Source organism: Phoenix dactylifera, chromosome 12 (genome assembly GCF_051530095.1).
Source record: "Phoenix dactylifera cultivar Ajwa chromosome 12, Ajwa_hap1_PhDact_Kaust_v1.1, whole genome shotgun sequence".
NCBI lineage: Eukaryota > Viridiplantae > Streptophyta > Magnoliopsida > Arecales > Arecaceae > Phoenix > Phoenix dactylifera.
Genome location: NC_143201.1, coordinates 7,925,930 through 8,069,437, shown reverse-complemented (window position 1 = coordinate 8,069,437; position 143,508 = coordinate 7,925,930). Strand labels below are relative to the sequence as shown.

At 38.4% G+C, this 143,508-nt stretch overlaps 9 protein-coding genes and 1 pseudogene across 30 annotated transcripts in view; 8 read left to right on the top strand and 2 right to left on the bottom strand.

The window, feature by feature from the left end:
* LOC103697503 (S-adenosyl-L-methionine-dependent methyltransferases superfamily protein) overlaps positions 1 to 8,680 on the top strand; it is a 10,563-nt gene extending 1,883 nt beyond the window's left edge. The window contains exons 3-5 of the mRNA XM_039116571.3: positions 6,404 to 6,869; positions 7,400 to 7,515; positions 8,383 to 8,680. Of these exons, the coding sequence (XP_038972499.3) occupies positions 6,404 to 6,869; positions 7,400 to 7,515; positions 8,383 to 8,587 (787 nt within the window). The 3' untranslated portion in view covers positions 8,588 to 8,680. The remainder of the gene's footprint in view (positions 1 to 6,403; positions 6,870 to 7,399; positions 7,516 to 8,382) is intronic.
* An 811-nt stretch (positions 8,681 to 9,491) lies between these two features.
* On the bottom strand, positions 9,492 to 11,770 carry LOC148700388 (uncharacterized; annotated as a pseudogene).
* Positions 11,771 to 23,497: 11,727 nt separating this feature from the next.
* Positions 23,498 to 45,893, top strand: GC6 (golgin Putative 6). Of its 5 annotated transcripts, none has more exons than XM_008806582.6 (19): positions 23,498 to 23,646; positions 23,962 to 24,027; positions 26,215 to 26,267; positions 28,919 to 29,046; positions 29,127 to 29,326; positions 29,438 to 29,511; positions 29,646 to 29,715; positions 32,795 to 32,848; positions 32,931 to 33,026; positions 34,780 to 34,830; positions 34,899 to 34,988; positions 35,133 to 35,246; positions 35,336 to 35,407; positions 39,285 to 39,470; positions 42,007 to 42,104; positions 42,350 to 42,398; positions 43,659 to 43,724; positions 44,119 to 44,886; positions 45,039 to 45,893. In XM_008806582.6, the coding sequence occupies exons 2-19, from the start codon at positions 23,983 to 23,985 to the stop codon at positions 45,585 to 45,587; spliced, it is 2,763 nt and encodes a 920-aa protein (XP_008804804.4). In that variant the 5' UTR covers positions 23,498 to 23,646; positions 23,962 to 23,982; the 3' UTR covers positions 45,588 to 45,893. The 5 variants fall into 5 exon arrangements, with proteins under 5 accessions (XP_008804804.4, XP_038972501.3, XP_038972502.3 ...); XM_039116573.3 differs by having other exon boundaries at positions 23,510 to 23,646; positions 23,779 to 24,027; XM_039116574.3 differs by having other exon boundaries at positions 23,597 to 23,646; positions 23,949 to 24,027.
* Positions 45,894 to 64,969: 19,076 nt separating this feature from the next.
* Positions 64,970 to 66,177, top strand: LOC103717986 (A20/AN1-like zinc finger family protein). The gene is made up of 2 exons (XM_008806583.5): positions 64,970 to 65,362; positions 65,440 to 66,177. Exon 2 carries the CDS (start codon positions 65,495 to 65,497, stop codon positions 66,014 to 66,016), a length of 522 nt encoding a protein of 173 aa, XP_008804805.4. The 5' UTR covers positions 64,970 to 65,362; positions 65,440 to 65,494; the 3' UTR covers positions 66,017 to 66,177.
* A 16,454-nt stretch (positions 66,178 to 82,631) lies between these two features.
* On the top strand, positions 82,632 to 91,916 carry LOC103717987 (sialyltransferase-like protein 1). Of its 6 annotated transcripts, none has more exons than XM_088708267.2 (2): positions 82,632 to 84,267; positions 90,183 to 91,916. In XM_088708267.2, the coding sequence occupies exons 1-2, from the start codon at positions 83,158 to 83,160 to the stop codon at positions 90,315 to 90,317; spliced, it is 1,245 nt and encodes a 414-aa protein (XP_088564393.2). In that variant the 5' UTR covers positions 82,632 to 83,157; the 3' UTR covers positions 90,318 to 91,916. The 6 variants fall into 6 exon arrangements, with proteins under 6 accessions (XP_088564393.2, XP_026664605.3, XP_088564394.2 ...); XM_026808804.4 differs by lacking the exon at positions 90,183 to 91,916 and adding an exon at positions 89,361 to 89,963 and having other exon boundaries at positions 82,633 to 84,267; XM_088708268.2 differs by lacking the exon at positions 90,183 to 91,916 and adding an exon at positions 85,298 to 86,427 and having other exon boundaries at positions 82,633 to 84,267.
* Positions 91,917 to 99,730: 7,814 nt separating this feature from the next.
* LOC148700515 (protein FAR1-RELATED SEQUENCE 5-like) lies at positions 99,731 to 102,231 on the top strand. Of its 2 annotated transcripts, XR_016398155.1 has the most exons (4): positions 99,731 to 100,166; positions 100,471 to 100,548; positions 100,634 to 101,805; positions 101,878 to 102,231. XR_016398155.1 is itself a non-coding variant. In XM_089926824.1 (3 exons), the coding sequence occupies exons 1-3, from the start codon at positions 100,122 to 100,124 to the stop codon at positions 101,663 to 101,665; spliced, it is 1,155 nt and encodes a 384-aa protein (XP_089782950.1). In that variant the 5' UTR covers positions 99,731 to 100,121; the 3' UTR covers positions 101,666 to 102,231. The 2 variants fall into 2 exon arrangements, 1 of the variants encoding a protein (XP_089782950.1); XM_089926824.1 differs by having other exon boundaries at positions 100,634 to 102,231.
* A 60-nt stretch (positions 102,232 to 102,291) lies between these two features.
* On the top strand, positions 102,292 to 103,878 carry LOC149751528 (uncharacterized). Its single transcript, XM_089926820.1, has 3 exons — positions 102,292 to 102,614; positions 102,896 to 103,369; positions 103,472 to 103,878. The coding sequence occupies exons 1-3, from the start codon at positions 102,378 to 102,380 to the stop codon at positions 103,637 to 103,639; spliced, it is 879 nt and encodes a 292-aa protein (XP_089782946.1). The 5' UTR covers positions 102,292 to 102,377; the 3' UTR covers positions 103,640 to 103,878.
* A 3,361-nt stretch (positions 103,879 to 107,239) lies between these two features.
* Positions 107,240 to 129,856, top strand: LOC103717989 (uncharacterized). 12 transcript variants are annotated; one of them, XM_088708202.2, is made up of 8 exons: positions 107,240 to 107,925; positions 118,584 to 119,295; positions 119,881 to 120,247; positions 122,257 to 122,614; positions 122,699 to 122,803; positions 126,519 to 126,588; positions 126,719 to 127,184; positions 129,589 to 129,856. In XM_088708202.2, the coding sequence occupies exons 1-4, from the start codon at positions 107,646 to 107,648 to the stop codon at positions 122,305 to 122,307; spliced, it is 1,410 nt and encodes a 469-aa protein (XP_088564328.2). In that variant the 5' UTR covers positions 107,240 to 107,645; the 3' UTR covers positions 122,308 to 122,614; positions 122,699 to 122,803; positions 126,519 to 126,588; positions 126,719 to 127,184; positions 129,589 to 129,856. The 12 variants fall into 12 exon arrangements, with proteins under 12 accessions (XP_088564328.2, XP_088564327.2, XP_088564326.2 ...); XM_088708201.2 differs by having other exon boundaries at positions 129,460 to 129,856; XM_088708200.2 differs by having other exon boundaries at positions 126,663 to 127,184; positions 129,460 to 129,856.
* Positions 108,491 to 111,522, top strand: LOC148714807 (uncharacterized). The gene is made up of 4 exons (XM_089926576.1): positions 108,491 to 108,550; positions 108,681 to 108,755; positions 108,870 to 109,427; positions 111,387 to 111,522. The coding sequence occupies exons 1-4, from the start codon at positions 108,491 to 108,493 to the stop codon at positions 111,390 to 111,392; spliced, it is 699 nt and encodes a 232-aa protein (XP_089782702.1). The 3' UTR covers positions 111,393 to 111,522.
* A 10,712-nt stretch (positions 129,857 to 140,568) lies between the features above and the next one.
* On the bottom strand, positions 140,569 to 142,533 carry LOC103718008 (zinc finger protein WIP3-like). The gene is made up of 2 exons (XM_026808817.4): positions 141,962 to 142,533; positions 140,569 to 141,162 (listed from the first exon to the last, which is right to left on the bottom strand). The coding sequence occupies exons 1-2, from the start codon at positions 142,388 to 142,390 to the stop codon at positions 140,704 to 140,706; spliced, it is 888 nt and encodes a 295-aa protein (XP_026664618.4). The 5' UTR covers positions 142,391 to 142,533; the 3' UTR covers positions 140,569 to 140,703.
* Between the last annotated feature and the right edge of the window lie 975 nt (positions 142,534 to 143,508).

The following is a 143,508-nucleotide window of genomic DNA, read 5'->3' as shown; positions in this document are numbered from 1 at the left end:
AAGGATAGCTTCCATAAGACATATTGGTTTCCTTATATATGTTGAGGATATGACTAAGTGGTTCGCTTTGAGACCTACCTTGATCAAGGGATACAAAAAAGATTTAGGTCCTGTTTGGAAAATCCAGCAGGTTTGGGTTGGATTATGAATTGCACAGTCTATTTAAGTAAGGCTCATGTCAACCCAATCCCTCTTCAGCCGACATCCTGTGAGAGAGAAAAATGCATCTATAGGTCTTTCTTTCATCCTGCAGTCCAACAGGCCCATAAATGGGATTTAGGCCAAGGCTAGGATGGGCCTTTAAAAAAAATGGATTGTGCAGGCTAACAAACCCAATTCCTAAGGGAAATCCATCCCAGTTGTGCCGAATTTTCCAAACAGACCCCTATTATTTCATATCCCTAACCAAACCCTCCTACATTGGGATTGCTTATTAATGGTTGATCAAGCTTGATGGATTCACACTCTGAAACAAGTAGTTCTAGTCTTGGAGGTACAATATCAAACACTTGATGTCCATATGATGCATCATCTATCTTTATTTCATATCCTCCTTTTTCTTTACATACTATTTTGCTTAGTTTACTTGCTGATGTAGCATTATACACTATATTGATACACTTGCTCCCTTCAAGATAAATCCAACCCCTTTCGTTGTTCCCACAGCAATGGTAGAATCATCTCAAACTATCCAATTCAGGATGTATCGAGCTGTACAGACGGCGGACCGGAATGGTTTCGGCCTTCATATCGAGCAATCGGCAAGATAGGGAGAGAGGGAGAAGGAAAGAAAGGAAAAGAGAGAGAGGGGGAGGGAGAGGAAGGGAGAGAGAGAGAGAGATGGAGGGTCGCAGATGTCGGCGGATGGATGGGAAGGGGTGAGGAGGGGCCGAGGAAGGGCTCCACCCTCCGATTTTCTGTTTTGTTCGAAACAGGAGTCCCGGAGAGGGAGGGCTATTTTATTTTGGAGAAATTAAGCGAAGTCGGCAAGGAGGTCTTCACTTAATTTTTCCAAAATAAAAAATGGCCCCCCCTTCAGTTTTCTATTTCGAACGAAATAGGAAAATCGGAGAGTAGAGCCCTTCCTCTGCCCCTTCATGCCCCCCCACCCTTTACGGCCGTCCGCCGGCCTCCTTTAGCTGTCCGCCACCCTCTTCTCTCTCTGCCTTCCTCTCTTTCCCTTCCTCTCCTTCTCCCTCTCCCTCTCCCACAATGATCCTTGGTTCCCACCAATCTATATAGGGTGTTTTAAGAAGTGAATTTCTTCATAGCAAGGTTAGGGGAAAGAATGGAAAAGGCAATTTCACTATATTTATGTCTGAAACGGGGCCTATCACAAGAATATTTCTTTTATCAGGATGATAACTCTGAAAGATAGATTTTCCATCTTTTCTCTCACCTTGGAATAAATATAATGGGGAGAGGGGGCTAATTTGAATCACTTGGGCAAATAAGAACAGCTCCTATAGTCAAAGCTTCCTTTTTACCATTAGCAAGAACTTGTTTCAGTTGCATATCATAAGGGATTGGAACAACTGCTTCAAATACAATATTAGAAAGCACGGCTTGTGGATATATCCATGTGCTTATTAGCTAAATGGAAATTAGCACATACAATTCGTCCAATTGCTTCTTGTGGATTTCAGTAACCCTGCTGCACAAAAATGGGATATGCATTTGAAATAGATGCTCGGGTTATTATATGTATCATGATCGATATAGAAATTGATCAAGTCATCTGTTCCTTTACCCAAGAAAAAGTATTTCTATTTTGCATATCCAATCATTGATCCTAGAGTTTCTAAAAAATAATAATATGTATATATTTATTTATTTATATGTGTGTATATATGTGTGTGTGTGTGTATAAAAGGGTGGTTGGGGGGGGGGGTGGTTTGCTCCTAATTAGGGTTGTTAACGAGCCGAGCCGAGCCCGAGCCTGGGAGAGCTCGGCTCGGCTCGTTTCACATAAGCTCGGGCTCGGTAACGAGCTCTATATTGGGCTCGAGCTCGGGCTTGCTTGGCAAAGCAAAAGCTCGGGCTTGAGCTCGTAAAGCTCGTTTCAATTACGAGCTCCAGAACGAGCCCGAGCTCGGGCTCGTAATCGGGCTCGAGCTCGGGCTCGATAACAGGCTATTTTTCTCTATGTGGTCAGATTTTTATGAATTATGGTGCTAAAATAAGATCTTTCAGTGGGAGACTAGAGCTTGTTTGGGCTAGTGAGCTGCTCGGGCTCGAGCTCAGGCTCGGATGTAAACAAGCCTCATATTGGGCTCGGGCTCGGGCTCATTTGACTAACGAGCCGAGCCTGAGCCGGATTTTTACCGAGCCGAGCCTGAGCCGGATTTTTACCGAGCCGAGCCCGAGGCCGAGCAGCTCGGCTCATTAACAGCCCTACTTCTAATCACCGAGGTTTTATGTCACATATAATCAGATTTCTAGTCCAATATATCCTTTCTAATCTATTTAAAATAGGGATACTCCTAACAAGTTTGGCATTGTGTATTTAAAGCTACAGAGTCTTCAATCTGCAACATTTGTTTTTTGAGAGTGCATAAGACCATCATAGCGTGGTCTGAGATAGCTGCAGGCATTAATTTAATTTTGGTTTCGTGTCAAGGCACATTATATGTGAGGATAGATGGTGCTCGTGAGACGTGAAAGGTGACCAATTTTGTAGCTATTAACTGGGGTTCTATCTTGATGCTTGGAAATCAAGGATGATGATATTTGGTTTGATCTTGAAATGCTTTATGAGGAAATTGGTAACATAGAGGCTATACAAAATATAAGGCTGTATGTGTTTTTGTAAGGTGGTTTTGCCTACTTTTCACTTTCATCTTAAATATGTTTTCCTGCTATAATCTCTGGAGATGACTTAGCTTTTCCAATGATGCCTGTATTTCAAATAACAAGTTGGACCAAAGACAAGTTCATATCACCACTCGGGAGGAGCATTGTGTCACTGGGATGTTTCAAGAGATCAGGAAAAAAAAAGTGAAAAGAATGATCCGAAGCTCACTCCTTGGACTGGTAGTGATGCATTTAGACCAAGAAGAGCTTATTGAACTATCAGTGATATATGCGGCACATTTTCTTGATGAGTGACCCTAGGGATGTTGTTTGGCCACCCATGTCTACTACTGTAGTATTATTTTTCTTTCTTTTGTTGGCTGCCACAATAAGTTTTATTTTGTTCAAAAAAGAGAGCTATTAAGTGAATTGGTCTAAAGTGTTTTCACCCCTTTTTTCTCTCTTCTAGAACTTAAATGAGTTATTGGGTTTCCTAACCATTAGTAGCAGTCCTTGTTTCTAGTTTCGAGACTTGCTATCTTGCTTTCTATTCATTAAGGCTATGTTTGGCATCACTGTCACTTTTCTTTTTTAAAAAAAAATTGAAAACCGAAAGTCTATTTCGATTTTTTTCATATTTTTGACAATAGAAAATATGTTTGGTTCACTCCTTTTTTATAAAAAAAACAAGAGGAGCCACTTGACCATGTTGAGGTTGAGAAGCAGCATCAGGAGGAGGAGGCGGGCAGCTTGAGCATTGCTGATGGCCTCGTGATTGGTGCACTCGCCAAGGGTCTCGAGGATGAAGCTGGTTTGGGCGACATTGGAGATGGTGGTGGCCATGGCAGAGTCCAACCATGGCCACCTGGATGGCTGCAAGGCCACTAGGCAATGTCGTCATCGCCAATAGGGAGCTCATTGAGGGCGTAGGGGGGGGGGGATTGCAGAGCGGGGGAGAAGGCAAGGAGAGGTGGGTTTGGTGGAAGAGGCCAGCGGTAGACTTGATCTAGATGTCGGCTAGGTGGGAGAGGCAGACATGCTCAATGGCGATGACGTGCTCGATGGCGGTGACATGCTCGATGGCGGTGACATGCTCGATGGCGTGCTCGAGGCAAACAGGGGGAGGTAGGGCAGAGATAATGCAGAGAGGTTAGGCGGAGGGGATGAGAGAGGGGTGAAAGCCCACTTTTTATTATAAAAAAAAGTGAAAAGTTTCACATCTACTTTTTATAGAAATAATAAAATTTGTTTAAAGAAAAACAAAACAAGGTAACCAAAAATGATTTTTTGCATTGGATTCCGTGTTTCTGTTTAAAAATAGAAAAAAAAAGAGGGGAAAAAATAGTACCAAACAGGGCCTTTGACTCAGTAGGGTCTTTCAAGAGATCGGGAAAAAAAAAGAAAGTGAAAAGAATGATCTAAGGTTCATTTGTGCTGGTGGTGATGCATTTAGATTGAGAAGAGTTTAATCAATTGGATAGAACTATTTAGAAATACATGCAGCACATTTTCCTGAGCGACTCTAAGGATGCTTGGTGTGGCCACCTATATCTACTACTATAGTAGTTTTTTTCTTCCTTTGTTGGCTCCCACAATGTTTTTTTTTTGTGTATTTTGGAGTGCAGATTAAAAGGAAAAAAGAGAGCTAATAAGTGGATTGGTCTAAACTGTCCCCCCCCCCCCCCCATCCCCTCTTTCTCTCTTCTGGAGCTTAAATGAGGTATCGGGCCTCCTAACCATCAGTTGCAGTCTTTGTTTCTGGTCTGGAGACTTGCTATCTTGCTTTCTGTTTATTAAATCTTCTATTTCTTATTTGATCTTTTAGATTAAAAATGACACTGTTGCTCTAACATTTGTGTCTCCTTAATTTTTTGTCCTGCAACATGCATCAAAATTAATGTAGATGATCTATATTTGCATCAGAGGGATTTATCTCACTAGTACGCTAATGAACAAATAATTCCTATTTCCGATCTTTGAAGCTTCATACACTGCATGGCATCATATCTTTCAATCTTATCCGGATGAGATTGAAGGGGATTAACATCTAGTTCTTGCAACAACCATTGCAATGTGTGAATTTCTTAACTAAACTTTTAGCATAGAATCTGTCACCTGGTTCAAGGCTTCCTAGAAGCTAAAAAAATGGATGCCTTCCAAAAGCTTGATAAATTACCAAAAATTACCGGGTTGAGATTCTTTTCACTAAAAAGTGTATAAACACTCCACCTCCACTCCATACTCATCCTCCTCATGATGTTGGAGGCAGATAGTGCTCGCTTTAGAAGTTATAAATCTGGGAGCTGCCTTCTTGGTATCTGTATCTCAAGTTCAATAATTAGAATGATACGAAAAGAATTTAATTAAGGGTTGGGGATTCAATGTGATTGGCTCAATATCATTTGTTTGACCAGTAAAATTTTGAAGCATTCTGTGTGAGCCATGCTGTTTTTCTTCCCACTTCTCTAGTGCTCTAGTAGTCTTAGTGACTATAACATTATGCAACATTATGAGTTCATAGAGGATTCGTCTTGTCAAGGCCGGAGCTATTTTAGCAATTTCGCTCCACATACCTGTCAAAGGAAGCCTCTGGAGCAGCTTGCCTCACATGAAGCTTTGGTATTGGCTTTTGGTGTTCCTGTAATGCCACATCTTGAGGATGATTTTTTTTTCCCACATGTTACTCTTATCTTCGACATTTTTTGCCCTTTCAATAGAAGTTCTCTCTTTTATCTATTAAAAGGATCTAGATACTGATATGGGTGCCATATTTTTTTAGAATGTGAATGGAGAGTAGCTTTGATCCACGTATTATGGTTCAAAAATGGTGTGATTATTTTTTTTCTCTAAGTATTATTTAGAAGGATGAGGAGATATGAAAACATGAGGAGCATATGTATCTCAAGCCTTATTACAAGCGTATATATTTCTCTATGGTTTCCACTGCCACCTTATGTAAGCTTCACTGAGAATCTACATCTTCACAGCACTTTTAAAGAAAAAGACCTAATTGGCATCTTGCCTCGTACTTGATGGACTCATCTCTCTCTCTCTCTCTCTCTCTCGCCCCACCCCTCTCTCTCTGTCCCCCCATCCTTTTTCCTTTAACATTAGTAATATCATAGACAAAAGAATAGTTGTTTTTGATTTTCACTTGGAAAATATTATTGATTTGAGGCCTTGTTTCCATGTGCAATCCCTGTAAAAATTAAATTTCGTTACTTCAGGAAATGAAAACAACAATCCTTGTCTTAGCAACTTGAGAACATGCTTTTTGTTGATATCATTTGCCAAAAAGCAAAATCTTCATATAATTTGGTCATTGAAAAGAGAATAACTGATGTGGAAGGTAGCACTAAATTCTGTATTAATTATGCAGGATCATCCCTATAATTGAGTACGAAAAGAATGACGGACTTCACTGACCACTAATAGATGCATTTAGAAGAACTTGGCTTCATAAGCTGCTCTTGTTCTTTTTTTAATTGTCTTGCTCCTTTTACTTCTAAGATGTGGTTCTTAGATTGTCATTTGGATCACATATGTTCCTTTTCCTTTGTGTGATTGTAATTTTGGGACTAAAGTAGCTCATTCCCTTTATATTTGGCAGTTCTGAGTGGCTCCATAGTGACCCAAGACGGACGGCAGTGGGTCTAGATTTAGACCTTGAGGCACTTAACTGGTGCCTTGAGAACAATTTAAATAAGGTTGGGGCTGATGGATATTCTAGGATCTCGCTTTTTCATGGTAATGTTCTGCAGCCTCAAATGGCCCGCCTGGTCAAACACAGAGTAGAAGATCTCATGAAAGATCTAGCTTTAAGTGATGAAGATTGTTCCATTCAAATGTTCTCTAGCAGTTCAACCATGGAAGAAGCTGTTCTGCCTGGCAGAGACATCATCTGTGCATTCAATTACAGCTGCTGTTGCCTCCACAAACGCACAGATTTGGTCTTGTACTTCAAGCATGCTTTTCATGCATTGTCTAAAAAGGGTGGTATCTTTGTAATGGACCTGTATGGTGGTAGATCTTCAGAGTGCAAGCTACGGCTGCAGAGGAGATTCCCTGACTTTACAGTAAGTTCTGCACATTATATGACCAGTAAAGTCTGCGTAAGCAGGTACTTTATGATTATATCATAAGCAATACCTAATGCATAGTCGGAATATACTCCCCAGATAGGAAGGCAAGCTATTCTTTATGCAGGGAGAAAAATTTTGGCGACCCTTTTTCAAAATAATCACCTAGCAAGTTAATTTTAACCTTCAAACCCTTTGTAATTTTCCTAGTTGGAGCAGCTCTCAGTAATAATTGGATACAGGAATTTAAGCTAAACAGATGGATCTGTAAGCATGTGAATACAGGTAACTTTGAAGGTCTTCATATCTCCATCTATTTCATGAATAGGGAAGTATACATAAGGCTGCTTTGACAAATTAAAAATTTATTATCTGGCTTACATTAAACAATAAAAGAAACTGAAACTATTGATCAATTTTCAGCATTTCTGTATGTTGGGTTTTTACCTATATCAGGAACAGTAAGTGCTTGTTTGCTTGAGAGTGCTTGTTTTATTTGTTGGCTTACTGCTTAGCTTCATGTGCAGTATGTCTGGGAGCAAGCAGAGTTTGATATCATAAACCGCAGGACAAGAATCAGTCTTCACTTTCATCTTGGAAAGAAGCGGATGCTGCGGCATGCATTTGCATACGACTGGCGCTTGTAAGTTGCATCCAACAAATGAATGATGATATTGTTTTGCAAATCTATATTGTACCAGATATTTATATGATATTCTGCCAGGTTTGGATTTTGTGCATTGCTATACATGTACACCTCTTATGTTTGGGATGCTTGTAGAGGAACTCAATTTCTCTCCACAAAAAGATTAATATGCAGATTGGAATCTGGCATTTCTTGTTCTAGCATTGCCTCTCCTTCCAGATTTATTAGTATTCAAAAATGTTTTTATTAAAAGGCAACATATCCTTTTCTTCATCTACCCTAAATAGTTGGAAAAAAGCTAGATGATTATGACCTAGATGTAGCATCTAGGTCATCAAAATTTTCGTAGTAGCTTGCTGTAAGTAGTCCGATTAATGCAGAATGATGGTTGCAGATGAAATAGTAATGCCAATGAATTATATTGGGTTTTAAGAATAAAGTGGCCTTGAATATTTAAAGACTGGTTGGAAAAGTTTTATCTTCAAGTTTTGCATATAATCCTTGTTATTTTCACTTTTTTGATTGCATTACTCATTTTTCAACTTGAATAAGTAGGCAGGCTTTTGGCCATTGACAATGTGTAATATTGCTCTGCTGGATTGTTTTGTGGTCCATTCTTAATTAGTTAAGGAAGAAAGCATGGAAAGGTACCAGTTAAATGTTGAGCTTGGAATGAGTGCTTGGCACCCAATGTATCTTGTAGCATTATTTTAGAGCATGAGCTGTTTCTTCATCAAATCTCACTTCTCAGGAATCTTCAGTGTTAGGATGCTTCAGCCATCAGACTGATTACAAACTGAGTTGTTTGTTTCTTCTCGCATAAAATATCACCAAAGTTAGATGATCATAATCTTGCTGATGCAGGTGGTCATTGCCAGAAATTAAGGACTGTTTGGAGGAGGCTGGATTCCAATCTGTACATTTTTGGATGCGACAGATGCCAAACACCAATGATGATGAAAATCTGGAGGAATTCACTGTTGGTCGTGATGTGAAGTATGAAGAATTGTCATCTTTTCAGCAGCAAGATGCATGGAATGCATATATTGTTGGTGTGAAAAACAAGTAGCAAACATGTACAATTTTACCCATCTCATTGTTGCAAATATTTGACCTTAGCTCGACATAAAATTTAGCACTCATCCTATCGCATTTGACTTTACATAGAGTTCTGCTCGCCATTTCTGTTAATCCAGGCCCTCAATTTTGTTTCAAGGATATAGGGGATGACAGATAGTTTTAGGGAATGACAGATTTTCTGTCTGACTATTTCGTAAGCATGCCATCAGTCAGGTTGACAACTTAGTTTCTTGATAGTAAAACTTGTATTCCAAAATCAGCAATCCTTAAATCTGTCCCTTTTGGGGGTTTTGCTGGTTTCTTTGTTACTTAACAAACATTAGTTACATTGGACAACTAACCAGATAACATGCAGTTAGGGATGTAATTGTCGGACAGTTTCAAGCATGAGAAGCAAAAATCATTCGCATGCACAAATGAGCTAGGGCTACTTTGCGCAGATTCTTGTCTGAACTTCTAGAAAGAACAAGGCAGCAAGTGCAGATTGAATTGAGGCATTTCTTGGCAACATTCATAAATGTCATGTAGTTTTGCAGTTTTTCTAGATTCTACAACTTCTTATTGGTTCTATGTTGCTTGATGCACCCCCTTTGGTTAGTTAAGTCAGCATCAAAGTTGCTGAATTTTCTTGAGGCGGTCAGTCATGCAGAGTAGTTACTTCTTCATTTCCAGTAGCTGTTGCACTGGGAGAACAAATATCACTGCCAGAGTGAAGGAAAATTGAAGCTTATTAGATGCATACAATGCTTATAAAACCACCAAACACGATGGAATAAATATATAACTCGTGATCAGGAATTTGGCACTTTCATTTAGAGCAAATGCATTTAGATATGCTATAGCTTTGGTAAAAAGATAGGGGAAATGTTTTAGATACGCAAGGTTGCTGAGCACTAAAGAGGGTTCTCATGGAACTTCAACGAGTAGCTGATCAACCCAATGGCCACGACAGCAAATGCAAGATGGTATAGCCAATTTACCTGCAATAAATCTCGCAATTTGCTATCACAGCAAAGTTATAGCAGACTGTTATCCAGGGTAAGAAGCTAAGGAAAGAAGAGAACCTGTTGGTGGTAGAAGAGGAATCGAATGACCACTGCCCGCATGTCAGATGTAAGATGGGAAAGATTGAACAAAGTGGCTCCACTCATCTGCATGTGAGATAACCCTAAGTTTCCAAATTGTGTTATCCTTTAGCTATGGCATTGTGTAATTGTAAACTATTTTGGTGGCTGCTAAAATTTATGCTTCATGTTTGATGCTAATGTAGCTCGTGATATTGGTCCACCAAAATGTCGAGTCGGGATGGTAATACTAACTCAATTCTCTCTTTAAAATGCTTCATAAGGTAAAGGAAAATGTTTAGTTAAAATGTGCATTTAGGGATCTGACCTTCAGGACAAAAGGAACAGTAGTATAGAGCAGAAATGTTGCTTCTGCAAAGCCACAAAATAGAGATATCTGACCAATGTAAAACAACACTACAGTCAGTACCTGGTAGAAAAAAAATTTCATAAGGGCATGCACAGAAAAGAAAAAACAATTCTAGAAGAGTTGGTCTTTTGCATATGTTGATTTATTGAAGCTAGAACTAGCAGATAGGAGGGTCAAACATCACATAGAACTCGGAAATTAGCTAACAAAACAGAAAAGTCACAGAGCCAGTATGCGACTTTGTGTTGCTTCCGGTCTGACATCCTGCATAGTATGAAAACTAATAGCATGATAAGGAAGCTCCAGATCAGTCATGGATATTTTTGTGCAAGATTTTGATGTTATGCCAGCACATTATCTTTCTTCACACACACACACCACAGACTTGCCTTTTTTTAGTTCCTGGGACATCTTTTCTAGCTGAATTTGAAACAAAGAACAGAGTGCATGTCAAAGGATTCCCATTGAGTCATCAGAAGTTGGCATTACAGTTAGATTTCCAGAGATCTGGTTTTTGATGCTCTCTTACATTTTGTATAGATATATCTCAAAAGAAAGGGGTCTTTTAGAAAGTCATGTTGTCGTGTGAGCATTTATACATAGGTTTATATCAACTAAAAATCTGTACTATGTTGATGCCTCATCATGCCAAGCAAGAATGCTGTGCATAATGCTCGACGTATTGAATCAGATAACTGTTGGTTGCTTTCATGTCTATTTCCTTATTCTCTGCAAAATAGTTGGGCATTTATATTTACCTTCTCTTATGATGAGATAGCCAATATTGCATATTGTAGGCATTTCTTGTATCATTAATATGATACGGATAAATAAATATCTACAACCATATGAAGTTATTAGAGTTAATTCTTACTAACAAGACAGATTAGTGTGAGATGAAAAAAGCAGTTGATGAAACCATAGCATGAAGAAACCAGTTTAAAGGTTTGTGAACATGACTACGTAAAAAGATAATGTTTGAAAAGTGGATTGGGGCTTGAGGCAATGATTACTGACACTGTGCCAGTGTGGCAGCAGTATGGGGTCCGGTACCAAGACGCCAAATGTTATTTCAAAGTGTTAGCACACTGCTAAATTACAAAACCGAAATAACTTTGATGGATATCGGAAAGGGTTAGAACACTATCATGGGGCTTGGCTAACCTCTCCAACATTGCTGAATGCATAACAAAACGTTCCTGCAATAACAAGTGCATCACCCAAAACAGGTTTCTTTGCATCTACAAGGAAACAAAGTTGTAAGATTAGTGCTAAGAGTTAAAGACGTATATGTTGAAACTAAAATGTCTAAGTTCATAAAGTGGACCTCTTCACTTATTGCACCTCAGCAGAACAAAGATTACTCAAAAACGTTTATCAAATGATCATTTGACACAAAAAGGTTTCCCTTGTCTAAGAAATCTAATAGGTATATTTTTGAAGTACTCTTTCAGACCTAGATGGCGAATCATTGCTGAGGTCTCAAGTGGCGCAGCAATTACCTCCATTGGACTCTGTTGAGTCTGATAGAAGAACCAAACAAAGGCCTACCACACAAATGGCGGAGCCGAAAACACTGCCCCAGGGAATAGCGTGTTCCGAACACAAGCCAGGTTAGGATTATAACCCATGGAATGGTTCAACAATCCAGCAGCATCACACTGGTACTTGATGAGTACTGGTAAGCCTTGATACTTGCATCAGAACAGTCATGTCCCTCAGAATCCAATGCAAACATTTAAACCAAGTAATGGGGGGCGAAATGGATCATCCAGCCCACAGTTAAAAGGCCACCCAGTTTTGGCCCAATAAACGCCAACACTGTTCGGTTGAATCCTCAGTCCGGCCCAAAATCAGCTCGGCTTCGGACTTCGCCAAAAGCTCCATCGACTTCAGATATTCGCCGACTTCCCCGACCAAATTCAGGGTATCTTCAATGTTCGCCGACCCGCCCCGACTAAGCTCGAGGCGCCTACTTCAGTAGTACGCCCCGACCCTCGAGCTCGGGGCACTCCATCGAGCACACCTCGGAACCCGGAGAGCCGAGCTACCCCCAACGCCCGTCTAGCCGACCTCGCCAAACGCATGATGCGACCTCTCAACGAGCTCAGCCTTGCCAATAACCGCACTCATGTGCGCGCCTACGCCCTCCTACATGGCCGTACATTACAACACCACCGTGCCACGCCTCCATAGCTAGCCTCGACAGTTAAAGGACAGCACCATGACTACTCCAGCCATGCCCTGCTGTGACTGTCAACACTTTACCGTTCACAAGAACGGACAGCACCACACGCCACTAACTGGCCTTAGCTGCGCACCATTCGGCTCAGAGCCACGCCCCCTCATGATGAGGATGGACAATGCCTCTTCCACCTGGGCTTCTCCACCGGAACTATAAATAGCCTGGTCAGGTAACTTCTAAGGGACTTTTAGCTGGACCAAATTTACCTCCACTCTAACTTGATCGTCGAAGGACCCTCACCGGAAACACCGGTGAGGCATTGTGCAGGTCCGCCGCCGTCACGCAGGAAGTGGCTTCAATTTTCTTCTTTCAACAACCAGTGGCTCCCTCTACTCCTCCGGCATGGTCACCCTCGGGCCAAATTTGAACCACAATATTTCTGGCGCTAGAAAGAAGGCACTGAGCCGTGACCACGAGGATAATGAGCCAGGAAGCTCCAAATGCATCGAGTAGCCGGAAATTAGCACTCGACTGCTCCCTCCAAAGTTCACCCCCTATACCGCATGTACTGGCAGACCAAAATTTTCAAATCCAGCCATAAGAGTTTTATTTGCTCGCCAAGCAAGTCCAAGCTCTGGCTGTGGTTATTCAAACCCTTCATCCGGCCAGAGCTTCATCAATCGCTGGACTTGATAGAAAAGTCGAGGAAGCGGGGCGACAAATCCAGATGCTTTGTGATCATGTCGCAGAACTCCGCGAGAAGCGCTATTGATCGAGGAGCAGATCCCCTCGAAGGTTTGGAAGACTTGTCTCCCATCGAAGTTTTGAGGAGTATACTCTTCTCACGTCCTCTCGGATCGAGATCCTCACGGAAATTGAGGGTTGCAACTACCTCCAATCTCCTTTGAAGATGCGACCATCCAAGTTGCGGAAGCGTTTGGGCAAATACTACCGCTTCCATAGGGATCACGGTCACAACACAGAGTATTGCTACTAGCTCCGTGATAAGATCGAAGTGATCGTCCGCCAAGGCCTCCGGAGCTGGTTCGTCGGTGGATCAATAGACAGAGCAAAACTCGATGGACAGACTTCGGGACCATCTGATGGGCCCGACGACGGACACACCAGCGTGGGTATCATCAACGCCTCATCTATGTGTCTTATGCGTTAACGCTGCCTTAGCCCCAAGGGACCGAGAAGAGGCCACACTCATCGGCCCGAGACTGGCGACTCGTGATGTAAATTACTTTCCAAGGAAAGGACCTTAGCCTCTCTAGGTCAGGGCTTTCTTTTTACAGGCCGTGTAAATTAATCAAGCTATCCGCCAGGACTTTCCCAAGGCATCTTTGAAACCCTCGTGGGCTTAACATGCTCTGGATGCCCTGGAGGCATGAGTGATATGCCGAAAAATCTATAAAGTCGCCCCTGGAAGCTCGCCTCGGGGCACCCTGCAGGACTTAGCGAGAGCCTGAGGGCCTCGCAACTGCAGGTTCTATCTATAAAGTTGCTCCTGGAGCTCGCCTCGAGGTGCCCTGCAGGACTTAGCAAGAGCCCGAGGGCCTCGCAATTGTAGGTTCAATCTATAAAGTCGCCCCTGGAGCTCGTCTCGGGGAGCCCTGCAGGACTTAGCGAGAGCCCGAGGGCCTCGCAACTACAAGTTCTATCAATAAAGTCGCCCCTGGAGCTCACCTCGAGGCGCCTTGCAGGACTTAGCGAGAGCCCGAGGGCTTTGCAACTGCACGTTCTATCCTGGAGCTCGCCTCATTGTGCCCTGCAGGACTTAGTGAGAGCCCGAGGGCCTCGCAACTGCAGGTTCTATCTATAAAGTCGTCCCTAGAGCTCGCCTTGAGGCGCCTTGCAGGACTTGGCGAGAGCCTGAGGGCCTCGCAACTGCAGGTTCTATCTATAAAGTTGCCCCTGGAGGTCATCTCGGGGCGTCCTACATGACTTAGTGAGAGCCCGAGGGCCTCGCAACTGCAGGTTCTATCTATAAAGTTATCCATAGAGCTCACCTTAGGGCGCCCTACAGGACTTAGCGAGAGCCCAAGGACCTCGCAACTGCAGGTTCCATCTACAAAGTCATCCCTCGAGCTCGGCTTGGGATGCCCTGCAGCGTCAACGGGGAGCTAAGGAGGAGCACCCCCGTCCGCAGGATTCTACAAGTACGTCTCTAATCTGAGTGGGGAGCATCTACAAAGTTATCTCTCGAGCTCAGTTTGAGATGCCCTGTGGCATCAACGGGGAGCCAAGGAAGAGCACCCTCGTCCGCAGGATTCTACAAGTACACCTTTGATCTGAGTAAGGGGGCAACTGCAGGGTTTGTTTAAATCTTGAGTATGTATTAGCCCTCGAGTGAATTTTTACTCTCGGGTAAATGCTTATCCCTGAGCTCATTATTATTTTTGAGTTGGCATTAGCCCTCGGATGGATTTCTACTCTCGGGTGGATGCTTATCCCCGAACTCACCTGTATTCCCGAGTTGGCATTGGCCCTCGGGCGGGCTTCTATCCTTAAGCTAATCTCCAGTCAACTTTTTCCTCCTCCGATTTTGTCCTCCTAGGCAAGGCTTAAAGCGGCCTGCACCATCAAACAAAGAGCTTCAAGCTCGCTCCATGTAAGGTTTATCTTCGAATCAGAAGTATATGCCGAGCCAAGAGACTTTTGCAGATGCCAAACGTGGCTCCTGCTATGCGAGATAGGCTTGGACCTATACGCAGTTCGGATCTCGATATCCAAGCATTAAGCGGAAGGAGCTCAAATACTTGATCCAAGGCAAAACATATTGAAAGAAATATGAACTTTATTGATAATAAAGGCTGAAGGCCAAATACAAGGGTGCCCGACCTTGAGGTCGGGTTAGCTACAAAGGACCAAATGGCCGACTTCACAAAAATAAAAGCAAAAAAATCAATCGACGTGGACGACTTCCACATTGGCATCAGTTGCGGCCTCCATCCCAGTCGTGACCTCGGAAGCGCCGTCTCCGCTAGCCTCAGAGGCAGCCTCAGCTCCAACGTTGGCATCAGGAATGGCTACTGATTCCATCCCGGCGATGGCTTCGGAGGCGATCTCTGGCCGGACCTCGGCATTGGCCTCCGCAGCATCCCCGTCCACCTCGGCAGCTCCGTCTAGGTTCGGCTCAAGGCTACTAAGATCAACTCTAGGGCAAAACTGCTGTACTTGGAAGCGACAATTATCGAAGCCTTGGATCATGGCAGCAGCAACCCCTTTTCCCAGTTCGGCGAAGTACTCCTCCGACTGGCGAAACTTCTCAACAGCCTCACAGGCAGACGACTCCACTAAATTCTTGAGCCGTCCGATTTTTAGTTTTCGTTTCTCTGCTTCGCCCTGAAGTCTAATCAAGGCAGCTTCAAGCTCGGAGATGCGGCTTGCAGTAGATGAACGAGCCTGGGAATGCTCGGCCTCCATGTCTTGGATCTGGACGAGCCTGTCCTTTATCAAGACTTCGGTAGCCCGCGCTTTCTTCTTGGCCTTCTGAAGCCGATGCGCGGTAGCTGCATCCTTCTCTTCGGCCTCGTGCCACTATTTCTCATCGGTCGCCGCCCGTTTCTCGGCCTCTTGCTACCGCCGTGTAGCAGTTGCCGCCCAGGCTTTGGCCTCCTGCTCCTGGAGCTCAGCACGCTCCATCCTTAGCCTAAGCACTCTCAGCTCCTCCCGGTCGGCAAGCATGCCGGCATCAGCACGTCGACCACATGAAGTGACTAGCACGAAAAGATAAAGTGTCAACAAAAACTGAGCATTTACAAAGAAAATAAATAAGGAATAAAAAGGCGGCATTACTCACCCGCACACTCGTCGAGTAGACATGATGGACGAGGTCGCCAAGGTTCTTCTCCATTAGTGCATGGTTGCGCGGGAGCATGATGCTGCGCACGAGCCCGCGAACAATATCTTCAGATTCGAGGGCCGAATCGCCTTAGGCGTGCGACATTGATGCCATGATTGTTCCCCGCCGGACTTAGAAAACGTTGGCTCGACTCTTGCTAGGTTGGAACCTCGGAAAAGGTCGCAACCTCGGTGTGCGACGGGACCATGGAGGGGACTGAAGTCCCGGGCCTACTCCCCAGCTCGGGATCTGATCCAAATGGCTGGGTGATTGCTCCGACCTTCAGGACTTGATCGGCGAGTGCAACCACCACTCGGTTGGAAGGATCCCTCCCAGCCATCGACCGGGGCACCTCGGCCTCTTCCGCAAGCCCCTGGCCGGGTCTGACCAGAGTAGGGGAGGCAACCTCAAGCTTGCCCCGCTCAATCTCGAGGCTAGGGGCGACTCTTGTTTTCTTTAGCCTCCCCTCAGGCCGGACCTCTTCGGGGGCGGCCCTCTTCTTCCTATGTGCGGCCATCAGCGTCTCGATATTGAAGATCATCCCTGCAATGTCTAAAAACGAAAGGTCTTATCAGAATCCGACATAAAAAGAAAAAAGAAAAAGCTAAACTACTCTTACCCTCAGGACGAGCTGGGCTCAGACCAAGATTCACTAAGGCCTCCTCGCTGAGCAGGTGAGGGAGCCATGGAGTTTCTTTTAGTCCGAGCACACTATTTAAAGTCTCCTGCTTGAACTGCGACAATTGCGGGAGCCTATTGTTCGCCGAAGCCAGCGAAAAGCTCTAGATCGGATTAAATCCCCACGACCGTTCCGAGGAAATAAAGAAAAAATTATCCTTCCATCCGTGGATGGAAGTGGGCATGCCCCCAGATAGCTTGCAGCCTTCTCAAGGGAAGAAATACTACCATCTTTTGTCCACAGGATTGCCTTTTAATATAAAGCAACTCCTGAAGACATTCACTGAGGGGGACAGACCATGTGCCAGGCAAAGTGCAAGGAAGCTGATGATTATTCTCCACGAGTTCGGGGCGAGCTGTGTGGGCACCAGGCCATAGGCTGTCAAGAGCTCCTCCACGAATTCGTGTAGAGGAAACCTCAGCCCTGCTCGGAGCGTATCTACGTACACTCCGAACCAACCACTAGGAGGGTTGGTGACTCGCCCTTCGAGGTCCGGAAGCTCGAGGATGAACTCCAGAGGAATGAAAAATCGGGCTCAAACCGAGCCCAGATCCTCGTTACTCATGAGTGAGCCAGTTCCATACGAGCTCGAGGCCCACCTCGAGCTCAACCTCCCCCACATCGGAAGTGGCCTGAGCTCGCGATGGACCTACATCGAACATCGATGCTCTCGTCGGCGAATCCATTGCCTTGGTCTTAAGATTATAAGAGGGGGAAAATATGAAAGACTCTTCGAGCGACCGAAAGAAGGGATAAAATGTCTATCTGAAAGCTCGCCGGAAAGGATGGTCAGGAAAAGAAAGAGAATATCCGCCGGGAGGTGAAAGTAACGCCCGATGCGAAGGTTGACGGAAAGCTCCCAGAGCGCCCGGAGGAAACCTCGCACACCATGGCAATGGCGGCTGAAGAAAGAAGAGCAGGAGCGGGGGAGGGTCAAGCAACAATCCTAGGGCCCCCCTTTTCAGGCCTTATATAGCCCATTGCAGCGGCTCCGATCAGGTAACCTGAACGATCAGACGAGCCGGGGTTCGCCACGTGGCGGGCCTCAAGACGGCCTCAACAAATCTTTCCGAATCGTCGTACTAAATGCTGATCATTATGGAGGGCGCCCTGAAGCTCGAAACGTTGATGGCTGGCCTCTTGCATTCCATCAGGCGAGATGCTTTGGAGAAGGGAGCATTAATGGCCAGCTTCTTGCATTCCGCCAGACGGGATGCTTTGGGAGATGGGGTATTAATAGTTAAGGCTCTCCTCGTCCCATTCTAGCAACCCCTTAGAAAAGAATGCCTACGTGGTACACCGAAAAATTCCCACGGCGGATTCTACTTAGGAAAATATGGTGTCTCAAGCCTCCCAAGTCCGACGCCGAGCTCCCGACTATGAAATATGCTGAGGTATATCTAGCTCAGTATGCACCTCTTCTTGAACACTTGACTAAAGCGCTGGACGATCAATGGTCCGGCTACTTCCATCGCCCAAGCTGAAGGGCAACTCGACCTCGGAAGTGGAGGGCAAGTGATTGGGGGGGCAAAATGGATCGTCCAGCCCACAGCTAAAAGGCCACCCAGTTTTGGCCTAATAAATGCCAACACCGTCTGGTTGAATCCTCAGTCCGGCCCAAAACCAGTTCGGCTTCGGACTTCACCAAAAGTTCCATCGACTTCAGATATTCGCTGACTCCCCCGACCAAATTTGGGGTGTTTCCAATGTTTGCCGACCCGCCCCGACCAAGCTCGAGGCGCCTACTTTAGTAGTATGCCCCGACCTTCGAGCTCGGGCACTCCATCGAGCATATCTCGAAACCCAGAGAGCCGAGCTACCCCCAGCGCTCGTCTAGCCGACCTTACCAAATGCATGATGCGACCTCTCAACGAGCTCGGCCTTGCCAATAACCGCACCCATGTACTCCTACGCCCTCCTACATGGCCGTACATTATAACTAGGGCTGGAAGTGGGCCGGGCCGGGCCGGGCCACACCCCTACCTAAGTCCGGCCCGAAATTTTTTTTCGGGCTTGGGGCCGGGCCGAGGCCCGAACAATTTTACAGGAACGAGGCCCGAGCCCGGCCCGAGCCCATTTGGGCCAGCCCGTTTGGGCTTTTCTTTTATTTGACCTCTGAAGGGCTTTTTGAACCTTGTGTCATTTATTTTTCTCACAAGACTTTTAGTTCAGTAATAAGGGACCCCTTAAGGTTTATCTGAGTGCATTTACTAAGATTCTCTCTGATTTAGTATCTGGAAGTTCTTTGCTTTGATGAGTTTACTTCGAATGTCATGCCCTTCTATTTCATATTCTTTATCATCTCAGCAACTTTTTTTTTTTCAGTCCAATACATTTTTTCCCTGTCGCGTTGGTTAGATAGCTTATTGAATGGTTAATACATGCATCAAGTTATATGGTGCATCCCCTGGTTCTTGCCATAGCTTATATTGCTCTTAGACAGTTAATGTTTCTTCTTATTATTAGTCTACAGCTGCTGTCATTTCCATTTCTAACTAGCAACTTCTTGTGGTTGCAAGGTTTCATTGTTTTGTTGAACCTCGTTGTAACAGGAACTCCACCTGAAAATGAAGGGAGGAAAGGGAAAAGGGGCAACAAAGAAGGAAACTAAGGAAGTACTGAAGCTAGCTGATGACAGGTTACTTGAGCTTTTTTAATGCTGCATCCAGTCAACCTTTGCGATGAAATTGCTAACTTCATCCTATCTGCTGTTGTAGCTTACAATACTTTCTGTTTGTGATGATGGCTTATGATCCATCTTATTTGCTGAGTAAACTGATTGAGCCTATGGAGCATGGAAACACTGAGTTTAAGTGCAGATGCACACACGAGGTTCTAGGCACAATTGCAGCAAGGCTGGGGCACACAAGTGGTCATTTTGTAATTATATGAGTATTTCCTATGAGTGAAACAAATATATGTTATGACGGAGGGTCCTTCTCCTGCACGTTCAACATTAAGGATTTTACTGTAGCCAAGATCCCTTTGCAGAAGAGAGGTTTTTAGCATGCTATGTTGTTCTAGAAACATATTTGAAGTTTCTTTATTTCAGGAAGGTTGGGAAACGCAAGGATGCTATTAAGGCAGATAAGAGTAGCAAAAGACAGGCCAAGAAGGAAAAAAAGGCCGAAAAAGATCCTAACAAACCGTTTGGGCCAGCCCGTTTGGGCCGTGATTTTATTTCGGTTCGGGCTGGCAATGGGCTCGGGCTTGGTCCGGGCCCGGGTCGGGCCAATGGAAAACCCGAGCCCGGCCCGAAATAAAATTGGACTTAAGTTTGCAGCCCGAACCCGGCCCGAAATTTATTGGGTCTAGCCCATAGCCCGGCCCGCAAGCGGCCCGACCCGATGGGCTTCGGGCCGGCCCGAGCCCACTTCCAGCCCTAATTATAACACCACCGTGCCACGCCTCCATAGCTGGCCCTCGATAGTTAAAGGACAGCACCATAACTACTCCGACTATGCCCTGTTGTGACTGTCAACGCCTTACCGTTCCCAAGAACGGACAACACCGCATGCCACTAACTGGCTTTAACTGCGCACCATTCGGCTCAGAGCCACGCCCCCTCATGATGAGGGTGGACAGTGCCTCTGCCACCTGGGCCTCTCCACCGGGACTATAAATAGCCCGGTTAGATAACTTCTAAGAAACTTTTGGCTAGACCAAATTTATCTCCACTCTAACTTGATTGTCGGAGAGCCCTCACCAGAAACACCGGTAAGACATTGTGCAGGTCCGCTGCCATCGCGCAGGAGGTGGCTCTCGTTTTCTTCTTTCGACAACCAGCGGCTCCCTCGACTCCTCCGGCATGGTCACCCTCGGGCCAAATTTGAACCACAACAGTTTGTATATAGGATTGTCCGCGAAGTGCATTAATGACATCAATTGATGAAAATGATAATAATATTGGATAGTTAAGTGTATTTTTGAATAATAATTTCATATTTTGGCTTGTTTCTAATACTTGTTATTTAAAAATAATATTATTTTATCTTTTGATATATTAATATTTACAAGGAGTCATATAGACCTAGCATCTAAATTTTGTCCATTCGAAGAGCAAGTAGCCCTTCGTTTTTCAAAATTTTCTCTTATTTATTAGTTCTACTATTAAGAATTTGTAATTTTTTTACGCTTTGTTTGGATGATAGAATATAAAACCTACGAATAATATATGCCGGCAAGGCAAAGGCTTTGAGAAAAAATCAGGATGGCAGAGTAATAAAAACATCAAAAGAAGTTGTGGAATTAGTTTTCTTTGTTTTTTTAGGATTTAGATAAACTGTAATGGGTTTTCATTATCCGAGTCTTAATGATCAAGCTAACTAGAAACCATCTATAATATTTCAAAACCTCATCTTAACTAGATTGTATCTCCTTAACAAATCTTACCGTGTGAAAAATTATTTTTGATCTCACCGGCATCCAAACAAGCCCTTAGTGAAAAATTTATCTGGCATCCTGTAATTTGTAAGGTTACTTATTATGTTGCATGATCTACAGTCACCAAAATACAAATCAGACATCATAATAACATCAATAATCCTCATATTCATTTTTACAAAATTTTAAATATTTCAAATATTTGAATTAAACTTAGGTTGGCCCAACCTTACCTGATTTCAGCTGTCACTTGCAACTTATTGGTTTGAATTTGGATTAATACTTATTTTCTATACGACCAAAGAGAAGGCACAAGAATTAAACTTAAATTTTATCAAAATAAGATCTATAATTTTAAGAATTTGGGGATTCTCAAATGAGAGATCTTTATATCAAACTCTTATATTTCAGGGACGTTTAAGTAACTAACTCCTGCTCTCTCTGTCAGATTTGGTTTTTTCTCCGTTTCTCTTTCACATGTATTAGACATATCTTTTACCTTGAAACCATTGGGCCAAGGGTTTAGAACTTTATCTTTATTTTTTATTTTTAAATATATGCGCCTTGTACCGTAGTTTAGTGTTGGACTAATCAGGTGTCTGATAATCTTGGTCAAGCTCAAGATCCCAAACCACCTACTTGCTGTTCTACTTAATTCAACTCAACTAAACTTTAATCTTAAGTTAAATTAGGATTCGCTACATTAATTCTTTACTCCATTCTAATAATAAAAAATTATATCATATGATCGTGCATGCGGTCAACCACAATTGGTTATCTCTATAAACCCTATCCATCAAGCATTGATCTCAGTGCACACCACATAGGATACAATTTCTCCTTGCCACAGCATAAGGTATAGGGGTGCAAATGGGTCAGGTTAGATCGGGTCATGAGTGACTCAGACCTAATCCAGTTTCTTATTCGAGTTCTAATGTTGGACCGAGACCCAAGCCAATAAAAGATCGGGTTGGATTAGGTCTATGGCTAACATTTCTGACCCAACGGATCATTCTGATTGAGTAGGGTCCATGTATAACCTGGTCCCAACCCAAAGAATTTGGGTTCGGGTCGAATCTAGATCTAGTCTGAGTCAGATCTCCGTACTTGTCATTTTCTATACTTGGTTCTTTTATAATGAGTCAAAACTACGAAAAGCATATTATGCATGACCTCACAAATAAAAATGCCTAAGCATCAAGGATTGATGCCATTACAAACTAATCTAATAATGGTAGGCTTAATCTTATTAGCTCCAAGAAAAATTTCTGTTCATATATGCTAATACTTTTTACTCAGCAATAATATCCCCTGAATTTGTTAGAATTTATCTACAACTATTTTTTCTAAATATACTACTAGAAAAGTATACATGGCCAAAATAAAGAACATAGTTTTGATAATGATACATGACAAAGTTTAGCAATCGCAAAGGACTCATTAGGAACCTATCTTCTTCCGTAAAATTAACTCTATTTTACCTTCATTAGTTTAATCTTCCTTCTTAGAGAACCAATGTTCTCATTTAATATAACCAACCTAAGTTTTAAATATAAGAAAAGATTAAAGAAATGGAGAGTTAGAGACCCTTAAGCACCCTTGTGAGCTCTAGCGGTGTACCGAGTTTGAATATGATCGGATCGACTCATAGGGTAGAAAACCTAAAATTCTCCCAAAATGTAAAAGAGTCGGAATTTAGCAAACCCCGATCTAAAATATAGAATGGGTCTAATTTTAAAACCCAATTTGATCTCATAACTTTTTTTTGGATTGGATCAAAATGAGTTGGGTCGGATTATGGATTCGTAGTCATAAATTAAAATAATAGATTTTTTTTTTTTTGCATAGATACCCTTCTAAATATTAGATTTTGCATAAATACCTTTCCAAAATTGATATTTGCATGTATTCTCGTAAAACTTTATTATTATACAAATGCTCCTAATATAACGATTGTCCTAACGGTGTTAAGAAAAATTATATTTATATTAATTAAAAATAAAATAAAATTTTAAATTTCTGCTATTGCCTCTATCTTTTTCTCATATTATCAGAATCATGATCTATTTGCATGTCTATCCATTAAGAATATTTTAGTCATTTTAATTTAAAACTGTTAATTTTTTAGCGTCGTTAGATAGTATGAATACATATATAAAAATAAAAATAAAAATATAATAGAATAGCAAAATAAATATTTTATGAGGATGTGTATGCAAATATTAATTTTTAAAAAATATTTATGCAAAATCTCGTATTTAAGCGTGCATCCATGCAAAAAAAATTCTAAAATAATTTCGACTTCCCACGGGGACGCTTCTCTGCAGCACTAAAAATGTTTTATTTTTGATCGAGACATACTCAGCATCCCGCGAGGATTGACGCGACCAATCGCGTACGACCGGATTGGTGTGGGTCCCAAGGACCCCAACGGACCCTCAGGGGTCTTGATCTCGCGTCACGATCCGATCCTGGCCTCCCCCCTCCACAAGACAACTCGACGCCGCTTCGAGGGCGCAGGTGAGGCCTCCTCAACCGATCTCTTCGTATTTTGATCTCTCTTTTCTTTTTTCCGCGAGACTCGGCCTGACAGGGATCGTCGATCCGTTTCCTCTCTCTCCTCTTTTTGCATCCACGCGGATCCGTCGTTAGATTTCGTGGATTGTTTTTGGCCTCGATCTTGCTAGGGTCTTCCTTTGATTTAGATTCTCGAGATTAAAATCAGGGTTGATATCATTAGGAAGAGATTAAGATTAGGGCACGGTTTTCTAAGTTCTGGTAGCAGCTAGAAGGGAAGTCACTGGATGCTGAAATCTTGATAGGGCTTGATTGCAGACAAGGAGAAGGATTTCAGGCATGGATTTCAAGCTTGGTCGTCTTAATCTCAATGCTGTCGCTCAGGTACCTCCCAAATTATCTTTTTAATGAATTATCTTTTAATTTTTTAAGTCGAGATGAACTATTTAAGAATTGCTGGTAAGAAAAATTTTGCAGTCAAGAATTGTCATCTTTTATTCCATTTGTTTTTCTTTAATTGATTATTCTTTACATTCTGCTTGTTTATTTTTCATATTGAAATGACAGAAGATTCTTTTTTTTTACCTCCATTTTCATATGAATTCCACTTGGAGGTTGAGAAAGGTTGCCATTGGAACCGTTAGATTGCCAGTGATCTTTAGCAGATTTTGTCTGACCCATGTTTCTTTTTGTGATGCTAATTTTCATTTTTACCAACGTATATTGATGTTGAATATACTATTGATTGTGCTGTTAAAATGCTAGCTGATTATAGTTTTGTTGGCCATTTCCTAATGGGCAAGCTTATACTTCAGTACTTGAATTCTGCTTCTCTCTCTCCCTCTCTCCCTCTCTCCCTCTCTCCCTCTCTCTGCTTCTTGGAAGAAACAAGAGGAATATGTGAAGCTGTGGTGTGGACAAAGAGGAATACGTGACCTATATTCCTTCCATAGTCAATCACATGCAGTGGATGTGTCAAGCTCTAGAATTATTAAATTCATAAATAAAGTAAAGGGAACATAGATTATGATTGTTCATATCACTATGTATGTTATTAACTAGTTATGATGGTTGTAGCACACATACGATTAGGTATGTATGTGGCACATATCACTATGCATATGCTTCTAATGTAGGTTGTGGCACATATCATTGCAGCAGTTGTAATTTGAAGCTATGATGACTATAAGTGGCCAAATAAATGTTATGGCATTTGTTTGTATATGCTATAAAATTTTGTAGCTAAGTGTTGATCATACTTTGGCCAATCTTTGTTCTATCTAAGGAACCGCCGTACTAAAAAATTCTGCAATTGATCAAACAAAATTTTATAAAATTTCTAATGTTAGGCAACTTAGGAGTATGGGTTCATACATTTTCCTTCAAAAACTATCAGAGCATATACGGACCCATGATGCTTAAAGCTTTAAAGAATATGAGTTTAGTGCTCATGAGGTTAAGCGTTTTATGAATTAAGTACATGTGGTGCATGCTTTGATGTCCTTAGAGGCTAAGCTATAGTAAAAGGGACTTAAAAGACAAATATTGGACCTTTTGTTTTGAGCCACTATGCGTGGATTAGCAACTGCTCTGCTTGTTTGTTTCTCTTTGTAACATCATCACATTATTATATTAGAATATTTGTTTATATAAAAAAGCATATTTTTAAAAGTTGTTTTGGAATTTCTGGACTTACATGGTCAGAGAAGTGTAGTAATGGTTAGTTGTCTACAAAGGTTGTAGGAACTGGCTTGAGCTTGTAGATTTTTTTGGCATCATTAGAAGGTTTCAGAGTGAGAAAGTATGGAGAGAAGGGAATAGAGCCAGAAAAATTGTTCTTAAAGTATCATTCCATCAGTTTTAGATGAGCATTATCAGGTCTCCTTATTTATCTGAACTCCCTCCCAGACTTGCTTGAATTATTGAGGACAACAAGTATAGAAGAGTGCATACCAGAACCTAATGCTTGCTCCAGAAAATTTATAAGTGGATATTTTATTTACTTTTTACAGAAAAAGAAGTGTGCCAATGGAAGTAGTAAAAATTTGGACATATGGTTAGCGGTCAAGGTGAAAGATGGATTCAGCAGGGATGCCATCGTTCATGGACATGTTGTGAAAGAAGTTTGTTTACAGGATCAATAAAATTTTGGATACTTAGTCAATGCTCAAGGTGGAAGATGGAAACAGCTGAGGTGCTCTTATGAGCTTTGCACATTAACATAAGTTGGCTTTTGCTTGTGTATCTACATGATCAAAATTAAATAATTTATTTTACAAAATGTGTCACATTATTGCCTAATATGCTGGGTAGAAGATACACATAAATAATTTTTAAAAAAGCAAGATGATGAATTACTTGATGGCTTGGGTCTTTGATATTTTTTCGATGATTTTGAGCCATACTGATCTATAGTCATTAGTCTCCAAATATCTGTATCTTTATTATGGATATGATTCTCCAATTTTTTTCCCTAATTATTGCCTTTTTTTTCTCTCTAGAAACTAATTATATCTATTCACCTTTGTGATTCTATGAATTTCTGAATCTAATCCTAAAATTTTCATGCAGGGAGTTGGTGGATTTGTTTTTGGAAATGAAAATTCTGCCTCAAATGAAGATAGGTAATGACTACACAATCTTTGAAACTAACATGATGATTCCTAATAATTTCCTTGATTTATAGTTAATAGGGTGTAATTCCAGAATCTTTGCATAAATAGATATTTTCCTAACTATTATGCAAGGCATTTGTTTACACTTTACATGTTATATTGAAATTTGCTGTTTGTTAAGTTTACTTGTCATTGTTAATTAGCTGAATAAATGTGCCTCTATTTTTAGTGCGATGTGAATAACCATTGCTGCTTATCTGTGCTAGCTAGCTACATTTTCTTATGATTGTTTACCTTGGTCGCCAATGTAAATAGTGAGAATTCATCTTGTTGCAGAAAGATCCTTTGCAAGTTAGTAGAGACTGGGTAGGGCCCCTATGGAAAGAGAATGCTATGATTATCCATCCTAATTTGTTGAAATACAAAAAAAATCCTACCATGCAAAAACTGTTATTTTAGTAAGCTAAAATTAATTTTTTATCTGTAGATGCTGTAAACAGTTGAACTTAATAAGTGATGTGCATTACTCATCAGAAAAGAGTTTCAATACCTTAAACTTTATTGGAAAACCAACATGCTTTATCCCATCCTTATAAGTTAGTTTTTAGGATCAAGGTATGAACTATCAAAGTTTGAGAACATTTTAGATAAGGCTGTCAACTCGGTCTCCTAACTTTGAACTAATTTTACATTTCTAGCCAGGGTAGATTTGGGGAAAGAGGGCTTTTCATGAAATCTAAAAGCCCATTAGGTGGGTAGGAATACATTTTTTATGTGATGCTTTTCTTTAGAATGGAGAAGGCAATGCCAGATGGGTAATTTGTTGGCATTTGCCAGCTTCCCACTAGTAATCCTTTTCATTTTCATTGGACTATTATACTGATGGCCATGTTGGAATTATCTGACTATTTAACATTTGTGCAAACTTCAATGTGTTTTTTTATAAGATATTCCACTTAACACTAGGATTATTTGGCAAGGTTAGATTTTTTTGGATAGTCCATCAGAAATAATTATTTATCTGCTCTCATTGGTTTTATTACAATTTGTTCTCTGTCATCTTTTCACATGATGCAAGTAGTCCTTTGCTTTTGTTTCTACATAATTCAAAGGCATCGTTTCTGCGATTCTGGCAAGTAGCTGGAATCTTCTACTTAGGGTAAAACTCCCACTTAGAAATCTTCCTAGAATCTCGAACGCGCACCCGTTTTCTAAGCACTTCCTTACTGAAAATGTCTCTAAAGCCTTGTTACTAGAAGTGGTTTAGGTTGCAGGTACATGGAAGTGGGTCTCTTGAAAAAAAACTTAATAAGAAAACACTTAGGAGATGGGTGCGAGGACGAGTCTCTGAGGATTTTTAGAAGTGGATTCGCCACCCTAAATTGAAGATTCTTTCTACTATGCTCTAAAATATCTGCTTTCCTGCATCTGCACCTGCACTCACACCCACTCCCAACTCTGGCAACAGAACTTTGTCCTCACTTATTGGATACTGACCTTGTTGCTAGGCATTTAAACGGAACCATGGATTCGAAAATAACATCTTTCTCTTTTTGTGGGCTATCTGGTGCCAAGTTTATACATGTGAGGGCATATTATGAGTCTAGGGCCTGTTTGGATATGCAGGCAGTAACTACTAAAGGATGGGTAAAATAATTAGGGGAATTGTTTATTGAAATCAAATGATTTGATGGGTAATTACTATTATTATTATTATTATTTATCTTGGTTTCTTTAAAAATCTGCTGTTTATCTGATAGGAGAGCAATTGTACCATCTCTGAATATCCCATTCTTACAACCATCTCTTTTCCCAGCGGCCAAGAACCTTTCCATCTCTCTCTCTCTCTCTCCCCCTCTCACACTTGCATATAACTTGACCCTAGAGCCAATACATGCTAGCCCACCTCCTTTCGTCTTCCATCACACAAAAGTGGGAGGAGGAGAATGGAGCAATGTAAGGCGACGAGGACATGGTGTAGGAGAATGAGAGAGGAGGATAGGTGTAGGAGGTAGAAGAAGATGTGGAGGTAAAAGGGCATGAAGTCGGTGTGCTAATGGTTCATTTTTGACTAGGTAGGCATAGTGTTGGATTTGGGATTGGGTAGCAGGGAGCAGTAAAAGTGGGTTGAGAAATGTTGTTTTGTTGTGTGAGAGTTTAAGCGGCCTCCTCACACAACATGTGGGAATAAAAAATGGTACTAGTGATTTTTCTTTCTCCATGTAGTGTACCTCTTTTTTGTAGTATTTTGTGCCTATGTAAACTCTTTCTAAGACCACCTTAGAAATGTTTTCTTGTATAGTTAAAAATTCCCATGAAAAACCTATTTTCATGAAATATCAAGGAAATAGGATATATCAAACAGGTCCTCAAGGATTTCCCCTGAATGGTGATAGTTCACTGCAGCTGACGTTAATCGGTCATATAGGAGACCTTTCCATCTTATCTATTGCCTGTTTTTTTCCTTTCTGATTTTCACGTATCATCTTTCTTATCTTCAAAACTTAACCATGTATTCACTTTTTATCAAATATTGTCTGCATTTTTTTCTATCAAAGAATGGATTCATGCAGTTGCTTGCAGTTTTATAATTGCTTCTAGAAGAAACTGCTTTATGACACTTTAATGTTTAACTTGCATCAATCTGTCTTGCTGTATAGCTATGTTGAACGCTATCTTGATCGTATAAACAATGGTGTGCTAGCGGAGGATAGGCGGGCTGCTATTACAGAACTTCAGTCACTTGTAGCCGAAAGTCGTTCAGCTCAGATGACATTTGGGGCAACAGGTAGCAGCTTCTTTCTTGTCTAACCCTATATTTCATTTGAGTTCTACATGACATTTGATGAATGCTTCTTTCCAAAACAGGATTTCCGATACTTCTAAATATTTTAAAGGAAGAACGTGATGATGTTGAAATGGTTCGAGGTGCCCTAGAAACTCTTGTAAGTGCTTTGACTCCTATAGGTACAACAGATGGATCAAAAAATGCGGTTCAACCAGCATCCATGAACTCCGACCTGCTTTCTCGAGAATCAGAGAGCATTTCTCTTCTTCTAAGTTTGCTGGTTAGTGATTCACCTTTTCTTCTTCTTGTTTTAATCTCATTTAATGCATATGTTTTTCCATTTTACCATTCATGTCCATTTCCTATATACGTTGACTGTTTCTTTTTGCAGTCAGAGGATGAATTCTATATCCGGTACTATACTCTTCAGCTTCTAACTGCCCTTCTTACACATTCCCCTAATAGGTACCCCATGTAACTCATGTTCTCGACTTTGTGTGTGTATAAGTGCGTGCATATTATGTACACACACACGTTCATTCCAGTTGGTTCCAGGAGATGATCAATAGTTTTAGTTAATGTATTGTTTCTTATTTCAGGTTACAAGAAGCAATTCTTTCCACTCCTCGTGGTATAACTCGGCTAATGGATATGCTTATGGATCGCGAGGTCTGAGTTTGTCCAAATATTCTATATACATCTTTTTCTCTTCTTCCCTTTTCAAAATGATTGTTCAAATTTATGTCAATGATAATTACGATCTTTTTCTAACCATTAGAAGTGAGTAACATCAACTCTGATAGGTAAACTTTGACGAAAACGTGCATAGGTCTGTTAACGACTGTCATCCATTGCCTTCCAATGTATACATTTGTCTATGTGGTTTTTTTACCATTTCTGAACTTGAAAACTTAAGTTGTATTTGAGACCTCTTTCCTTCTCATCATCTCAATCTGGGGCCAGTGCTAGCCATATCATAGTCCAATAACCCTGGGATATAAGGTTTTACATTTGACTTTGGTTAAATAATGGAATGCATTTTTTTCGTTTCTATTTTGTTTATGTTGGCATTATATACTAACATATAAATCACATTATATTTGCTACCTATGTCATGTCTTTACTATGTAGCTTATATTATCAGTAAAGATTTTGACTACTCAACCACAAGGCCTGGACGTGCATGGTTTTGTGATTTTTTTTTTTTTGCATTTTCCTAGTATATAAAATAGAGAATAACTGCTGATATTTTTTTTATAAAAATGTGCTAGTAGAGATCAAGAAACCAATTGGATACTGTCCATAAATCTTTACATGACTTAAACTAAATCAATATATGGTTACCCCATAAAGAAAATTTCTTATAAAACAATTAACTTATTTGTAAGTCCACAAAAATCCTAATTGAAGATCTTCAACAACCAATTATTACATTCCTGTTGTTTCTTAGTATGCTGTATGCTTTTAGTAGTGTGGCAGGTTAGGGTTTGCAAAAGGATTAAGAAAGATACATATATTATATATCTTCCTCTTTACTCATTTTATAAATCCTTAGACAAAAATTCAGAACTGTATAAGTATTAATATCAAAGCAAGTGTAGATATGTGAATGGGTACCCCAACCATGTGTAAAGTTTTCTTCCATACTAATTTTCTAATGAGAATTTTTTAATTTCTGACCTTGTTTAGAACAATTTTACTCAATGTTTTGAAGGACTGCACGTGGTGGACAAGCTACCAGGGAGCTATCTAGCACCTGGTTGTTAGGTGGGCACCAAGTGGTCAGGAATCAAGATGACCTAAAAACAATCAATTTAGAGGACTGATATATTTATGGAGAAGAAATAGTCATAATCCAGAAAGTGAAACATAATTTATTCAGTAAAATAAAGCAAGTCAATGCGAAGTACCAACTAGGCAACATTTGGTGCTGCTTCATATTTTGTTGCATCCTCCATAATCAAACATGATGCAAAAAATTAAAATGAATGACTAGGTTGCTAAAGCAGTCATCTTTTCAAACATTAACCTTACTTGATCGCCCAGTTGATGCATTTAACTCTTTTAGAACATTAACATTACTTGACTGCCCAATTGGTGCATTTAACTCATTTTAATTTTTACCACCACTCTAGCAGCTGAATGCATCGTCCCTGCTCTGCTTGTTGAGTTTCATCATTATTGTTAATTTCTTGCTTTCATAGTTAGTCAATCTTATTTTTTTTCTACTTCCCGTCGCTATCACTCCATGTTCTCCATCATCATAGTTGGTCAGCATCCATCCATCCAACAAACAGTCGATCATTAGCCCTAGTAGTCAAAACATGAAGGGTGATGCATTCCATTCGTCAGAGTTGTGAGGATGGGAAAGAAAGAAAATTTGACCTGCAGCTTCTCACATCATGTAGATAGAGCCTTGATAAAGACTTTTATCCTTCCTATTTCCAAGCCAGAACTCGTCACACAATTTTTTATTAGCCACCAACATGTGCTGAATGCAGGGACTAATGATGCAATAAATTCCCTCACAAAAGTGAGACAACCTCCAAAAATGAGAGTTCTTCCCTTTTGTATGGCAATTAGATTGCTTTTCAGCATTGTAACTACTCTGTTAGGAAGAAGATTTAATGCCATTTTGTTGGGCTTCAGATTTTAGATTTGGTCATGTTCTCTTTTTTTTTTAATTTTTTGCCTTTTTTGCTTCTGTCATAGAATTTTTCTTCAAGAAATAAAATAATTTTGAACCTCCACTTAACTTATCTTTTCTAAGAAAATTCAATGACGATACATAAAGTGAGAGCCCAGGAAATTGTAGAAATAATAGGTAGGCATCAGGAAAGTTGTGAAATTTTTTTGGGACTTGTGATGCATCATATCTATGCAAATGTTGTGATATATATGGCATGCATTAAATTTATCACTTGAAGTCCCCAGTCCTCCTGTCACTCTTTTGTCATTTTGTATAAAGATCTAAAATACTGCTTTAAGTGGAATTTAGTTTTTAATAGAAGGGAATATGCAAAAAAAATTTTATGAACTTAACACCAAATCAATGAAATCAATGAACCACATAAGCTTAGTTGATTATGATGGTTGGTAACTGCTAACTATATTGATGTATATGGTAATACTTGATCCAATTTTTCATTTTTTCTCAATAAAAGGAGGTGCTGGTATTTGTGCCAAGATGTGTTTTCAAACTTTGAAGTGCTCTCTCTCTCTCTCTCTGTGTGTGTGTGTATCATGATAGTCACAGTGACCGAATCAACCATTTTTGAAATGTGGTGGAAATCATGGGTTTGAATCCAACGATCATTAGAACTTTTCAGTCATGACATGCCAAAATTTTCATGAATATAATAACAAGGAGAACCAAGCACGGAAAAAGTGATGCTTCTCAGATATACTTTTCATTGACAATTACACTGCTTCATTTTAGTTATAGAACCCCGGATAGTTCTGTAGTTTGCCACATTTTCTGAGTTGAGTGCAATTATATTGTCTAGTTGAGTGTTTTCTTGCTGCCATCATCCTGCCAATCTCTTACTCTATGCTTGCATTGTTTGATTGTCACCATTACCTGTGTATTGTTTAAATATTTATTACTTGAAGCCATGTATTTGCCAAAAGATATTGAAAAGAAAATGTTCCATACTAATCGACTTCCTTGAAATTCCTCTATTTTATAAGTTATTTGAAATGAAGCCTTTTATCTCTTCTAGGACTGATGGTTCAATCTATATGACAGGTTATAAGAAATGAAGCCTTATTACTTCTTACTTATCTGACTCGCGAGGCTGAGGTGAATTTCCACTCCTTACATTGCGTAACAAGTAATTCTGGTCCGAAAACATTTTATTCATATTTCTCCTTACCATGTTCAGGAAATCCAAAAAATCGTAGTTTTTGAGGGTGCATTTGAGAAGATATTTAGCATTATTAAAGAGGAAGGAGGTTCTGATGGAGGTGTTGTAGTTCAGGTGATTATTTTGAAACTCAGAATCCAGATAGGTCAGTCCATCATTTTTGTTGATAAATAACTTGGTTTTCTATCTGTATTCCTAGAATCTTCCATATAGGATACAAAATAGGGGAAGTTGGAATCTGATTTTTTTTCATGCTTTTAAATAGAAAAACATCTCGAGGGTGGGCCTTGGTGCAATAGTAAGGTTGGTCCCTTATGACTTGGGTGTCACAAGTTTGAAACACGAGAATAGCCTCTCCACATATGAGGGTAAGGCTGCGTACATTTGACCCTCCCCAGATCTCACAGCAGTGGGAACCCCGTGCACTAGAACACCCCCTTTTTTTAAATAATAAAACATCACGACAGAAGTTTTGAAATAGAAATTAGTTCTTTTGATATTTGATCTCCTTGCTTTTGTTGTAGTTTTTCAAGTTGTTAGGATTTATGTGTTCTTCTTGATCATTGTCATTTTTATAGGTGTACATGTTTACCACTTTTTGTAGTCAATATGTTCATGTGTCCTCCACCACGAATTTGTACAAGCTGAAACCTTAATGATAGAGCATGATACACCTTTAGAAATAACTCTTTTGGGAAATGGACAATGATTGTCAAATCACCCTTTTATCTCTATTGGTTTTAGCCAACACGTACTGAGAAGCCATAGCAGTTTAGACATATTATCCCAACCATTGCACTCTTTAGGATTAATCTTGGCTTCCTTCTTTGTTACTATCTAGTATTAGAATTTTTTGCAGAGAAGTGCTAATGTGTTTATTTTATATTAATTTCTATAGCTAAAAGACATTTTCACCGACTACATCGGGGATCTCTCTATTTAATTCTGTTGCATGTTCATTTTAGGGCCTTTCCGTTTGCTTTTATATGCTTTGGATTGTTTTCTTCTTGAAAATGTGGGACCCAGTTACAGGGGTGCAAATGAGCACGAACTGCTCGAATTTGACTCGACTCGACTATTACCAAGCTTGAGTCGAGTTTGAGTAGCTTAAACATTTTTTTGAGTCAAGCTTGATTAGCAAAATACTCAGCTTGAAAGCTTGCGAGCCTAGTCGAGTATATAAATTTTTAATAATACTATATTTTATTTATAATATATATTTTTAATATAATATTTGAACATATAATATTATGTGTTATTTTGTTTTAACCATATTTTTAATTATGTCCAAGGCTCGAATTAGAGCTCGAGCTCAAGATGGCTTGGTTGATTTTCAAATCGAGTTGAGTCGATCTCAAGTATTGTTTTTTTTATCGAGTCGAGTTCGAGCTTGGATATTAAGGCTTGATCGATATCGAGTTGAGTTCCGATCCTGAGTATTTTGAATCGAGTCGAGCCGAGCCTCTAGTTGCTCAGCCCGGCTCAGCTCGATCGCACCCCTACCTAGTTATATGTTTTGTCCTAGCTCCTGCTGGGTCATTGTTTTATGAAATTATAAAAGAAAAATAAGTGAAATTTGTGGAATTTCCTGTCTAGCTCGTCTGATGGTTTTTTGATTCAGGTGACAGTAACATGCTTTTTTTCATGTTTGTAGATCTAGCTACTAAATTATCATTGTGATTACCTTATTTTCTTTCTGGCACTATCTAATTATATGTTCTTCATAAAATCTTTGAAAAATGTTAGGAGTATGATACATACTGTTTCTTGTTATTTGTCCTTGTCTTTCTTTACTGATGTTATTTAAGTTTTAACTTGATCTTTTTGTTCACTTATGCTGTTCACACTAATATTTCTTGCTGAACAGGATTGTCTTGAATTGCTGAATAATCTCATTCGCAACAATGCATCCAATCAGGTATGCGTCTCTTGAAGCCATTACTTCTGAATCTTTTGCATTGTTTAACTTTCATATGTGTGGTTTAGATATTGCTGAAGGAAACTATCGGTTTTGAACCTTTAGTATCAATACTGAGGCTTCGCAGAGGTAGTGCTTACAATTTTACTCAACAGAAGGTATGGTCACTCTAAATTTCTTCGACATCAACAATTAACATTTTAATTCTTCCTCAGAAATCAGAATTAGATAGCTGCTAAAGCCTAACTGATCTTTCTTTTGATTTTTTGCTATATACTTCCGAAACAATCACCACGCTCTAGACAGTAAATCTACTCAATGCATTGGAGACTGTTGAGTTGCTTCTGACAGGAGGTCCACCAGATGAGCTAGGAAAAGATGCTAATAGGCTATCCAGTCAAACTGCATTAGCACAAGTATGACAATTAATTACCAATTGAAACATGTACTTGTAGTTCCATTCCTAAATCGAATGTTCATCCTTTGTTTATTTGCAAAACCACAGAAGAAAATTTTGGACCATCTCTTATTGTTGGGTGTCGAGAGTCAATGGGCTGCGGTTGCTGTTCGCTGCTTGGTAAGATATCTTAGTTATCATATTTACGCTCTGGCACACAAGGATGGGGTTTTATGAGAAATTTGCGCATTGTTCTCAGAGTCTGACAGTTTTCTGAACCAAACAGTGCTCTTTTTAATCATCTATAAGGAAATGTGATTTTATTTATACCATTTCCACAATTCAGATTCGTATTATTACTTCTCTTAGATGATTAATAGAGAACTTAAACTTCAATATTTTGTGTATGGAGGATTACAGATCTTTATATGGATTATAATAAAAAAATCACATCAATAAACTACTAATATGATTCACAGCATTGATAATGGTACTGTGGAGCACTAATGATCTGTCTCTTACAGTTTGTCACCTGTAAATTAACCTCTGAGGACTTACATGTGCCATACTAAATATAATAAAAATCTCACATGCCTTTGTTTTCTACTAGTTGCATGTTTTTTTTTCATCAAGTCAACAAGAACAATTGTTAATGCTTAATTTATCTTCATTACAGTACAACATTTGCAAAAGATGAGAGTCTTATTCTTGACTCTTGAGGCAAGTGGTGAATTTGCAGAAATGGTATATGAATGCTAGGAAATTTTATCAATCAGGTCAATGGTTGATAAGTAGGAACAAAATACAGCTGACCGAGGTCCTTATATCGGCATCAGCATTGGTAGATGATGTCGTAAAATTGGGAGGGGAGACAGTGGTTATAATATTTACCGCTGTATTATAACCAGATCAACAAGCTCTAGCTCTTCTTTTAAACCTTTATATTAGCTTTCTTTCTTTCCATGACTTACTGCCTTTCCAAAAGATGGATGATTATAATCCCCATTGTTTGTTGATTCAAACATTCGAAAGTTCCTTCTAGTGCTCACTTTTAACTCTACTGGAGATTGTATATACCCCTCTCAACTTATCTGCTGTGCTCATATTATTTCCTAGTAAACTTTGCCCAGATTTCTAAACTATGAAGTTTAGCCTGTCATATAATTGTCTCTTGAAATTTAAATCTTTTCATGGTTGTCATTGGAATTGCATTTGTTATTCCTTAATACTTGCAAGCGCGATTATGCCATTCCAAATTAAATGCCTGACAAATAACTGGCTTAGTAATACCATTATCCCTTTTACACAAAAGATAATGCAAATAATCACCTTGAGGTATACTTCTAACAATATTGACTGAATTCTGTTACCATCTTCTATCCAATTTGTTATATGTTCATGTTTATATGCACATTTAGATATAAACATATGTTCGAACTCAAATTTTCTATATAAGACCTAGTTCATATATAAATCTTGCGACATAGCCTATAGGTAGACTTGTTCCTGAGACCTAGTTTCCCCATCCCCTTCTGGGTCCATGGTGTTTACAGCCTTGTTCTACTCTGAAGGTAGTGGGCTGTTTTGCTTCACGCCTGCTATACTCTGTAAAATTATGAAAGTGCTACATTCATCTTTCCTACTAAAAGAAAGGAAAAAAAATTGAGATGGATATTATCGTTTATCCATGTAGTATTGAGGAAATGGTGAGAGAACGACCAGAGTCAGTCTATCATCTCATCATATCCTTTTTGAATCTTAATCATTCTTGAAATAAACCTACCATACGGATTTGCAGCTTCACTAGTCATCATTAATGTCCATTGGCGCTATAATGCTTTATTTTAAGGCACAGGTTAAATATCCTTGTATAGTCCGTCATATATACGCGGAGGATGTCAATCACACATTGTTGATACAAAGACAAAAAACTCCTGTTGCCAACATTATTACCCTAAGCCACCTAAGACTTCATCCCGTTCAGCTGACTAAGCACTTGCCATCGACATGGTAGAGGGATATGAACAATGCAGATACCCTTCCTATACTTAGGTAAATTTTAATAGAAATATAGAGGAGTGGATTATGGACAAGGAGCCATTGTCGTTTACCCTATTTTATTTGTAAAGAGTATCTAAAGTTCTAAACTATGAGGCATGATTTCGACAACTTGGTGTATTATACAAGGATAGCATGCCAGCTGTCAGTTTTTAACCAAGGATTAGGGGCTAATATGTACTATGTATCACACAGGTACCTACATATGGTATGTCCTGTTTTGGACAACCATTGGCATTGTCTTGGTCTTGGGGATGATTCATGTGGACCTGTGAGGCCTTTGATGGTTGATTTTAGCCTTTTGAGCTTATTTAGTTCTTTATTTTCAGTTTTCAATTGGTTATTCTTCTGTTCTAAGTAGATTTTTTTGGTTTTTTGTCTGGGGTCTCATTTTTTTTTTTTTTTTTGTGAGGGTTTAGATGCTAATCTGATGTGGAAACTCAATTTGAATTGAGACATCAAGGCCTTACTGATGACCTGACAACTGAAAGGGAAAAAAAAGAGGTGTGTGTGGGGGTGGGGTGAAGGAAGAGAGAAATGGATAAATGCTCTTATCCCTCTTTAGTGTTCATATGACCCATCCTGCCATCCGCTCTCTTTTCCTCCAAAAAATCCTAGAGCTTCCCGTGTAATAAAGCGGTATGTTGGGGATACTTTGTTTTGCTTAGAATTTGTTTTAAAGAGAAGTGTCATGTTATTCTATTAGAGTTTTGAAGGCTTGGAAAAAAAAAACTTTGTTCTTCCTCTTCGAGTCTGATGTCTACTTCCTTCTCTCTTTTGCTCCAGAATTTCATGCTTCTCCACTGCTTTTACCCTCTTTACTCTTTGTTTCCCATATTTCCTGATATTTTTTGGTGATTTAACACCAAAAAGATTTCAGAACTAAATCCACAATCAAATTAATATGCTGATCTCTAATCTGAGAACTAAATGAACAAGGTGCTATATTAGGGGTTCTGTACTGCTGTACCATGTAGCTAGTGACTGCCACATCATTCGGCACCAATCCTTCTTTCCTGAAATGTGCCTTGACACATGATTGAATACCAGCATGATGTTGTGCTGCCTATGAGCCAGAGGCACACCATATAACACTATCGTCGGTGTATTTAACTATTGTTACTAAGAGAGGAGGCAATATCTAGATGAAAATATCAGGGCCATGGCAATTAGCTGAGCTATAATTCCTAAAATTGATGTTATGATAAAACACATGTAAGTAAACTATTCTATTCAGCATATGGGCAAGGTTGTAGAGTTCCTCTCTACTAATTTTGCTTCCTTATAAGCTAATACTGTACGTCAAATGCGTACCTTAGCAATTTTTTTTTAAAATTTGTTATTTATTTTTCTTTTTTAGTATTACATAACTTTGATGAAAAGGCCTACAAGAGTGAGCCTTAAGAGAAATTGAGGCAAATTAGTATGATAGGTGACTAGCTATCTGTATGTGGAATTGAAGGTAAACTGTCAGAGTATCTAAGATGTAATCAAGGGTGGACTAATTCACAATATTGTAAGCTTAATTACTACTTTCTCACTTGATAGTATATGGATAATTATATCAATAAGTGGACCCATGTAGTTGCATTTCATGAAAACCCCTTTTAAAAGGAAGGCCATAGACATTGCTGTTTGATTATTGTTAATGCCCATTTATTGTCAGCTTTCGCCACAGAAGATTTTCTTAGATGCCGATTTAACTGAACATGAGTAAGGCTCTTTTTGGATGCTAGAAATAGAAGTAAAGAAGACGAACATAAGAAGGAATGGGGGTTCATTATGCTTATATTGATACAGTAAACTCTGTTTCACATCCTTTTCTTCATTTTCCCAGGATCCACATAGATCCCAAGTGTGCAAATAGCTTTTAGACCTTGTTGTTAGTGTTATTAGCTGAGTTTATAACTTAGTAAGTGTAAATATTTTTCTTCTGACGTGATTCTAATAGTATCGTTTACTGATAGTAATGTCAAACCAATTTTTTGATTGATTTCAGGCATTGCGATGTATTGGCGATTTGGTCACAAGAAATCCTCATAATCTTGATTCTATTGCAAGTAAATTAGTTGGAGAAGAGCCTCATGTTGAGCCTGCTATAAATGCTATATTCCGTATTGCTATGCATACCTCTACTATACAGGAATTTCTAGCAGCTGATTATGTCTTCAAGTGCTTCTGTGAGGTTATCTCTTTTTAATGTTATGAAGTATACATGAACAACTGCTGTTTATTAGCTAGTATTGCTGTAGTTTTTCACCATAAATACTTATTGTATGCCACTGCATTTATATTATTTGATAATTATATTAGATGAAAAATAGATTTTAGATTTGTCAAAAAATATTTCTATTTGGTTGTCTTGGAGGATGTACTTACCTGCATAAATTTGTAGATATGATCATGTGCCTGCAAACATGCATGATAAGTATTCAAATAACTGCCATTATTTAACTGCTATTCCATTATAATGGCCATTATGTAATGGGAATAATGGCTGTTATTGCATATTTTAATTGTTCATTCAATTAAAATAATGTTTTCAATTTTCAGATCCCCATAGCTGTTCAAATAAATTTTATCCTGTGAATGGTAACATAATCAACTTTCTATCTAGTTTTAGTAGCTTCAGCCTAAAAATATAAGAAGATACAAAAAATAAAAAAATAAAACATTAGAAGTAGAAAAAGAAGTTAAAAATTTAACCAAACAAATCAGCCATCAAAGTATGCTATATCATTTTCGGGACCTTTGAGTATTATTTTTTGTTGGCTCTATGCTGAAACGGTATATTTTTAAAATATGAGAAGATACAAAGATTAAAAAAAGTAAAACATTGCAACAAGAAAAAGAAGTAAAAAACTAAACCAAACAAATCAGCCATCATCAAAAGTATACTTTATCATTTTTGAGACTTTTGATTATAATTTTTGTTGGTTCTATGCTGAAATAGTATATTTTTTAAAATATAAGATGCATGTATATGTATCTGAGTTTTCGTTTTCAAAACCAAAACAGTATATAACCTTATTTTACATCATTTTAAATTGTAACATATCACTTAATTATTTGTTGTCGATTGAAAACTCGAAAGCCTAAATGTCAACCAAGTTCGAGCTCTAAGATAGCCAAGCCTATGTTGACATATTTACTTCTCAAGAAAAAAATGTTGTAATCATGGTATGCCGTACCAGCCCGAACCAGGCCGTACGAAGCGTACCATACCATACTTTTGGGACCGATATCTGGTACGGGTAGTGTACCAACACTCAGTATACCAAAAAAATTATGTACTGACACTCGGTACGCCAAAAAAATCCTGTACTGACACTGTGCTAGTGTGGCATTGATATGGAGTTTGGTACCGAGACGGCGAACCTTGGTCGTAATGTTTGTATATATTCACAAAACTATCAAATTTGGCCTTTAAGCAAGTTTCGGCTGTAACCATGAAACATACCTCAGCTTTGGATGGGATCTAATTAAAGCTGACAAGGTTTGGCTTTAGTTTTCATATTTTTGGGCAAAAGTTAAAAGATTTTGGACATCTAGGGTGAAACACTAAAGTGTCATGATTCAACTTATACGATAACTTGACATGCTCGATGAAAAATATCTAAAATTTTTATCAACCTATTAACCAAACCTGAAATGTATGAGGTTTAGAACATAATACTTTGTCTATATCAAAAGTTCCTCCCTTCCCTCCCTCCCATGCTTCCCCAACTAGGAGAGAGAAATCCCTGACCAGTTACCAAGGAGGAGATACTAGACTTCCCTAGGAGGCGACCATTATGACATAAACTTTGAGGTATGACTTCCACCACTATCTGACCTACACTTGTTACTAATGAGTAGTTTGATAATTTTGATTTTGTTGTTATATCAAAAGATGATTAGTTGACTATTATTTTGCATTTGCACACATACCATGTCTAGACCATAATTGGAGATAGATGGACACAGGATTGCAGTAATAAAAGGTGGAGTATATATCACTTCATTTTTTACCTTTTCTCCAATTATGTGCATTGCATGTGCCCTTAGCCTAGCTCTATTTTTGCATGGGTCATGAAATTAGCCTCTATAAGTTCCTAAACTTTAGTAGAATATCCCTGTTTAGTTCTCTCTCTCTTCAGATGCCCTAAGAAGATGTGCATCAACCAATGGGTGTCTAATTATCAATTCAAATCAGATAAAAAGATGAGTCAAATATCGAGCTTTGTGTTAATAATTAATTACTGTGTATTGAGGTATCTCTGTAAACTTGAATGCCCTTATAAACTCATTATTCATTGAATAACTTTTGCCACAATCGCATTTGCAAACTTGGTGAAAAGGTAAATACGCCAAATATTTTCTTAAGCAAGTTTATTTCTGGGGTGACCCAACAAAACAAACCAGTTCAAGAGAAAAAAACGTTAATTGTGTATCATGGCCATGAAGATCATAAATTTGAGTAGAGAATCAAGGACAATACCACAAAAGGCCAAGCAACAAATTCTCTCAGTCATATAGCAATATACTGTAATATCTTATTTGAGACTCTTGAGAACAATTCAAATTGTCAATGCTAAAGAGTATGGTTGGTCATGTTAAACTCCAGAGCTAGGTAATTACTTCTGCTGGATTTATGTCTGGCAGTAAGGTCTTGTGTAACATCTTTGTAGTTTGGTACATGCATTCATACACATTAGTACTTATTGCCTGTAATGAAACAGAAAAATACTGATGGCCAAGCAATGTTAGCATCAACATTGACTCCACCAAATTCAACAAGCCATACTATTCCAGAAGCCATTGGCCATACATTTGGAAGGTTAGTAGAGAAGATAACCCTGCATCATTTGCCATAAGTTGGTTCTGCTGCACTGTATATCTTGACTTCATTCCTGAGATAATCGTGGCTTAGGTTTTGTTTGATTTCTTATATGCAGTTGACTGAGAAAGGCTGAATTCATTTCTTCTTTTTAAAACCATTATTTGTTGCTCAAAGTTTCATTCTTTCTCATTTTTATTAAGAAGTAAATTATCCTTGTGACCTAATTTGTTCTTGTGTGGCAGCATGCTTTTACAAGCTTTGGTACCAACTGAGGCTAATGGAGAATTTGAGGTGAGTCATTTAGGTTTCATCAGCTAATATTGTATGTAATAAGACATTAGTCATTGTAAGTACATGCCTTGGTTTCTTATCTCAACATGGGGATCGTCTTCATCCAAAAACACAGCAATGTAAGGAACACTGGAACTCTTTCCCTTGGACCTCAACTTTTGATTGGCTTCTGAGGCCTTATATCTGTAACTATTTAAGATTAGCTTGTTTTGCTTGCCTGCTGTTAAGGCATTATTTTCTCAGATTTTGGAGTAAATCAGGGTTAAAAATCTGAAGTCACCCTTCATTTTGTTTTAATAATTAAACAGTCATAGAATAATTAAAATAATAGCTGAACATTTTTGAGATCCCTTATTTATGCTATTGCACTGCACTAATCAATACCGCTGATCCTGTACCTATATCATGCCAGAATGAAGTTGCACTTGATAGTTAATTATGGCTATGCATACGTTCTGCTTGTCTCAGATCCCATATAAGGGTTATAGCTCAATAAAAAACTCAGTTTTCTCAGTTAGTTGTGCATGATCTAGTAGTACAATTCACATGAACTAAAATAGTTAGCTCTATAAGCTTTGTTTGAACCTAGGATTTATGATCCCCACTTTATTGTTCAACTCAACTGAAGTACAAAGTGATTTCTCTAATAGCTAATCCATGACTTTGAAAAGGTTCGGTTGCTCAGGTAATTTAGGTCCAACAGAGTTTTGTGACCGGTAATTACTTGCACTTAATAATAATTGAGGTAAAGGCAACACGGAGTGAACTGCCTTATTTTGATTCAACTATTTTTGGTTTATCTTGTTACTTATTCATGCATACCTAACAAAAGGTTACAGCTGATAAAATGTGCGGAGAAATTGAATGTCTAAAAAATGGATGGATCTTTAATTTGAAGGGGGGCAAAAGCAAAGTCAATGCAGTTTTTTTTTTTTTTTTGATGATGGTTTGCAAGTAATACTATTTGAGGCACAGACAACATGGATTCTACTATATTTAACTTCTTTTGATTTTTTTATCTGTTTACAATTTATCTCATTATTTATCCATACATGTTTAATGAAAAACTATATCTGATGAAAAAGGGTGAGGAGACTGATCATTAAGAACATGGAGAGTCTTTTGACTTAAATCCTATAATCTGCAATTTAAATATATAAAAACACATTTTTGGTGTTTCAGAATGTGATTTTAATTTTTGGAACATCAATTTTTAAGTGGTTATATCCTAACATTCATCCATTTGATATTCGAATGCAGGCATGCTCAAGAGCTGCTAGCATTCTCTCTCATATTCTGAAGGACAATGTCCAGTGCAAGGAGCATGTATGTGCATGATGCTTACCTCTCTTTTTTTTCACTGTTTTTCTCCTGTTTGAAAGTGAATTAGTATAAACAGAGGACGTAGAGGCTGCCTTGGTTCCCCTTATTCATAGTGGCTAAATTGCAGTCAAGTCGCTCAGATTACATGTTTTCTATTTTATACATGTTTTCTATTGCGTTCCTTGTTCAGAATTAAAAGAAAAAATCCTGGAAACTTAATTCTTGGTATAAGTTCTGTTAACTTTTGCTTATCAATATTGGAGTTTAAGAGCTAGTTAATTCTCCGCCCCCACCCCCTTCCTTCCCCCTCTCTCTCTTCCCCCTTTTGACTCATTTTCATGTTAGCTTTTGCTTAGCTGCAGACTAGATTGGATTTAAACTTCCCAAACACTTTCAGGCTTTACGAATCGAGCTTGAGGCACCAGTGCCGTCGTTAGGCTCCCCAGAGCCACTCTTGCACCGGATTGTGAAGTATTTGGCTCTTTCAGCCTCAACAAAAAGTAAACATAACAGCCAAAGTGGCATTGCTCCAGCAGAAGATTCTTATATCCAGCCACTTATTCTCCAGTTACTGATCACTTGGCTGGAAGATTGTCCAAATGCCATCAGCTGCTTTTTAGATTCACCAGCACATCTCACATTTATGCTCGAACTAGTTTCAAGCCCACAGGCCAGTGTCTATGTGCATGGATTGGCTGCTATTGTTTTAGGAGAATGTGTTCTTTATAACAAATGCAGTGAGAACAATAGAGATGCCTTTGCTGTGGTTGATGTTATAAGTCAAAAGATTGGTCTCACCTCATATTTTTTGAAGTTTGATGAGTTGCAGAAGAATTTTGTGTCCCTCTCCACATCTGTCCAACATCGTAAGCCTCTTACAAGATCTATTACAGCTAGTATGGCCGAGACCGGAGAGATCGAGAATGATGAAACAAATACGAAGCATGAGCATCCAATCCTTGTAGAGATTTTTGACCCACAGTTTGTTAGTTTCGTTAAAAAGCTTGAAGCATGTATTAGAGAAAGCATCGTGGACATTTTCAGCCATACAAAGAACAAGGTCACTGTACTGCCAGCTGAGCTGGAGCAGAAGAATGGAGAGACTGATGGAGATTACGTAAAGCGGCTTAAGTCATTTGTGGAGAAGCAATGCAATGAGATGCAGGTTAGTTTCCAGGTTCATCCCATTTACATTTTGTTGGTTATGTTGGAATAATTCAAAGGCTGTGATCACTGGTGAAATTCATCCTTCCGTGTTTTTTGCTACAGTAGATTTAGTGATGTCTCTAACCTCTTAATTGGTAATGACTTGTAAAGGATCTCCTAGGTCGCAACACTACTTTAGCTGAGGAATTGGTGAGGTCTGGAAGCAGTGGGACATTTGATCCTGCTCAGAAACCAAGCAGTGGGAGAGAGAGGCTTCAATCTGAAAAACTTCATCAAGATCTTCAGGAAGCAGCACGACGCATAGAAATGCTCAAATCTGAGAAGGCTAAGATTGAGGCTGAGGCTAGCAATTACCGGAACTTGGCTTCAAAGCTAGAAGCTGATCTGAAGAGCCTTTCAGATGCCTATAACAGTCTAGAACAGGCCAACTTGAGCTTGGAAGCAGAGGTGAAGGCTTTGAGGAAAGGGGGCAATGTGCCATATCCGGATGTGGAAGCACTAAGGGCGGAGGCAAAGCAGGAAGCCGAGAAGGAGAGTGAAGCCGAACTGAATGATCTGCTCGTTTGCCTGGGCCAGGAGCAGAGCAAGGTGGAGAAGCTGAGCTCAAGGCTGATTGAGTTGGGTGAGGATGTGGAGTCACTCCTTGAAGGGATAGGGGACGATGCAGGGCTGCAGGATGAAGATGACGATGAACAATGAGGCTTTTGATTCAAATTTGTTGGATTACCTAGTCCTGCCCATTGCATCTGTTTACGTTGATCAGTGAAAAGCCCTGGCTTGGAGATGCTTTGGAATGTCTCAATTGTACAGTGTACAATAGATAACAGCCATAAGTATGTTAATTTATGTCAATGGAGGACACTATGGAACCAATGTCAGCTTTGATATCTTTCCAAATGTTTTTGGTAGCATTTTTACCACATCTGATGGAACAAATTACCTCGATTTTGGGGCATTTCTGATATAAATCTTATCTTATGGTGGTGTGGATTCAACTTTAGACAATGGGGAGGTTGCAGACCTTGGTTTTTTGTTGGATGATAAATTTCAAAAATCTGATGTTCGTTACATGCAAATGGTGTTAGGCTGCTTATCTGTTTCTTTTGATAAGTATGTATTCAAGATTTTTAAGGGGAAAATGATGGAGCCCTTTTCTACTCTTTAAATGACTTGCAATACAGAAAGGTTTGCTATATTTTAAACAATAATAATACACTTTCCTGATGGTAGGTGGGACAGCGAAGGTCCTAATCATAACCATTTCCAGTGTGGCCGGCTCAGTTTGGCTTTTATTGTCTTTCATGGAAGTGCTATGTGCAAAAAAAAAAAAATGTCATAAATTGTATCGAAATGCTTGTTGATGTTATGCTTAATTTCCATACCAGCGATTGGCTGCTATTATGATATGTTTGGCTTATGATGAGTAGAGATAAATTTAAAGGTTGAAACAGAAGCCGTTCGAGGAGGAAAATGTGTATGAGATCTCACAATGTAAGATCGATGGTGAAGAAATGTTAAAACTTCAGATATTTCAAGGGCTGGTATACACCTAGTGGAGTGTAACCTGCCTTGGTTAAGGAAGAATAACTTCCCTTGAACCCAAGGTGACAAATTTTACGAAGAATAAAATAAAAAATTAACTTTTATGTGATGAAATAAGCCTTTGGATAGAAGTTCATTGGCCCCAATCCGGGAAATTTTCTTCTTTTTTTTTCTTTAAAAAAAACACTTGATGCTTTGAATCTTTTGTTCCTCTCTTTAGCTAAATCATTTTTCATTTTTTATCTCCCAAGTTGGACCTATGCCTATCTATATTTATTTGTACTTTTAATGTTCTATTCTAGGATGAGGTATTCATCTACCTTAGCTTTAATCATTCTTTAATTCCATGAAATTTATCTTATTTTATTAAACATTCTCTTGTTTGACATCATAAACTTTTTTATTTTTTAAATAATTTTACTTCTATATGTGCCATATTTTCATGTACTTGTTATAAGCATAAACGAAAAATTTCTGAGTGTTGATGATGTATAGATGATGTTCTATTTGATATGCATGTCATGTCAAGTACTAGTTGGCAACTATTATCTATAGGTATAAAGCGAATCAAGAATCTTTAGAATATTCCTTCCAACGTGAGTGAATTTTGTGCAGCTCTCAATCTGGTTTTCTCTCCATGCCTCGGCTTGCTTGGTCTGAGGTTTCTTCACGTCAATTTTGGTGTGTTCGTGCATGGACTCGCTCCTGGGCTGGGAGTCTTTGGAAATATTCATTTCGTGGCATGGGGAAAATTTCACTCAGAGCTAAGCGTGGCATGGCGTGGCATTTGGATTAGCTTGGCTTGGGTTCTCAACATGTCATTTTTGGGTAAGGTTTCAGGTTGAGTTCATGGATCCGTGGATTTTGCTTGGGTTCAAGGGTGGTGTGGATCAATTAACGTTTGGTTTCTTCCTATGGAGGAGGCCTCAGGAGGGTGGTTGAGAGTTAGGGTTTCAAGTTTATTTGGAGATGATGAAGTGAGGCAATGGTTCTTTTTCCTTTTTCCATGATTATTTTCCCTTTCTAGACGTATTTATATTTTTCTCATTTTAGTTTGGAAAAGTTCAACTGTTTCTTTCGATTCATCTTCGTGTTTTTCGGTGTTGCATGGCTTTGATTTTTAATATTTTACTTTTTCTTTCTACTTTTTATTTTCTTACATTTGTGTTTATAGGGCTTCATCTAAAAATTGTTCATTTTTTTCTTTTGCTATTGCAGTATTGCTAAGTTCATCCTTTTGTTTTTTTTAAAAAAAAAACATGTTTTTTTTGGATGGGTTGAGTTTTGTTAGCGTGGTGGGAAATGCAGGTGATTTAATTGAAGATGATTTGGTGAGATTGCGATGGAAATTATTAGTTGAAAGAGTTTTTTCTGACTTTTCTACTTCAGTATGTTTGTTGGTTCGATAATTTTTTTGCTCTTCTGTTCGCTGCTACCATTAGAGAAGATGAGTTTTTTTTCAACCCTCCTCTTGGATCATCGTGTTTTGAAGATAATTAAATTAAATATGAAGTTCAAGATTATTATTTGGAAGGATTTTCTGCCTTTTTGTCTATCAATTTTGTCCTTTTAATCCTCTCAATTTAGAAAATAGAGTTTTTTTTTCATCTCTTTCATCCCTTATTTTGTTTGCTACATTTTTTGGTCCCTTTTTCCTTTTTTTAAAATTTTTTTTGTTGTTGTTTTGTTCCATTATGATAGCTGGGAGGGTGGTCATTTGGATTTTTCTTATTTTGGTTGAGCTTATTTCTTCATTTTGATGGTTTATAGGTTGATGAACTATATTTTATGATTATGCTATCCTATGCCTTTCTTTTACATTTTGTTCTTCCTCTTTTGCTTCTTTTTCTCCTTGTTTTCATTTTTCTCTTTTTATTTTTTGGTTGATTATTGGTTTGGATTCTGTTTACGAAGGAGTAGCTATGGTTGTGCATTTTGTGCACATTAGATTTTGCACTAATGTTAAATAAGATTAATCAGGAAAGGTGATTTTTTTTTTTTTTTCATCGTTAACTTCTTCGATCGCCGAGGTATTGTCCTTCCCACCCTGCCTTTTTTTAAAAATTTATACATATATACATAAATGCATACAAATAACTGTTGGCCTTAACAAATCATTGAGAGTCTTCATCCTCTCAATTCTAATTTCTCTAAGGATGCTCAAAACTTTTGGTCCTGCACCAGTTGCGTCTCAGAGGATTCCAGTCTCATACTATAGTAAGTAGGGAATCACTCTAATATAGAAAGTGGAAAAGAACTTCAAAATATTTTTTGAATATTATTTGATGTAGGAAGAGGATGTAGGAAGACTTACTTATAAAAGAGATTTCTAAAACCAATAGATTGTCCTAGTTCCCATAGAATCTAACTTTTCTAAAGAAAAATAAAGAGATAAATATTAATAAATAGTAGAAATAGATTCTAACAAAATTTCTAACTTATTTGACATAAATTTCTAGAAGAGAGAAATTAGAAATTCAGATAAAGATAAAAATAAAAGAAAAATCATTTTTTAAATCATGGGCCGTGGAATAATAGTTTCATAATTTTCTAGAAGTTCACTAGCACTCACATATCTTTGATAAATCATATAACTTTCTCATTTTGATGACCCAAAGATTGATTTAAAGATTGATTTTGATGATCACAAAACCTTGAAGTATAAATACTAATGTTTGTGTTGCAAGGAGAAAGATATTTATTTTGCAAGGAACATAGCAAGTTGGAAGAACACAAGAAGGCCTCCAAAACTCTCAAGAAAAGTTGGAAGAAAGCTACAATTTATTGGCCCAAGTTTCAAGTTCAAAGGATTCAAGTTGGAGGAGCAAATTCAAAGGAAAATTCAAATGAATAGTCCCCGAGTCGACTCCTGAAGAACTTGAGTCGACTCCGATGGTTGGCAGGTCGACTACAAAGAAAGCGAGAGTCGACTCTCAGTGTTATACAAGGCAAAAGTCAGAGACCAACTTTCGGGCACTGAGAGGCGAGTCGACTCCCGCAAAGCCCGAGTCGACTCCGAGACAGCGCGACCCCAAAAAGACAGAAGACAGTATTGTTGTCTCTGAGACGCGAGTCAACTCCAAGACAGTTCGAGTCGACTCCAAGGCAGCGCTACTCCAAAAAGACAGAAGACAGTATTGTTGTCTCTGAGACGCGAGTCGACTCCAAGACAGTTCGAGTCGACTCCAAGGCAGCGCTACTCCAAAAAGACAGAAGACTGTTTTTCGGATACTGAGAGCCGAGTCGACTCCGGAACAGTTCGAGTCGACTCCAAGACTGCACGAGCCAAAAGACAGAAGATCGGGAGTTCGGCCTCTGAGTGCCGAGTCGACTCCCAGAATTCACGAGTCGACTCGAGTGAGCCAAGTTGAAGAATACATCTATGGATTCCTTGGGATGAGCCGACTCCAAAAGTGCAAGGTCAGCTCCAGATTTTGGCGAGTCGACTCCGGGTTAAGTCGAGTCGACTCCCAGTCGAGAAGACCACTTTAATTCAAATCTGGAACAGTTGCCGAGCCGACTCCAGAAAAGCATGAGTCGACTCCTGCTACAGCTGAGTCGACTCCAGATCGCGCGAGTCGACTCCGATCCCAACGGACACATTGTCAGGAGTTGCAGACTGTGCACAACGGCTCTATTTTTGTCTCTAACGGCTAGATTTCTGTTTCCACGACATCTAAAGCTATAAAATCAAGAGGAGAGCTAGGGGAGAAGGTATGGAAGTGGGAGAGAACATTTAGGAAAGAGATTTCAAAGAGATTACAAGGAAAATCTCCCATAAGCACAAAAGGGTCATTCAAAGTAAAATAGAGAGAAGAAGAGCATCCAAGTGAATCCCAAAGCTTCCTCTCCATCCGTGTGCTGCCTCGGTGATCCTCTACTTCGTGCCAAATCAGAAGAGGGTCAAGTAAAGAAGAAGCCGAGTTCCTTCATCTTCAAAATTCGTTTGAGAGCTTCTCTTTACTCCATTTGTTTATATTTGCTATATTTGCTTAGTTAAGAAGCTTGTATTTGCTTTAAATTCTTTGTCTAATATCTTGTAACTTGATTCAATCAAGGGATTGAATCAAGGGGTTAAGGTTTGTTGGTGAGCCAAAGGAAAAACCAACGGTGTTAAGGTTTGTTGGTGAGCCAAAGGGAAAACCAACGTTGTAAGGTTGTGGTTGGTGAGCCTTTGGGGGAAAACCAACTGGGTTGATTGTGAACCCGGAAAACAATCGTTGTAAGGTTGTGGTTGGTGAGCCTTTGGAAAAACCAACTGGGTTGGATTGTGAGCCCGTGAAAACAATCGGTAGGTTCTAGTCGGTGAGCCTGTGAAAACCGACCGAGTTCGTTGTGATCTCGCAAAACAACAAGTTGGGTTGTGAGCTTGTAAAACAACCGGCTGTAATCTGAGGAATTATAGTGAAATTTCCAAGAGGTCTTGGGGAGTGGATGTAGGTGTTGGGATGCACCGAACCACTATACTTTTGTTGTGTTTGTGATGCTCTTTGTTGTCTGACTTTCTCACTCACTTACTTACTTAGATACTATGCTTCCTTAACTCTTCTCCGTGCATCCTTTAGTTGCAAGCATATTCAATTTACTTAATCAAGTCTCATTCAATTGAATTGCATACTTGGGCAAACTTAGACTAATCTTTTATTGAGTCCGCTGCTTAATAGTTGATTAGATTGGAATCATACTCTTGCTAAGTTTAAATTCCACTAAGCATCCATACAACTTAGCTTAATTAACTCTAAAAGATTAGAAGTAGTTGAAAAGTTTTTAAAAGACCCAATTCACCCCCCCCTCTTGGGTTGTCACTTTGGGCAACAAGTGGTATTAGAGCAGGTGCTCTTCTATTAATTATAGTCTTAACCGACTAGAGCTAAAGATTATGACAACCCCACATAACATATTATTTGCCGAGGGACTTTCCATAAACAGACCTCCACTGTTTGATGGAACTTACTATATTCAATGGAAAGCTAGAATGAAAATTTTTGTTCAATCACAAAACTATAAAATGTGGAATATCATTATAAATGGACCTCACACACTCTCTCAAAATGTCAATGAAAAAGACTTAGCACAATTGAATGCTAATGCTATGAACTTTCTATATTGTGCTACCATGAATCTATATTTCATAAGATTTCGGCATGCTTATCTGCTAAAGAAATCTGGGATACTTTAAAAAATATTTATGATAAATCTCAGATTAGCTCACATGTGCTTCAATTGTATACTAACAATGAGACTGCAGAATCTTCCACATTAGCCGAGTCGACTCCCAGTTTGTCCGAGTCGACCCCTAGAGAAGAACAATCTGAAAGGCAGAGACTTAGTCTTAAAGATCCTGTGAACGAGTCGACTCCAAGTATTTCAGAGTCGACTCCCAAGTTAGCCGAGTCGACTCCGACAAGGCCCGAGTCGACTCCGAGGCAGAACAGTTCAAAAGACAGAGAATCATCCTTTAGGCCTCTGAGAACGAGACGTCTCCCGAAGATCTTGAGTCGACTCTCAAGTCAGTCGAGTCGACTCCAAGTAAACCCGAGTCGACTCGAGGAAGAAAGAACAACAAAAAAATTCAAAAGCTTCCTAAAGACAAAGAAGAAGAGGAAGCAAGAAGAAAGAAAGAAAGAGATAAAAGGAAGAAAGTTTTGACCAAGGAAGAGTCAAGCAAGAAAATGAAAGCTAGGAGCAACAATGATGATATTAGCTCCAAAGAACTACAAGAGGTAACTAACTTTTGCTTTATGGCACAAGAAGATAAGGTAAAATCTGAATCTACTTTTACATCAAATAATTTTCAAGAAGAATTTTCTTATGATGAACTTTTAAATGCTTTTCATGATTTGTATGGTGAATGTAGAAAATTAGCTATGAAAAATAAAAATCTTAAAAAGCTAAATTTGCAAATTTCAAAAGAAAGAAATTCTATTGCTGAAATACAAGACAAACTAAATTCTGAAAATAAAAGCTTAAGGTTAAATTCAGAAGAATTGATTCAGAAAAATCATAGCTTAATCAAAACAAACCAAAACTTGAGCGAAGAAGTTGACCAACTGAAATCTCTTATTAACAAGTTTACTGTAAGTTCAGAAAGATTAAAAATGATGTTTGAAAGCCAACATGCTGATTATGATAAATCAAAATTTGGCTTGACTCCTTTACTTAATAATAAATCTCTAAAGAAAAAGGTTATCAATTCACTAAGCAAACCATTAAATAAGATAACTTATTTCAAACATGAAAAGAATGGGCATAACAACTTTACCTATCGTTCTAACATAATTAAATCAAGTGGTAAAGTTATTACAATTAAACAAATCTGGGTTCCAAAAGGAACCATATGTCCTAACTCTCAAGGACTCAAGCAAGCTTGGGTACCTAAAATGAAAATATGAGGATGTAGACATAGATGTGCCAAGATACCCATGGAACAAATAGATTCATACAAATGGGTGTTCTAGACACACGTCAAAAAATGAAACTTAAAACATACTTATGAAAAGTAATTTTAAATAAAAAAAAATTAATAATAATAATAATGAAATCAGTAATCCTTGCATCTCATCATTATTTTTGCTTTAGTATTTGATTAAAATATGAATTGCAGGTATTGATCAATTTTGTGATATAGAAAATACTTTTGGAAATATAATCAAATCACTTCATTTTATAGTATGCTTTACTCACTATTGGATAAGTTGCTAAATGATTAATCAATTTATTAAGAATAACTCTATGAATTCTCTATATGCTTGATTGAGAGTTTTTATCCATGGCATTATTGTTTATTGATCATAGATATGATAATGTGTACTTGGTATGCTTTTGAATATATGCACTATGAATACCAAGATTAAAGAAACCATCTTTGGCATATAAAATCAACTCATGCTAGTATGTACTTAATCTCAAAAGACCTTGCCATTGGCTTACTTAGATTATCTTCTGAAAGGTCAAAGTTTGCTATGCATGTTAACTAAGGAAACAACCAAGAATCAATTTTTAAATCTAAAGATGTTGTTTCCATCACTAAGTTTTCAAAAGCTTACATTGGATTTGTTCTTGGCAAATAAAATTGAAGTATTTTCTGTATTTGCTAAATCTTGTAAAAGTGTTTCAAATGAAAAAGGTTTTCAAACTGTGAAGATAAAGAGTATCATGGCACAGTGTTGAAAACTAAAATCATGATAAAGTTTATACAGAATATTTTATTCAATTATTTCAGCTCCAAGGACATCATAAGTAAAATAGGGTTAATAGAATTCTTGAAGAAATGAAAAAGACAATTGAGTATGATAGTCATCTACTTAAATGATTTTTAAAAAGCTATCATCACTGCTTGTCATACATATGACTTCTATTAGATCTATTTTTGATGAAAACTTCTTTTGATCTTCTGAAAAATAGAAAATAAACTATTGCATATCTCTCATATTTTTCAGTCGTACATACTATGCTTGATATGTTCTTATGAAAATAATGCCAAATCTGATAAAGATATTTCTATCCTTGGATATCATTCATCAAGCAATGCATATAGAACATTCAATGAAAAGATTCGAGTTGTAGAAATATCAATTCATTTTATTCTTTATGAGACTAATGATTTATTATCAAGATACTAAAATTAAATTATATATGTATATGGTTAATCTTTTACATATAACAATCTGAAAACTTGTTAATAATTATAACCAAATTGAGTTTTTCATAAATGCACTTAATGAAGCAAAATTGATGACTACTAAAAGATTAAATAAAAAAAAAGATGAAATAGATCTTGATTCTTGCATGATTAGAAGTAAAGATCGCCATTATCATTTGGTTGCTTTATGAGCTTTATATTCTATCAAATGAATGTGTAGAATGCACTCCTAGGTACTTATTTTATTAAAGAAGATATATGTTAAATAACCACCATATTTGAAAACACTCATTACAAATATGATAAAGCAATATATAATTTGGAACAAGCATCAAAAGTATGATATAAAAGCTTAAGTAACCTTTTTTGATAGAAAGTAATAGTGATAAATCTATGCATCAAAAAGAAGAATTTGTGATATCTTATTTGCTCAAAGTATGCATTGATGACATCATTTTTGGTTCTACTAATGAAGAGTTATATGAAGATTTTACTTAGCTCATGCAAGGTGAGTTTGAAATATGTATGATGAATGAATTAACATCTTCTCTCAAACTCCAAATTAAGACAAACAAGAAAGGGGATCTTCATTGACCAAAGTTAGTCCACAAGAAAACTCTTATAGAAGATTGGCATGAAGAAGGTATGTTTATGACCCCATCTTGTAGAATTTGAAAAGGATGAGCAAAGTAGATCTATTGTTTTAGAGCTGTATTGAAGCATGATAGAATAATTATTTTATCATACAGCTAGTAGACCAGATTGTATGCTCATTATGTGACCTTGTGCAAGACTTCAATCTAACTTTAATGAATCATATTTTATTGATAACAAATAAATCATAATCTGAATTTTGATAGAAACAACTATTTAAGATAAGTTGATTAAAACTTAGCTAGCGTGTCTTATTGATAATTATCTTAAGCAAATAAAATCTAAACTAAATCGATTTTAAAAATAAAAAATTGATTTGACCTTGATAAATCTTCCTATTGCCTCACATGCTTGTCCTTGAACCATCTTGGTTAATGAAACTATCTCTTTAGTTCAAGTGATATGTGCTTGCTTATATTTAGGCAATCTCTTGAGTAAAGTGACTAAATATTTAACTATTGTCATATCTTATATTGAGTCATCTAGTTAAAAATATGTTGGATGAATGGTTTGTATCTTAAAAGAAACTAAAGACTTTCTTTCAAGAAAGAAAAGGAGCTTGTTAATAATGCAGGATCCTTGAGCAAGAAAATGAGAGATTTCAACTTGAAGGACACCTCCACGTAAGATACAATATACATTCACATGCAAATAAGAGAGAGGACCTTCTTCAGCCAAAAGTTTACACATAAGAAATCTAGTAGGTATTTGACTTGAAGAATGCAGAATGTATCGGTAATTTTAGATACCTCTCTCATAAATTAGCTGAGCAAAGTCAATAACTTAAATCTTATTATGGCATGATTGAAATCTTTAATTATTAATCTTTTGATATCATGTCCATATATGTATTAATTGATTTATGCTTTTAGAAATTGTTTCATGGTTTGCTCAAACTAAAATATTTCTTTAACTATATCATAACCATGAAATACACAAGTATATGCTTAAAATGTTGATTTAAAATGACTTGTGAGAAGCTATGAATTCTTGAGCATAATGAAAATGCTGTTTGCATGATATACATCTATATGATACATAAGATTATTTCTTTATTCTGCTCTTTCATGTAAATTACTTGAGAATAACAAAAAGAGAGAGAGATAAAGAAAAGAAAATGGATATTATTCAAGAGAAGTAAAATCTAAGTAAAGGCAAATACTCCAATCTTAAGGAAAAACAAAACAAGCATAATATATTCGGCACATTTGTGAGACTTGTGTGAGCATTCTTTTGGAAGGATAAAATCCGTAATGAATTACACTTAAATAGAGAGAATTTGAAGTGAATATTTTAACCTTTCTATATTGCTCATTATAGGGATGGTGCCAATGGGGAGGCTAGTGGTAGTACCCGGCACTATTTGACCCAACTATTCGGTGTAGGGTATATTAGGGACGGCACAAGAGGGAGGCTAGTGGTAGTACCTCGTGCCCCTTCCAACTCCACCGGATAGGGAGCAAATAGAGTATAGAGCATAAGAAAGTAAAAACAAAAAAAAACAATATCAAAATGTTCGTTAATTGGTTAAGAAAAGAAAGTCAAAAAAAAAGGAGGAAATGAATGACAAAGTAAATGAAAGTATATAAGAAGAATCAACTCAAGTATTAATCACTTGGAAACACACCTTAAGGATGAAATTAGTGAAAGATTATATTTAAATAGGGGGAGTTAATTCGAAAAGAATTGATTTTGATCCTTGACATGCTTGTTCTTAATATTTTAATGCATAACTTAACACATAATATATTTTGCATGTGGCATGATGTTTTGAATTATGGGTTCTCAATATTTTGTAATGCTCCATGCTTGGATAAGTTGATTGAAATATGTCTTAACTTGGAATATGTCTTAACTTTGCTCACAAGTCTTTGCTTCACCCTTGCCTCAAACTAACTTGTGTTCCAATGCTTGAATGTTTAAAATACTACATAAAGTTTTTTTTTGTAATATTAAAAAGAAATTTCAGTTTTATCATTCACGATTATCTTTGAAAGTTAAATAGATTTACAAAAAGAAGAAGAGAAGGATATTTCTATTTAGGCAAAACGAATTGATCTTGATCTATCTTTCTACTTGCCTAACTTTGATACATAATGTCCTAATACTTGTTAAAATATCCTTTATTTTGTATCGAAACTCAATATTAAATACAAAGATTCTGAAAGTGCTCGAATGTTATTGAAATATGTGTTTTCAATTTTAGTGATTTAAGATGAGCTACAATGTAGAAGATACATATCTCAAATTATAATTGTGAAAGCCTTCTTGGAAATTCTTATGAAAATTTAGAATCTGATTTTGTATAAAAGCTTAAACTTAACTTAAAAATGCTTATATCGTTACATCTTTGTAACCTTAGTTATATGCTTCAATGATCACGTCATTCAGGAGAATAACTCAATATGATTTCTAAATGAAAAACTATGATTAATTGTGCTTCATGTATACATTGCTGAAAAACTATGATTAAGAAATTGAGTTCTATAAATATATATACTTCAATGATCATCTATATGTTTTTCTCTCCTACATTCTTAAAGACTTCCATCAGAATATATATAGAGTGAATGATCTTAAAGCTAGAAATATTTCAGCTCACTCAAATGATTCTAAAAGAAAGAAAATGTAAATACTTTTGAAAGAAATTGAGCTTCAAATGAATCATTTTCTGATTAATATTTTAGTACATTTTCTCAAAGATTAAGAGGAAGCATAACTTGTTCTTGAAAGATTAAAAGGAGTGATTGCTATAAATTTTGAATAATTCTAGATCACTCTACATTCTTGATATCATAAAGTTTCAGTTTTATTCACGTTTATCATTAAAATCTGAAATTCAACAAAAGAAAAGAATGATTAAAGAATAATGCATCTTTTGAGGGGGAGCTTTAGGTATTCAGTATCTTATCCTAAAGTTACTTTAATTTGATGCATACCTTAAATTTTATGGATTGATTTTGATGAACCTCATTGTGTTGCATGACTTCATAAATACATAATAAGCTTGTACCTTGAGATGAGTTGTATAAAGGTTGTTTTATCTCAAAATTTGAGCTTTATGGAAATAGAATATATTGAACGTATATTTTCGAGTTTGACAATTTTATTGGACACTATCTTCAAATTTTAAACTCTTAAATGGAATGAACAATTGAGGGGGAGAAAGAAAATCTCAGAAGGAAAGATCTTATGGAACTTAATCGCATAAATCTATAACTAAAGGAGAGAGAAAGCATAATGAAAAGTGATCCTAATGCTCTCCAATATGTATCATCTGAAATTTAAATCTGAAAATCTTTATGATACACCTTGAGGCTTGTTATTTGGTTAATATATCTTATGCATAAATCATGAACCAAATTGCAATTCAAACAGTTGATCTTAAGAGCCTCTAACTTAATGAAAAAAGGGGAGAATAATGTGTTGAATGTTCTTGAGTATCTCTTAGAAAATCTATTTTTGGAATTTACTAATGAGTTCTTATTGGCTTGTTCTTTAGAACTTCAATTTTTATGCCAATTCATTATTATATGTACCAAATTGTGCTTATTTTCTAAAGGAATAAAAGAAAGTCTTTAAAAGAGCTCTAAGATGTATCAAAAATTGCATGAATCCATATTTTGGTATTTGTGCCCCAATGCTCTTATTATCATAAAAAAAAATTTGAAATCATACTTAATATATTGCTATTATACTCCAAAAAGAAAATTAGTTCAATTGCTCTCATGTTGCTAAAATACTTAATATATTGGACAAAAGATCTTAAATGAACAAACTTTCATACTTATTATTAAAGAATGATTAGATTTTCATTCGTGCTTTCTTTGAATATCATTCTTGGTACTTCTTGAATTAACTTGAGAAAGTTTCCACCTACACTTGATTTGAAAACTATCTTTGAAACCACATTCGATGTGTTCTCATTATAATTGGCTCTGATTTATGCTCATTAATCTTTTTCTAACATTATTGCCTTGAGTTATATGATTCATATTCTTGCAATAATTTGACATACAAATCAGAGTACAAATAATGTTTCATTATCTTGCAACCTTTTTGATGTTGTCAAAAAGGGGAAGAAATATCTAAGTATATGCTCATAATGCTTTATGTTTTGAATTGAATACAAATCAGCTTAAATTGAAATATGTTGATTGTGTTAAGCTGATTAAATCTAAAGCATTATCATGAAGTATATTTTAAAGATATATATTTTCTACTTCAAACAACTTAGCTATGCATTACTTCTAGAACACAATATATTTTATATTGCATATACTCCAAGTTTTGTCATCATCAAAAAGGGGGAGACTGATGACCCAAAGATTGATTTAAAGATTGATTTTGATGATCACAAAACCTTGAAGTATAAATACTAATGTTTGTGTTGCAAGGAGAAAGATATTTATTTTGCAAGGAACATAGCAAGTTGGAAGAACACAAGAAGGCCTCCAAAGCTCTCAAGAAAAGTTGGAAGAAAGCTACAATTTATTGGCCCAAGTTTCAAGTTCAAAGGATTCAAGTTGGAGGAGCAAATTCAAAGGAAAATTCAAATGAATAGTCCCCGAGTCGACTCCTGAAGAACTCGAGTCGACTCCGATGGTTGGCAGGTCGACTCCAAAGAAAGCGAGAGTCGACTCTCAGTGTTATACAAGGCAAAAGTCAGAGACCAACTTTCGGGCACTGAGAGGCGAGTCGACTCCCGCAAAGCCCGAGTCGACTCCGAGATAGCGCGACCCCAAAAAGACAGAAGACAGTATTGTTGTCTCTGAGACGCGAGTCGACTCCAAGACAGTTCGAGTCGACTCCAAGGCAGCGCTACTCCAAAAAGACAGAAGACAGTATTGTTGTCTCTGAGACGCGAGTCGACTCCAAGACAGTTCGAGTCGACTCCAAGGCAGCGCTACTCCAAAAAGATAGAAGACTGTTTTTCGGATACTGAGAGCCGAGTCGACTCCGGAACAGTTCGAGTCGACTCCAAGACTGCACGAGCCAAAAAACAGAAGATCGGGAGTTCGGCCTCTGAGCGCCGAGTCGACTCCCAGAATTCACGAGTCGACTCGAGTGAGCCAAGTTGAAGAATACATCTATGGATTCCTTGGGATGAGCCGACTCCAAAAGTGCAAGGTCAGCTCCAGATTTTGGCGAGTCGACTCCGGGTTAAGTCGAGTCGACTCCCAGTCGAGAAGACCACTTTAATTCAAATCTGGAACAGTTGCCGAGCCGACTCCAGAAAAGCATGAGTCGACTCCTGCTACAGCCGAGTCGACTCCAGATCGCGCGAGTCGACTCCGATCCCAACGGACACATTGTCAGGAGTTGCAGACTGTGTACAACGGCTCTATTTTTGTCTCTAACGGCTAGATTTCTGTTTCCACGACATCTAAAGTTATAAAATCAAGAGGAGAGCTAGGGGAGAAGGTATGGAAGTGGGAGAGAACATTTAGGGAAGAGATTTCAAAGAGATTACAAGGGAAATCTCCCATAAGCACAAAAGGGCCATTCAAAGTAAAATAGAGAGAAGAAGAGTATCCAAGTGAATCCCAAAGCTTCCTCTCTATCCGTGTGCTGCCTCGGTGATCCTCTACTTCGTGCCAAATCAGAAGAGGGTCAAGTAAAGAAGAAGCCGAGTTCCTTCATCTTCAAAATTCGTTTGAGAGCTTCTCTTTACTCCATTTGTTTATATTTGCTATATTTGCTTAGTTAAGAAGCTTGTATTTGCTTTAAATTCTTTGTCTAATATCTTGTAACTTGATTCAATCAAGGGATTGAATCAAGGGGTTAAGGTTTGTTGGTGAGCCAAAGGAAAAACCAACGGTGTTAAGGTTTGTTGGTGAGCCAAAGAAAAAACCAACGTTGTAAGGTTGTGGTTGGTGAGCCTTTGGGGGAAAACCAACTGGGTTGATTGTGAACCCGGAAAACAATCGTTGTAAGGTTGTGGTTGGTGAGCCTTTGGGAAAACCAACTGGGTTGGATTGTAAGCCCGTGAAAACAATCGGTAGGTTCTAGTCGGTGAGCCTGTGAAAACCGACCGAGTTCGTTGTGATCTCGCAAAATAACAAGTTGGGTTGTGAGCTTGTAAAACAACCGGCTGTAATCTGAGGGATTATAGTAAAATTCCCAAGAAGTCTTGGGGAGTGGATGTAGGTGTTGGGATGCACCGAACCACTATACTTTTGTTGTGTTTGTGATGCTCTTTGTTGTCTGACTTTCTCACTCACTTACTTACTTAGATACTATGCTTCCTTAACTCTTCTCCGTGCATCCTTTAGTTGCAAGCATATTCAATTTACTTAATCAAGTCTCATTCAATTGAATTGCATACTTGGGCAAACTTAGACTAATCTTTTATTGAGTCCGCTACTTAATAGTTGATTAGATTGGAATCATACTCTTGCTAAGTTTAAATTCCACTAAGCATCCATACAACTTAGCTTAATTAACTCTAAAAGATTAGAAGTAGTTGAAAAGTTTTTAAAAGACCCAATTCACCCCCCCCTCTTGGGTTGTCACCTTGGGCAACACATTTGATTTTCATTTTGAGTGATTCAAGATATATTAGAAAGCTAACCTGATGATAGATTCATGAAAGTAGCTTTACAAATTTTTATTACATTAATACTGATAAAGCTTTCTTTTGGATCAATGTATACTGGATTGCCTTTCTTAATGCAGGTGGATATGAAATTTAAAACCTAAACTCACAAGACACCTAGGAAGCCCTATCCGGAGTGGTTTGACCAAGTCTACGAGTTCCCTAGAGGGTATAAAATGAATTCTGGAGGCTCTCTGAAGATGATAACCTATAGACCATGGATCATGTAGGTCGATTCTCAGTCCAATGTTGCAAAGCTGGAAGGAATGACTTCCTCGAGCTTAGCCTCTTCACAACCTCTAGCTCAACATTTCGTACATCAACTGCCACCCAACTCCATTCAGACATGGACAACAAGAACCAATATTATGCATAGTTCTATGGAATTGAGGCCAATGAATCAATTGCTGATTTGGCTAAACTAACTTAGTAATCAGGAGAATTTGATATGGCTAGGTTCAAGCATGCTAAGATCGGTGCTATATCTCACTTAGGGAGGTCGAGTATGGCAAGATCACCTAAAATAGCTTGAATCTCGAGCAAAAAATAAAAAAGCAAAAATAGAAGGCAAAATTTTATTGAGCGGGTGAAACTACCTACATCCAAAATCAAGCCGATGATGTAGTGGCAGGTACATCCTATCACCCTTCTAAGTATCGATCAATAAGATGTGGGGCAGTGTTTACCATATCTAGATCGATGACCATGATCCCTAGACCACTAAATATTATGCCTTAGAAGGACACTTAGTATAAACCAAGTAGCAGCAGATCTTTAAAAGAAACATCTTACACATGCCATGTTGCAAATCGAATACCAAGTAGTGGGTCGATCTCTAAGGTAATTGTTAGGTTGCAGACTAAGAAAGCAAGAGCTATCAACTATAACGTTGCAAGACTCTAGGAGAATGTTTGGCAAGCATTACCACTATCCAGAATGTGGAAGGAGTGAGAACACTACTCAAATATGGGAGTACTGGGAAAAATGATAACTGCCAAGTGGAAGCGGCCTATGTGCCACAAGCTTGCTTGAACAAAAGTCAAAACTAGTTAGTGACACTTGTCCTCATAGTTAATAGAAGCTACTTATAAATATCAGATTATAACAATAGTTTAACATCTTTTCAACTGCACAATATCTGACCAAAAACTGGTATATTCTTTAGATTCATGACAGTTTATTTGTCCGAAAGCATTTGTGTTCCTTCTCTTTAAATGCTCGTAATTTAATTTTCCTTTGTCATTTACTTTCTATCGGTAGTGAAAGTTCTTAAAGTTTTAAGGCAGTGGAACTCACATTATTCCATACTCATATCTCAAACCGCCATATTTTCCGATGAGAAACTGGTAGCACATTCGTGTAATTCATCCAGCCAACTTATCCATTATTTTTCTCATTCTTGGGGGAAAGACTTTGGCAAGTGGACTAAAAGTGGAAACAAACTTTTTCACTTTGTAACTAACCTAAACACAATTATTATTTAAGGCACCTTGCTAAAATAGATGTTGGACCAAATAGATAATGAATGCAATAAGGTTTCGGTGAAACTGGGGCCTTGGATTAGATACCTATTGGATGAATATAAAACACAAGATAGTGAAGCGACTCTAAAAACCATTGGTTTTTTCTCACCTCACGATGACATCTCCTGCCATCCCATCACCTTGTAACCTCATAATAACAACAGTTAGCAAAATTTTCTTCTAAGTAGTGGTTGCACCGCGTCCAATGTAGACTAAGGCCCTGTTTGGGGGAGCTGTTGGCAGTAGAGCTGTTGGAAGTAGAGCTGTCGGAAGTAGAGCTGTTATAAAAAGCTGTTTGCTGTTTGGTGACTACATTCGTAAAGTGCTGTGGTACTTTGTTTTGTGTTTGGTAAACAAACTGAGAAAGTACTTTTATATGACAAAATTACCATAAAGGACATTGCATAGTATTATACAACACAACATAATAAAACATAACATAAATTAATACATAAATATACGATATAGTATAATATTATTGTAATATAAAATAATATTATGTTAATATAGCATAATAGTAATATAATTATTAGAGTAAATTAATATTTGGTAATATAACATAATATTAAATTATTTAACATAACATATTAATGTATTATGATATAATGTAATATATATTATATTTATAATATAATACAATAATAAAAGTATAAAATATTATAATTATTAGTATAAATTAATTTCTCATAATATAACATAATATTAAATTATTTAAAATAACATATTAATGTATTATAATGTAATGTAATATAATACAATATTTATAGTATAATACAATAATAAAGGTATAAAATATTATAATTAATATTATAAATTAATTTTTCATAATATAACATAATATTAAATTATTTAAAATAACATATTAATGTATTATAATGTAATGTAATATAATACAATATTTATAGTATAATACAATAATAAAGGTATAAAATATTATAATTATTAGTATAAATTAATTTTCCATAATATAACATAATATTAAATTATTTAACATACAATATTAATGTATTATGATATAATATAATATGATATTATATTCATAGTTTAATACAAAAATAAAGGTATAAAATATTATAATTAATATTATAAAATAATTTTCCATAATATACCATAATATTAAATTATTTATAACAACATATTAATGTATTATAATGTAATGTAATATAATACAATATTTATAGTATAATACAATAATAAAGATATAAAATATTATAATTATTAGTATAAATTAATTTTCCATAATATAACATAATATTAAATTATTTAACATAACATATTAATGTATTATGATATAATATAATATGATATTATATTTATAGTATAATATAAAAATAAAGGTATAAAATATTATAATTATTAGTATAAATTAATTTTCCATAATATAACATAATATTAATATTTAACATAACATATTAATGTATTATGATATAATATAATATGATATTATATTTATAGTATAATACAAAAATAAAGGTATAAAATATTATAATTATTAGTATAAAATAATTTTTCATAATAATTTTCCATAATTTTCCATAAAATAATTTTCCGCGGTCCAGGGGCTCTTCTTCATGGTCCACGCTCGAGGAGGACCTCAGCGTGGGTCGCGAGGTTGATGATAAAAAAAAATAATAGATTGATTTTGGAAGGTATGGAAAAGGTTTAAAATTTTTTTCTTCTAAAATGTGGTTCAAGAGATGCATACAAAAATTGAAAAGAAAAATACCTTTTCCTATGGAAGAGAGTCTGACGGCTTGGGTTCTTGGCTCTAGCAGATTTTTAGGTTTATAAAGGGATAAACTATGTAATTATGTTATTTTAATATGGGCATTTTTGTCAAAAATATAGCTTTCCGAAAAAACTGAAACAGTTTTCTCCCAAAAGCTCCAAATTGGAGGGCCAGAAAGCACTTTCAGCTTTTGGGAGGAAGCTTCCTCCCTACCTCTCTATAAAACCCAAGCGTTTCCTTGCCTCACTGCGACAGCATCTCCCGCCATCCAACCCACCCCGTAACGTTCATAATAACAAGAATTAGTAAAAATTTCTCCTGAATAGCGGTGGTAGCATTGTAATTATCAGTCTAAGCAATCGCTTTTGGGCCTGACGTCTCTTATTATTTGGGGTGGGCAAATTCAAGTACAACTACTCTCCGCCTCGTCCTCTCCATCTCTCGCTTTCCCTCCTATGAGCTCTTTTCCTTTTCGCCTTCTTTTCTTCAAAAAAAGAAAGAAAAAATTTCCACTAACAACCTCTCTTCTTCTCCTTTTCTCTCTTCTTCCTATTGGAAACAAGAGAGATCGAGACAGAAGGAGGGAGGCGATCTGATCCGTTCTCATCTTCCACTCATAAGAGGGGAATGGATCGATCTCCTTTTGCGTGATTTCTACATTATTTCTAGTTTAATCTTCAAGCATAAGCGAAGCAAATTTCGGGATTTCTAAGACACCTGATTCGTCGTCTTGAATTCTTCGTGGCGTCTTTGCTCTGCTTTATTTTTAAACTCGAATTTGCCTTGGTATTGCATCAGTTCTTCGTTTTTTTTCGTTTTTTTTTTTTCTTTTGCTGAATCTTTTGTTTCCAAAAATCGTGCAGATTGGGGCTCTCTTTTGATCGTTGATTGATCGCAAAAATAAAGAAAACGAAAAAGATGGCGGAAGAGCAGAGATATCAGGAGAGGCACCGCCTCTGTGCCAACAACTGCGGCTTGTTTGGCAGCCCCGCCACCCTCAACCTCTGCTCCAAGTGCTACAGTGATCTCCGCCTCAAGGACGAGGACCAGACCTCCTCCGCCAAGACCGCCGTCGGAAAGTCCCGAGCCTCCTCCTCTTCCACCTCCGTCGCCGCCGCCGCCGCCGCCGCCATGGTCTCTTCCCCTGCCATAACCCGAGCAGCAGCAGAGCCCGCCGCGGTAACCCTAATGGAGCCCACCTCACTGTCGGCAGCGGAGGCTCTTCCGGCGCAACAGCAACAGCAATCAAATCGGTGTGCGGCGTGTCGGAAGAGGGTGGGGCTGACCGGGTTCCGGTGTCGGTGCGGGGCGACCTACTGCGGGATCCACCGATACCCGGAACGGCACGGCTGCGGCGTCGACTATAAGACCGCCGGCCGCGACGCCATCGCCCGGGCCAACCCCGTCGTCAAGGCCGATAAGCTCCACCGGAGGATTTGAAGAGAGCCACGGCACGAGCACTGATTTGGTGGTCGACGGCCGTGATCATCGTCCGCCCTCTGTGGGCCTTCTGTTTTGTTTTCTTTTCTGTATTCCTTATTTTTAATTTTTATTTTAGAAATATAGATCCTCAACGAATAAAGAAAATTAGTAATCTGGTACGATTTATTTAGTAAATATATTACATAGATAAGATCGAATTACCTATTTTAGATCAATTTTATATATAATTTTTTAGCTTATTTAATAAATAAGTTAGTATTTTTAATTCGATCTATATCCAACCAGATTTGATTACCATCCCTAACAATAGCACCATTTTCAACGGAGAATAATACATAATAGCCACTATTTGGGCATAGACAATTTACAATGTGAAATTGTTTTCTCAAAATTGATCTTTAATTTATGCTGTTGGCAGTCAGATGATTAATTAATGAAACAAATGCAATTTTGGTTTTAATCAAGTTTCATCATGTGAATTGATCAATAATGATATGCACTCCTTGTTTCTCTTAAATTTATTTCAAACCAAGCTCAATCTGGCCCAAACCCGGTCAAGCTTAACTCTTTGCTTACCACTTTCTTTCTTGCCCTATTAAATCACAAATTTCGTGAATTGGTCCTAGGTTCTTGGCATACATATGCTTGTTCGTCTATAACTATGGATGGCAATTTATAGCCCAACTTGTAGCCAATCTGCTTTAAGCATATTTGAGTTTGGCATAAACGAATTTGGGTTATAAATGGGTCAACCTGCTTAGACCCGATTATTTAATGAATCAACTTCAGGTTTGATCTTTTGACTCATTTTGACCTATTTAATAATTATATTAAGTATGACCTGACTCATTTAACCTATTTAAGACTCGTTTAACCCATTTAAAACCGACTTAACCTATTTCTTTCTCATTTAACAGAATCCGCACAATATGTTTAACTCATCTATACATTTAGCCAATTAAAAGAATACTTAACATGTTTAACTCATTTAACCTTATTCAGCCTGTTTAATAAATAGGTTCTGTGGGTCTGGTTGGCTTACCTATTTAATAGATAGGCCGATTTTATATATAGTTTTTTGACTTATAAAATAAGCAGGTCAGGATTGGGTTGATAAATTTTTAACACGACCCACATCTATCCTGATCCCATCCAACCCAATCCAACTCAACCTAATTGCCATCCCTATCTATAGCATAAATTTTAATCGAGAATTCGCAATAATCATTGTTTAATCATGAACAATTTACCATGGGAAAAGGCTTTTAAAATTGATTTTCAATTTAGGCTGCTGTCAATCAAAAGGCTAACTAATGAAATATATGAAATTTTAGTTTTGATCAATTTTCATTATATGAATCAACCAATAATGATATACACTCCTTGTTGTTCTCAACTTAGAATATCATCTATATAGACCACCATAGTATTTATCACACCCTGACCTATTACTATAAGTCGGGCATGTAATAGATAGATGCACATCTATAGGGTTTAACCCCATAGGATATGCAAGACCTGCCTTTTGATTTATATATATTCATATCATTCCAAACTTAGGTAGCAGTAAGAATAATGCAATTATTCAAAAGAAATAGTTCATAATAACTAATAATAATGAATAACAATATAAATATCAAAACAAATTTATTCAAAGAAAAGCCAAAGAAATATCTTCTAGATTCTGAGCTCCTTACTCCTCGGTCCCAAGCCCCAGCTATTCCTCCACATCTGAAAAAAAAATAAAAGAGAGAATGAGCTTTATAGACTTAGTAAGTTACCAAAACTTCTAGTTGGATCAAGCTAAAATATAATTTTTCTAAATATAAATAATTTAACAACATTAAGATGCATTTATCAACATAATTTTTTTTCAAAATATGCCAGGCATAACGATAAATCACAAACTCTCTTAACCTTTGGTTACCACAACCACGATCAGCCCGGTAACAAGGTCTAAAAAAGACTAGCCCCTGAATATAGCATATACGATCCATTAGCATATGCTAACGGTCGACTCTAATTAGCTAAGCCTGAAAAAGAATTAGCTCTAAATCACATGGCCATGAATCATCCCGTGACAAGGCAAAGAGACAACCTTGAGAATAAAATACATGAACCATCAACCTGTGCTAGCGATCTGCCCCAACAACTATGCCCAAAATGACTAGCTCTACCAATGATCGGCCCTTATTGGCTAGGTTCGGAGAAAACTAGTTCTAACATATAGTCAACGACCAGCCACATTGGCTAGACTCAAATCATAATTAGGCTGGAGAGTTTTCATAATATCCAAAAAAACTGGCTTCGCATACATAATATAAGCATACTTGTTTCACATCGCATTTCAAATTTGGGGCACTAAACTAAGAAAATCATGTCCTTTAAAACTTCATGCGGAATTAAAATATGAGTAATCATCTCTTTTCAAATGTCATGCAATATTAAAATAGGAATATCATCTCATTTCTAACTTTGAAATTATACAAATGGATCATTGTTTCCATAATCATACTAGAATAAGAAAATTATGCTTGACCCATAATATTTGAATTACTCCTTTTATGTAGCCATGCATAATTTCCAAAATTTCTAATTACCAAATATTTAAATGTTTTCCTTCTTAATCATTGGTTCAAAACTAGATAGTATAAATTTCAATTTTAAAACTCATGGCATACATTATAAAATCACTAGAGATAAAGGAAACTTGCCGTCTTAAATTAATCAAATCCAAATTACTTCTAGCAAGATTGATCACGGCCTTAGACACGTGGACCAATCATAGACCTGATGCTCTTTTAGATTGAAGGCTTTGATCAAAATAACTTACATCATAAGCTCTCAATAAAAAGAGATTAGTGTGAAGAGAGAGAAGCTTGGTCTGGGTCTAATTAAGGGTATGGTCTATTTGTTTTAGGTTGACCATCAAGGGAAGGTCTAGGTCTAGTCAAATTTTGGACCCGATCTAAAAAGGTGAGATCATATCAAAGTGATGGGTTTCTTCCTTTTTTCTATTTTTTGGCAGATACAGAGAAGAGACCTGAGGCGAGGCGAGGTGGCTGTGGCCTCTGCGTGTAGCGGTGGTTCGGCCATGTGCATAAAGAAAAATAGAGAAGGAAGGAGGAGAGGAGCGGCACCCCTAGCTATCCTGATGGCAACTTCCTCAACAACAGGGACCATGGAGAGAGAGTGAAGGCTCACTAATGAGTGGTAACAGCATCGAATCTCGGCCAATGGCGGTGGATTCCAGCAGGAAAAAGGGCGACAGATCTCAGAATAGGGGAAATAGAGGAAAGAGGGTTTTAAGAGGGGAGGAGGGATTTTGGGTGGTCCAGCTTGGTTATGGCAGCATAGCAACCACAGGAGATGAGAAAGAAGGGAGAGGAAGGCTCGATGGTGATCCATTATAGAAAATAAGGGGGATTTAAATAAGAGTTTTAGAAGAGGATAGGCTTGATGGCCATTTGCATTTTCCCACAATCTCGGCGGTGGTTGGGAGCAACCGCAATGGCCGAGAGCTATTTCGAACCAGCCTTATGAAGTCTGTTCCCTTATCTCAACGGTGGGAGCTCGAGCAAAAGATCACGATTGCGACTCCTCTATTTTGGTCCCAATTTTTTATTTTTCATTTCTTAAATAAAACCTGGCAATACTTGCTGACTTTAGTTTAAAATTTGTCCGATAGAACTAGTTCTCACATCCTCCCCTCTTTAAAAAATTTTATCCTTGAAATTGACATATCTTATCCATGAAACAACTGAGGGTACTTGGATCGCATCTCCTCCTTGAGTTTCGATGTTGCTTCTCGACGTACAAGAGTGAGTTTTCTCAAGTCCTGATTCTTTCTATCCACAATTGTTATTGGCCGCTCTTCATAAGACAATTTTTTTCTAAGCTATAGTCTTGGGCCTTAGCCCGTTTTCAAATCTCCTTGCTTTAATGCCATCAGTATCTACCAAGCCTGGAGTGAGGCGAGATAGGTCAATAAACTTGGCCTCATACTGGGCCACCATCATTCTCCCTTGAGTCAACCTGGTGAATTCACTCTCCTTAAAATGATGAAATGTAAGAGAGTAGGTTGTCTTTCTTAGGAGAATAAGAGACCCACAAAAGAAAGAGAAAACAACAAGAATTCTGAAGCACCTAGTTTCATAATACAGCACTCAACAGTACTCTATAATTCTACTAAAAAAAAGTACTCTATAAATATAAGTTTTGAGAAAATGGTGACTTAGTCAACACCATTTCATGGAAATGTTGAAATGATGAACATAGAAAGGTGTTTCAGTTAGCAAACTAAGAGACCCCAATAGAAAAATGATAAATACAAAAAGCTCGCAAGCACCTAGTTTCATTCGAAGCAATTAAGCACCACTTGTGATAAAATTTCAGTATCAACAAAATAGAAAAATCAAAGATTATACAATTGGCATTCACATAAAGGATTCTCAATAAATTGTGGGTGGTTTTTGCCTCTCTTATCATCAAAAAAAAAAAGATATTCACATAAAGGAAGAACATATCATTCGCCAAGAAGGACCTGTTAGCCTAGATGCACAAATATAATTAAATATTTCTAATATTCAAAAACAATAAATAAGAAGAATAAACTAGCAAATAACTAACTTGACAATATAATAATAAAATGAAGAAAGAGAGAGAAGATGGCCTGTGGATCGAAGCACGCTGATGCGCTGTCCCAGGAAAGTTTATGCCCCCCACGCACGGGTCTGCTGGCACAGATCTCCTAGAGATACGACGACCCAATACAGAACCACGTCTTCCCCATCAGTGCGCCTCCAGGGAAGAAAGAAGAGCACGTTCACGCTTGCAGATAGCTCAAAAGAAACTTAGAAAAATTATGAGGAGAAGAAAAAATTTTCTTTATTTCTTTTCTCCCCAATGATCCCTAGAGCCTTTTTTTATCTAGACTCTTGGAATAGGGAGAAGAGAAAATTTTTGATTGTTCTTTGAAATGATCCCTAGAGCCCTTTATATAGGCTCAGGCACGTCAAAAGAAGAAGATTCCCCTCCCGCGGATTGATGACGTGTCTTCTTGTGCTCCTTTGATTCTTCAGCTTATTGCATCTTGGCCGTTCATGCTTCCTTCCTTCTTCGAGGGGCCTTTCCATGTTTGCTCCTGCGCTGGATACATGACACTTGTCATGGTTTGCTTTCATTAGAAATTCTTCCATGTTTGCTCCCTTGCTTGTGCACGGATGCTTGCCACTTGGCCGTTAACCAATTTTGGTTTTCAAATTTTAAATTATTTGATTTAATTCAACAATCCCCCACATAAATTAAATATTTAAAAAATTTAAAATCAAAATAAAATTAAAAAAAAATCAAAATAAAATGCTGAGTATCTTATATTATGTAATAGGTGTAGGTACCTTTCGGTTTGAACCTTCACTTAGTGACAATTGATTACCTCTGTGGAGCCAAGGTGGACTATGCCTTGAACCTTGGTCCATGGCTCAGATTTCATCAACAGCACACATAATATAGCGTGAACATGCTCGAAGCGGGTTTGCGCTTTACGGCCATGCGCAGGTATCTCTTCATGTGTGTTATTAGGGAACGGCCCACTTCCCACAGTCGCGGCCTCACGACTACACGCATATAGGTGAATCCTGAAAAAGGGTACGAGCAAGTAGGTACCCTGCCTCATGGGTCTCGGATTCATTAAGAGTAAAAACTCAACCTAACCCTTGCTTTTTATGAGCACTGTTGCCCTAGGGATGGGAAAAACAAATAGTGCTCCTCATTAGTCACCTATCTAGCTTGTTTCTACCCATTGAACCTTTTCAGGTTGGGTTACCACCGTGGTGACTTTACTTATGGGCTTAGCCCCATCCCCCTCGACAACTCTAGAACCACTGTTCTAGACAATCCTTTGATAAGCTGATCAGCTAGATTCCTTTCGGATTTTACAAAATTTAGTGCAATCAAGTTATTCTTAATTTGTATCTCAATGATTTATGGCGCACTTTCAAGTGCCTATTCATTTTCACATTTGCATTTTCTTGATTGCATTTATCTATAGCAGATCTGCAGTCACAATGAATAGATATAGAAGGTAATGGTGAAGTCTCAATAGGCAAATCTATCAGTAGATCTCTAAGCCACTCGGCTTCAATGCTAGTGGTATCTAGGGCAATCATTTCAAATTTCATGGTGCTCCTAGCCACTACAGTTTGTTTGGTAGACTTCCATGATACAGCTGCACCTCCTAAAAGAAAGACAAAACCAGTGGTGGATTTGGTGTCAACTGTATCACTGATCCAGTTGGCATCACTATAGTCTTCCAGAACAGCAGGATAACCACAATAGTGTAATCCTAGAAATATGGTACCCTTAAGGTACCTGAGAATTCTTTCTAGAGCAGTCCAATGATCATTATTAGGATTGTGAGTATATCTACTTAGTCAGTTCACAGAGTATGCAATATCAGGTCTGGTATAATTTGCAAGAAATCCTAAAGAACCAATGATCTGGGCATACAAGCTTTGATTGACTGGATCACCTAAGTTCTTCTTTAGATGAAGAGATGGATTATAGGGAGTAGATACAGGATGACAATTAGAGTAGTGAAACTTTTTAAGAATTTTCTCCACATAGTGGCTTTGGGACAAAGTTATTCCATTTTCATTCCTTATGATTTTAGTATTAAGGATTAGGTCTGCTTGTCCTAAATCTTTCATGTCAAATTTTAGAGATAAAAATTGTTTTACTTCATTAATAATTTCTAAGTCTGATCCAAAAATTAGGATATCATCTACATATAAACATAAAATTATAATTTTGTTATTCTTCTTTTTATAATATACACATTCATCTGTGTTATTAATTTTAAATCCATTAGTTAGAATTATTTCATCAAATTTAAGGTGCCATTGTTTGGGGGCTTGTTTTAGACCATAAAGAGATCTAATCAACCTACATACCTTTTTCTCTTGACCTGGGACAATGAAACCTTCGGGTTGGTTCATGTAGATCTCTTCATCTAGGTCCCCATTCAAGAAAGCAGTTTTAACATCCATTTGATGTATAACCAGCTTATGAATGGAAGCCAAGGCAACAAGAATCCTAATAGTAGTGATTCTAGCTACAGGGGCATAAACATCAAAGAAGTCAATCCCATATTTTTGAGTAAAACCTTTGGCTACTAACCTAGCCTTATATTTGTCTACAGTTCCATCTGGCCTAAGTTTCTTCTTAAAGATCCATTTACACCCTATGGGTTTACTTCCTGGGGGTAGGTCTGCCAATTTCCAAGTATGGTTTTGGATTATTGATTGCATTTCATTATCTATTGCTTCTTTCCAGAAGGGGGCATCTAGAGATTTCAAGACATCCTCTAAAGAAGTAGGAGAGTCTTCTATTAGGAATGTGTAGTAGTCTTCTCCAAAGTTCTTTTCAACTCTAGTTCTTTTACTTCTTCTAGGTTCAGTTTCTTCTTCTTCTTCTCTAAATCTGGTTCTGCTAGAACTAGTCCCTAAGTTATTATTGGTATTTATTTGATCATTTATCCTTGTTTTAAAAAGAAATATACTTTCAAAGTAGATTGCATCTCTTGCTTCCATTATAGTGTTGTTATTAATTTCATTTATTTGAGAGTTAAACACTAAAAATCTATTAGCATTACTCTCAATTGCATATCCTATAAATATTGCATCTATTGTTTTGGGTCCAATTTTCTTTCTTTTATTTTCTAGAATTTTTACTTTAGCTAAGCACCCCCACACTTTTAAATATTTTAAGTTAGGTTTTCTATGTTTCCAGATTTCATATGGAGTTTTATCATTATGTTTGAATGGAATTCTATTCAAGATATAAGATGCAGTTACTAGTGCTTCCCCCCAAAGATTTTCTGGTGCACCTGAACTAATTAACATAGAGTTAACCATATCCATTAAGGTTCTATTCTTTCTCTCAGCTACTCCATTAGATTGGGGTGAATAAGGAGCTGTTACTTCATGAATTATCTCATGTTCTTCACAGAACTGGGTCAGCTCAAAAGAGGTATATTCACCTCCTCTATCAGACCTTAAGATTTTAATCTTTTTATCTAGTTGGTTTTCAGCCTCTGCTTTATAGACTTTGAATTTATTTAAGACCTCATTTTTAGCTTTGATAAGATAGAGGTGACAGTATCTAGAAAGGTCATCTATGAAAGTTACAAAATATTTGTTTCCACCCCTTGAGATTCTCCCTGAGTCACATACATCACTATGTATGAGTTCAAGGAGATCAGAATCTCTACTTACAGAGTGAAAGGGTTTTTTAGGTAATTTGGCCTCTACACATATCTCACATTTATCATTATTCTTAATTTCTGATTTTGGGATTAAATTCAAGTGCATTAATCTTTTAATTGAACTATAGTTTACATGTCCCAGCCTACTATGCCAGACAACAGGAGAGTCAATATGAAGAACAATAGAATTTTCATTCATAGATGGAATAATTATATTGAGTTTAAACAATCCATCACAAAGAAAACCTTTTCCGATGAAAGAGACACCATGGGTTACAACAACTTTATTTGATTCAAAAACAATTCGGTATCCTTGCTGGACAAGCAAGGATCCACTAACTAGATTTCTACGGATGTCTGGAACGTGGTGCACGCCTTGCAGAGTAAGGATCTTCCCAGAGGTAAGTGTCAGATCCACTCGTCCCGCTCCAAGCACGCGCGCCACAGCATTATTACCCATGGTCACAGTTCCTCTACATGAGATCTGATAAGATGAAAACCAGGAGCGATCAGAACAAACATGTATACTAGCTCCGGTATCAATCCACCAGTCAAGTGCTAATTGTGTCATGTTAACTTCAGGTATGAAGGAAACATACCTGATAGCAGTCTCAAAGGAATTAGCCCCACAGGTCACCATGTTGGCCTGGGCACCAGAAGTGGTAGGATCCTTACTTCTAGGTTGACGAGGAGTAGTGATCTTGTAGAAGCATTGGTTGGCCATATGGTTGGTCCGACCACAGACAAAACAGCAACGAACATATTCTCCTTCTTTCTCTTTCTTCTGGTTCTGAGAGAAGTTGGGTTTTCTGTTGTTCCTATGGTTGAATGATTTCTTCTTGAAGGACTTGTTGTGGTTGGGACGGAAAAAATGATTCTGATTTTTGGATTTGGCTTGGATTCAACATTGTTGACTTTGGGCAAAGGATTGGAGGAGTGAGATTTTTCTCTAAGGCGATGTTGTTCTTCAATCCTAATAGAATTTAGGACTTGGGTTAGAGACAGATCACCTTGGGTGTGGCTCAAAGTCTTGGCAAAGTCTGACCAGGTAGAGGAAAGTTTGTCTATAATACAGGCAACTTGGAAAGACTCATCTAAGTGGGTTCCATTTGCCTGGAGTTGAAGAATCAATGTTTCATATTCATGGATTTGATCATTCATAGATTTGGAATCAACAAATTTAAACTTGCTAAAGTCAGAAGCTTTGAATCTCTTTATCCCGGCATCATCAAGTCCATATTTATTTTCTAAGGTATCCCAGAGATCTTTGGCACTCTTAGCTATATAATAAATATCATAAAGCCTATCAGAAAGGGCTCCTAGAATTCTATGAAGACAGTGGTAGTTGGTTTCTTCTAGAGTCCTAGTGGAGGATGCATCATCAGAAGGAGCAAGGTTTGGGTTGTTGCGAGTAGAAGGTCGTGAAGCAGATGGGTTAGACCCACCAATGGCGGAGATCAAGCCTAAGGTGGTGAGCCAGAACCGCATTTGATTCTGCCACCTTCTAAAGTTTTGACCATCAAATTTTTCAGGTTTAGCACTAAGATTTTCAGATGCGTGGGAAGCCATTAGTTTGTAGCTTAACACAATTTTGACACCTGTAGAAATGAGAAGGTTTATGTCAAATTATTGCACTGATATTTAAATTGAACTTTAGATGTCTAATTGAAAAATCCAAAGAATAACAGCCAGATCAGCTACAGATCGGTGGTGGAGCACTTGGCTCACTTAAGTACCAGCCTTTCTTAGGCACGTATGCCTTTTTGACAAGCTTTTCTTAGACACCGTTATTCAATAGATAATTTCACTAGATATCGTTCAATTTTATCCTAAGTGCAATATTAAGCTAGCTCCTATGAATTAACCAATTTCCGAATTTCCGTTTGAATGGAATCTGGAAATTACTCTGTAAGGAGTCCAAATGGAGGTATTAATAAACCTCTTGGAGGTTAAGCAATCTAATATTTTGCTTGAAAAATTAAGTACTAAAGTAAAGCTAGCATAAATGTGTAACAGCTAAAATAGAACAATTTATAATTATGCAGCAAAATATTTAATAAATATTGCAATCTAAAATCTAGTGCTAACCGTACATAAACTTTCCTGTATTGTTAGCCTAGATGCACAAATATAATTAAATATTTCTAATATTCAAAAACAATAAATAAGAAGAATAAACTAGCAAATAACTAACTTGACAATATAATAATAAAATGAAGAAAGAGAGAGAAGATGGCCTGTGGATCGAAGCACGCTGATGCGCTGTCCCAGAAAAGTTTATGCCCCCCACGCACGGGTCTGCTGGCACAGATCTCCTAGAGATACGACGACCCAATACAGAACCACGTCTTCCCCGTCAGTGCGCCTCCAAGGAAGAAAGAAGAGCACGTTCACGCTTGCAGATAGCTCAAAAGAAACTTAGAAAAATTATGAGGAGAAGAAAAAATTTTCTTTATTTCTTTTCTCCCCAATGATCCCTAGAGCCTTTTTTTATCTAGACTCTTGGAATAGGGACAAGAGAAAATTTTTGATTGTTCTTTGAAATGATCCCTAGAGCCCTTTATATAGGCTCAGGCACGTCAAAAGAAGAAGATTCCCCTCCCGCGGATTGATGACGTGTCTTCTTGTGCTCCTTTGATTCTTCGGCTTATTGCATCTTGGCCGTTCATGCTTCCTTCCTTCTTCGAGGGGCTTTTCCATATTTGCTCCTGCGCTGGATACATGACACTTGTCATGGTTTGCTTTTATTAGAAATTCTTCCATGTTTGCTCCCTTGCTTGTGCACGGATGCTTGCCACTTGGCCGTTAACCAATTTTGGTTTTCAAATTTTAAATTATTTGATTTAATTCAACAGGACCGACAACAAAATTTAAATGCCACTTACTTGTATAAGAGGAGCCCGTCCTCTTCGCTTGAACAAGAACTCATAGTTGGTTGACAGTTTTCATAAATATAGGACTCATTTGGTTCACAGAAAGAATTTTGCCTCACTAGAATATTTTTCTTAGAAAACTAATGCCTGAGTATATGATACCTAAAAAGTAGATTTTTGTATATTTAGTTGACCATAGAAAAGTAACATAGAAAAGAATAAATTATATTTAGTTGAGCATTTACTTTTCTGAAAAGTTGTATAAAATGCCTATTATTCCTTTAATAAAGTTATGTAAAATACCTATAAAACATCACATATATAATTTTTACTAGCTTTTTTATTTATCTTTAAATCTAAAATATTTAAAAATAGGAATTAAAAATATTTATTGGGTTAAGTTTTTAGAGTTCTAACTATTTTTGATAGTTAGATAATTTCTTTATATGATAGTAATTTTTAATAGTTGTTTATATATTTTTGTATTAGAATTACCACAACTTCTTTATATTGTGGTAATTTTTAATAGTATATTTTTAATATTTTAAGATTAACTATTAAAATTAGCTATTAAGAGGATCATAATGGCCTAAAAGCATTTTTTGTAAAAAATTAATCATAATTTTCAGTTTATGGGAAGTGGCTTTTCTATGTCCTATATAGATTTTTATTTGTCATGAAATATCAAAAATTTATTCTCATGAAAAAGTTACTTTTCTATCTCTCTTCTTTAAAATCTTCAACCAAACATGAGATATTTTTTTATTTTTTTGTTAACCATACTTTTTTCCCTCGTCATCCCACAAACCAAACGAGTCCATAAAGTTTATGCACTTGCTAGGTATGGCTATAATAGACATATTATGAGACCGTCAAAGGACTTGACATGGACTTATATCAGGGCCCTTTAACAAGTTTCGAGTCTTACTCTTCGAAAAGAAGGACATGAGCTAACAAACAAATACCATCCAACATACAGTTCACAGAAATTAAACATCATCAATTACTGGATTGCAATTGATGTCTTAGAAGATCAGGGACGAAGGAAATAAACCTATACGAAGAGCCAAAATGAAAAATAAAATTACATACCAATAGTGTATCTTCTTAAAAATTGTTGGTTGCTTAAAAATTAAATGATTTAGAAGTTAATTTGGTTTTCAAGTAACTTGATATTTCAAATTTGCAAAATCAAAGTATATAATATGGTTTCATGACTGTCCAAATGGATCAATACTACTTAAGGACCAATGCTTTTTAGCTAAGGTAGCAGAGTATGCTTTTGTACAAGGCATTAAGAACAATCATGTGAAAAAAATTCAATCCTTTTCATAACTAAATTCTGCAGCCCACAAAACATATGTTTGAATTTGTTGATACTAAATAATTATACAGATAACTAAGTTAAGATAGCTTATATTAATTATAAATAAGATAACCTATATTAATTATAAACAAGCTATAATGATTGATTTAGCTTAAAACAATATCAAAATAAGATATATCTTAGAAGGCATGCAACTTTTTTCAGAAAACTCTGTATACTACTACATAATACAAGTACAATTGACCAATTTACTGATACAGAATAGCTAAAAAATAAATAAAAACTCCAATTTTGACCAACTTTGATCATATTTTGTAAATGTGAACTTTCGAATTCCATCAATTTAGGATCTCCCATTACAACTTTTTTATATCTTAAGGCATAAATTACCTTCGATTACTGAACAAAAACTATATGGTGAAAAGAGTCATTTATGGATATAAAGATAAAAAATTATATGATTTTTTTTAAATCAGAATTATTATGAAAATGTATATAGTTAATCATAAGCATTAGATGTACATCCCTACTTAAAAAATCATGGATGATAGCCTATTAGGGAAACTTGTCAAATGCTAAAATTACTTGAGTTGTATTTGCCTCCTTTTAAAAAAATTAATAGTTACCAAGTAAAAATAGATAGAACAAGAAATAATAGAAAAATATAGTGAAATAAGTAAAAATAAATATAAGCATCTCACAATTTACTTTGAAATGTTTGATAGATTATGATTATGTTTATAGAATCAAACATCATGTTTGGATGGAGCATACTTGAACTCGATAACCCCCTAAGTCATGCCCCACTGGGTTGAATACTAAGTTACATTAAGAAATAAACATTAGAATCATATAAGTGAATGCAAATAAAGTTAGTCTTTGAAGGCATTAGTAGCTTAATTGCCTAGTCTTGCCCGAGATGTGAATGAGGTTAGCACACATAGGATGGGCTATTTGTGGTGGAAACAATTATTGGAGGTTGAGATCAAGTTGAAACCATGGAGGTATAGATTGTGGAGCAATGGCTTTGGTAGTCAGGAGTAGAAAGGGCAAATATATATGATAGTGCAATGAGTATAGAGAAGTATCACCAAGCCCTCCACTCCTGATTGGCCACATACATATTGATTGAGTTTTCTTTTTGTCTTCTTTTCTAACCCCACTATCGGTGCTCATCCTTGAATTCTCTCTACCTCACTCTAAGATAAATTGTTGTAAGTCGTAGATCATATGGGAATGAGGGGAGAGAAGGATAGAGTGGTTTTTGGAATGGGTAAATGATAACCACCTTATCTCTAAATAGTTATTATGATAGACCATTTTACATTATATAACAATAAAAATTTAACAGTAGCACAGAAAGTTAAATATTTGTTATAGAATATATTTGTTATTCATCTTATTTTTTATTCATTATAAATAAGATTAAATGTTTAAATCAATATGTATTACCTACTTTAATTATTTGTGTTAGTTAAATATAGGAAGAAGTGAGCATTTTAGATTTTTTTAAAAAAGAACTATACCTCTAAATGGTAATTATGATAGACCAATTCATATTATATAATGATAAAGATTCAGTAGCAAGAAAATCATTCATTAGATATTTATTATAGAATACATTTACTTTGCATATTTTATTTTATTTAATATAAATAAAGATCAAATGACTAAATCAACGAGTGTATTGATTATTTTATTTTAGAGATTTTCTTTGGTACAACCAAGAACCTACCTATTTGCTTTTGGAAGTCCTGTAGATAGATTATGGAAACCAGATTAAAAAATAAAAATAATTACATTGTTGTAGGTGGACATCAAAATATATCAAGTTCTGGAATATATCCTTCATTGATCAGACATGGCTTATGTGATTATGGGATTGCGCGGTGGCTGGAGCTCATCAACAGCAAGGGCACCGGAGAAGATAAAAGGAACTGATTTTTTAATTCCAAAACTATCTTTCATTGTATGGACATCCAGCTCATAATAAAATTAAACTCATCTTTGATATAATTTTCTACGGTACATGTTCTAGATAGCCACCATATCATCTATTTTGACGTCGTTCATCTTGCAAACTCTATTTGGCACAAAACACGCAGCACATAAGTTCCACATTTGTGTGGCTCATTTTTTTTAAAAGGTACTTATTATGTCATGCTAGTTTAAAAATTTCCCAAGACAAACTCCCTCTCAACCTAAAGCCACACCCAATGCCCACGCTATTGCATGGGTGAGAGCAACAGTACAATGCATGCCCCGGACTTTATTTTTGGGTTTCGGCCTCCTCTCCTCAAGGTCTTTCTCCAGGAAGACCGCAGCCACTCCTGGCCTTATCGTCATCCGCACAGGGGCGGAAGCTTCACCCCAAATGGCCTTCTCCAAGAGGAGGCCACGAGCGCCGTCCAACCTGGACTTCTTCAAGACCAATGACCAGTTGCGTGTCAACTTGGTTTTCTCAGGCGGATCCAAGAGATGAAGACAGATTCGAGGGCACTATAGAATATTTTACTTTCTGATTTTTTTTTGAATATATTCAGACTAAAATGATGTGAGTCGTCAGTTAAAAAGAAAAAAAAAAAGAATCCCCAACGTTCCTCTTTCTTTTGAGGCTGTGGGTGGGACTACCAGTCAATTAATTCCATGCAATTACTTGTGCGTCGACGTCAGCCATCAAGCCATCTTCCTTAATAAAACCAACAGGTCGGCCATCTTGGAAGGAGGACAAGGAAGGAATGCTACTGCCCACCAAACCATATCTTATTAAAATATCGAACCGAGTTGTACGTACCTTTCACGTAAAAGAATGATCATCCACCCTGCAGTCTAATCCAACGGTAGTTTCGTGCAAAAGAAGGCTAATGATTCTTTTGCAGGAAAGATACGCCCAATCCTATAAGAATACTATATAAATATTGAGTGTCAGACTTAACTTCTGGAAAACGAATCCTGTAGCGAAGGTTTTTGAAGACCAACGAGCTAGTAATAGTATGAAACCTTCAAAGAGATGAATTTCAGCAAGTGCTAACTTATTGCATGCAATATTTTCTCTTTAGTTTTCCGATCTCACGTATTTACAGAGAAAAAAATCAAGCTGAAGATTGAGTGCAACAAATGCACTGGCTGGTGATTTTTTTTAATGGATGCTGCAGCGCAGCTTCCTCCAGGTTTTGCTTCTATTTTGTTTTCACAATAACAAGCTAATGCTGGGCGGACCTAACAAGTTAAACAATTGTATTTAATCTACGCACGTATGCACTACGGCATAAATGTTGCAAAGATTGGATTAGATTAGTTAAAAAAAAATATATTTTGTATTGTATGAACCGTAATCCATGCCAAGTGCTTCGGTTTGACCATTCCGTGTGATTCCTTGTGGCATTTTCTTGCTCCAAGCTTTAGATTCCCTTGATAGCCATGGAAGTGGAGCACTAGCTGATGCAAGTTTTCTTTTGAAATATATTATTAAAATCAATATGTAAATAATATGAATCAGGCATGCATTTTTATGTTTTGAGTATGTATTGAAAATAAACAAAATTTTGAGGATTCCATATAAAATATATCACTATAAATTATTAATAAGTTTATTAATATATTTCGGAAAAAATATCTATTAATCTTAAAATTATTAATCCTATGAAAATATATTAATTATTATTATCAAAATAATATTTTCATTTATACTTATGATATATTATTATTTTGATATTATTATTTATTAGAAGTAAAAATAAAGAAAAAGAAGTAAAATGTTAAATAATATCATTATATAAATATAAAGTATAATAATATATTTGTATTATATTTTACAAATATAATTAAATAATAACATGAAAATAATATATATCATAATACTATATATATATATATAATATTAATAAAATATAATATATTGATGGGATATTGATGTATTATTTTTTTTTTTGTTAATTTGAAAGATATTGTTATCAAATCACTGTTTTGGAATGTTTTTGGATATTCAAGTTTGAAGATGCATTTTCCATTCAGGGCTGAGAGAAAAATCTGGGATATGATTAATTAAATGTGGATGACCTCATCATTTTTACCTTACGGCACTTTTGACGTCATTATCCCGTACCGAACATCCCTTGACAAGTGGAACAGAACAAACGTTCCACCTGGGGAAGGCAAGATCAGGGGTTGGGTTGGGAGGATGACTCCTTCCTCGAGACCACCACACCCCCAAAATCCCTTGTAAAACAAACCGCCTCCGGGACGGAAGTCCCAATCCTTTGGGTACGCACCTTTATTTAACTCCCAAAATCTCATTGTCCAAGCTAAACCAAACACGGCGCTCGTTAAAAGCCGGCTACTACTATCTCCGATCTCCGGCCACCGTCGCCTCCGAGCACCTCTCTCCCTCCTCTCCGGCGCTTCGCTCTCGCCCTCCTTTTCCCTCTCTCTCTCAAGCTCTGAGCTCTTGGACCTCCTCCAATGGCGGTCGAGAGACCTCCCTCGTAGCTCCGAGAGGTGGAGCTCTCTGGTTTCCTCTCAAAGTGGGATCTTTGGTGCGTCTAGTTCCAACAAACGAGCAAAGATTGGGGCTTTTTGATGCTCTGGGCTGGAAAACGAGCGAGTGCTTGGGATTCGTGGTGTTTCACTCTTTTATTTCCAAGAGAATGCCGATTTCTCGCTGTTAGCTGGTGGGATGAAGCGATCTCTCCGGTTTCCATTTAGCCTTCTGGTGGTGGTCGCCGTCTTCACCGCCCTCAGCTGCCGGGCGGTGCTCCGCCGTGGCATCGGCGACGGATCCTTGGCGGCGGGGACGCCGCCCCTCAACGCGACACTCCTGAGGCTGGCGGCTGCGGAGGCCGGGGAGGCGGAGCTGCGGAAGGACGTGGAGGACCTCCTCGACTGGACTTTCCCGTCCGGCGTCGCCGGCGGCCGCGGGGGGCTGCGCCGCGCCGCCTCCGCCTGGCGGCGGGAGAACCACCTGGAGGCGCGGATGCGATCCGGCCCGCGGCTTCCGATCCGTCTCCGGTCACCTAAGGACTACCGGATCTTCCCGGAGTTCCGACGCACCCTCCGCGATTGGTTCCGGAACCGCCGCTTACAGCCGGAGGTCATGGCGGAGCTCGCCGCCCTCGTCAAGGGCCCCATCGACCGCCACCTCGGCCGCCCCGACGCCGGCCTCCGCCGCTACGGCTCCTGCGCGGTCGTCGGGAACAGTGGGATCCTCCTCAAGAGAGAGCACGGCGAGTTGATCGACAGCCACGACCTCGTTATCCGCCTCAACAACGCCCGCACCAACGGCTACCAGCGGAACGTTGGATCAAAAACCGGCCTTTCCTTCGTGAACAGCAACATTCTCCACCTCTGCGCCCGGAGGAAAGGCTGTCTCTGCCACCCCTACGGCGAGGACGTCCCCATGGTCATGTACATTTGCCAAGCGGTCCACTTTCTCGACTACGCCGTCTGCAATTCCTCCCACAAGGCTCCCCTCCTCATCACCGATGCCCGGTTCGACGTACTCTGTGCCAGGATAGTGAAATACTATTCTCTGAAGCGGTTCGTCGAGGAGACTGGCGAGCTGCCGGAGAAGTGGAGTAAGGCCCATGATGACAAGATGTTCCATTACTCGTCAGGAATGCAGGCGATTATGCTCGCCTTGGGAATTTGTGATCAAGTCAGTGTTTTTGGATTTGGGAAGTCTGCGGAGGCAAAACACCATTACCACACCAACCAGAAGGCCGAGCTGGATTTGCATGATTATGAGGCAGAGTATGCCTTCTACCATGACCTGGCCGAGAGGCCACAGGTAATACCATTCCTCGAAGATTCTGGATTTAAGGTTCCACCAATCGTATTTTATCAGTGAACTGTTTGTTTGATTCGATTCATTAGGTCGGCATGGTTGCCGTGTAATTGTAATTTTGTAAGAAGAAAGTGTAAAGGGAGAAAGTGATAAACTGTAAAAGGAACAAGAAAATGATTGGTAGATTCGTCACAAGTCTTAGTTGTGTGGATAACTGCAAATGTAAAATTACAAAAGAGATTTTTTGGTAAAAAAGGAGTCGCATGAGGATATATGTAGCTTGACCCCTACATGCAAAGATGCTATTTTTGTAATTCAAACCTATGACACTCAGGTCACATTGCAATAACTTTATTATTGTGGTAAGGCCTGCCCTCTAAAAGAAAGACTTTTGGTAGTAACAACATTAAATTCTGGAGGTGAAAATTTGAAATTTTGTTTGCATTCTTTGTACACTGATAATTCGTACAGTAAATCATTGATCCTTACTTTTTGTGATGTGGTTGATGCCTTGAGAGCTATAACATTCTTCATTGATTGGGAAATATGATTCAATTAATGGCTCTATGACGTGCAGTATTCCTAGTTTGGAGCATCCATGAAACTCTGCCTCCATCTTCTTCTTCTCTTTTGTTCTATTGTCATTGACACAATGCAATTATCTAAATTCTTTTCCTTTTTTTTTTACCTCTCTTCTTTTTCAGAGTTCAGGTGGGTGTGTGGCAAACTACTTGACTTTTCTGGCTTTCTACCTAGGCAAAATGAATAGGAAAGAGACAATTATCTTCCATATGAGATTGAGTTTTCTGGTTACTACAATGACCTAAATTGGTAGTAAGTGGGCATTGAAATGCACCCATTGCAAGCGATCATTGCATATCTAGATTACTTCTTCAATATGCTACATTGCTTGTGACCTAATTACATCAGTTAGTTTTGTAAAAAAAATTGAAGATGAATCACAAGAAATTCTTTGATACTAGGTGAGATATGTTAATAGCAACTGCTTTATCTACTTGTCGTATGTATTCAGACTGCCTTTCATCTGGCTCTTTGTGCATCATCCCCACCCTCCCTTAATACCAGCATGCAATGCAGTGGGGCAGTGACTGCATACAATTACCTCAGCAGTCTCTTTTCTTAAATGTACCATTGATGCTTTACAACAGTTAAGTATCTTATTCTTCTGGTCTTTAACTGGCTGACTTTCCATAGGTAGCATAATAGTGACTGACCATATCTCATTTTTTTTTCTTATTACCATACAACATAGTTTAAATGTTTACATTATTTAATAGAAGCACATTTATTACTTGTCTGTGATTAGTTGCATTCTGTAAATGAGCAGAAATATGCCCTTTTTTTTCCTTATTTGATAGGTCATCAGAATCTGAAGCAAGCAATTAACTTTACTCCAAAGACATGTTTTGATGTGGTAGCAGATTTTGCACATCCAGTTATAGCTTTTCATTACATCTGTACATTTAAAATAGTTTTATGGACTATACTAAGTTAATTATGTGCATACTATATGTGCTTGCTTCAATCAATGAAATTTTATTTGAGGAGAGAAGTCAAATTATTTACTTCAATGCCTCATTAATAAGTTCACTTTTTAATCTAGCAGTCTTCGTCGACGTGTATTTCGCAGCATTTTGGAACATCACATGGTTATTCTTATTTATCTGCATCATCTACTCAAGGAGGCATGTCTATTTGTTTTTTATTTTATTTATTTTAATTTAAAATTATTTTTTTAGTGTGCTGTTGCAAGCATACCTTCCTTCTAATGGATATAAGTTGCACATATAACTTTCAGCCTTAAAATTTTCATCATACATATTATATGACATCCTGTGTGATCAGGAGCAGAGTTTGCTTTTAACTTCTATGGTGCTGGAAAAAAGAATGTACTGTCTTGTTCTGTTGCCGTAATAAAAGTCATTTAAACAGCAATGCTGGAAAGCACATTGAAGTTTGTGTAAGATATTGGAAAAACCAGGGGGGGACCAGGATTTTTGAAGAACACATATACATATACATATACACATACATATATATTGAATTCAGAAAGTTCATATAAAAGTCTCAATCCATATAAAAATGTAGAAAAGTTTATTAGAATAGCTCTTATTTCTTTGTTACAGTTGAAATTATTTACAGTTAATTATGTACTAAACATCCAAGTTATTTTTTTTGCTCGACATGTACAAAAAATAATCTCTATATTCAATAATCAAACATGATTATCAGCATACCATATCCATCCATCCATCCATGTATTGATCTATCTATCCATCAATCTATTGATCTATCCGTCCATCAATCTATCTATCTATCTATCTATCCATCCATCAATCTATCAATCCATCTGTCCATCCATCCTCTTATTAATGCAGTGCCATGATATTTTTGGATCATTTATAAATGATCCAAAAATATCATGGCACTGCATTAATAATAGGATGATTGGGGGGGTTACCTTTGGTTTTAAATCTTGCGTCAGGTGGGAAAAAAAAGAATTGGGAAGAGGAGAAACAATTTGAGACTCGATAGTGCCATCAAGAGAGGGATAAAGCTCTGCAATAGTTTAAGGACAAAAATAAATTGGAAGAGAGAACGCTATTTCAAGGAGAAAATCATCAGGTCATTACAGAGATCCTACAATGCTGGTATTTCTCCTGGTGCAAGGATCATATGATGCACATGATATTAAAGAGGAAGGAGCATTTGATAGAATGCCATGATTTAATCAATAATAGTTACTTATATTTTTTGATAATTATCATCTGAATTTAACTTAAGCAGCACATTTTGCTCTTGTTTTTAGTCAGTGGCTTAAAAGTAAAAGGGAACAAGATATATATATATATATATATATATATATATATATATATATATATATATATATGTTTGTATAATATTAAAAGAAGGGTAAAGTCATAGGTCAGATTAATGGATCAGAATTGAGAAATCAAGTGAACTTGTGAGAATGAAAGAAACTTCAGAGGGAAATCTTAGATAGAGGATTTGGGTTTTGGGGGGGGGGGGTGCAAAATGTGTTTATAACTATGAAACCATAAAGGCATTAAACCAGTCTGCCGCTGAGCAGAATTAGGAAATGGAAGCTGTATGTTCTTTGAGTATGTTTAATGAGATACCTTCAAGAATATCTCGCAGATTGGTTGTACTCATACTATTGCTTATACAAAGGAACTTTTCACACATGTTCAGATGTGAATTTTTCTATGATGGAACGAATTGGAAGTATTGCTATATAAGTAGTTTACAAGTCTCAGCTGAGCCAGTGGCTTAGGTAGAGTAGCAGATGATAGTTCATAGATTGGATGTTGCTATTCGATCTATCTCATTGATAAGTGTCAGCTACAAGTAATTTTTTATCTGTCATAGCCTTACTTCAGATAAAGAGGGAAATGGATAGACATGCTGCACTTAGTAACATACTTGCATGTTTCACATATTGCATGATCTTTGTCTCTGATACATTCAATTTTCCTTTCATTGGCCTTTTCTTTTTTTATTGTTGCTCTTTTTTGCACATCTTGAATTCTCTAGCTGTTAGTAAATTCTTACATTAATGGCAACTACCTTCAGTTGGAGGAACCTTTCTTTGTATCCCCTCCACTAGATGCTTCCTGGCTTATTAAAAGAAAGATGCTTTTTGTGGGCCCAAAACAAACCATCATGCTGAGCTTTTTCTATCTTTGATGCTTTGTTTATTGTAATCTTCTGGAAGACATCTTCATTTGCTTATCTGAGGCTCACCGAATTAACCAGATAAGAGGAACAAACTGACAAACAGCTTGTGACAGCTGCAGAATAGCGCAGAATTCTTTTACCGCTTGTCACATTTTCATTATTTACCAACTCTTTTTGCAAGCACTAGGAAACTAGTTGTTAATTCCATATGGGAGTTCCTCTGGTCAATTTTTATAGCAATGAAACAGAAGCTGATAATAAAGTTATGAGATTACATTTTACAAATCTATCATTGCCCATAGACATGCTTCAAATTATTTTTCATACTGCTGAAAAGAGTAGTACATTGTTAGATGATATTCTAATGGATGTAATTATTTGGATGTGATTGTCTCGTTTTCTCAGAGAAGGGTGTATCCATTTGTCTAGAGCTCTAGATGCTTGAGGAGAATGATAAAAATCAAAGCTTAATCTATGATATTTGGTTTTAGCCTCACAACAGCACAAGTAACATAAGTCAGGAAACCTTTTGGCATTATTTAGCACCGATCTTTGTCATATAATGAATATGACCGGAAAATGGGGACCTTGTTTTGTAGTCATCAACGCTGTGTACTTTACCATCCAATTAGCATTTGTTTTCTTTCTTTCAGTGGAGTTCCCATTTGTCATTTTTTTCAGTATTTGCTCTAGGTAAGGAATGATAAAGCTTCAGGTTTAATAAATGTAAATTTAATAGGACTAGAACTATACAGCACAAATGTACATTTTTTACAGCATTTATATTAATTAAATCTATATTTTGTTTTAGTACCTTTGCCCTACTAGTGAGGCTACTTCCATTGCATGTGAAAGTAATTTTATAGAACAAACTATTTCCAAGATCTACCAAGCCAAGTAGTGTTTTACATTGTCAAATCTTCAGCTGAACCTATGAAAACATGAATTTCATTTAGACTCTACCATGAATATTTGAAGTTTTGGAATTTTGATCAGGTGTAACAGTGGGACACTATGAACTTACTTTATTTAGTGAAGTTAAATATTAGTACCATCGTCGGCAGCTGTAGTTGTAGTTTTCTGTGTCATTGAATACTAGTTGTAGCTAACCACTAGGATTGGTATGCTTCTCTATTTATTTTTTCTACGTAACATTGCATTCTTCTTCCTTATCTCGCCTGAATGCGAGTCTTTTGAACGTTGACTTCATCCATGAGATTGCACATACAAATTACTTTGGATGCATTGAGTTTGGAAAGAATAGTGGTTTTCCTTCTAGGGGCTTCGTGATCATCCTAACCATCCTAATCTGATTTACCATTTGCCCTTCAGTATTCTATACTCTATCGGTTGTTGAAATCAGACTGTTTTATTAGACATGCAGATTTCTGGCTGATCTAAGGTTGAACAGGATTTATCCTTGCATCTATATGGGCTTGTTTAAGTGGTTAATCATGCCAAGGCATGCTTGTGGAGGTCAGAAGATGTGAGGACAAATCCCTTGCAGTCCTAAAATGTGTAATGTAATGGAAATAGTGCATATCTTTCAGGGAGAATGCTGATGCCAACAGTCTTGTAAGAAAGGGATCTGCTCTTCAGAGACTAGAAACATTGTATGACTAGGTAAATTGCTTGATATGTTCGAATGTCAAATAGTCCATTTTAACATGGATGGTGAGCAACTTTTGCTCTTTGTTAGCATAAAACTCGATCAGTCAGGAACAACAGAATTGCTGAAATGATGCTTTACAAAACCATCCCTTTTGATCTTTTGGCGCCCGATTCTTTAGGATGGAGGAGAGTATGACTCAATCCGTCTTTGATCATTGCCTTCTAAACTCTTTTGGCTATTCTGTGCGGACATTTGCAAAGCATCGCATTATGCTCTGGCCTAAATACAGGGTGTTTGTTTTGGTACTCAATATGTATTCCTTATTCAATACACATCTAATAAAATTTCGAGGAAGGCATTTAATACATTAGCATGGGCATTCTTGATACTCTCTTAATCATGTGTAGAGCATGCGAGTCTTATGAGATAGTATGGAGACTTGTGATCTCCTAGTATTACTTTTAAAAAAAATGTTATTCATGTTATTCGATAAATACACTCAATATTAGGAGGTTCATTTGTTTCTCACCTTCAAAGAATATGCTCAATTAAATGGGTGTATGCACTAAAATGAGATTTGCTACAGCTACATGGAAACACAGTGAAAAAGGGGAAAGGAGTGTTAAAAAGAGTTGATATGGAGCTTCAAGTGGTGAAGGAAAATAAAAAAAAACAGAGAGTTGCTAGGGCTTATGATCAATGGTTAAGTATGGGCACATAATGGACTCTCATACAAGAAACTGTTCCAACTCAAAACGGGGCATGATGTTCATGACCGAGTACACCAAGAAGCTCAACCAAGTCACTGCAAAATGAGGATTCTCGGACCATGATCACCATCATATAGCTCATTATCAGCATGAGCTAAAGGTTAAATCAAGTTTTGAGTCAGCAACCACTCTTCATGAGGCCTTCCACAAGGCTGGAATACTTGAGAAAGCTATTATCCTCAGAGCCAAGTAGTTGACTTACCAAGCTGGATTGTCCACTAACCAACATGAAGAAGCTCTTGGCTATACACCCAAGCCAAGTCAACGTGAGTCAAAAGCTGCCAAACAACCCGAGCTATCTGAAGTTTGCTCTCCGAGTTCGACATGGAGCAAGTCAAATGCTTCAGATACAGAAAAAGATTTCCGAGATGGTGAAGAAGACAAAGGAGATGTGCTAGATTCCACCATATAGATCTTTAGTCCTGCACTTCTCATACAGACAAAGGATAATAATATCGATCTTTAGTCCTGCACTTCTCATACAGAAAAGAGCCAAAAATTGGCAGTGTATCTTCTGCCCTAACGTGGTGTGTTATTAGAGAAATGCTTATATCATCGACAATGGCAATAACATGAATATAGCTTCCAAGGAACTTGTGGAGAAGCTAAATGCGGAGACTGAGAAACATCCTGGTCTCTATATGGTCATTTGCTTTATTGACTTAGCCCTCCAATGAATTACAAGCGCTTTGTGTCTTTCAATTGAAGCAAGGGATACATTAGTGAACTATGGCGTGATGTGCTTTGCATGGAAGTTTGACATCCTACTTGGGCCAACCTGCTATACAATTGAGAAGCGCTTCACAAGGCATAGGAGAGGAAATTCTTCAAATTGGTTAGGTGTACGATGACAATAACTGTTGCACCAAAAGAGTTATCCAATGCAGCAAGAAGGTCAAGCTTCATTAGCAGCTGATGGCTATCAAGCCAGGGAAAGTGACAAAGACAAGACAAGACATTTGCTAGCTCTGACAAAAGCATGAGACAAGTACTTGATCTTGGGCACCAACACATCCCTCCAGCAAGGTTACGAACACTCAAAACAGAGGTTTGAAGCGAGAATTCCGGGCAAAAATTATTCGATCCAGATTGATGGCAAATCACCCATAGATCCAATTTTATGGCAAAAATGCTCCCAAGAATTCCCCCCAAGGCCTCCGAGTTTGAGGTGGACTCAACAACATCCAACAGCAGCTTCTATTATATCGTTTGAATTCAGCTAACGGCAGCCATCTCGTTGTTTAAGGCTTCCCCAACCAAGTTAAGCCAGACTCCATGACTGGATGATCCGACGACGGCTAGGTCACTATCTGATTCTTTCTGATGGCAACCCTTCTAATGATAGCTAGGTCACAATCAGTATGAATTTTGTTCCAAATGCTTAGTTTTGCAAGTTTTTCTTATTCTAAGTGAGTTAGGACTTCATTTTTGATTTATAGTTGGGAGTTGTAAGAGACCTCATGAGTTGCATTCATCGCAAGGGCCTTAGAACATTATAAATAGGACCTTTATGTACTTTGTTGTCATCATTGAAGCAATTTTCTCTCAAATTCTTCTTGTCTGATGACACACTTCTCAAGGCCCAAGGCCCATGGCCCATGGTGAGATGTGGGGTTCCAAGAATGAGACACTTGCGAGACAATTGTGCTCTTTGATCGAGGCCTTAGGAAGATTGGAGGTGGGGCGCAAATGTTCGACGGGGAGAAGAGATGTGATGCCTTGTAGTTACCCCTTCTAGTTCTAGATAATTATTCTTTTCTTTAGCTATAATCCCTATTTTCTTTTAGTTCTAGTTTAGAATTTCTTGTTGCTTCCATTTTATATTCACTTTTGCCATGATTCTCATTTGTGCTATGCTACTTAGGTCTTGTGCAGGATAGGAGTTTTCTCACCTGCATCAGATTTTGATAAGATCCTCCTCAAAAAACTTGCAAAGAGAGTGATCTCTAGCTATGGGCAAGTCTCAAAGTCTGGAAATTTTCATTTATCTTTCATCATATTTGGTAGCACCTCGTAGTTTATCATTTGTCCTAATTGCTGGCCAACTGGTGCAATTCCATTCCTTCACTCCTTCCTCTCTTCCCTGGGAAATGGCATCACCTTCTTGAAACTAGCTCTCAATAGTTTATCATGTTTTCAAAAGCATGTTACATCACCATCTAACATCCTTCCACCGAAGAAGGAGCCTTCTTGCACTCTATTGGAGAGTTGCTCTCAATGCTGTTGTAATCTTGTCGTGTTTTCTTGATGTTGCTCTCCTCCATGCTACGTACAACGGTCCCCGCCACCCTTCCGTTCCACCTGTATGGAGGCATTTGTGAACGGGGTCCACTTCATTGGGACCAATTGTATGTTAGTAAAATATTTATGTGGTTCTCAATTTCTTGAAAAAAGTAAAATATTGAAATACGTGGCACAGCCTAACTTAACCCACTTTACATCAGATAAAGGTAAAATTGCAGAGATATTCCTTTCAAATTTGGCCAAGAAGCATATTCACTCCAAAAGTTTAATTTTTTTCCATTAATCACTACAATATATTTTTTGTGTCAAAGTAGTCCGATCGTTTATCTCCATTAGGAGTTGTTATCGCATGATTGTCACATGATAACTTAGCAGGTCTCCCATTCTTGAAATGTCCTTTCCACTAATTTAGAACCATGCTATATTTTCAGTGGGAAGGGAAGAAAATCATGTGGCACCCATGCGACTTTCCTCTCCCTTCCCATTAATTTTTTTAACTGGGATTTTCTGACACCATAGATAATCCCAATTTGGTTGAGCCAGGCGAAGATAGAAATAGGAAGAGGGAGCAGAGGGAGAGAGAAAAACTAGGAGAGGAGCTTTATCTAAAGCTCGAGAACCTTGATGGCTTCAAGCAAAAACTTCCACTAAAGTTGGGAAAATCTTGGGCCAAAGCTTCTATCTCAATTTTCATAAATCTCTTTGATTTGTTACTTCATACTAGGAGAGGATATGGGTTTCTTCCAGTGGCATGATTCTCCATCCTCACTATGTATGAAATTGATCATCGACAATTTGATCCAATAAAAAGAAGTTAGAGAATGAGATCTAGGTTTGCAGCTAGCAGAAACTATTTGACATGGTGCCTGGTTTCTTCTTGGGTGGTCATAGGAGGTATATTGGCACTAAAGTAGAGTGGTGGGAAGTGGGGTGCCAAGGTTAGCATGAGGGGCTTTACTCCATAAGCACTTATATGGAAAGTTTGTAAACTTTTGGAGTCTAAGTATTTTTCGATTAAACTTGAAGGGATCTATCTGTATTTTGTTAAGAATGCAAGGAATAGAATTGTTTACTTTTTGGTGTTAGCTCTATCCTTATCTTTGATGTTTACAAGTCAAAATGATATGTTATAATATTTTTTACATCGTAGAACCATATTTTAGCCATTAATGATCCAATTTATTAATCCAAGATTGACTTAGCACATTCCAACTTGGATGCTACAGCTAACACTTAAAACCACTATAAACACTAATTGGCCATTATTTTTCAGTCACTTATCACTTTGCAGCATTAAACATCGAGAAGGAGTAAAGAAAACTATAATGGCTATAAGTAAAAATTGGCACTGAACCTAAACAAGATTGACTGGCATAGGACTAGTGCTATACTGAGCTTTAAACTCAACACATACAACTTTGATCACTCTCGTGTATCAAACTCGATACTAAATTGTGATCTAAACTGAGCACTAAGCACTCACAATTTATTAATCCATGATTCACTCAACACATTTCAACTTTGATGCTACGCCTAACACCTAAAACCACTGTGAAGACTGATTGGCCACTCTACAATTTTAAATATCAGTTCTGCTTTAAACTCGGCATCGACCATTCAATAAATAGCACTCTATTATGCAAAACTCAGCACTAAATTGAGCGCAGCCATCCAGCAGTTCAGAATACTAAGAATGAATTCAATTAGAAATCATCCAACAAACTGAGCATCTGAATTTAAAGCCCTAAACTTAGTATTAACTGAGAATAACCATTTTACAAGAATCTCATAAAGTTGTGCATGCAACAGCGAGAAACCTATTCAATATTGGGTACCATAAAACTATCATGTTACAACAACAACCATCTATATCCATCCAATTAGGTACCTATCATATTAAGAAAAGAAACTTGTCACAACTTCAAATTGTTATTACTATAATATTATGATTCGGCAACTAGAATCAAATTGTGAGAAACACAATTCCAAAAATGCATTCAACTTCAAAGTACTTTCACTAGTATTTTTCAATATTAGGCACCATATAGTCACGTACAACACCAAAAACTCATAAAAAGCCGCATCATAGAAAAATTTATAGCCACCACAAAGATCAAAAGTATCACCATTAAATACACTATATCAACAATAATATGACAAAATCATTTTTTATTAAAACATAGTGTCAACACAAAGTGTTTGATGTATCAAAGTTTCTAAGGTAGTCTTTGAGACTGTTGGCTAGAGGTTGAGACTAGGTTCACTTGACTTGCATCCTCTCAGCTCCCGGAGATCGTACTTGAGGCTACTCTACTTAGTCCTCGTGGTAACATGTTGCCCCTTTATATGTAATTTGCCTTATGTACACCATGAAGTATTGGGAATGGGGGTTGGTATTGTTGGTATGCTACCAAGACCAAAACACTTTTTCTATAAAGAGAGTGCCCTTTGGGGTGGTCGTAGTTATATGCTACAAGAGGGGCATTATTGGGTTGTTTCTAGGTCCAAGATGCTACGCAGAGGTACTTTGCTAACTCCAGCTTCTTTTGGATCTTAGGACATATGGATCCTCCATACTTCATCATCCTTATCTTTTTGCTTGGGATATTTGCATGAGTGGCTTCTTATGGTCTTAAACATTATGATGATTGGTTTGTCTCTAGCTTCCATGATATTAGCTATTGAATGATTCAGGAATGTTATTCAAAATCATGTCAGACCTTGGTTTGGTATTAAATGCATGTCTGCACTATAAAGACAATTTTTGTCTAAGGAGCTACTCTACTGAATTTAGATCCAAATCTATCACTACTTTAATCTTCATGTGAAATTTTTATGCAATGCAAGCAATTGCAACTGCATATAGTGCATCCTTAATTGAAGTTCTTTCTTCTAGACAATTTTCTAAAGTTGGCATGCAAATACCACACACAAAATCTATGATCAACATTTGGCATGATGGAGTTCAAAGTCTCCATTAATCCTTGGAAAAAGATTACACATTAGACTAATAAAAGTTAAAACAATGTAACTTGTACAAGGCATTATGATGAAAAAAGCTAATATAATAAAATTTAGACCAGACATTAAGGTCTAAAGCACCACCTTTTGCCTATCTAACACAAATGTCCACCCATTTTCATCCATTGTTCCTTTATCTCCCAATATATTAGTAATAAACCAAGTCCAACTTTTTTTTATTTTCAACCTCAACCATTGCCCATATTATGGGAAAGATATCATCATTCCCCTCTCTTCCAATAGGCGCTAGTAGCCATCCCCCATGTCTCCTTTCAGATGGCACCAATCCAAACCAATTATGGGTCTGCATATATTTAAAAACCCCCTTTTGCATGCTTCAAGGTAAAACTATGATCTCTGAAAGAGAGGATGGTGCTCACAATCTTCTAATGATTTTCCCTACTATGCTCTATAGGACCTATGTATGGTTAATAGTCTCCTTCTTTTTGCCCTATATGATTTACCATTGCTATGAATCTTTTCACATTTCTACTTAGCTAACGCAACAGCCCTATCGATCCTCTCCCACACCCTAGCATAGCTTGAATGATTGTTGCACCAGGTAAATCTCGACCCGAAGAACCTGAGATCCACCAACCCATTTGTCAACAGAAAATTCCGAAACTTTCCTCTCTGCCTTGTCGGTGTAGACCCTACCATCTTTATTCTCACTAGGCCGTTGGATGCAGTTGAAATCGCTAGGGACCATGGTCTGAATTTTCCGAGTAACAAGGTTGCTGACTTCACCCCAAAGGGCTCTCCTCACCCTGTAATTAGCACTAGCATATACACCAAGCATGATCCAAAGAGCTTCATTTGGTTTTGAAATAACCATTACAACTTGTTGGGGGCAGTTGTGGAACACGTCCATAGTAGCGACACCCCGCTTCCACGAAACCATGATACCCTTTGACATGCCCTAAGACTCCATAACAAAGGATTCCTAAGTAGCTGAATGGTGACACTGAGCTCGACGGAAGCTATCTCTAGAAAGCCGTGTCTCATACAAGAAACAGATGTCCAGCCCATTCACTTAGACCAATGTTCTAAATGAGGTGTTAAAGGAGGGCTTGGCTGCTTTCCTATAGTTCCAAACTAGGATCTTCATTCCACACTGCACTATAGATTTGGCCCCTCCTCCTCGCTGCATGGGGCCCCAACACCCCTAGCTGGGCTGGCCCATCACCAACTCCCTCTCCATCACCACTCCCGAATCTCCCCACAACACTGCCATTCTCACCTTCCTCACCTCCAATTGGTGGTCCAGGGAAACGATAGCAGCACCAGAGTCCGGTCGGCCAGTCGTCGGCCTGTTGCAGTCGGCCTCCTTCCCAGCCACCTCTTCTCCTGGCCTAGAGCCCGAGGGCCTCGCATCCAATCCATCCCGGGTGCCGTCTCCCGGCGTCACAGTGCCAGGAGCAGCCCTAGGAGGCCTTACCGCCAGCACCCCCGGCGGAGTTGGAGAGAAGGTAGGGGTCACCGGGGCCGTAGCCGTCCTTGCTGGGGTCGGAGCCATCCTCGCTGGTGAGGATGCTGGAGTAGAGGCGGATTGGGGGGCGGCCCCTTGCTCCTGCATTCTCGAGCCCTGGTTAGGCCCAACCATTCGCTTGAGCGCCATGGGAGCACCCAGCTCATCCACAAGGGCAGCCCGACCTGCACTTCCAAGCCAACACACCTCAGCCTGGCCCAAGCCTGCCCCGACCGACCTAATCGCTGGGCTCTTAGGCCTTTCATTGGATGGGCCCAGGCCTGCGTCCACCATCAGCACTTTCGAGCCAGCCTGCACCCTGGTCTGCCCAATGCCACCTGCGCCATCCGTCGAGTCAACTGGGTCGGTCAACAGGTTAAAACTCGACTTGACTCGGCGATTGCCCAAAGTCGCTTCCAATCCCGAGCCCAAGTTGCCTCCCTCGTTAGTCGGCCAATCCTTCAAGGGTTAGCGTTGCTGCACCACATTCATCAGTTTTTGCCAACCGTCTGAGTCCGACGGCGAGCCAGAGGAGCTCAGGCGGTTCGGCGGGGACTGTAGCCTAGAGGAGGATGAATCAGGTGTTGACTCATCACCTTCCTTGGTTGCGGCAAGCCCTTCATTGCTCGCGGCGGTCGAATCCTCATGGCTGCCAGCCATGGGCCAAAGCTGCCTGATCTCCTTGCCAGAGCTTGAGTTCGGCATCTCGGGGTCTCCAACGGTTTCCACCACTATGGGGCTGGGGATCACGTCCGCTGCTGCCCCTCCTCCTCCATCACCCTCGCCTTCCCCTTGATTTGAATGCCGGGTAGCAATGGCGCGGTGGCATTGATGGCCATCTTGACTCTAGCAAAGCCCATCATCTTCTATTATTCCATTATCCTATCGATAGCCAGCGGCCGGCCTGCGATCTGCAGAATTGTCTCGCTCGACTTGTATTCCACTAGGAGCCTAGATAGTCGGATCTAGACCAGAGTTGTCTTCACGGAGTCTAGATTAGGCACGAAATTGGAAGCCCATAGCTCTATGGCCAGCAACTAGCCTATCACCACCCATGGGCCGCTGGCAAGGATGAGGTCTCGGCCTGTGGTCATTTTGAACCGAAGAGCGAGATGGTCGTTAGCGAGCGGCATCGCTTCCACCTCAAACTTCATTTCCCCTGGAGAGCAACATCCTAGGCCATCCACTACACCGGTAGCCGACGGCCAAGGCTTTGGACCACCATCGCCTGATCCTCTCACTCCTTCCGAGATGTCTCGATCAGCTCCTCCAGCAGCTCGAGGACTGTCGTGAAAAGTCGTCGGAGATTCTCCACCTCCACTTCCGAGATCGGGTGCATCGCCTAGTCCCCAGGCCTTACCCAACCACTCATCTCCTCCCCTTGCACTAGCGGTCCTTGGCTCCCCCCAATGGTAGTGCTACTCACCGCCTTACTCGCCATACTCCTCACCACCATCGCTGATCACTAGCATGGATTACAAAGCAATTGCCATAAAGCGAATTGGTTGTTACTAGCGAACTCCCCCATAAGGCAACCGGCCCAAAGCACCTAATCTTCGTAGACTTGCTTCGCCGTAAAAGAAAAGATGTTCCAGAATATTTGATGTTATAAGTAAGCTAGCATACTTGCTAAATACGGACACACGACAAGATCACAATAAAAATCCAACCATCAAAAGATGGCACGCATTCCCATAAGCCCACCCCGCCAAGGTATTTTCTTCGCCACCCCTAAGGTTGCAAATGGGTCGGGTTGACCCGTGACTCGACTCGACTCGACCCGACCTGATCTGCTTAGACCCGACCCGCCGCCTTGCCGCTAGCTTTGCCGCCCATCCCTCCATCAAAGGTCTCTACCCCAAGCCGGTCGACCTCATCATCCCCGTCTCCAATCCCAACGGCTACTACTGCTCTGGCTTCTGGCTTCAAATCGATAACGAAACCCACATCCACTCCACCTTAATCACTATTCCGAGGAACACCTACCAGTTCTTGAAATCTGTCTCCTACCATGGCGACGATGAATTCTGGCACACCAACCCGCTCTGCTCTGCCTACCGCCACCAGCCTCCAACCTCTCCACCCCTCGGGCCAATGGCGGCTTCCGCCAGGTCTACGCCACCGTCGACGACCCCTTTGTCGACGACCATGTCTCGTTCGTCGTAATCTATTCAAGCCTATCAAACCATACTTTTGGTCCCCTGTCGTCGCCATCGACGCCTTCAACATGCTGTCCTACGACCTCAACTTGATGCCCTTCCTCGGCTTTATGCTAGATGGTCGCCCCCATGACATCGGGCTTGGTGTGCACAACGCCCAGCCCTTCTAGCTCGTCAACGCCAACCTACCTTTGGGTTGACGCTTGGTCCGATTCCGTCCAAGCTGGGTTGATCGAATAATAGCTATTATCATTATAGATAATATAGAGTTTTTTGTCAAGACCCAAACCTAAACTAGACCGGACATGGATTCGAACTAGATCCAAATTTTTTAGGTTGGATCTGGGTTATACATGGATCCGATCCGACCTGAATGACCTGTTGGGTCAAATATTGTAGCCGTGAATTCAATCCGATCTGACTTAATCTTTAATTAGGTTGGATCTAGGTCCAAAATTAGAATCCAAACAAAAAAAAAAAAGAGTTGAATTGGGTTACTCGTGACTTGGTCCGAACCCATTCATTTGTACCCTTAGCCACTCCATGGCGTTATCTGTCCAACCAATGACTACTTGAGCTCCGCTCCGCCGCTCCGCGAGATGTTGGGTAGTTCTAAATACACCCCCCCGATTGCTCAGGACACCCCCAAAAACCAAAAAAAAATACCCAAACTAACCTTTAGTGTAATTACCATATTGCCCTTGAAATTTTCTCAGTACACCCCCCTTCCTCCTCCTCCGTCTCCTCCTCCGTTTCGTTTTGAAAAGGAAAAAAAAAACCACCCCTCAAACCCCCCTTAAACCCCTCGATCCATTTACATCGTTTAGGCGATCTTTGAAGGAGATTTAAGCCCCATTCGAAGCATGGACAAGCAACTAGTGATTTGGGACGAAGAATCGGCCGCAAAGGTACGTGTTCCACCTTGTTTCGAAAGTTTTTTTTTTTCACGGTTCGTGCTCCGTTCGGCACTGGATCGCCGAACAAAAGGCTTCTGTTCGGCTGCACAGTGCCGAACAGAAGCCTTCTGTTCGGCTGCACAGTGCCGAACATAAGGCTTCTGTCCGGCACACTGCAGCCGAACAGAAGGCTTCTGTTCGGCACTCTGCAGCCGAACAGAAGCCTTCTCGTGCCAAATCGCGTGCCGTGCTGAATTTTGTGCCGAACAGATCCTCTGATTCATTAATTCTTGGTGATAAATTATTTTATATGTAGGGCTATGCTACAACCGAATCGAGTATAATTGGATCAGAATTTGTACTGGATTACACAAGCGAATTTACAACTTACGAGGTATTATAATATATTGTGCAATTTTGTATTAGTTTAGCGAGCTATTTTTACAACTGTGTACTTACATAAATTGTTTAATGTATAGATCTTCAAGAGTAGAGAGGACTTGTGTAATTGGTGTCGTGAAGCTGGGAGGCGAAATGGTTTTGTTGTTGTAATCAAATCATCCGATGCAGGTACCATTTCTAAGAAACCCAGAATTACGTTAGGTTGTGAGAGGGGTGGGACGTACCGAACCACAAAAGAAAAGCGAATAAAGACTGCCTGTGGGACAAAGAAGTGTGGATGCCCTTTTGCATTAAGAGGAAAGAAATTGGATACTGCGGATGATTGGATATTACTGGTCGTATGTGGAGTGCACAATCATCCCGCTGCAGAGAATCTGGAGGGGCACTCATATGCAGGGAGATTATCTGAGCAGGAGATGGAATTGTTAGTGGATATGTCGAAGAGTTTGGTTCGTCCAAAGGACATATTATCCACATTGAAGGAAAGAGATGCCCTCAATGTTACGACTATCAAGACTATCTACAATGTACGTCAACGGTTTAAGGTTGCAGAGAAAGCCGGGAGGTCTGAAATGCAACATCTATTAGGTAAATTATCAGAGGCTAAATATATTGAGTGGCATAGGAATTGTACTAATACGGATGTTGTGCATGACTTATTTTGGGCACACCCTGGCAGCATTGATTTGTTCCGTGCATTTTCCCGTGTGTTGATAATGGATTGCACGTACAAGACGAATAGGTATCGTCTTCCGCTCTTAGAGATTGTGGGGGTGACATCTACTGACATGACATTTTCAGTTGCTTTTGTATACTTAAATTCTGAGGGGGAAGAAAGCTATACTTGGGCATTAGAGAGATTGCGCAGTGTCATAGCTGATGATGTTTTGCCTGAGTTGATTGTTACAGATAGAGACTTGGCTTTGATGAATGCAATTCATAGAGTATTTCCTACTGCTAGACATTTATTATGTAGATGGCATATTAGTAGGAATGTTTTGGCCAAGTGCAAAAAATTTTTCGAATTGAAGGAGAAATGGGATAAATTTATTATGAGTTGGAATGTACTAGTGCTGTCCTCCACGGAAGACGAGTATAATGATCGCTGAAGTGCACTGCAGAGAGAGTTCGGTACCTATCCAGATGCACTACAGTATGTGTCAGATACTTGGCTGAGCAAATACAAGGAAAGATTTGTTGCGGCGTGGACTGATACATGCAGGCACTACGGAAATGTGACGACAAATAGGTATCACAAATAAAGACTCATTTAAATTTAATTTGCCTCAATTCTTATATCTAACTTTCATTTGTTTACTAGGGTCGAGAGTGCACATGCAAAGCTCAAAAAGCAGCTTGGATCAAGCCAAGGAAGTTTCGAGTCATCTTGGACTAGAATACATGGATTGATTGAGTTGCAGCACAGCTCCGTTAAAGCCTCATTGGAGAAGAGTTTATTGGTAGTGCAGCACAACTTCAAGCCAGCTGAATTCAAAGAGTTGCGAGGTTTCATATCTATAAGTGCGTTAAATCATGTCCTCGCCCAATCGAAACGAGCCAATTCAGTTGGGTTTGATGATTCAAATTGTGGGTGCGCTATTCGACGCACACATGGTATACCATGTGCTCACCAGATTGCGCGGTACAGGGTGGAAGGTCGGCCCATTCCTCTCGACTGCATAGATGCTCATTGGAGGAAACTTGATATTCTGCCTACCCCCCCCCCCCCCCCCCGTGCAGCCAATTCAGTTGAGTTGTGATGCAGAGTTAGATTTGATTGCGCTACGATTCAAGAAGTTAAATGGGGCTTCTCAATTGCAGATGATCAAGAAGTTACGAGAGATTGCAAGTCCAGATAGTACACCTCTTTTAGAGCCTGCAAAACGGAAGACCGGTTCACGTGGGCGCGCTTCACTGAAGGTTGATACGTCTACTCGACGTGACCCGTCTGCGTTTGAGTTGGTTCTATCTGGACAGGATAGTTATTCACCTGGTGTTGAGAAAGTTACCATCCGCAATCCATCTACTCAGATTCAAAAGAGACGGCCCAAGCAAAAGGTAAGTACCAAATATTTATTTCCTTACAATAGGTATCACAACGTCTACGGGACGGTCCGTGCCGTGCCGGTATGTCATGTGCCGATACGGGACATGTCGGGACGTGCCGTGCCGAGATGTGCCGATACGGGACATGTCGGGACGTGCTGTGCCGAGATGTGCCGATACGGGATGTGCCGTGCCGAGATGTGCCGATACGGGATGTGCCGTGCCGAGATGTGCCGATACGGGACATGTTCTGCCATTGTTACATATTTTCTATCATTTGATATTATTTGCAGATTTTTCGTACTAGAGCCCAGTCACATACGCCCATTATCTATATTGATGCTATTCCTTCTGCCTTGAGACCATACATCCAGCATATCAAGGATGTAAAAGCTGATGGGAATTGCGGATTTAGGGCAATAGCTGACTTACTGGGATTTGGAGAAGATGACTGGGTGCGTGTTAGGAAGGATTTATTGCAAGAGTTGCAATGTCATTCGGACCACTATCGCACATTATATGGTGTGGAAGGGACGATTGCTGAGATCACTCATGCATTATCATATTATGATGATTGTCCACCATATGACAGATGGATGACTATGCCGGACATGGGTCATCTTATAGCATCCTGCTATAATGTTGTCCTATACCATCTCTCGTTGCAACAATGTCTGACCTTCCTACCTCTCCGTTCTGTGCCAGTACCTCTTCTATCCCGCAAAGATATCGCTATCGGATTCGTAAATGGAAATCATTTTGTTGAGGTACTACGTTCACAACACTTGCAAATATTTAATTTTGCTTATTTAATTTTGCTTATTTATAATTTTGTAGCTATTAATATTTTCTTATTTCTAATTTTGAAGGTGTTCTTGTTGCCGGGACATCCCGTTCCGCCAGTAGCGACCAACTGGCGAAAATATCATCTTCCTTGTGCTACCGGATGGGAAAATTCATATGAAGCACGGATTCAACAGTTCAAAGAGAGCATCTCACCTAATGTTATAATTAGCGAGACAGTAGAGTTAGATTGATTATTTATATATGTACAATTTTTGAAAGTTGTAAATTTTTTGGGGCTCTTAGAGTCATGTACTGTGAAACTCCATCATCAGCTGGGAATACATATGACGACTGTTGTTTCCGTTGAGATTTCAGATGTAAACAGAAACATACTTAAGAGCTGGTGGGAGCAAACAAATCAAACAGGGGAACTAATAGACCTTTCTGATGTACAAGAACTTAACGGTGACAAGCTTGAGCAGATGATTAACACATTTGTTGGAAAAGAGGGCTCTGTGATGTTCTTGGTTAAGAGGTTAATCGGCTGCCCTCTCCTTGCAAGGCCAGGTCTTGCCACTGGCACCCTCTTAGGCTTTGCTGCCTTTTTTGGAGGGGAACTTTGTCCAGGGTCAGCTTTGATTGGAACAACATTTGGAGGTACCTCAGGGGGAGGTGGAGGCAGAACATCAGTCGTATCAGATTCAGGGTCAAACCCCCCACGGGACTCCATCTCCTCAGGGGGAGGTGGAGGCAAGACAGTAGAGTTAGATTGATTGTTTATATATGTACAATTTTTGAAACTCCATCATCAATATAAATCAAAAAATATCTGTCTTCGCATTGTTAGATTGATTGTTATGTGCACTGTTATATTTGTGTAAAATAGAACGGGCCAGGCTTTACAAAGATTACACGTAAATGTACCAAAAATATATATTTTCATTAATATCAAAGGCTTTACAAAGATTACAAAGGCTCCATCATCAATCCCTATGACGCCATCGTCGACGCGTGTACTGCTGTACGTCCGAATAAGAGGGTCCTGGATCCGAATGAGAGGGTGCTGTACTCGGGCCAGGCTCATCACCCAGAAGTACCTGATGCATCTGAGAAATAGCATCATATAGGTGCCCGGCACCTAGTGACGTAGCCTCTGAGGGACCCATCCGTACAATGTCGGTACTAATACCGAGTGCAGCTGCATTACGCCGCCGGTGCATGTCAGCATCATCATGACCTCCCCTAGCTCCAGAATGAGTACTCGAGCGCAGATGAGGAGGCTGAACTGCAACGTGCGTGATACGGAGATACCACTCCATGTATCCCGGTACGCTGTCTGATGGCCGGGTAACTGGGTGGCTCCTGCTCGCCTGGCTCAGCACGTGGTCCTCCCACCGCTCCCAAAGCTGATCCATATAGGAGTAATGTATCCGGTACGAGCCTGCTGTGGAACCTCTGTTGGCTCGCGTAGGGGCTAGTGGCGCTCGAGGGATGGTCTGAATACGACCAAACTGTCTAAGAACCCTTTCTGGATGATAGGGTTCTACGATATCAAGGCACTTGATGGAGCCACTAAAAAATGCGACGGGTATATATGGGCGATCTCCCCGAAGCCGATGATGGGGATCCCAAATAACCTGTAAAACAAAAGGTCCATTTCAGTTTTATACTATATCGCATATTAAATGTACTGACAAACACAAGCAAATGGTAATATGATACGTACCTCATCGATGCTCAAAAGGTCCAATGACTCACGTAGAACCACTAAATGGTCCATCGTGGTACGGGATGGAGTACCGGGCATCCAGCGGTGCACGCGGGGACTGGCATCAGTATACTCGAGCGACGGGTGAGGACTGAGTGCTGGAAAATGCTCATAAATCCATGCCTGCAGAAGCGTCATATAACCACTGATCTGTCTCACTGATGACCTCGACGCAATCCCCAACTGCCGATACAAATATGCTAAGGCAGCTGTACCCCAGGCATATGTGCTCACCCTATCCAGATCCCGCAGTAAACACAGATACGCTATAGGCACCCTGGTCCCACTCTTATCAGCAAAGAGTGTGCAGCCTAACAAAAATAACAAATAGGCTCGTGCTGCACACTCTATCCTCTGCTGCCTGTCTCTATCAGATACAGAGTGAAACTGAGTCCTCAGCCACTCCATCCTCACAGACTGACCGCGCGATGATAGTACCTCCTGACGCGCGTCTCCAGCTGACACCCCCAACAACTCCACAAGTAGCTCCTCAGCATCCCGATCACTCATCCTCTCAGGAGAAACTGATACTGAGGAACCTGCGACAGGAATCCCTAAAATGGCGGATACATCATCCAACGTGATAGTGATCTCGCCAAATGGTATATGGAAGGTGTTCGTCTCGGGCTGCCATCTCTCTACGAAGCCCGAAATCAGAATCTTATCGATGAATCGATAAGAGCACTGTACTAACTCTACGAGGCCCGACTGCCTCAATAGTGCTCTGAACCTGGTATTTGGTTGGTTTGAAGACCACCACTTCCATTCACCAACCTTGGCAGTATGGTTCATGCACTTTAGTGGAGCTCGTTCCTGTAATATAAATGTATAATTACTACTACTTTATAAAACATCAATAAACAAAATATAATGCTATAACAAATAAACAATACCTGTTGCCTCCAGATGGAAGCTGCTATATGCGTCCTGAAACTGATCAGGACGGACTCATCCTCTGGACCTCCTGGACATGGTCCAACGGACTCATCGTCTTCGCCCCTAGCGGGCATATCATCATGCTCTGACTCAGGAGAGTCCGATGGCATATGAGCAGGCTCGGGAGAAGCAATCCTAGCACGACGTCTCCTAGCTGACGCCGTAGGTCTAACTCTGGCGGGACGGGGATCCATGTCTGAAAATATAGAAATTCAATGTTAGGCTATATCAAAGAAAATAATTCAATTGCATACATAAATGTTCGGTACAAAATTCAGCACGGCACGCACCAGAACCCTTCTGTTCGGCTGCACAGTGCCGAACAGAAGGCTTCTGTTCGGCTGCACAGAGCCGAACAGAAGGCTTCTGTTCGGCTGCTCAGAGCCGGACAGAAGGCTTCTGTTCGGCTGCTCAGAGCCGGACAGAACCATTCTGTTCGGCACTGTGCAGCCGAACAGAAGGCTTCTGTTCGGCACCGTGCAGCCGAACAGAAGGCTTCTGTTCGGTTGAGTGTTGCCGAACAGAGGGCTTCTGTTCGGCACTGTTCAGCCGAACAGAACCCTTCTGTTCGGCGATCCAGTGCCGAACGGAGCACTGGAGGCGGGGGGGCGGGGAGCTACCTCGACGTGGTCGTGGAGGCGCCGGCGAGGTGCTCGTTGCTCGGGAGATGGCCGGGGAGGTGGTTCCGGGAGAATGCCGGCGACGAGAGGGAGAAGGGGAGAATGCCGGCGACGAGAGGGAGAAGGGGGAACGGGGGGGTTTTGGGCGAGGGAGAAGGGGGAGACGGAGGGGGTTTGGCCGCCGGCGAGGTGCTTGAGGTGCTTGAGGCGAAGTTTTTTGGGCGGAAGGGAGAAGCCGGCTGGAGTGGAGTTTTGGAGGGGAAGAGCGGGGTTGGGGGGGGGGGTTTGGGGGGTGTAGAGAGCAATTTAGGTGAGGGGGTGGGGAGGGTGAAGGGTAATTTAGGATTTTTTATTTTTTTAGGGGTGTCCTTAGCAAATGGGGGGGTGTAGAGAGTATTTAATTTTTTTTTGATTTTTGGGGGGTGTCCTGAGCAATCGGGGGGGGGGGTATTTAGAACTACCCCGAGATGTTCCGTGGTCTTCCGGAGATACCCCCGCTAAAATCCCAAACGTCCCACTCGTCCCCTGCCCATAACCCCACCCCGCCGTGATGTTTTCTTCGCCACCCCATGGTGTCATCTCTCCAGCCAATCGATTGCTCGCGGTCCACTCTGCCGGTCCGCGTGACGACGTCAACCGGTCTTCCTGAAAGAGCCCCGTGCAAATCCCAATCCTCCCAATCCTCCCCTGCCCAGGATTGGAATTTTACTCCGGAACGGGACGGTCACACGGAAACGCCGATTCCTTTTCTCCCTCCTCCCGCTGCCCTAGATTCCTTCTCCTAATCTCTCTTCCCGAATCCCCTTGTCCCCAATCCCAAACCCTAGATCGCCCTTCTCTTTCCCCGTTCTCCAAATCCATGCAGCGCTCCGGGATCAGGGTTGGGGTTCCTCTCGAGCTCACCAAACCCTAGCGGCGGACGGTCTTCCCGCCATGGAGGGCTCTGCGGATGATCTCGGAGTCCCGGACTCGTGGGAGGTGGCGGATTTGGACGAGAGCATGAGCAGGCTGCTCGTATCGTCCGGGAAGAACCCGGTTCCGTCGGTCTCCTCGCCGCCGCGGGAGCTCGCTGACGAGGCAGCGCCGGCCACGTCGGCGTCGCAGGTGGCGGCGAAGGAGGATTCCGGAGGGCGCGGAGTCTCGGAGGATGCCGTGAGCCAGGTGGATCCGTTCCTCATGGAGGCGTTGGAGAAGCCCCGGGAACGGCTGTCGAGTAAGGTTTCCTGATTCTTAGCTTGTAGCTGCGATTACGAACTTCTTTCTGTGATTCTTTTTATGGAAGTGAATTCTCTGTTGCTTTCGAGTCAGTCAGGAATGCAATTACCCACTGTTTGGGAGTTTGGGGAGAAAAGAAAAGAAAGAAAAACTTTAATGAGGAGGGAAAAGAAAAGAAAGGAATAGAATAGACTTTCCTCTCCTCTTGTTTGAGAGTTTTAGGCTCCATTTGAAAACTTGGAAGGAGAAAGGAATGGAATGGAAGGGAAAGTTAAAAATTTTGATATTTTGTAGTTTTTTAGTTGAGGGAAAGGAAAAGAAAAAGAGAGAATAGGAGGGAATAGGGGGAAAAATTTTGGGCTCCAATTCTCTCCTTTCTTTCCTCCCATAAATAGGAGGATTTGGAGAGAAAGAAATTGATACTTAATAAATTTTTTATAATACTTATTTTACCCTTAAATTAAAGAAGTACCAAATTAAAAGGACAAATATATCCTAGGGCATCTTTTGTTTTAATCTTTCATATATCATCTCCATCTCCATATACCCATTGCTGTACCTCTATGGAGCTCCATCTCCACAGCTGCACTTTCTTGAAGGAGCAACGGTTGTTAAGCTTCAAGGTAAGCTTATTCTCTCAATAGAAAAAATTAAAATAATTATTTTTTCATTAACTTGTTTTTGGATGTGATCTATTGTTTAATTTATGGCTTTTGGATATGTGATGATTATATGGCTGTGGATGTGATAAAGGCGTCTCTTTTACTTGTTTTGGATGTGATCTGTTGTCTTCTGATTATGGGTTTTGGATCTGTGATGATTTATGAGGTTTGGTCTTCCTACTACATCTGCAACCCTGCCACCGCGCGTTGGATCCCAATTCTCCGCCCTCCTCGCCCCTACCCCTTTCTCTCTTCTCCTGCCCTCATCCTCATCTCCTAGCCCGATTCCCCTTCCCTCTTCCACCTCATCTGCCTCCTCGAGTCAGGCACCGGCGACGCCATCGCCTACCGTTTCGACACCTTCTCCTCTGTGACGGGTGAATGGCGGTCCGACCCGATCGTCCCCGGCTCAGGCGTCTCGGCCGCCGGCATGGCCTGTTGGAGGACGGCCTCGACGGCGGTGCTCGCCTACAATTCGGCCGCCGACGCTGCCCGAATTGTCCCGGCGCCCCCTGGGTGCGGCAACGACTGGCAGCTCGGGGAGATCAGCGGCAGGCGGCTATGCTGCGCACGCATGACGAAGTCCGCCGTGGAGATCCATGCCCTAGGGCCATCGGACCGGTGGACCCTTCTTGGGCTGTTCGCTGTGGCAGCGGGTCCGGACGGCGGGGACAAGTGGGAGGGCGGGGAGCCGATCGTGTGCCATGAGGCGCCGCGGCCGCTGAGATTCCAGAGCATGAATCTCGAGGTGGTGCTGTGGGTGGACGGGCGCGTGGTGGCGGTAGACCTGGGGATCCGGTGGGTGAGGGAGCTCCGGTTCGACGGGTTGGCACTGAGGGTAGCAAAATCTGAACCATTTGATTGATTTTGATTATTTATTGGTTAACATATATAATTCATTTATGAACTTTTTCTGCTTCTATCGGTTTGATAGTATTTGTCTAACTGATTTTATGTCTAGTTCAAAGTTCTTGTATTTTTTTATCAATTTCAGATTTCCCTCTTGTTGTTTCAATCACTTTGTTTTGTTTATTTTAGCATCCATAGGTAGTAGTATCTTCCTTGGTCTCAGATCCCTGTCTCGCGGGACACCAGGATAGGGTACTGTTCTGAGTGTTGGGACATGACCTTTTCACCATTGTCGCGGCATCCCCGATCAGCATGTCTTGGGACATTTTGTCCCAAGTTTCGGGTCGGGGTGGGGAGGCAGTGTCATGTTCCATCGGCAGATCGGGACATTGAATAGAGTGATGACAAATGATGTATTATTACATTATGCTCAAATGCTTAGGTTTGTAGGTGATGCACAATTGAAGCATTTTAATAAATTTGGACATGATTATGTATGAAACCTTTTGAAATTTTAATTTACATTGCTACATATAGTTCGGCTAACCATTCAATAGAACTTTTATAACATATATATTTATTTTTATATATTCAGATTCATTTGATTTTATAACTTATTTGAATTAAAAATTAGGTCCTAGATGGATAGGCGACAACATAACATTCGCATTTGGCAAAGAAATCAGCAACAAGCTGATATTCAAGTTATTCTTCGTGTGATTTGTTTCATTGTGCACCAACGGTCTCAACGTACAAATTTTGTGGATCATAGGCAATTAGGTTTTAAAAGACAATTAGTACGAGATGAAATAATGTGCCAAATAAACACAACTGAAAGATGTCGTGATATTATTCGTAGGGAACGAAAGCTTTTAAAAATTTATGTGAGATTCTGAAAAAAGATGGGGGTTTGCAATCCACTCAACGAGTGACGATTGAGGAGCAAGTTTTTGTATTTGTTCACATAATATCCACACAATGTGAGGAATCGTACAGTGTCATTATTTCTCCGTTGCTTCGGATATACCATAAGTCATCATTTTCATCGAGTATTAAGAGCATTAATATCATTGGAGGAGCAATTTCTTCGTCAACCCACTGGAAGGGACTGCATCCGATTCAAGGATAATAAAAAATGCGCTTACAAGAGAAGATAAGTTGCATATTCCTACTGGTAAGTTTTTGCTAAATATAACAAAATAAATACAAGCACGATACTTATGGTATCATATAGTACTGAATTTCATTCTTAATAGGTAAATACTATCTGGTTGATGCGGGTTATATGCTAAGAAGTATACTTATGGCACCTTACAGAGACGTGCGTTATCACTTGAAAGAGTATTCTACTCGAGCTCCAGAGAATCCTAGAGAATTGTTTAATCTTCGGCATGCATCATTATGTAATACAATTGAGAGAGCATTTGGTGTACTAAAGAAACGGTTTCCCATTATACGAAACACAACCAAGCCCACTTACTCATGTGAGACACAAACAAATATTATTTTGGCATGTTGCATCTTGCATAATTATTTAATGGAGGTAGATCCTGATCAAAGATTTATTGATGAAGTAGATCAAGAGGTTCTAGATCAGTCTCCAACTGAAGAAGAGTTTCATGCTCCAAGAAGCATGAATGAAGATGTTGCACGAGGAGAATTCGTTAGGGACTCTATAGCAGTTGACATGTGGCTTGATTATGTACATAATAGAATTCCATAGGATCTCTATGATGTACTAATTAATTCTATATTTTCTTCAAACATATTTACTTTATTGTTGTATGTGTGAACAATTTTCATATATGTCAAACTCATTGGAATTAGTTGTGTATCTCGTTTTGATTTTATATATGTTGGCTTTATTAATGCAATTGATTGTAGTTCTTTTTTATATTATATTGAAGCACGTATCATTACACTCTCTTTTATGTTCATTGTCACATAGATATAACCAATGGAGTGAATGGACAATAAATCAAACCAAGATGAAGGTAGTAAGAAGGAACACTTGAAATGGACTGCTCGTATGAATGACTTCTTAATCAAAGCATTACTTCAGCAACAACGAATGGGAAATAGGGTTGATGGAACTTTCACAACAACTGCATATGATAAAGTGCTTAAAGAATTGAAGAAAAATCTTGAGATAGACTTGAACAAGAACCATGTGAAGAATCGTATGAAAACTTTGAAAAATCATTTCAATGAGTGGTATGATGTGTTCAAGGCGACAAAATTTAGTGGTTTTTCTTGAAACCCAGTGACAAAGTTGTTGAGTGCTGATGTTGAAGTTTGGAAGCCATTGATAGAGGTATGTTTTCAAAACTAGTTGCTTAGAATTCATTACTTTGTCTTGATTCATAATTTAAAATATTTTTTCTTGTCCAAATTATGCTTATTTACTTTTTTTCTTTTATTTGTATTAGGCAAAGTCTAAAATAGAAAAATGGATGACTACACCTATTGAGAATTATGAGAACCTGTTAGAGTTATTTGCAAAAGATAGGGCAACAAGAGAAGGTGCTATCACAGTTAAGGAGAGACGAAGACAATTGGATGCTTCAAAGAGTGTGAATAATTTAGAGGCTATTCAAGATACTAATGAATTTGTTTCACAAAATGAAGTTACAATAGAGGAATTTGATAATTTTGATAATGAAGTTGATATGATGTCCATGGACCCGCCATTTCAAGCACCTTCTCAAAGTGAAGCATCCTGAAAAGGAAAAAAAAGAAAGTCTATAAAAGAGAGTGATGAACCATTTAAAGGTATAAAACATGCATTTACAGAAGTTGCTAATGCCCTCAAAGTAGGAAATGCTATTCTTGAGATAGGAAATTTTGTTTGGGAGAAAGATCGAGCACATGTATATTCGGAGGAAGAAATTTTTAATTTATTGTTGGGCATTGGAATGGAGGGTGATTTACTTGATGAAGCATACCTTTTTCTCAGTAAACATCCAGATTGTGCAAGAACCATGTTTGGCTGTCCATCTAGTAGAAGGAAGCACATTTTGGAGACTGGAAAAGGAACTACGGGCTACCAACAAGACTGAGGAGTCCAGATGACTCATTTACAGAATCGAAGGGAAAGACTCCCATGGTGGTTGATGCTTTGGAGAAAAAAAGGTATAACCTCTTAGCCTATTATAAAAAGTTTATATTAGTAGTAGTAAGAAGCAATGACTAATTCCTTTAGATAGCATTGAATGAACCTCTTATTTTACTTTGTACTTATTTCAGGTGTGGCTGGGTAGTGGTTACTTCCTCTACAGTGAAAGTGAATATTTTGCAGACTGCTTTGATGTATTTTTTGTGGGCAAGTTTTATTAGTTAAGCATTCTCATTTTGGACAAGTCATTTTGGAAAAGTTGTAAAAACTAAAAAAACTGATATGCTTGTTTGCTTATTTGATTGTATGGATCTCGTATGCTTATTTGATTGTATGGATATCCAGTCTTTCTTGTTGGGTTACTTTAATCAAATTTATCAAACAGACATTAGTATAGCTAGAATAAATAGGGAAAATGAAATTTCGACTCTTTGGGTCAAAAATTAGAGCCGTGGACCCAATCCGACCCGACCTGATTTTCTAGTGGGTTGGGTCTGGGTCTAAAATTAGGACCCGAACAAGGATCCAGGTTGGGTCAGAGTCACTTATGACCTGGTCCGACCTGATCCATTTGCACCTCTACTCATAAGTATGCCCCTTTTATAATAAGGTTATTTTAGTAAAAGTGATAAAAAGGTATGCTTTCTTTTCTTCTCTCCAAACTTTCAAACAAGAGGAAGGAAAGTACTTTCTCTTCTCTCTTAAAACTTCCAAACAAGAGGAGAGGAAAGTCTATTCTATTCCTTTCTTTTCTTTTCCCTCATTAATGTTTTCCTTTCTTTTCTTTTCTTCCTAAAACTCCCAAATGGAGGGTTAGGAGGAAAGAGAGTACTTTCCTTCCTCTTGTTTGGGAGTTTGGAGAGAAAAGAAAAGGAAGCATACATTTTTAACACTTTTATTAAAATACCCTTATTATAAAAGGGGCATGCTTATGAGTAGAGGTGCAAATGGATCGGGTCGGACCGGTCATGAGTGACCTCGACCCAACCTAGATCCTTGTTCGGATTCTAATTTTAGATCCAGACCCAACCCATTAGAAAATCAGGTCGGGTCGGGTTAGGTCCATGGCTACAATTTTTGACCCAAAGAGTTGAAATTTCATTTTCTCTGTTTATTCTAGCTATATTAATGTCTGTTTGATAAATTTGGTTAAAGTAACCCAATGAGAAAGACTGGATATCCATACAATCAAATAAGTAAACAAGCATATCGGTTTTTTTAGTTTTTACAACTTTTCCAAAATGACTTGTTCAAAATGTGAATGCTTAACTAATAAAACTTGCCCACAAAAAATATATTAAAGCAGCCTGCAAAATATTCACTTTTACTGTAGAGGAAGTAACCACTACCCAGCCACACTTGAAATAAGTACAAAGTAAAATAAGAGGTTCATTCAATACTATCTAAAGGAGTTAGTCATTGCTTCTTACTACTACTAATATAGACTTTTTATAATGGGCTAAGAGGTTATACATTTTTTTCTCCAAAGCTTTAACCGCCATGGGAGTCTTTCATCATCTTCTCCAAAATGTGCTTCCTTCTACTAGATGGACAACCAAACATGGTTCTTGCACAATCTTGATGTTTAGTGAGAAAAAGATATGCTTCATCCAGTAAATCACCCTCCATTCCAATGCCCAACAATTCATTAAAAATTTCTTCCTCCGAATATACATGTGCTCGACCTTTCTCCTAAACATAATTTTCTTTCTCAAAAATAGCATTTTCTACTTTGAGGGCATTAGCAACTTCTGTAATTGCATGTTTTATACCTTCAAATGGTTCATCACTCTCTTTTATAGACTTTCTTTTTTTTTTCTTTTGAGGATGCTTCACTTTGAGAAGGTGATTGAAATGGCGGGTCCATGGACATCATATCAACTTCATTATCAAAATTATCAAATTCCTCTATTATAACTTTATTTTGTGAAACAAATTCATCAATATTTTGAATATACTCTAAATTATTCACACTCTTTGAAGCATCCAATTGTCTTCGTCTCTCCTTAGCTGTGATAGCACCTTCTCCTGTTGCCCTATCTTTTGCAAATAACTCTAACAGGTTCTCATAATTCTCAATAAGTGTAGTCATCCATTTTTCTGCTTTAGAATTTGCCTAATACAAATAGAAGAAAAAAAGTAAATAAACATAATTTGGACAAGAAAAAATATTTTAAATTAAGAATCAAGACAAAGTAATGAATTCTAAGCAATTAGTTTTGAAAACATACTTCTTTCAATGGCTTCCAAACTTCAACATCAGCACTCAACAACTTTGTCACTGGGTTCCAAGAAAAACCACTAAATTTTGTCGCCTTGAACACATCATACCACTCATTGAAATGATTTTTCAAAGTTTTCATACGATTCTTCACATGGTTCTTGTTCAAGTCCATCTCAAGATTTTTTTTCAATTCTTTAAGCACTTTATCATATACAGTTGTTGTGAAAGTTCCATCAACCTTATTTCTCATTCGTTGTTGCTGAAGTAATGCTTAAGAAGTCATCCATACGAGCAGTCCATTTCAAGTGTTCCTTCTGACTACCTTCATCTTGATTTGATTTGTTGTCCATTGGTTATATCTATGTGACAATAAATATAAAAGAGAGTGTAATGATACATGCTTCAATATAATATAAAAAAGAACTACAATCAATTGCATTAATAAAGCCAACATATTTATAATCAAAACAAGATATACAACTAATTCCAATGAGTTTGACATATATGAAAATTGTTCACACATACAACAATAAAATAAATGTTTGAAGAAAATATAGAATTACTTAGTACATCATAGAGCTCTTATGGAATGCTATTATGTACATAATCAAGCCACGTGTCAACTGCTATAGAGTCCCTAATGAATTCTCCTCGTGCAACATCTTCATTCATGCTTCTTGGAGCGTGAAACTCTTCTTCAGTTGGAGACTGATTTAGAATCTCTTGATCTACTTCATCAATAAGTCTTTGATCAGGATCTACCTCCATTAAATAATTATGCAAGATGCCAAAATAATTGTGCATCACCTACAAACCTAAGTAATTGAGCATAATGTAATAATACATCAATTGTCATCACTTTGTTCAATGTCCCGATCTGCCGATGGAACATGACACACCGCCACCCCACCCCGACCCAAAACTTGGGACAGAATGTCCCAAGACATGCTGACTGGGGATGCCGTGACAATGGTGAAAAGGTCCTGTCCCAACACTCAGAACAGTACCCTATCCTGGTATTCTGCGAGATGTCCTACAGGGATCTGAGACCAAGGAAGATACTACTACCTATGGATGCTAAAATAAACAAAACAAAGTGATTGAAACAAAAAGAGGGAAATCTGAAATTGATAAAAAAAATACAAGAACTTTGAACTAGACATAAAATCAGTTAGACAAACACTATCAAATCGATAGAAGCAGAAAAAGTTCATAAATGAATTATATATGTTAACCAATAAATAATCAAAATCAATCAAATGGTTCAGATTTTGCTACCCTTTGTCATCCTATTCTAGATAGCTCAAGAAAAAAAATAAAATACTTCAAAAGCACCTCCTAGTTTAAATTTGAATTCACTTATCCTCTTATATATAAATAGATAGCATACAACTTTTGGTTATCTCCAGATTAACATCGCCCTGCTTGTATAAGGATTTTTTTTTCTGTTCAATGATAAAAAGTGTTTATTGTTAGAAGTTCATTTTCTTGATTTCGAAATCAAAACCAAAATTCTATAAATGTCAATTAAAATGCGGGTCAAGCAATCAATTACTTCAAATTTAAAGTAGAAATAAAGTCAGTATTGCTATTAAAATTGGGACGCTAACCAAGACACATGACATATATCTCACTATCACATGCAATTAACTGCGAAATAGCAATAAAATGACTCAAATCTCGTTTTATTAGTATTATGCACAAGAATTCACATCAATTACTGCCAAAGGTCTCCTAAGTAGTTCATTTGAAGATCAGACTTAACGACAGTAAAGTAAAAACTAAGCTCCAAGACCTGAAAAGGAAGATGGGAAAAGAGTAAGAGGGAGGAACCGGGGATGAAATGGAGGGAGGGAGGGAGGTAGACGTAAATGACGTCAGTCAGCATGAGACGTGCTCTAGGACGTGCCACATACTCCTCGTCTGGCCTCGGCGTCGGCCCGTCGAACTGGAGCTCCCTCACCCACCGTCTCCCTAGGTCTACCGCCACCACCCGCCCGTCCACCCACAGCACCACTTCGAGATTCGCGCTCTGGAATCTCAGTGGCCGCGGCGCCTAGCAGCACACATCGGCTCCCCGCCCTCCCACTTGTCCCTGCCGTCCGCACTCGCCGCCACAGCGAACAACCCAAGAAGGGTCCATTGGTCCGATGGCTCCAGGGCGTGGATCTCCACGGCGGACTCCGTCACGCATGCGCAGCATAGCCGCCCGCCGCCGGCCTCCCCGAGCTGCCAGTCGTCGCCACAGCCGGAGGGCGCCGGGACAATCCGGGCAGCGCCGACGGCCGGATTGTAGGCGAGCATCGCCGTTGAGGCCGTCCTCCAGCAGGCCATGCCGGCGGCCGAGACGCCTGAGCCGAGGACGATCGGGTCGTTGGGGAAAGGCATCATGTTGGACCACCATTCGCCAGTCGCGGAGGAGAAGGTGTCGAAATGGTAGGCGGTGGCGCCGCCGGTGCCTGACTCGAGGAGGTAGACGAGGTGGAAGAGGGAAGGGAAATCGGGCCGGGAGACGAGGACGAGGGCAGGAGAAGAGAGGATGGGGTGGGGGCGGGGGGATCCAGCGCACGGTGGCGGGGTTGTAGTCTTGTAGATGTAGTAGGAGGACCAAACCCTATAAATCATCACAGATCCAAACCCCATAAATCAAAAGACAACTGATCACATCCAAAATAAGTAAAAGAGACGCTTTTATTACATCCACAGCCATATAACATAGATCCAAAAGCCATAAATCAGACAATAGATCACATTCAAAAACAAGTTAACGAAAAAAATAATTATTTTAATTTTTTCTATTGAGAGAATAAGCTTATCTTTAAAGCTTAACAATCGTTGCTCCTCCAAGAAAGTGCAGCTGTGTAGGTGCCTTTTGAAGGTTGTCTACCTTTAGAAATGATAACTTTGGATGGATTGTATAATTCATCCATTAGAGATTATTTGGAAATGTGCTGCTTTAACCAAGAAGCTTTGTCGGTAGCAAGGTTTCAATCTTCACCAAGATCTTGGCTGAGATATTGGCTTACTCTGACATCACCTGTATGCATACATATATATGTATATATATGTATGTATATGTATATATATGTATATATATTCCTTCTTATATATATCCCTTCTTATCCCTTCTTATGTATACATACATAAACTGATATCTCATGATTTGATATCAATATATCAGCTGACATTTCTTAATATCTTTGTTTTTTAATTATCTTAAAAGTGATTTTTAATTTCTAAAACTGATATCTAGACCTTAATCACTAGTATAATATATTGGCTGATAATTTGATATCTTGATCATTATCTAATGGAAATATATTCTTTTGTGGGCAAGTTTTAGAACCTGATTTGGTCATACTAGAAAACTATATGATTTCATTGTTCCATTATTTATTTAGGTATTTTGTATTGTAGTGGATGGTTAATTTCTCTTCAATAACCAATATAACTATCAAGACATTGATGTTTCATTGTGTGCCTGCATAACTCTATCTTTTTTGGTTGAGAATAAATTCACTTTTTAAAAAGCATCATGGCACTTGCTTCCTACATAGTTACATACATAAAAGATTAAAAGCTAAATTACTAATAATTTGATGGGTATACTTTTATTAGTTTTACTTTGACTGCACATACATCTCATCCGCCTGAGTTTCTAGTTTTTGAGTGTCATCATGCAATATGTAGGACAATTTTGTTGCACAAACAACTAAACCGTAGTTGAAGCTGAGGAAACTGACCTTTAGGCAACCTATGTTTGCATTTTCCATTGCCTGGCTTACGAGGTTTTCTTTCCTGTTTAGTTCTGAGGATGGAGCAAGATATTGTGAAGTTGATCCATGATCCTACTCAACAACAGCTGGAATTTCAGGGACTTCCTACTTCTTATCTACGACTGGCAGCACACCGTGTGGCACAGTATTATTACCTTCAGTCATTAGCTGTGCCAGACAGCAGCTTACCTGATGGATCTGGTTCTCGCATTGTGCTACGCAAAACTTCTCATGAATGTTGTTTGCCTCCAATTCGTCTTGCAGATATTCCTATTAATCTGCCCCAAGAAGACAGTAATATAGCGGTTAAGGTTGCGATTAAACAGAGACCACAGAAACATTCAGAAAATACCAGCAATGCAACTACTCATTCTTCTAAGATGAATTATCAGAAGAGTGTTGAAGAAAGAAAAGAAGAATATAACAGGGCACGTGCACGAATATTCAGCAGCGGCAATAGTGGTGGCATAATTGCAAAGTCAGAAGATGAACCAAAGTTGCTGGATAGTTTTCAGCACTGCACCTTCGTATCCTCAAAGTTGGATGAAAAATCCATAGTTGAAGGTCCGGAAAATAGTCTTGGAAGGGGTCTTAGTGATTCTTCTTCAGGCAGCAACAGAGCAAACAGAAATAAAGCAGAGAAAGAGCCTATCAGCAGATATAGAGCTAGCAATCGAGTAGCTATTTTCCGGGACCGAGAGGTGGATCGGAAGGATCCTGACTATGATAGGAGTTATGAAAGGTTTGTTTGTCAAAGTTTCACTTTTCAATTGGTACTATGGTTATTTCAATAATTTGAGAATGTGCAGTATGTATATTGCATTACTGTATGGAGCATAAACAAATTTTATGCAACTTTTAGCATCATTGGCATCTCTTTTTGGTTTCTTTTTGATTCACACTTTTTTTTTGTGTGTGATACAAAAACACTGATGCTGTTATCTTGAATTTTTGGTGACACTTTTTGCACATTTTCTGTATTCCAAAGTTATTGTTAAAATTTGTATCTCGAAAAGAAGCTTAAGCATAATTAGTTGCAAGCTTCAGATTGCGGCTCATTTTTTGTTTTAAACAATTTTTTTTATTGCATGTTTTGTATTTCTTTTTGCAAGGGAAAAAGTAACCTGATAATTTGCATGCTTCTTGAGGTTGGCTTTAGAGTCATCCCTATCCCTCTAAAAGTCTATCTATTTATACTGAAGCTGTTTTCTCATTTTGGCAATAATCTAAATGCCTTAATGATTTTTTTAGAAGATTTTGAACTTTTCGTTGTGCATTGTGTTTCCTGTTTGTCCATTTGTCATTGTGATACTGCATGTTTTTTCAGGTATATGCAGAGGTTTGATCCTGGATTTGGATTTAATGGAGGACCATACACCATGCACCCACTATATTCTCCTGCTGTCAACTATAATACGGAATTCCCTCAGCTTGTATCAGGTCACAGGTCTCAACTTCCTATCGAACGCCAACCACAGACCATTCCACAACACCTACGTGGACCTTGGTCGGTGGCATCAACACCTACAGTGGGCTATGGTCCTCCAGAGGGTTTAATGGCCCCATTTAATCCTAATCATGTTGGTGCTCACCCACCACCATCAATCTATATGCAGTCCTCTCAATACCCTGTTCCTCCACGCCCTGGAATGACATTTGTTCATCACCATGAGCACATTCAACCATTTGCACAGGTATATGCCTTCACCATAGTTCAAGTTGTTGCATTTGCTGCCATGTCTTTTTTTGGCTTTTGTTTAGCATGCTAGTTATATTCTTGTTCTTTTTCTACGCGTCTTTCCTTATTTCACTTACTATATTTGGGTATGAGCATACCTACGAAGGTATATAGCTTATAAATGTTCAAAAATTAGTGAAATAACTTTTTGATAGAAAAAGGTAAATGCTCATAAAATCTGAGGCTGTCTTTGGTATTGTATATGCTTGATAATATAATAAAGGAGTCTAGGGCAGATAACACATTTGGTAGGCCCATGTTTGACTTTTTATTTCTGAAAAATACTGAAATTTCTAATATTTTTTAGGTGATTTTCTTTTTCCTTTTAGAATATTTGAAAATCAAAACAAAAGTCATTTCACCATTAACTCTTCATAACCCCCACTATTGACACCATCCCTTCATCGCCGATACCATCACCATAGCCAACACCACCCTTTCTTGTTGTCACGCTGCAACCACCATTAGCACCACCAGGAGAATCACCACCATGATAATTGTTGCCTACATTGTAGTCATCATGGCTGCTATAGCTACCATAACTCCACCATTATTACTAGTTATGACCATCATGACTACCATCATGATTAGCACACCATTGCCGACCCTCCTTTGCTACTGTCACCACCACCATCGCCACCACCTCTCACCACCATAGCCACCACCGGCAACCAGTGCACTTGCAGCTATCACCACCAGCACCACTATCACTTCTACTGCCACCAACGCCACTAAACATATCTCTTCCAAGACCACTAGGGTTGCAAACGGGTTAGGTCGGACCAAGGCATGCTTGACCTCGACCCAAACTGGTTTCATGTACGGGTCTTGATATTAGACTACAACCCAATCTAGTAGAAGATCGGGTCTGGTCAGGTCGGGTCTATGGAAAATATTTTAGACCAATAAATAGTTCGGATCAGGTTGGGTTCATGTGTGACCTCGACTTAATCTAAAATATTCAGGTCCGAGTTAGGTCCAGTTTGAGTCCAGCTCTACATTTATTTACTAACAAGATTTCATATGAAGAAGCTTTTGTTCTCACTTCTAAATTAAACTGACTTTTGATTGCCACATAATTGTTTGCTAACATGGCCAAAACTCCATGGATTAATATTTATCTACAACTACAATCTCCTTCAATAGGTTAATAACCACAATATCTAGCCTTTCTTAATAGTGAGTTTAGTTAGAAGCGCTTTTCTCATAATAGAGGAAAAGAAATGACTTGGAATACTTTCTTTGGGTCAATTCGAGTTGTTTCGAGTCGGTAACTGATAAGAAGATCCAAAATATACCCAAAATAGATCCAAAATGTGGAACAAGTCTAATATTTGAATCCGACCTGGCCCTACGGGTCTTCAAGAATAGTTTGGGTCAGGTCAGGTCACAGGTAAACCCAACTCATTTGCAGCGTTACAAACCACTTACTGCCACTATGACTGCTACCACAGTCATACAGTTTTATTGTTTTCTTTTTTAAAAATGAACAATAACCTTCACTACCAAACATGTTCCTGATTGCAGAGAAATAGCATAAACAAAGGGAGATACAAGGAATTAGCAAGACAAAAGAACTGGAGATGATACAAAATTGCAATCTTAGTGTTTTACTTCATTCACAAAAAGGAAAAAATTCCTTGAGAAGTGTGTTGTTGTTCTAGTTTCTTATTGTCCACTAGCATGGATGTATGTTCTCTTTATTAAGAAATTTCGTGGTGAATGATCTATTTATCTAAATCCATATTGCTGTTTCGCTCACTATTGGGAAGCTAAAATTGGAATCAGAAAATCAATTTGTTTTTGAGCATTTTCACATGATTTTGTTCTAAGGATTTTTGTTCTCTTAGGATTTTCTCTTCTTTCCTAGGTATTCTCCAACCTCATGTAGGGTTCTCATTGCCATTGTTTATTAATTTTCAAAATGTGCTGTGCTTGCTTCGTATTCTGATGCTGTTGTTGCAGACTCATGAGCAACAATCAGAGGCAAGTTTTGGATTAGCCCGGCCCCGCTAAGGGGCCTGGGCATGCCTGCACCTGCCAGTATGGACTTTGAGCTCAGACATGTGGATGATCGCAGTGGCGACAACTGTTTACTGGCAGGAGAATTGCAGGCATAGGGAACCGAGGGTGACTAGTGCAACGCACCTCAAAAGTGAAAATTACTTAAGCAGCTCTAGTTTTCTCGGTTTTATTGATGCTTCCTGCGGCTCAGATGCGAGAAGTATATCTAGTTTTAGAAGTTTGGTTTTTCCACAGGCTCCAGAAACCCTGTTTTGCATGTACAGGAGGAAAGCATTACTTACAGATGGTTATGATGAAGGTTTGAATTGGATCATTTCATTCTTCTTGCTTCTCTTCAGAGTCTTTATTGAGATTCTTAGATTTTAATTTGTTTTCTCTGCAGAAGTACCACACTCGGTTGCTGTCTTGCTTGAAGTAGTAAGATTATGGGCATGTTGGGCTGAGTGCTCCAATGCAGAATGAAGACACCAGCACATTGCTTCTGGAGGTATTGTTCTTGTTTTATCTTTTTTTCTAACAATGTGAGGTTTAAGATGCCAAAATATAAGAAGCATCATATAGTACGGTAACGATTCAGCCTTGCTTAACTATTTGGGTTTGGCTTGATGGATCCTCATGCACCAGTTATTCCTATTTAAGACCTTTATCCCTTAACCTCTAAAGCTTTTCTTTCCAAGCAGTGTATGATAATCTATATTCACTGTTATGTAACACTGCTAAATAGCCATATTAAATAGAAAAAAATGCCTAATCTTTTCGGTATTTGCTTTCTTTTTCTTATTTTTTGGTTTTTGATGCTATCCAATAACTTCCATTCTTGATGTGATGATGTTCAATATCATCACAAATGGTGTAATTCTTGATAATGTTCATATCATGCTGCAGTTACATGGGCGATTATGATAATCTGGTTCTTCTCTAATGAAGTTATGTGTAAAGCAAAGAAGATATACGCCCTCAAGTTGATGGTTTGATGCATGTGCTTTTTGGGGTATTAGTTTATAGTCTGGTTCTTCTCTAATGAAGTCATGAGTATAGCAAAGAACATATGCCCACTCATGTTGAATGGTTTGATGCATGTACATTTTGGGGTATTAGTTTGCTGTTTTGTGTTGTTTTAACGCTTCATCCGATATCATTCTCATCGTTTCATCCGGTCAGTCTCTTTATGTTTGAACTTATCCTGGTTGATCAAATGTTGTCTGAAGGATGAAGAAACTAGAGTGCATTATGTGAAGCATGCCGCGTCCAGTTTGATAAACCTATCAAAAAAAGGCCCGGTGCGCTTGCAACCAGTAGACAACTACCAGGTTTAGTGATTCCGAGACCCATTTTGGACAAAGATACTCTTGAGTGACATTAGATATTTATTTGATTCCATTTAGAGTGCATTATGTGAAGCATGCCGCATCCAGTTTGATAAACCTATCAAAAAAAGGCCTGGTGCGCTTGCAGCCAGTAGACAACTACCAGGTTTAGTGATTCTGAGACCCATTTTGGACAATGATACTCTTGAGTGACATTAGATATTTATTTGATTACATTTGACATGAAAATTTTCAAAGCAATAATATATAGCCAGAGAAAACAAATGGATTATAAAAAAGATCATTGACAAGGCCTATAAGCATTAGTAGAGAAGAGGATTTTAAGATTTAGGCATTAGGCAAATAAATTCTTACCTTTAGACTAAGGAGGTCTTGTATATTATATCGTATGATTTTATTTTTCTGCACTTCTTTCTTGAGTTTGCTTGGGTGACATGCCAATGTTACTTGATAATTCTTTGCATAGATTGATGACATGAAGATAGTAAATTGCTTTGACCATGGAAATGTTGATTTTAGAAATATAATAGTTTATGTACCCCTTAAATTGGACTTCTCATTAACGTCAACTGTCATATAAGATCTTTAGATAGCAGCTTTTTGAGGGTGCTTAAAAAGTTCCATATCAAATGGTAGTATCATTTTCAGAATTCTGCTAACTTTTATAAGGGCAAGTAAAAATCCAAAATACATTTATTAAAAAGTAACCTCTGTAACAGTAACTTAGATCAAGTTCTCTTTAGTTGTGTAAAATCTCTTAGTCACGTAGTGTTTATGGCTTAATGCATTTGCTTGCATAAGTTCATGATGCTATAAAAGGTGGTGAAAAGACCTAGGTGGGGCTAGTAGATGGAAGCCCCCTGTGGCCTAGGCATGACTCAGGCAATTAGGCAGCTGCCTAGGGAGGAAAGCCATTCAAGTCTTCAAATGTACATCCCTAAGAGTGGTCCAAAAGTCAAACCTATAATTCACAATCAGAGAGGTCCAAAAGTCACCAAATTTCATAAGAACTAGCTAAATGTTAATAAAGGACATTGACAGTACAACGCTAACATAATATATGCATATAGAGTTAAAAATAGCAATTACCGATCATAACTAGCATAAAATGATGAATACTACTAATGATTCAACAAGTGAAAATGGATTACAGTCATGGACTCGCAGTGACGCAGTCCCATAACATTAGAACCACTAATAAAATAGATTTATGCTAGAATAGATCTCAGATGTGGATCGATCTGAATTCTCTTCTTTTGTGATAGATAAAATGGCTAGAAGGAGTGTAAAAGATGCGACCAGAAACTTACATCTGAAAAAAGAGAAGAATAGGTTGAACAGAATAGAAGAATAATAATATAAATAAGAGAGATTATAATAGAGGGTAAAATCTCGAACAAAAGTGTCACTTCATCCAATAAAATTCATTCATGAATCCATATCTGTAGACACTGAAACAACCCTTAAACAATGTTTTTCCAATCATAGAGAGATCTCAACTTACACACAATGACCTAAAGAGTAACCTACATTATTTCACTCAAAATAGGATTCCTAATTGAACAAAAGCTTCCGTCATATCAAATCTAATTACTTTTCTAAAAAAGGGTAGCTAAAAAATTATCAAAAGAAATGGTAAATTTGTAATTCCATGAGATCCCCAATAAAGGTCATCAAATCTTTCCAAATGACAATCTTAACACGTTTAAGTTTTGTAACCTAATCTTGAACTAAAGCAGGAACTTTAGGTGATAATCCTACTCATTATGGGGCTTCGAAACCCAATAGAAATATAACTATAAAAATTAGTAGGAAAATTGCAAGAAAATAAAAAAAAGCTTTAACGTGCTTCTTAGGGAAAGATATGTAACTAAAACAAAACCCTTTTATCATGGGATTTAGATGCGCACAACTTATTAAGCAGATGCATATTTATGCACCTAGGCAGGCACCTAAGTGGACACCTACAAAAACACTGATGCCATATATTGCAGTTCTTATTACTACTAATAGTAACTGAATCAAGCAGCTGATTTTGATTAGAAAATTAGAAATCTAGGTGCACTTCTATTAGGCATAAATATAGAAATTAGAAAATTTTATTTTATTTGGAAATTAGGAAATTTTAATTTTATGTGGACTTTAGAACTAGAATTTTATGGATTCTAGAATTAGAATTTTATGGGGGGTGTACTAGTTCGGTATGAGGCGTACTGTACCATACTGGCTCGGTATCGATACCCGGTTCGGATAGTGTACCGACACTCGGTATGCCAAAAAAATTCTGTGTCGTACCATATTGATCAATACTAGTGTGGCATCGGTATGAGTTCGGTATCGAGACGGCAAACTTTGCTTCCAACAGATACTAATTTCTTCTATCAATCATCTCTGAACACACAATTTCACATTCTGTATTTTTTAAATATTTTAATATCCCACTAATTGAAAGTATAAATATTATATGAAGTATAGCCAAATAAGAATTTTTTTGTTGTTGATACCTACAAATAAATAGTGATCAATTAATGAATTGAAGAACATTTGTGGAATCCTTTATTACTCCTATGTGCCCAGAATGCCAAAAGGGGCCATGCTCTGTGTGTTAGCATAATAATGCCAGTGCTATAAAGCGGTTGGTTTGTGTTATATTGACACGCTGTTATATTTGCAGTCTTTTTTATTTAAATGCTGAAGTAGCCAGCTTTTTTTGTTTTCTAGAATTCTAATTTCAACACAGGAATTTAATTATTTGTTTGTTTCTGCATTCTGAAATGAGATCACCTCAGTGAAGAGGGATCATATGCTAGAAGACAACATTATGGCTCCATTTAATGACTATAAATCTTCTTCTTCAATTTCAAGTGATTGCAGTCTAAAATGGAAATGATTGTCGGGTGTTGGGATCTATAGATGTCTTCAATCTTGGACCTTCTTCATGGAGGTAAGGGCTAGTTGCCCTTGAATTGGATGGATTATTGGAACTAGATCATGTTAACTACTGTTTTCCCATTATAGAGCTTTGAATTGGGATTTGGATTAGCGTGTTTTCTGCTTCTGTGCTCCCAAACCAGTTGGTGAACCAACCTACCCATGGAGTGAGAAAAGAATGGTGGGAATGGAAGCGTCATCGATGCTATTTGCCTCTTCAGCTCCAGCTTCTTTAAGATTGCCTGGAAGTCTGGCTAGCCACTATTGCGGAAAGATTCATCTTGAGATTGCAGTTGGCAGCATGCTCCTTGTTTCAGTTTTCTTGATAAGCAGGAGCTCATGGATTGAGTCCTTAATCTCCTCCAAGTTTCTGTGCTTCCAAGCTAACTGGTGAACCAACCAATCAGTGGAGTGAGGAAAGAATGGAGGGAGTGCAAGCGGCAGCAATGCTATCTGCTTCTTCAAATCATCGTCTCTTTTAATATTGCTAGGAATTTTGGTTCACCATTATGGTGAAAAGATTCATCTTGGGATTGCAGTAGCCAGCATGCTCCTTTAAGTATGCTTGATAAGCGGGAGGTCATGGATTGATCTTCAATCTCTTCAAAGGTAAGCTCTCGTTCCTGTCCAAACACACACAAATGCACATGAAAAAATGGAAGAAAGAATAGCTCTGTCTTGCTTCTCCATTCCTCCTTGGAATTGTTTTGGCCAGTGAATAGGGCTATGACTGATTAAATCGAATGTTCCTAGCAATGTTAAGTATTATGTAGAAATGAGGATTTCAAGTCACAAAAAATTGCTTTTTTTTTTTTTAAATATCTAAGTTTAGAATTGTCAAGAAGGTACATGTTTCTATTTAACCAGGAAGGGTGATGGTTAAAGAGATGCAATAGTATGAACATCAAATGATTTTCCAGGTTAAAGAGATACAAAGCTCTGAATGTCAAATGATTTTTTTTTTTAAGTTGCCCAACCATTCTGCCTCTCCTCTATTACAAAATCGCTTCAGTCACGATTGACAAAATTGTTAGCATTAAAATATGCTACTTAAGTCCTGGGTTAAATTTGAAGAGTCTGACCTTCAATCAATATTTGCCCTTTTGTTTTGCGGGTATCCTTGGATTTTTTTTTTCCATTCTTGAATCGATTTTGACTTTGGCTACCAAGGGAAATAGTATGACCTTATGGTATTTTCCGTTTTTTGATAGCTGTATTTAACTTTTTGGTGGTAGTACTAATAGGGAGAGCAAATAAAGCTGCGCATGCAATTCCTATTATTCTCTCTACCTTGTATATAGCCATGGAAACTTTGTTCTGTGCTGCTTTCTTTTGTTTGCAAAGAAAAGCTCTAAAGTCTAATCTACTGTCCAAATAAAACCAAACCTAATGAACCACAATATTTCTGTAATATATTTCCTATGAGTGAAGTTATTGCCTTCACTTCCACTTGATAAGAAAGCACTGTAAGGAAGACTGGAAGATCTGTCATGCCTTTATTATTCTTGATTCTAGCCCGCTTTGATCTTTCAGGTTTTTATTGCTAAAGGCAATGCTTGTGTGAGTAACAGTGCTTTTTTGTTTTGCCCTCGTATTGGTCGTCCTTACAGTCTTTGCCTACTATTCTTGTACTAGTCTTCTTTGGCAATGCTGCAAGAGGAAATATGCTAGTCTTCCTTGAAACATTATCTTCCTCTGGGAAGTGCACTACTTTGCAGCATTTATGAGCCACTCTTTTTCTGGATTCCAAGGGATTACAGTAACATAGGCAAGAGTTGGTAGCCTAATAATATCTATTTAAATGTGCTTGTTGGTCTAATTAAAAGTCAAGATGCACACTTGGTCTCATCAACTGGATTTACTGGCGACTGCATCACTTACTACACAGATTTTGTTCATTAATTTGTGCTTTTCCTTTTTGTGGGTCTCTCTGTGTCCTTGACATTGCTCATCCGATTAAAGAAAACATAAATCTTTATGACTTCTTTCTGTTCTCGGCAGATGAGTCCTGGGATGTTGAAAATGAGTTGCAGTTGGGTATCCTGGACATTGTATAAGTCAGCAAAGGAGGAATTTGCAGTTGAAATCCCTGAAAAAATGTTTTCTGCTCATTTGACTTAGTGCAATGCACCCCAACCACAAGTTTAGTGGGACTTGAATTGCTATCTTCATCCGGTGCTCTCTAAAACAGTTTCTTCAGTTTCTGCTGAATCTAAACTTGATTTGCTTGGAAAGCAAAGTTGTAGATCATTGGAAATGATTTATCGAGCTTCAGACATTTTATCCTAAATGTATACAAATGCAATTGTGGGATTGATGCATGTACCTCACATGCCATTAATGTGTGATGTGAGCACATTTACATCTACTCAGATAATCGATTTTCTGAATATATACTCACATTTAAAAACCACGGTGATAAGCTAAATTGATTGTATAAGTTGATGCATGGAAAGGATAGGCTTGCCCCTAGCGAAACCAATATTTGTTCCTTCTTGACCTCGTTGGAAAGTGAATTCTTTGGAAATTCAGGAATATGAACAGCTTGTTTGAAGTAGAATTCTTGCTAACTTAGCGAATTTAGATATAGTCGATACCGAGATGCTCCAAGTCCATTGAAAATGTTTGTGTCGATTGCATTTAGTAGATTATACATTGGTTTCGATGTAAATGCATCTCTATGAAGAGAAGGCTAGCTATAATTGCAGCACCTCAGGCCATCACCTGTTATTTTCCCCTTTAGTGATGAAATTTATACCTTGGTTCCCATAACTAAAGATTTACTATCTTCTGGGTTGTGCTGTTGATGAATATTATTCTGTGCCAATTATGAGATACTTTATTCTCGAAGTTTACTAATGGTTTCTCGTGTTGTGATATGTAGCCAAATGTATTGTGCAGTAGTCCTGCAATTTGTCCCTAACGGGGGATGGATTGGTCAGATCAAAATATTCTATGGTGATGATTTTACTCATTCTGAGGATGTAACTATTGCTACCTTTTGATTGTCCAGTTTCATGGGGAACTGTTTATCATCTTGGAAAGAAATTTTGGTTATTTTCATAACCATCCCAGAACAATAGTGGTTCGAGCAACAGTTTCCTGAACTAATACCCGCTCTCATGCAACCATTGAGATAGGTCTGGCTTCTCAGAATGCTGTATATTTCATGGTTGTTTTGAATGTAAGTATTGTTTTAGCATTTCCAATTTTTATCATTTTTCTAAGAATCCAAGTAACCATTTTTGTGTATATATACGCATATGTACATACATATATCATAGGATTGGGTCGTGAGGATTTTTTTTAAATTTGGTCAAATTATGATTGGAGATCGTCATTGATGATCTTGATCTTGATATGGTCTACAATCTCAATAATGTTTACATTAAAAATTATGTAATTTAGTGACTTTTAGTCTATGCATGAAGTGATCAAAAATTATATATTTTAAATAATACAAAACAATGCATAGATTAGAATTTTTTTTACTATATAATTTTTGATATGTAAGTAGTTTAGAGGTATTAGATCATGTCTAAAAGCTCGGATCATCGATATTGGACTTGTACAATCTAATTATGACTTGATCGAATTTGAGTGAAGATTTACTTGGCTAAATCCCAATCTCTCATGTATGTATTTATGTACGTATGTATGTATTTATGTACATATGTGTGTATATATATATATATATATATATATATTTATGTGTGCACGTATATATGTATGCACGTATGTACATACGAATTTTTGTACGTATAGATGTAGATACTCATCTATGTATCAAGATAAATGGGTTAAACATGCAAGTTAAATGGGTTAAAAGAATTACGCATTGTTACCCCTTTATGCATGTATGATGTATATTTGTACGAAGGTTGGTACATATGTACATAGGTACCTATGTATATAGGTATGCAGGTATGTACGTGTAGGTTGGTATGCTTGTACATATGTAGGTAGGTATATATGTAGGTTGGTTTGTATGTATTGAAGTAGGTATGTATGTACATGTATGTAGGTATGTGTGTAGGTATGTATGTACATGTTTGTACATATGTAGGTATGTAACTATGTATGTATATAGGTAGGTAGGTAGGTAGGTAGGTAGGTAGGTAGGTAGGTACATACGTATGTAGGCATGTGTAGATACTACATCCCTACATGTGTACGTACATACATGCCTACATGTGTACATATGAATAAACTTATGTACATATGTACATACCAGCATATGGACGTATTTTTGTATACTTGCATTTCTTCTTGCAACATATATACGTGTATATGTATGTAGGTATGCAAGTATGTATCTATGGATGTGGGTATGTACATATGTAAGTATGCAGGTACGTACGTTTCTATTTATGCATCTAGGTATTCTTTCTCATACTTTCAGATAGATCGTAGCTTTTTTCTTATACTCTTAGCTGCACGTTCTTAATGACTGATTGTTTCTTCTTACTCTTCTCCCCATATCTCAATAAACATGAAGTGTGCCATCATAAAAACGAACATCTAATATATAGTGATTTGGCTTGTCCTATTCAAAATGTAGAATTCGTAGTTTACCCCCAAGGACAAGAAAAACAGCGCAGATTTTGTGAGCTTGCAATTCTTTGTGGCCGCTGGCTCTGCATTCAATTTTATGAACGAATCCGGTTCTAAGCTTGTAGGGTATCGGGAGAACTGATTTGGTTTAGCTCTCAACATATTAACTATCACTGGATTCAGCTGTTGATGAAACATAGCTCTTCCGGTAAATCCAGAATTTCTTGACGTAATTACTAACGCATTTTTTATTGAAAATTTTAGTTATATGTCTGAATCTTTTCATAAGGTGGGTTTGATCTCGCCTCAGAAGTCTGGACAGAGACATGGATGCTATTGCCAATTTGGTCTGTTTGGATCAAACCTTCACTAATCCAAGCCAGAGCCATCTGTGGTGTTCTGGATTATCCAAGACTACAGTAGCCATAGTGTTATGAGCAATCCATCTAGTTTTTCTTTTTGCACAGTTTGTTTGGTGTGGCTTCCTGTGGACGGTGTAGCTAAGCAGCCCAGATCTCCGTAAACCATCAGAGAGCTGATGATGGGCAATGCTTGATGATGCTCGCTTATTAACTTCCAGGTCATCATGATAATGAATGACGTTAGGTTATCAAGTGGTATTTAAATGAATCTCTATCTAGGGCTAAAAACAGATGAGATAAAAATTAGATATTAGTGTACCTTTATCTATATTTTTTTTATTTGATAAATATAGGTGCAAATAGAATATTAGTTGCATACTAAATTTATATCCATATTTATTTCTAAATGGATATGATACAAAGTGGACATTCATAGTTTGATTATAAATACTGGTACAAGTCGGATAGTTAAACTTTTGATGATCGGGTATTATTATGTGAAGGGTAAACAAATAAAGTCAATGCTATGTTAATATCGTTAGTTATTTTAAAAATTCATGATAAGTTTTAACAAGGTTACAAGAAGGATTGGATATTTGGATATGGATCAGATATTTGTCTATCCGTATCTATATCTATTTTTTTTTATGGATATAATAGTTGAATGCTCAAATGTGTACCTATGTGCAGATAGATTTGGATGTAAAAATGAATCTGAAAAAAATACTATACAGTCAACTTTCACCCCTAGCATTTCTCTAATAACTTTTACATAAAATAAACAAAGTTACCAACTTGATATCTGATGCAATATTTTAGCTGGCTAAATTACAGTTTTCTGATGTGCCTGTACTTCACCTTTCTGCCACGCTGGATGTAGTAATGTCTCCATGTCTTTGTGTCCGCCCTATATTGACTACTCTATCCGAGCTATTTGGAGATTGTTGTCCCCATTTTGTCTCATTCCAAATGAGCTAGAAAATTTGGAATTCTTGAGGAACTCGGTTGTTGAGATAGAGAGTATGTCAACAAGCTTGCTTAGGCAAAATCTAGATGCTTGCACAAGCATGCCATCAACATTGAACTAGTCAGAAAGATGAGGATCAAAGAAAAGATAGAAAATAGCAAAGGTCCGAATACTTCAACCATTAAAGACTTTCACCACCCTTTTATTACCGTTCAAAGGAGACTCCCGACGAGATCAATGATTAGTAGACGGGGGGTGCACATAACTCCACATTGTGTGTGGTGTGGGGACGAGGAGACGGTTGATCATGTGCTCTTTCGGTGTGGGTAGGCGAGGGAGACCTGGCAGCTGTCAGGGCTTCCACAGGGGGCCTGGGGCCAGAGGGAATAGTTCGTGCAGGCTATTCGACGGTGGTCCGGTAGCTCCCAGCGGTGCCATTGGCCTTTGGAGTAACTTGCATTGCTCACCAAATCTGGCTGGTTAGGAACGCTCGGACCTTCGGTGAGCACAGCCTGTCTTCGAGGTTCGCGACGGAGCGGGGTCGAGCACAAGCAGCGGAGCTTATTCGAGGTACCTCAGTGAGTGGACCTTTGATAGCTCGAGATATTTGGGATTCTCCTCTTGCTCAGACAGCGCCACGGATGGTGTTCTTCACTTGGGAGCCCCCACCCCCGAGTTTTCTCAAGGTCAACTTTGACGGGTCGGTTATGGATGGAGGAAATAGAGGGGGCACAACCTTTGTTATCAGGGATCCGCGCTTGAGGGTGGTGGCCGTTGGTGCTTGTCAACTCTCATACACCACTATTTCCGGAGTCAAGTTGCGAGCAGCCTGCGCGGGCATTCGCTATGCTCGCCATGTGTTGCGGGCCGACTCTATTATCTTGGAGGGTGACTTGGTCACAGTGATAGGTTGGGTTCAGAGAGGTCCGAGTGGTCTAGATCGGGATCATCCCTTGCTTCGGAATATTTGGTCAATGGCCGGGGATGGGGTGACGTTTCAGGCTAAGCACATTTTAGGAAGGTTAATGGCGCTGCAGACTGGCTGGCCACTTATGTAGCTAATCATTCTGGCGGCATATGGTGGACCCAGGAAAATAAGTTGCCTAGGGCTTTTCGTGATGTTTTGTTTTCTGATGTTATTGGGTATGCCCATACTCGTGTAGCCTAACTCGCCCACCTTAGCTAAAAAAAAAAAGAAAGAAAGAGATGGAACTGGGTAGGTGTGTAGCTTTAGGCTATAGTAGAAGGATGTAGCGCTGGGATATAGTAAGGGTGTAGCGTTAGACAATGGTAAAAGTGTAGCATTGGGCTACAGTAAAGGTATAGTGTTGGTTTATGATGGATAATCTAAGACCTATTACTAGGATAAACAACTATGGTATAAGTAAAGATAAAATAAATTGATTGTCGAAGGGTTTCTAATATAAAGTACAATTCTAATATTTATACTAGTACATAGAAATTGCCCACTATCTACTATTGATTGTTGTAATTTTGTCTGCTTTCATGTCTAACCGTTCTGTTGCCAGCTATCTTCTACAAAGCATGTTGTTTAGCAAGATCATTCTACACCAAGCATTAAGTGAATTACAATGTCTGAATTTTTTGGATTATTAGTATATAGAAATAAATCCTAAGATATATTATACAAAATCTAAAATATTAAATAAAAAATATATACATGAAAATTAATAATCTAAATTTTAGTTGTAATTTAATATATAAAATTAAATTACAAAATTTTTATTTTACAGAAATTAGTTATGGATTATATATAAATATAATAATAAGAAATTGGAAGTTGATATATAGTTATCTAGAAGTTATGTCACAGACATTTAAAGAAAAGTTTTATGTTTTAGAAATTAAGTTCCTAGAGTTTCAAATAGAGAAAAATAATTACTAGAAGTTTAGATTGTTGTTAATTATTACATAGAAGTTAATTTAAATAATTATCAGTTACTCAAAAAATAGATCATAGGATTTGTGATATACATACATCTATTAAACAAAAATCTAGAAAGAAAATATGATATTCAAAAATTTTATATATAGAAATTTAAAATAGGTTTTTTAACAAAAATAAAAATTTCATAATATATTTCATAAAAATTAAGTTATTGAAATAGAAAACATAGAAACTTAATTTTCAAAATTATTTAACATTCAGAAGCTTAAATTTTTAGAAAATTAACTTACAAAAATTAAAATAATTTTTTTTATCGAATTTGAATATTGTATAAATTGTTCCATACAGACTACTTGTTCTTAAAACAAGATAACTCATGCACATTAAAATTATTCTAGTACTAAATGAATATGGATCAGAGAATGAAGAAAGGAATAAAATTGCTGTATTAGCTTATAAGAAGTTAAGATAGATGCATGCAAGGTGTCTCTACATTCCTCACAAGAGAGAGAGAGAGCATAGACAGAAATCCTGAGGGTTCCTACTAGAGAGGAAGAGGGTGATGGTCTTGAAGAGAGAGAGAGAGAGAAAGAGAGAAAGAGAGAAACATGATCAGTGAGGTGGTGCTAGCATTGGTTTCTCATGGAAAAGAGAGATTGATTGGAGGAGAGGAAAAACGTAGGATTTAAAGACAGCAGATTTCTCACAGATGCAGTAGAAGAGGGGGCATGAGTTTCTCATGGAGAGAAGGCACGGATATTAAGAAACCTGAATCCACCCTCGACACTAGATATTATACTCTCTTTCATCCTTGTAATTGACAAGCCTGAATCTCCAAAAAGTTGAGGGTACTTCTTCCTCATTTCATCTTCTAGTTTCTAGGTAGCTTTTCTTTCCAAAATGGTGAGTCCAGCACTTTGACATAGTGAATGATATGTTGCCACAGAATCTGATCCTTCCTGTCCATAATCCATATAGGTTGTTCCTCGTATCTCAAGTTCTCTCTAAGGCATAGATATTCGAGTTTCGTAGTATGGTTTGGGATTGGTATATACTTCCTTAGCATAGAAATATGGAAGATATTTGATACATTAGCTAGTACAAGTGGCAAAGCAAGTTGCCTCGAATTCTTTCTAATTTCTCAAATGGACCCATAAACCCAGGACTTCACTTGCCTCGAATTCTAAATCTCACAATACTATTCATAGGCAATATTTTAAGAAATGCATGATCACCCACCTGAAACTCTAGTTACCATTTCTTATTTTTTGCTGTATAAGCTCAGGTCCTGACAACTTTCTCTCACCATCACATCCCAACAGATAGACGATCAACATTTCCTACCATATAATTCCTTACAAGATGGCACTTGGATGCTAGCCTGCTAACTATTATTATAGGCAAAATCCACATGCTCAGCCATGAGCTCTTCTGGTCAATAAATCAATATCTCAACATATCCTCCAAATTTGAATAGTCTTTCTTGTCCGACCATTAATTTGTGGGTAGAAAGCTATACCAAGGTTTATCTGAGCCCCAAAAAACAAAAATAGTCCATCTTCCTTCTCTTGCCTTCATTTTTTCAGCTCCAATTTTGAAGCTTGTCTTCCTGTTTGTCTTTGCATCAACTAATATATTCTCATCAACCAAAATGAATCTAGACATTGCACTCGATGCTGTAATTCGAGGAAGGCAAGAAGTGCTAGATCACTTACGAATTATAGGATTTCTAAATCCACATGTACTCATCTGTTATTTCTCTGGCTTCTTCATTCTAGGTCTCATTTTCAAATCTATATCTCTTGATATCCTCTTCCCTATCTTTCCTTGCCATCTTGATGAGACCATTCTTTATGAAAGATCAGGTTTCAGAATTTTTGTTTGGGATCCTAGGTTTGACCAAGTTTCACACTATAAAGCTTCTATCTAGGAGGAATATAGCCTCTTAGATATTTTATCTTTCTCTAAATCTCCTCCTAAAGCCAACTGATCTCTCATCCTTGCTACCCTTTGTTTCTGGTCATCTTCAAATAATTCCTGCATTTAAATCTTGGGATGACCAGTCCCAACCTTCTAGATTTAGGGTTTCTCTTAAATCTTAGGCCTATCAATGATGTATTGAATGCAAACAGTCCGATTGATATTCCTGATGAAGAATTTGGCTTGGGCCTTCTTATATGAAGAAGACCTTCGACCAGCAAACCGAGCTAATCTCCCAACATGAACACATCCCTTTCTTCCTAGTTTGGATTTGTAGATACCTTCTATGTTCCCAGTTGGTATAGATTGTGATAGGACATCCCTGATTGCCCACTACCTTGAACGAGGATCGGCCTATAACTTTAACCTTTTTAGTTTTCGCCTATCTAAATCAAGGCCTTAGGGAAATAAATTTAGGGAATTAGGTTTATCATGGTCCTTTTTGGATCTTCCAAATGTGGCTCTATCAAAGCAAAAAAAAAAAAAAAAAAAGGTGGCTCTATGCCTATTTTCTTGAAGTCCGACTGCCCATGCTTGCTTTTCTTAAAGCCTATTTAGTCAATCTCTAATATGCTTGTCCAGGGGGATCCTTTCTCACTTTTTTTGAATGCTTCATAAGATTCCATGAAGGTCCTGCCCACCAGGGTAATTCTACTCCATGGGACTCACCAAATTCGATATGAACTGTTTTGGCCATCATAGAAAAGATTAGATAGAGGCCAGGAGCAAGTTTTGCCACATCGGATGCTGCATCATGCGCCAAACTTTTAAAAGATTCTAACTTACCCTTACGACATCCAATTAAGGTACTTTTTTTTTTTTTAAGTCAAGTAACCTTTTGAACTCTACGCTACAGCCCCACTCACAATGGGTATGGTGCACTGAGTGATCAAGGCCAAATTTATAGATGTAGAAACTTTATAGAGACACTTTCTTACTCCAAAAGATCTCCATGTAGGCTCCATCATGAAGCGATCTAGAAATAATAAGTGCTCAGCCAAGCATTAATCTCTAAATTTCTTCGCTCACCAATTTGGCCCTACTTAAGCAATCCATTATCCACCCCTATATTTTTTAAACTCCTCCTTTTATGATGAACTTCTAATTACTCATCAAAAATTGATTTCCCTGGCCAATTTCTTTTACTAATGATTATGTTTGGAGTATAATTTTTGAAAGAGTTTTTTTTGTCAAAGGTTTCATTCCTGCCTAATCCACATCGAGTAGACCTTATCATTGTGAGAATTCTTAATTCATGAGTTATAGGGAGAGACTTATGTTACCACAAACTGAGACTAAAGAAAATCTTGGATTTAAAGATGGTGTAAAGATTACAAATTGACTTATTATACTCCTGACTAATTAACTGACAACCTCCTAATCAACTTTCTTCGATAAAGCAAACAAACAACCTGTTCCAACAACTTTGAACCTTCTTAACCTCTAATCATTCGCCAATCAACCGGCGATCAATCAGACGAGCTAGTTGGAAAGGGGTGATTAGTGAAGAAAGGAATTGCTGAGAGGTTGATTCTACTATTTGGTCAAGACGAATAAGTAGTTGTGAAGCATGTTTAGGAGGAGGTCAAATTGACCCTTCTCTGAGTCGGACTAGTCAGAAACGGGAGAGCCCGCAGTCTATACTGCATCTCAGTGTTAGTACGTAAATAAATCGCGAATATGGTCCAAGTAATAAATGCCCAAGTTTTCTTCGGGTCCCAACTGCAATAAGATCTCCATGCTTCATTAGCCTATACTACTCCATAAAGAATGCCTATGGTTAAAAAGGTAAACCCTAAACTAATCATACGATAACTCCAATGATTCAAATGCTGAGTCAATTGATATTTATAATATTTTTTTAAAAAAAAGTGCTTTTAAAAATAGGTATATTTATAAACAAGCATGCTTAAGATATATAGTTACATTTCTTTGTAGACAGTTAAGCATCTGCCATAAATTAACAATAAAATTGTAACTTAGGCTTGCCCCGCTTGTCACAAGCCTCAACTAGAGATTCTAATACCTTCGAATCTTCCATGGTGCATTACCAAGTATTTGAACCAACAATTATCACGCAAGCAGGTCATCATCTCTTCCTACAAAAGGGCAAATTAACAATAAAATGTTCATTGAACTCAAGGACCAGAAATAAAATGTCAAGTCAATAAGACCTCAAATGTTGATCGACAATTCTAAGGGCCGGAACTTTCTCCTACCATTTTTCTGTGGTCTGGCTGTGAACGCCACAAAACAAGTGGCAAATATACTTCCTTAGCTGCAATTTTAGACCACAAATGAGTTCAAGAAATATCAACGTACTCTTTCGCCACCAGACGCGTCTTGGTACCGACTGATGTTACCGTTTCCCACCTATTATTTACCAAGATTACTTGGCCTGGATTTCCCCTTCCAACGATGCCCCCACACGGGGAGACGAGCCCCGCCATGAGGCTATAGAGCGCACTGAGCCTTGCTTCTTGTGGCTTGAGAAGGCTCCCGTGGGAAGCCGCTGAAAACCAAATAGCAGACCACTACTCTTTTTCCTCCGTGTCATTCTCGGCAAAGCTTAGTGGTGGTCTTCTTCCCCCGCTTGCCCGCCTTTCTATTCTACTGCAGCCTCCTTTTTTGATTCCCCTGCCTTCCAAATTTCAAACATCGCATGGAGTTTTTCTCACACCTTGACACCTGCTCAAACATCCCCTTTCTCCCTCTTCCTCTCCCCGTCTCGCTCATTCAGGCACGCACATAGCCATAAATCCATTTATATGAGTTGAGGAAGGGAGAAAGTTCTTATTTAGGTAATAATCTTCCGATATCTATCTAATAGATACATAAGAACCTAGACTGGAACATATCTAGTGGGCCTTATGAATCATATTACAAATAACCATCACTTTCTTAATAATGACAACGGCAATAATAATAATAAAGGCTGATAGATTCACTCTACAACAATATATTGATCTTGCAAGCCTTCGAGATAACGTGCATCAATTTGTTCGCTCACTATCTATTTATTTCTCTCTCTCATACCATATCATGGGACAGATTTAAATGCCATCCGGTAGCACATCATAATATTGTAATAATTTTGATTGTCTCATCCATTGCTTTGCCATCAGACATCAGAGTGTGCTGTGAAACTGAGCATCAATTCACGCGGGACTCGGAGTTATTTGGAGCTGCCAGAGATTTTTCAGTAATCTATGGAAATGGTAGACAACATCGAACAGGCCACGTGAACACCAGTCTCCACCTCTTAAACTTCTCAATTAATGCTTCTGCCGTCTGCATGTTTTCATACTGATTGCCTTCTTCTCTCTTTCCTTGTAACTGGTCTTATTCTCTCATCTATGTCGTAATTATTTTGTCTTATTCAATAAAAGCTGTGCTGGGTAGCTCCTTAATTTTAGCCTCCCTCATCATCATCATCATCATCATCACAAAAAAAAAAAAAAAAAAAAAGATGTTTATGAGCATACTCTTGAAACACATCCAGTGGCCCATGAATTGCACTGCAAATTATCAAAGTGTGACAATTTAATTATGAGGACCATTGGATTTGCTTTTCCAGCAGTGCCATGGATCACGGGTACTTGTGGTCGTAGGCACCTTCAAGGTAAACCGCGTCAACTTGTTTATCCAACCTCCCTCTCCTCGAGTGTGTGTACGTAAAATGGCAGTGGTGAATTGGTTAGTTGCCTTTGGGCCTCAAAGTTGGACTTAGAAAAAGTTCATTACCTAAACCGAAGAAAGTAGAATACCATCGGTTTTAAATGCACGACTGAAACCATTCTTTATGCTTTGTGCGCTTCATCTAGGAATAGAATGATATCTACTTTTTGAGTTTTCATATTCTTAACGTAATAAGTCCATGAACCCTACTCACAGTCGATATTATAGTTAGAGAACTGATTTATATGGCAACAAAGAAAAATATACTATGAAAAAAAAAGATGGTACCACAAAATAATTCATAAAATTGCTCTTACACTCAGCAGAATGAAAGAAGTTCATTATTATAATCACCCAAAGAGTCTGTGAAGTTGGGAAATTTTCTCCCATACAAAGAATTACAGCTGAGTTTGTTTTTGCTACCATAATGGAGTTTTATGACACAGAAGAAAATTCAGCTACTTCACAGTTTTTACAGAGGTAATCTCTCTTTTATTTGCTGCAGTAATTAACCAAGCCACCTAAATTTTATAAAAGGATACCAGTGCCCATCGTTATTCTAGTCTCCCCAACGAACGACTCCCGTCTTGCGCCTTCTAAAGCAAAGAGAACCCAAGAGCTTTTTGTTACCATGCAGAAGATTGGATTAGCCTAATAACTTCAACCGCTCATGTTAATTTAATGTAGTGGAAACAAGGATTTTCCTGTGACCACTTCATTGCCGAAGCTGATGATACATTCCTTCTCTACCTCAGGAGTCTTCTGAGGAAGGTAATGAGAGTGACCCCCAACGGATGATCTTATATGATCGTTGAGCGAACGCTTGTGTTTGAAATTTGACCCACAGGTGCAAAACCACAGCATGCCACAGTTCTTCTCATGGGTCCTCCAATCTCCTCTCACCGCAAATGGCTTGCTGCACTTTCTACACTCGAAGGGCTTCAATCCATGCTTCCTCTTATAGTGAGTCCGAAGGGTTTTGAAGTCCTTTAATGGTTTTGCTTGGGGATGATGAATGTTGTTCTTGCACCCGTGAGCACAACAGTAGCATGGAAGCTGGAGCATTGCAATCCGTTGTGTGCCTTTCAGAGATTCTGCTCCCTTTCTATATTCTGATCCATGCCCCCACATATGCATCTATAAAAATAAATATTACAAGCTAGTTTATGATTAAATATATAAGATATAGTGGTAGTTATAAATAGAGAAGAATAAAGTAGAATAGTCTCATAATTAGTAAAAGAACTTTTATGACTTTTTTTGTTATCTAATCACTAGATATATGTTTTTCTGAGTTATATTTTCACAGAAGACATTAAGAAGTGGACATTACACTAATCTAAGTATTAGAACAAGATGAAATAGATGAAAATAAATCACTTTGTAACTTCAGCCAGATATAACAAAAACAATAAATCTTTTGTACTGAGTTTATTATGTTTATGACCGCACACAAAAGCTAAAAAAGTTATAACAAGAAAATTTAGGCCAGAGTGAAAAATATTGCCTGATCATGTGACTAGAAAGATAAACAAAGTGAAAAACCAGGAATATTTGATTTGTTGATCAGGCATGACCATAACTAATGCTGTTTTTTCCTCTTACTTCAATGTCCATAATTTTGGTATATGTGCTTGGACAAGGGGTTAATTCTTGAAGGAAGAGATAATTTTTTTTTCTCAGTTCTTTACTAATTCACAAACGTTTGATAAAATAAAGTACAATGATTTATTGAACAAATTATAAGTCATGCATGTGAGATCGGCAGGAAGAGAGAAAAGCATAATAAAGTTGAACTTCCAAACTTGGAAAATAGAGCAATTCATCTTATTGTTGGGAAGAATATAATTATATGGACTCAGATAATTAGAAAACAGTAGGAAGAAGCAAATAAATTAGAAGTTCAAATACATAAATGAGTTCTTGAGAGGCTGACCTGCATATTGTTGAATCGGTTGAAGCTCTTATTGCAAACAGTGCAAGAGAACTGGACCGGCCCCATGAGGATCTGAGCTGGTGTGGGGATCCAAAACCTTTTTGATGAACCTCCCGACTTGCCGTCCTGTAAGCTCTCCATCTCCTCTTCTTCTTTCTTACAGTTCAAAGGCTTGGTCTCCCCATCAACCTCTCTTGATGCACCCGGCAATCCAATGTTCAAGGCCACGGTGACCCTTTCTTGACTGACATCCTTCCCAACAAAGTCCTCTTCTTCCTTGATGGGCTTCTTAGCCCCTTCAAGACTACTCAAAAGTGGCAAGCATTCTTGTGCTAGGGGTGGAGAGGAGGAGGAGGAGGAGGAGGAAGGTAGCTTGAGCCATTCAAAGAAGGGAGGAGATTGGAAGCAGAGATTCATGTCTTCATCCATGGGGTATTTCCTTGGGCCCGTGTTACCAAAATCCTCTCCTTCTGAGTCTCCTCAGCGGGGGATCGGAGGATAGAAGTTCAGGGCTCTTCATGTCAAGGTATGCAGGTATTGGCTGGAAGAAGAGGGGAAAAGAGAGAGGTAGTTTGGTCTTCCTTTAAGTCTTTGAGGTGGTTTTTGCTGCCCATTTTTCGTTTTCTTTTTCTAGCATGCTATGAGTACTTCACGAGGGTTGAATCTGTGGAAGCACAAAGCATTGTGGGTTTTAGAAGGGAAGTGCTCGACGGAATCAAGATGCATAGTATCTAAACAAAAATCATATGGGGCGGGCGTCGGGGAAAGAAATATAAAGTAGGCTTCTTATTTTGCCATATTTCTTCTAGTATCATATTAAAAAAAAATTCTAAAAGTCAAAGACACCTCTTACTAACGGAATCGTTAGTCCTATAAATAATTTTAAAAAAAATGCAGCATCCTCTTTTTTTCTCGTTTTTAGAATATACTTTTTACTATTACACACTATATAGCTAGGTGATATATATGTGCCAAGAAAATTAATTTTTTAGCAAGTCAATATACACCTTTAGGTAAATCGATATATATTTTCTAGAATATAGTGTTTTCAGTATATAGCATACAACTAGATAATATATACTTAACAAATTAAACAAAGTTAGAAAATTATGTCATGTGTACTGGTACTGATGAACACCATATTCTGAAAACTATATATCAATTTATTTAGAGATGTGTATTGCTTGCTAGATGATTAATTTGCTTGATGTGTATCACTTAGCTATGTAGTATGTACTAATAAAAAGCATATTTTAGAAAATGTGCATCGATTTACCTATAGGTGTGTATTACATCGCTACTATGTATATATCAAAGAGGCTTGTAATATGTATCAAAGAGTCGATGAATGTATATCACCCAGCCATGTAGTGTGTATTAGTGAATATGATATTCTAAAAACTATATATCAATTTGTTTGGATATGTGTATTGGGTTACTCGATAATTAATTTGCTAAGTGTCCATTATTTAATCATATAGTATGTATTGGTGAACACCATATTTTGAAAACTCTGTATTGATTTATTAAGAGGTATGCATTAACTT

What these genes read in the sequence shown, in the direction of transcription:
- LOC103718008 (XM_026808817.4), bottom strand. Translation starts at nt 142,390, where the DNA reads ATGGATGAAGACATGAATCTCTGCTTCCAATCTCCTCCCTTCTTTGAA. An exon ending in ACCGATTCAACAATATGCAG is followed by an intron (nt 141,163 to 141,961) that starts GTCAGCCTCTCA and finishes TTATTTTTATAG; the next exon opens with ATGCATATGTGGGGGCATGG.
- LOC148714807 (XM_089926576.1), top strand. Translation starts at nt 108,491, where the DNA reads ATGGAGCTCCATCTCCACAGCTGCACTTTCTTGAAGGAGCAACGGTTG. An exon ending in AACGGTTGTTAAGCTTCAAG is followed by an intron (nt 108,551 to 108,680) that starts GTAAGCTTATTC and finishes GATGTGATAAAG; the next exon opens with GCGTCTCTTTTACTTGTTTT. An exon ending in GATCTGTGATGATTTATGAG is followed by an intron (nt 108,756 to 108,869) that starts GTTTGGTCTTCC and finishes CTCATCTCCTAG; the next exon opens with CCCGATTCCCCTTCCCTCTT.
- LOC103717989 (XM_088708202.2), top strand. Translation starts at nt 107,646, where the DNA reads ATGGAGGGCTCTGCGGATGATCTCGGAGTCCCGGACTCGTGGGAGGTG. An exon ending in GCCCCGGGAACGGCTGTCGA is followed by an intron (nt 107,926 to 118,583) that starts GTAAGGTTTCCT and finishes TTTCCTGTTTAG; the next exon opens with TTCTGAGGATGGAGCAAGAT. An exon ending in ACATTCAACCATTTGCACAG is followed by an intron (nt 120,248 to 122,256) that starts GTATATGCCTTC and finishes CTGTTGTTGCAG; the next exon opens with ACTCATGAGCAACAATCAGA.
- LOC103717987 (XM_088708267.2), top strand. Translation starts at nt 83,158, where the DNA reads ATGAAGCGATCTCTCCGGTTTCCATTTAGCCTTCTGGTGGTGGTCGCC. An exon ending in ACCTGGCCGAGAGGCCACAG is followed by an intron (nt 84,268 to 90,182) that starts GTAATACCATTC and finishes GATTTGCTACAG; the next exon opens with CTACATGGAAACACAGTGAA.
- LOC149751528 (XM_089926820.1), top strand. Translation starts at nt 102,378, where the DNA reads ATGATCAAGAAGTTACGAGAGATTGCAAGTCCAGATAGTACACCTCTT. An exon ending in AGAGACGGCCCAAGCAAAAG is followed by an intron (nt 102,615 to 102,895) that starts GTAAGTACCAAA and finishes TATTATTTGCAG; the next exon opens with ATTTTTCGTACTAGAGCCCA. An exon ending in ATGGAAATCATTTTGTTGAG is followed by an intron (nt 103,370 to 103,471) that starts GTACTACGTTCA and finishes CTAATTTTGAAG; the next exon opens with GTGTTCTTGTTGCCGGGACA.
- LOC148700515 (XM_089926824.1), top strand. Translation starts at nt 100,122, where the DNA reads ATGGACAAGCAACTAGTGATTTGGGACGAAGAATCGGCCGCAAAG. An exon ending in ACGAAGAATCGGCCGCAAAG is followed by an intron (nt 100,167 to 100,470) that starts GTACGTGTTCCA and finishes TTTTATATGTAG; the next exon opens with GGCTATGCTACAACCGAATC. An exon ending in GCGAATTTACAACTTACGAG is followed by an intron (nt 100,549 to 100,633) that starts GTATTATAATAT and finishes TTTAATGTATAG; the next exon opens with ATCTTCAAGAGTAGAGAGGA.
- GC6 (XM_008806582.6), top strand. Translation starts at nt 23,983, where the DNA reads ATGGATTTCAAGCTTGGTCGTCTTAATCTCAATGCTGTCGCTCAG. An exon ending in GTCAAACTGCATTAGCACAA is followed by an intron (nt 35,247 to 35,335) that starts GTATGACAATTA and finishes GCAAAACCACAG; the next exon opens with AAGAAAATTTTGGACCATCT. An exon ending in CGGTTGCTGTTCGCTGCTTG is followed by an intron (nt 35,408 to 39,284) that starts GTAAGATATCTT and finishes GATTGATTTCAG; the next exon opens with GCATTGCGATGTATTGGCGA.
- LOC103717986 (XM_008806583.5), top strand. Translation starts at nt 65,495, where the DNA reads ATGGCGGAAGAGCAGAGATATCAGGAGAGGCACCGCCTCTGTGCCAAC.